This window comes from Ambystoma mexicanum, chromosome 13 (genome assembly GCF_040938575.1).
Source record: "Ambystoma mexicanum isolate Mex_15411 chromosome 13, UKY_AmexF1_1, whole genome shotgun sequence".
In the NCBI taxonomy this organism is placed as follows: domain Eukaryota; kingdom Metazoa; phylum Chordata; class Amphibia; order Caudata; family Ambystomatidae; genus Ambystoma; species Ambystoma mexicanum.
Genome location: NC_090938.1, coordinates 432,001,287 through 432,145,465, shown reverse-complemented (window position 1 = coordinate 432,145,465; position 144,179 = coordinate 432,001,287). Strand labels below are relative to the sequence as shown.

Here is a 144,179-nt window from a genome sequence, read left to right as displayed (position 1 = left end):
AGGAGTTGGCCTGCATAGGAATGACAGAGGCAGGGACAGAGGCAGGGACAGAGGCAGGTATGGAACCATCCTTGCTAAACTCAGATGATTAATGTGGTATCCTAATTTGATTTTACTGCGAGGTCACAGGATGGGGTTGAGGTGAAGCCCACACCTCCTTTGTTGGACATTTAGGGGTTTATCCAACAGTACAAAAGGCACCCCCAGTGAGGGCAGGGTCCTAGAGAGTGGGAGAGAGCCTAAAAGGACACAGATCACAGTACACAGTAACCGCAGTTAGGGGTGTGGCCTAGAGAGTGGGAGAGAGCCTAATAAGACACAAGATCACAGTACAATAGTAATTGCAATGCGGGGTCCTAGAGAAAGACACAAAACACTAAAAGTACAGCTAACCTTTGGAAGGGGGAGACTAGGGCGGCGCAAAACCAGAGTACGTTAAGTCAGACGGTTAGGTGGAAGTACGCGCAAACGCCGGGAATATAGTAGAAAGCAGTAGTGGCTGATGCCACTACTCACACCTTTTCAGACGCTGATGGACACTGGCTTCGTAGCGCGATCGTAATCAGCACTGCTACCCCTTCGCCGCCTAACACCTGCGTCGCACAACACCCTGGCCTTGTCCTGTGAGTGCTTAGCCGCAGAGGGTCCGATCCTTGGTTATTACATTTTTGGATGAATGTACGTAGGCGCAATATATTATGTGTCGCCGGGCAGTGTCTCCTGCACACCTGCATCATACAACACTGCAGCCTTGTCCTGCGAAGGCTCTGCAACAGAGGTTCCGATCCTTGGTTCTTAAAAGTTTGGATGCATGTACATAGGCGTAACGTATTACGTGTCGACGACCAGTGTCTCCTGCGCACCAGCGATTTACAACACTGCAGCCTTGTCCGGTGAGAGCTTTGCTGCAGAGAGTCTGATCCTAGGATCTTAAAGGTTTGGATGCGTGTACACCAGTGCAATGTATTACATGTCGACAGGCAGCACCTCCTGTGCACCTGTGTCGCACAACACTGCTGTCTTGTCCTGCGAGGGGTTTGTGGCAGAGGGTCGGATCCTCCGTTCTTAAAGGTTTGGATGCGTGTACGTAGCCGCAACATATCACATGTCAATGGACAGCGTCTCCTGCACACCTGCATCGAACAACACTGCAGCCTTGTCCTGCAAGAGCTTTGCTGCAGAGGTTCTGATCCTCGGTTCTTAAAGGTTTGGATGCGTGTACGTAGGTGCAATGTATTACGTGCCAATGGGCAGCGTCTCATGCACACCTGCATCGCACAACACTGTGGCCTTGTCTTGCAAGGGCTTTTCATGTCGATGAATGTTTAATAATAACAAGGGGGGCTGTTGTGGTGTTGACAGGGGTAAGGTGTCATGAACTCTGCTTCCAAAAGATCAGGACTTGCCCGACTCCCTTGGAAGCAGACCCATAACCCCGGTTCTGAGTGCCAGCCAGTCCCAATTGGGACCTTTTGGACCCTGTCCTGGCGCCAGTGGCACCAGGCTCATAAAGATGCCCAGTCCCAGCGCTGGAAGCGCTGGGCTCATAATGCTTGGGTGGACTTACCTGCAACAGACCATGCTGCTTACTTACCTGCCAGTTGAACCCCTGATCCTCTTCTGTTTGGGACTACTTTTCCTGTTGGGTGGGGCAGGAGCCACTCCCTAGGTTCAGAACACTGGAACTCTTCTGGAAAGCAGGAACTCTTTTCTTACCTAGGCGTGGCTGTGGAAGGAGACACCTAAGCACTACAGGAGGCTATTTAAACCACACCCGATGGATGAATCTTGCTTTGCGTTATTCTGCCTTCTCTGCAGCAGAACGCTCATCGTGTCTTCTGCTTCTGATCCTGGGCCTAAGGGAACAAAGGCTTACCATCCTGGAATCCAGTCTTCAGCAGCACCTGTAAAGACAAAGAAAGAACAGGTTAGCACTACGGTCTTCAGTGGCAGCGCATCTCTTACCTGGTCCATCGGCTGTCACCAACGCTTCGTGCTGCATTCCGGCATCTGAAAGACAAAGGCTTACCTACTCTTCGCATGCTCTGGAGGTCTTCGCACTGCATTCCGGCATCTGAAAGACAAAAGCTTACCAGCTCTTCCCACGCTCCGGAGGCCTTCTGCGCTGCATCCCGCATCTGAAAGACAAAAGAAGGTGCGTTTAAAGACATTGGGCAACTTTATTACTCACGTGCCATTACTCCTTCCCACGCCAAATCCAGTGGGTATTCCAGCACCCTTCAGCTTCTCTAAAGCTCCGAACTTGTACCTGCAAGATAAAAGGGACAGTTAGTGCGCATCGTGAAGCAGGCTACAAGCGCTTACTTACGTGCTTCCAGGCGCTTCTATTCCTCACGCGGGTTCGATCCTCAACTCTCATCAGCCCGCCATCCGCCATCGCCGGAACCCTGCAAAACAAGAGATATCATTACAAAAGACTTTTAAGACATTTGAAGTGCCCAAAACTTACCGTTCGTGCAGTTAACGACGGACAGCAGTCCTCTGAGGTCAAGAGGCCTGCACCCTTATCCAGTGAAGAAACTGGTTACGGCACCCTGCCCCGAGGCAGATGGAGAGCTCGGCGTTCACTTACCTAAGGTGAGGGCGTTAACCTTTGGGGTTCTACAGGAGAGGAGAAAGGGAAGAGGAGAGAGGCACCCAATAACCCCAGTTCATTAATCCCATATTTTCTATCTGCAGACATCTTACTCTTCGAGTCAGACATACAGTGCACAGAGGTCCAGCCCAAAGAGCCAACCGTGTGTTACACATCACCTTTGAAGATACGGCATTCACCCAGTCAAGACCGGCGCCTCTGCGGGAATCAGGTGAGCGTTACAGAACGCAAAGACTACCGCAAAACTCCCACACAGGCGCTATGGAAACCTCGGATACCGACCAGCTAGCCCAGTTACTTGGGGAACTAAGAGCAGAAGTGCATGCAGCCCGTCAGGAAACGAATGCTCTAAGAAGGGAACTGATTATTTCCAAGGAGTGTACAGACGATCTCGCTAGACAATTGCTACAGTCACAAGCCGGACAAACTCCGTTACCCGCATCAGGGGCAAATCTTCCTTCAACATCCTCTACGAACCCAGTGCAGATCAACCTACCTGGGAATGTACCTCTGGCTCCGCCCGAACGATTTTCTGGTGACCCAAAGAGGTTTGCAGTATTTATTAATCAGTGCCGGTTGCACTTCTTATGCCGGCCAGCAGCCTTTCCAACTGATCAAGCTAAGGTAGCTTTCGTGCTTTCGTACCTTAGTGGCAATGCGGCAGACTGGTTGATCCCTCTAGTTAATCAAGATGATCCGGTTCTCCATGATTTTCAAGCTTTTCAGCTCAGTATGGAAAAACTGTTTGCAAGACATTCACAGGGGCAGGCCTTGGACAATGACCTCCTTTCATTGCGACAGGGTAATCAAGACCTTTTGGCTTATATTGCGTCTTTCAACAGACTGATAGTGGAAACTCGATGGCCTGAGGACAAAAGGATTACGCTGTTTTATAGAGGTCTACGTGGAGAGCTCAAAGATGTGTTAGCCCAAGTAGTGAATCCCCCGCAAGACTGTTCGGACTATATTGACTTAGTCATTCAAATTGACCACAGACTGCAGAACAGGAAGGCCGATCGTTCCAAGTTTGATGCTCGAGTATTTTCCAAACCACCAACTCCTACCAAAGGAGTAGACTCCGGGGAACCCATGCAAATAGGGGGCCTGAAAGGACCACTAACACAAAAGGAGCGGGAAAGGAGAAAACAGCTGCAATTATGCCTCTATTGCGGAAACTCGGGGCACTTTCTTCGAGACTGTCCGGTGAAACCAGCCAAGAAGGCAGTAGGAGCTGCAGTTACCAGGGTCACAAACTCTGAGCAGGGAAACGACCTCGCCCGACAAGAATAGAGGTCCTCTTGCCGAGCGTTAAAACCAGTTCCGTGACCTCGCATTTCGTGATACCTATGGTCCTCATTAGCCCTGAACATCCGGATCGATTACATGCGATTGAAGCTTACGTCGACAGCGGTGCCATCGGCAATTATGTGGATCATGAAATGGTTTTGAGGATGAATCTGACTCTTTGTCCAAAGGCTGTAAAGGACGTCATTACTACGGTGGATGGTATGGAGATAGCCTCCGGACCAGTAACGCATACCACCCAAGAAGTGACGCTAGTAAGTCAAGATGGACACCATGAGAAGATCGTGTTCGATGTGATCAAGGACCCTCAGTTCCAGATTATTCTAGGAATTCCTTGGTTAGAGAAGCACAATCCTCAGATCGATTGGCGAGCAAGAACGGTTCAGTTTCCAGAATGTGTCTCTACTTGTCACCCTCGACCTGGTGTTGCACTGGCAGCAATTTCCTCGGAGGCTCCCCAGTTACCTCCTGAATACCTATAATTCCAAGATGTTTTCCGGAAGGATCAGGCTAACTCTCTACCTCCTCATAGGTCTTATGACTGCCAGATAGACCTGATACCTGGATCTACTCCTCCTTGTAGTAGAATTTATGCCCTCACCGAGCCTGAGAATCTTCACCTCCGACAATACCTGGATCAATACCTAGCGAATGGGTTTATTCGTCCTTCCAAGTCCCCTGCTTCCTCAGCTTTGTTCTTCGTTCCAAAAAAAGAAGGGGACCTTAGAACTTGTATAGATTATCGCGCCCTGAACCAGATCACCGTTAAGAATAGATATCCGTTACCTTTGATCCCTGAACTCCTGGACCAAGTCAGAAAAGCATGCATATATACAAAGCTGGATCTTAGAGGAGCCTACCACTTGGTACGAGTAAAAGAGGGCGATGAATGGAAGACGGCCTTCCGCACCAAGTATGGGCTATTTGAATATCAGGTCATGCCCTTCGGACTTTGCAATGCCCCGGCCGCCTTTCAATATTTTATGAACGATGTCCTCAGAGAGCTCATAGATGTGTGTGATGTTGTTTACATTGACGACATCCTCGTTTATTCTTCATCGGAAACTGAACATCGGAAACACGTGAAAATGGTCCTCGAGAGATTGCGTCAACACAAACTTTTCGCTAAATTGGAAAAATGTGTTTTCAACGTGACTGAAGTTGAATTCTTGGGATTCATATTATCACCTAGCGGAGTGCGTATGGATTCAAAGAAGGTTGATGCAATTCTCAAATGGCCATCGCCATCCTCCGTAAAAGGTGTTCAAAGCATGTTAGGCTTCGCTAACTTTTACCGCAGGTTTATCCCCGAATTCTCTCGAATAGTCCAGCCCATCACCGCCTTGTTAAAGAAAAACAAACGTTTTGAATGGTCTACCGAGGCGGAACAAGCTTTCCAGAATTTGAAGACTAGATTTATCTCTGCACCGATCTTAAAACATCCTCGCCCAGAACTCCCCTACATCGTTGAAACTGATGCTTCGAGCCTTGCCATGGGGGCAGTTCTATCACAAAAGGACCCAGTAACCAATCAGTTGCATCCCGTGGCATTTTGGTCCCGCAAATTCTCCCCTCCTGAAATCAATTACACTATTACAGATAAGGAACTTCTAGCTATCAAGTCCGCCTTTAAGGCTTGGCGGCATTATCTTCTGGGGGCCCGACACACCGTTACTGTGATTACAGATCACCGAAACCTGCAATATTTGAAAACCACAAAAGCTCAATCCTCTAGGCAACTCCGTTGGGCACTATTCTTTGCCGAGTTTGACTTCATAATTACCTATCGACCTGGTACAAAAAACGGTAAAGCTGATGCCCTTTCTCGGATGGGAGTGGAAGAACATTTGATCAATCCTAAACCTGTACCTATCATTCCCGAACAAAGAATTCTAGGTGTAATCGCCACACAATCCATAGAGGAAGTTAAGGATAAAGCCAGGCTACTGGTAACTCCAGCAGACATACAGAATTGGCATCTGCAGGGAAAACACTTTACGGTGAAGGACAACCTATTATATTTCCAAGAACGGTTATACCTGCCCAGCACAGATTTACAGAAAATGGTAATCTCTTGTTATCACGATTCTTTAATGGAAGGACATCCCGGTATGACCAGGACCTCTGGAAAAGATCAAGCGCTACTTCTGGTGGCCGTCTTGGAAAAAAGATATCAGAGACTTTATAATGTCCTGTGGAGTATGCGCCCAAAACAAGAGTCAAAAGGAAAAACCAGCCGGCCTCTTACGCCCTATTGACATCCCGCCTCGCCCTTGGCATACGCTTTCTATGGACTTCATCACCGATCTACCTCCATGCTCCGGATACAATACGATCCTAGTAATCGTGGACCTATTCTCCAAGATGGCGCATTTCATTCCACTCAAAGGCTTACCAACAGCAGCAACTCTGGCCCGAGAATTTCTCGAAAACATTGTCCGACTGCACGGTTTTCCTTCAGTTCTAATTTCGGATCGAGGTAGTCAATTTATTTCTCATTTTTGGCGAAGTTGCTGTCGGTCGGCTCAAATTGATGTGAGACTTTCGACCAGCCACCACCCTCAAACCGACGGACAAACCGAGAGGACCAATCAAACTCTGGAACAGTATTTGCGCTGCATGCTACAACAAACTGAAAAAACTTGGAAAGATATCCTTTGGATAGCCGAATATGCCTACAATAACTCTGTCCACTCGGGAACTGGGAAGACCCCGTTTTTTCTTTTATACGGTAGTCACCCTCGAACCTCGGAGTTGGATCCACTCCAAGATCTTGGAACACCAGCAGTAGACCACCTGCATTCTACAATCACCCAAGCCTTTAAGGAAGCCGTTTCTCACCTTCAAAGGGCTAAAGAACAATACAAGAAAGGAGCAGACCAACATCGGAAGGAAGCCCCCCAATATCAAGTAGGAGATCAAGTCTGGTTATCCACCAAATATCTACCTCTAAAAGGACCACGCACATTCAACCCCTATTCCATCACTACCATAGTAAATCCAGTAGCGGTCAAGTTGGACTTGCCCCCTCACATGAAGATACATCCGGTCTTCCACGTCTCTCTATTAAAACCCGTGCAACCTCAAACCCAACTAACTACATCTCCAAAACCTATTCTAGTTGATGGAGAACTCGAGTTTGAAGTCAAAAGCATCCTGGATTCCAAGATCTCCAAATCTAAACTATTTTACCTGATTGACTGGAAAGGCTACGGTCCCCAAGAAAGATCCTGGGAACCTGCAGAATATGTCCACGCGCCTCGTCTAATCAAAAGATTTCATTGAACATTTCCTAACAAGCCCAAACCCCCGGAGAAACCCGGTTTGGGAGGGGCCTTGAGGGGTGGTGCTGTCATGATCTCTGCTTCCAAAAGATCAGGACTTGCCCGACTCCCTTGGAAGCAGACCCATAACCCCGGTTCCGAGTGCCAGCCAGTCCCAATTGGGACCTTTTGGACCCTGTCCTGGTGCCATTGGCACCAGGCTCATAAAGATGCCCAGTCCCAGCGCTGGAAGCGCTGGGCTCATAATGCTTGGGTGGACTTACCTGCAACAGACCATGCTGCTTACTTACCTGCCAGTTGAACCCCTGATCCTCTTCTGTTTGGGACTACTTTTCCTGTTGGGTGGGGCAGGAGCCACTCCCTAGGTTCAGAACACTGGAACTCTTCTGGAAAGCAGGAACTCTTTTCTTACCTAGGCGTGGCTGTGGAAGGAGACACCTAAGCACTACAGGAGGCTATTTAAACCACACCCGATGGATGAATCTTGCTTTGCGTTGTTCTGCATTCTCTGCAGCAGAACGCTCATCGTGTCTTCTGCTTCTGATCCTGGGCCTAAGGGAACAAAGGCTTACCATCCTGGAATCCAGTCTTCAGCAGCACCTGTAAAGACAAAGAAAGAACAGGTTAGCACTACGGTCTTCAGTGGCAGCGCATCTCTTACCTGGTCCATCGGCTGTCACCAACGCCTCGTGCTGCATTCCGGCATCTGAAAGACAAAGGCTTACCTACTCATGGCATGCTCCGGAGGTCTTCGCACTGCATTCCGGCATCTGAAAGACAAAAGCTTACCAGCTCTTCGCACGCTCCGGAGGCCTTCGGCACTGCATCCCGCATCTGAAAGACAAAAGAAGGTGCGTTTAAAGACATTGGGCAACTTTATTACTCACGTGCCATTACTCCTTCCCCCGCCGAATCCAGTGGGTATTCCAGCACCCTTCAGATTCTCTAAAGCTCCGAACTTGTACCTGCAAGATAAAAGGGACAGTTAGTGCGCATCGTGAAGCAGGCTACAAGCGCTTACTTACGTGCTTCCAGGCGCTTCTATTCCTCACGCGGGTTCGATCCTCAACTCTCATCAGCCCGCCATCCGCCATCGCCGGAACCCTGCAAAACAAGAGATATCATTACAAAAGACTTTTAAGACATTTGAAGTGCCCAGAACTTACCGTTCGTGCAGTTAACGACGGACAGCAGTCCTCTGAGATCAAAAGGCCTGCACCCTTATCCAGTGAAGAAACTGGTTACGGCACCCTGCCCCGAGGCAGATGGAGAGCTCGGCGTTCACTTGCCTAAGGTGAGGGCGTTAACCTTTGGGGTTCTACAGGAGAAGAGAAAGGGAAGAGGAGAGAGGCACCCAATAACCCCAGTTCATTAATCCCATATTTTCTATCTGCAGACATCTTACTCTTCGAGTCAGACATACAGTGCACAGAGGTCCAGCCCAAAGAGCCAACCGTGTGTTACACATCACCTTTGAAGATACGGCATTCACCCAGTCAAGACCGGCACCTCTGCGGGAATCAGGTGAGCGTTACATAAGGTTACTGTAACATGCAGTTAGCTATTTGTAACATGCACACAAACATGCCCTGGAGACAATTCCAAAGTGGGTTAGGGTACACTGGAGTGGTGTCCATTCATAAATATGTTGTCATGGCTTACGCTATGGGAGGTGAAAAGAGTTTATTGTCCTTGTTAGGTTTGTCTACAAATAAGGTGCCCAAAGTTAGCCTTCTCGATAACAGGATACCAGGGAATGATAATCCCAATAGTAACTTTTAGGACACTTATTTGGCCTCAGATAGGAAAAGAAATTGTATTTGAGGTCAATATTCGGTTTTGTAAATGGGTAAGAGCTACGAAGATGGCTCTACTGAGAAAGGGATTAGATCCACGATTGCTCCACAATACAGCCACACAAGGTTATTTGTGCTTCTGCCATAAACTACTCAATGCACGTGTGGGCACCCCTCATTGATCCTCAAATGCTTTGATGTCTAAAGATGAGCTATGCTAATTGTTTTTGGGTGTGCGATTATCTTAGAGCCTGGTGGAGAGCTGCTAATACCCTGACTCCCTCTGTTAAGGAATCAAAATATGCGTATCCAAGAGAGCTGTGAAGGCCGGGATCGCTCTTCATGAGATGAAAAGAGACTGGATGGAGCCAGAAAAAATCAAATACCACCCATGCTTAATATTGGTAGAAGGAATCCCTGTGCCTCTTTCTAAACTGACTCTCCAATAGGGAAGCAAGAAGATTTTATATGACCTGCATTTTCATAAATTATTAACTACACTACAGGTTGGTACTCAGGGGTTTGTAGAACAGGCAACACATGTATGCCTTTTGTATACAAAAGAAGTAAAAATTCCACATTTGTGTTTGGTTTAGGCACATTTATGCAACGAGCGAGACATGCTTTTGAGCAATTAACGTTTTAAATTCTGACAATGGAACTTGCCGCATGAATACTTGTTGTTAAATGCTCCAGGAGTGGGGTTGTATTATATATGAAAAGGTTTTGTGAATTATTTTGATGAATTGTTTGTATAGTTTCAGTTGCAAACTGAAATAAATTATTTAAAAAAAAAAGACTAAAACAGGCCACTCCCCTAACAGCCAAACCGAACACACCCAATTTCTTAGAAATGTCACAGACTTGTAGGCTGGGCTAAACCTGAGATCCCTGTGACATTCCAAAACCACCTGCAATTTTGGTAATGGTTTAATCTTGTAATGGTCTCCACCACTAAAGACAAGGGCCCTCATTACGACCCTGGCGGAAATCGAAAAACGATGGCGGAAATGCAATACCGCCATCGAATACCGCCCGTTGCGATTATGACCCGTCACCGTAAAGTACGATGCCATTAGCGACACCGTAGTGAACGCCAACGCTAACTGCACCAAGTACGCGCACGCGCGCACTGCGAAACCGTAATTACCACCATGGCGCAACGGTACGGGAATTCTGACCCTAGCGGACATGTACCTAACGCCATCAAGCATGGCGGAAAGTACCATTCCGCCATGGTGAGAAGTACGGCATCGCAAACCAACCGTAAAAGGCCTTACTGAGTGCCTGTACACCACTCCCTGGCCACATTGCACAACTCCTCGTAGGTGCAATGAAGTCAAACAATGCAACCAGTGAAATGTACAAGTCACCCATGCATGCCAACGAACAAATGAATGTAGGGGCTCCAAGTGCCTTGTGAGTGGCCATCCATATTAGCCATGGCACCATTGCCGTACTGATGCAGCACAGGCATGTCAAGCTCCAAGTACAGCAACATGAACTGAAAACTGAGACAAACAAAAACAGGCCCCCCATCGCTTGACACCAGTGCAAGGCAACATACAAAGCAGTATCCTGAGTGAGACTGCACCAGCCCTGTACCCCTGCCAGTAAACAAACCAACCAGCAGCATAAGCATGTACCACACAAGTTGGCAGAGTGACTGAGCAGCCAGGCACATCTCAAGAGGGGCCAATGGGAGCAGCAGGGCACAGATGGCACGAATACAGAAGCCATTCCAATGGACATGTCCTCAGTCTCCCTCAAAGAAACGCACGCAAACACAGGCACCTGTGACCAGCCATATTCTGAAAATCACATCATTCCACCAATCCACCTGGCTGACCGGCATCTGTTACACAAAAGCCAATCCCCCTCCCATGAGCATGACATCATTAAAACAGTCATAATGGCAGCCCCTATCCCTGACCTTACTGGCCTTCGTAGGCAAACGCGCCCAGTACAGTACCACGCAACTATGCTCAGAAGGCCGAACCCAAAGCAGATCTCCTCACAATACATCGCTCCACAAATAGGAATATGCTACATAACTTGCAAAGAATAACGCTACAAGGTCATTATCATAATCAAATTTTAATGCACAACAAAATCACCCGGGCCATACAGCTATTAGGTCATGAAATCCAAATCATATCTCATAATTGTGGGCTGCATCCACAATAATTGACCAGCTTCTTCTTGTGTGACGCCCTGTTCCTCCATGGTACACAGGGGCTACATCCACGTTCAAAAAGGCAACATGGAAGCGCCTAGAACCGCAGGGCCGTCCCATTAGGTAGGCACTAGTCCAGCTGAAAGCTCGAAATGTTGCTCCTAGCCACTAGTACTGCGTAAGGGCATGTGGGCCATTGGCGATCGTCCCATAAGATCGTAATGGTGCTCCACTGATTAACACGAAGCAGCAGGTGTCGGGAGTAAAAGCCATCTGCAGGAGTGGCATACAGATGGCAGCGGCAAAAGGGGAGGAGATACCTGTCACCCAAATGAAATGAAAAAGAATAGTATGGGCATCTGAACTCCATTTGAATTACTCACTTCAAAGATCACACTAAATCCACAGCCATATGCATGCTAGCCCACTCAAAAGGATTATTTGCACCCAATAATCACTTGCGAATCATAACAATATAAATCGAGGTGAAAACACTATTACAAACGAGTGTTTGTGTGCATGCGTCTGTTAAAACAGAATCCATTAGATGGGATTAGTAACGTGCATAGACACAAGTGTTTGAAGGCGCGTCGAGACAGGGAGGGTTCAACAAGGGCAGATAGACGATGGTCCCACTATGGCAGCCCTGCATCACATAGCGCAGAGGAAGTTGATAGATTCCAAAAAGCCATGTACATGGCAGACTCTCTATCAAATCATCTGTCCATGCATCCATACATCATTCCCTCATCCTGGTATAAAAACGCCTGATTAGTTACTCACATAACATTAGAAATTTCCATTGAATCTGTGCTAAATGCAGTCTGCAAAATCCACTGTGCTCCAGGCCGGAATTCTAGTGTTGTGAAGTAACATGCATTAGGGAACGTCCTGCCTTATCCTCCACTACGCTATTGCGCATCCCATACTATTCATATCAATCATTGCATTCTCGGCATGGCCCCTGTCCCAAGGACATCAAGCAATAGAACTTTATATCTGCAGTCAGACCTGTGGGCGTCTCCTCGCCGCTAGCTGGAAACCGAAAGCGCTGTCCTTCGAATTCCTCATTTGCAACATCACGTCGAAAAGGCATCTGTGACCGCTTGAAATCACAAATCCATCCATTTAGTGCGGCAGTGTGTGAAAATGGCAACTGGCTACACTCACAAATGGGACGCCCCGCCCGTCGGTGAACCGCGGTACAGCGCTGCATGAGGGTCCACCGTTAATCGAGTACTACATTCCACTGACCCTTCACAAGTATGTTCCCGACTGCAAAGATAGTATGTGAAACAATGGGAGCATAGCAGATTTAACATATGAAGCAAGATCTCACTGCCATCGGGATGAAATACATGATTGTAATAGCAAGATGCCATGCGTCGATTTGCAGCGTTGTGTGCGGGACGTGCTCGCCCAAAGGGGATTGCAGCTTGCACAGGTGGAATGAATCACCACAGGTGGAGGCTATACAGCTTGGAAACACATAAATTGCACACCCAACCCCCTCCCACAACCACACCCACTCCAAAATGCTACCGGCAGGACTTGCGATGTTGGGCCTGGGGGACCTGATAGCACTGCAAGTACTCCAACTTCAAGAAGAAGACGAACACCAACTACTACAACAACCGGCCGCACAGAGGAGACGCAGGAGGAGGAGGGCAAGGCAGGGCCAGCAAAGCCCACCAGCACAGCCACTACCACCACGCAGGCAGCCCGCAATCCCACGCCTCCGAGCACATCCGTTCAACCTCACTGATGAGCAGATCCACACCCTCTACCGTTTGGACCGGGACACCATAACCGCCATTGTGGACATGACACACGCTGACCTTGTCAGCATGATAGATAGCCCAACCGCCATCCCACCCCTACTGAAGGTGGTGTCTGTACTCCACTTCCTGGCCACAGGCACCTACCAGCACACAGTCGGACAGTTGCATGGCATTTCACAGCCACTGTTGTCACGGACACTATTGCAAGTGCTCGATGCCCTCCTGAAGCACGCAGACGACTACATCTCTCTACCACGCTCGGACCAGGAAATTACGAACACAAAAGTGGGATTCCATGCACTTGCCGGCATACCGGGTTGCATTGGTGCCATCGACTGCACCCATGTGGAATTGGTTGTCCCACATGCCATGGAGGCCCAGTACCGCAACCGAATACAATATCATTCTCTTAATGTACAGATGGTGTGTGACTCAAACAGGATCATTACACATTGTTGTGCCCGATTTCCTGGATCAACCCATGATTCCATGGTCTTACGGAACTCTACAATACCACGCTACATGGAGCGACATGCAGGGAACAGATCCTGGCTACTCGGTGAGTCTCATTTCATGCATGATAATGTGGGGTATGTGATGCGGCAATGACCTGCCAGGAAGGGGGGGGGTGCTTACGTAGCAATGTCATTCCTCAAACATCCTTTATTGTCCACATACAGGTGATGCCGGGTATCCACTGAAGAGATGGCTCCTTACACCACTCCGGAACCCACAGGACCAGCATGAGGAGGACTACAACCATGCCCACTCACGTACCCGTGTAGTCATTGAACAGGCATTCGGCCTACTGAAGGGTCGTTTCCGCTGCCTCAGCAGGTCTGGCGGGGCACTCCTGTACCGCCATGAGAAGGTTGCTAAGATGGTCATGGCATGTGTCATGCTACACAACATGTGCATACGTAGGAATGTGCCCATGTCCCCTGACGCAGAACTGCAAGCACCAGAATATGGTCATGATGTGGGTGGGGATGTGGCAGAACCTGAAGGAGTCCGCGAAGCACAGGAGGGCCGTGAAATTCGTCAGATTATCATAGAATCATGCTTCTAGCACTCACGCCTGGTGGTTGATACATGGACACGGGAGTTGTGGCACTGTGTGTGTCTGGAACATGCACAATATGAACTGTACGCCTATGATGGCCTCGTACACAAAGATCAATGTCCACACATCTCATTGGATGATTGTGAAATGTTTATAGCAAATGTGAAATTGTGTTACACACCCCATCGACCCGCCACCCAAGTAAGCCCAACACACCCCCTCCACCCTCCTACCTCCCCCCCGAACACCAGTGTCCAAGGATGCTCATTGTCAGTGGGCAGACGCTATTGCAAGCCCCCTCTCCGGGTATCAGGGGCACCCCTGCCTGTGGAGCGCAGGTTCCTCCCAGATCTACGTTGGGGGCTGCCCTGGACGGAACTTGCAACGGATGATGTCTCTGCCTGCTCACGTCCATGCATGTCCCTAAGGGTTTGTGAGAGCTCAGTGAGCACACGGCGCACAGCGGCAAGTTCAGCACATACGTCTTTGGACGTCGCATGCAGTTCCCCCCTCAGGCTCTCGGTGCTTCTCTCCATTTCTGCCCTTAGTGTCTCTGTACATGTTTCTATGGCTGCCTTGGTACCCCCACATTCATCAGCATGCTCCTTGAGGAGCGTGGCCAGTTGCTGCTGTTGCTCGATCACCTGGTCGAGGGACTGTTGCCTCTGCTGGGCCATGGCCATTTGCGGTGGTGTCACAGAGGGGCTGATCACCTCATGTTGCCTTGACACAGGGCTTGTGGGGGATGGCCAGTCGTCGTCTTGTGAGTGCCCCTGCGTGGTATCCTCATGTTGTACGGGATGAAACAAACAGGGGGATTGAGACAGGTCATGGATGGATCGTACATCGACATCACCGTTTTCTGTGTCGGAGCATGCTGCCATTAATGCAGTGTCACCTATGGTGCTGCTGCCACCAGAAGCAGTGCCTTCTGTGGCATCCACTGGGGGGGCCTGTGGTGGTGGTGGTGTTGTGGCCATGCTGGCTGCTGGGGTGCCTGTTGAAGTCCCCTCCTGTGTGCTGCCACTTGATTTGTGCTGCTGCCGTGTCTTGATGCGTGCAGCTGAGGTGGAGGGTCTTTGGCCGTTGGTCTTGGCCCTCTTTGCAGGTGTGCTGGTAGGGGTGTCCTGGAGCTCGTCGTTTGAATCGGACCCTGTGGTGGAGTAAAGGAGGGCGAGCGTTATTAATGGGTCTGTGGAAATTGGAATGGCAATGTATCACATGCATTGGGGTGGTACCTGAGTGTGATTTGGGTCAGGGCCTTAGAGGTGGTTTCATTTTTGTGTGGAATGAGGGTGCAGTTGTATTGCAGCCTGCAGTTAGGGGGTGCCTGCTGCACGTGTAGAGGGTGTTTTTAGGAATTTTAATTATTTATTTATTTAATTTGACTTTTAATGTCCGCTATCAGGCCAATGTGAGTGGACGTTCTCCTGGACATGTGTTTCTGTTGCACTATGTGGACACATGGTACTTCACATGATTGAACATTGTGGTTTTAGCATAGTTTTATTTGGGCCACCTACCTGATTCTTCGGATGTCTGCACTCCTTTCTCCATCCCTCCGATCCCTTTATGGTCTCCATTCCAATGGTGGAGGCACAGATTTCTTCCCAGGGGGTCCGCTTGATGGGTGATTCCGATCCTCCCCCGGTAGCTGTGGCAATGTTTCGGTTGGCAGAAAGTATGCTACGGACGCGGATCCGCAGGTCGTCCCATCGCTTTCTGCATTGCTGTGGGTTGCGGGGTGCGGTCCCCACCGCACTTACCCGCTGTGCCACCAGGGCCCATATGGCCTTCTTGTTCGCAAGTGCCGTCCTGGTCATTTGCGTCGAGAAGACGACGGCAGCATTCTCCTGGAGGGTCTCTGTGAGCACCGTGAGTTCCTCACGTGAGAAGTGGACCTGCCGCTTGCGGTCGCACGCTTTTTTCGCTACTTTTCCCATTGTTTTGGTTTCACTAGGGTGGATGACGGGTTGGGATGTCTCTCAGGGTAGTGTTTTTAATGGTTGTGTGAATGTTCTGATTTTATAGGTGTACGGCGTGCTGTTTCCCGTTCCGGGACCATGTTTTTGCTTCCGTTTCCGTATATTTACGGTCACCGTATTTTCCGATTGCCGCTCTCTACGGTGACCGCTATGTCCGGTGGCGGAATTGCACCTAGGTCGCCGTACGACGGCGGTGAGGGGCGTTTTAGGGACATTTCCGCCATCGCGGACTTTGCACTTCCGCCAAGGCGTAGTGCTCGTGCCCGATGGGTCAGAATTAGCCGCACTTTACTCTGTCGTGCCATGGCGGAAACGCTATTTACGCTATGGCGGTCAGGTCAGTTGCTTTCCGCCAGGGTCGTAATGAGGGCCAATATCAACTAGAGAAAGTGAATCTGTATCTTAGAAGGGAGGGCCACGCAGGAGGCCACCTGAGATACCGGCAAGGTTATATGAAATGCTGGGGCATTTTGGTTCAGTTACGTAAGACCCAACATCTCTACATATCTTTGATGTGGAGAACTACAACAACGGGGTTTGGCACAATGGAGCATGACCTGTGCATGGGTGGCCCTAATAGATATGCCTTGTGAAGTTCTTGTTTGTGTTGTGCAGAGAAAAGGGACACGGGCCCTTTAAGTAAAGGAGAGGGACAGAGGGAAGGGGGCGGGGCAAGGGGGAGGGAAAGCAGGAAAGTTAAGGGGCCGGCAGTTACTGTTTAATAAAGGAGTTGTGAAGATGTACACCCGTGTCGCTGCGTAATTTGTAGGCCGGAGGCCTCACAACAACTGGCGACGAAGACAGACGGACCACGCGCACGAAGAAGACTGCCAGGCAGAGAGAACGCGAGGCAAGGAGGAGCCAACGCGCCCGAAGAAGGCATCCGGAGTAGCGGAAGGACCCGACGCCGAGGACTGAACGCGAGGCGTGGAGGAGCCTAAGCGCACGAAGAGAGCAGCCGGAGTTGCACAGGAGCCGAGGAGGAGCCCTGCAGCCCGTGGAGGAAAGGAAAGGAGACGCGCACCGCCGAAAGCGAGGAGGAGCCCAGCCGGTCGCTGAGCAGTGCCCTGGAGTTCGAGAGGTGCCAGGCGCACACGCAGGTACCGAACAGACCCCACAGGCCTAGGGGAGGGAGTGAAAGGCACGACAACGTATAATGAGCCACTTGAAAGCGAGGAACTTAATGCATATGCTAATGCTTGATGAGCCACTTGAAAGCGAGGAACTTTATGCACATACGAATGCTTTAATGAGCCACCTGAAAGCGAGGAACTGTATGCACGTGCGAGTGCTTCAACAAGCCACTTGAAAGAGAGGAACGAACTTTATGCACATACGAATGCTTTAATGAGCCACTTGAAAGCGAGGAACTGTATGCACGTGCGAGTGCTTTAATGAGCCACTTGAAAGCGAGGAACGTCACGCACCACTTGAAAGCGAGGAACTGTATGCACGTGCGAGTGCTTTAACGAGCCACTTGAAAGTGAGGAACGTCACGCACGTGCGAGTGCTAGCAAGAGAAAGGTGCGACAGCGCGGAACAGCCCACCTGAGAGTGAGGGAAGTGAAACACACGCGAGCACCAGCAATAAGCCACTTGAAACCGAGGAGTCACTGGCACACGCCGGCGCCAGCCACACACCAAGGGACACCCAATTTCAGTGATTATGTTACAACCAGGGAGTGGTGGAAGCGCAGCAATCGACACCACGGCACCTGCCACGCCTGGTGTGACTCCCACCAATCCAGTCTCCTTCCTACGCCGCCCAAACCCATTTTCGCTAGAACCGCAAGAAAACCAAGGGCATAGGTGGCAAGAATGGATGGACGAGTTTGAGGAATTCATGAGGGCAGTAGGAAACCAAGACGCCCCGAACAAACTAGACATGTTCACAAACTTAGTTGGGAAAGACATAAAAAGTGTCATCGAGACCATCCCTGCAGCAGAAAGGAATACATACCAAAGACTCATTGAAGCCATCAACGGTCGATTGATAATAGTCCCGAACAGAGACTACGAGCGCTACATCTTTAATCAGTGCACCCAGCTACCCCAAGAAACAATCGGCCAATTCATATTGCGCCTGCAAAGGAAAATAGCGTACTGTGATTTTGCCAACTTCAACGACGATGAGGCCATCCGTCTGAGAGTGATAGAGGGATGCCTGTCATCAATATTCCGCAAACATCTTCTGAAAAAACCACTCCCTCTGAAAGAAATAGCTGAACTCGCCAGAGTATATGAAAGAGTGGATGCTCAGGCTGCACACATGGAGAACCCGAGAAAGATAGACTCCGTCGCAGCCGTCACCACCAATCAAATGGGCCGCCAACACAAAAACACATACAGACAAGACCAATGGAACAACGCAAGACGCCCACCACCCGAAAGACAATGTTACCGGTGCGGGTTTGAATTCCCCCACAGAGGCCAGTGCCCCGCAATTGGCCAAATGTGCATGAGGTGCAGACAAGAGAACCATTTTCAGAGCATGTGCCGGGAGAAGACACCCCCGCTATCAGCGTATAGACCAGAGAACCAGCAACCGACCACAAGGAAGTTCGAGCCGCGGCCCGAGCCACTGAGACCTCTTAACCCCTATTCTCGGAACGAGAATACGCCAAGCCCGCTGGCAACCCCAGAACACCAAACAATCCTCGATTCATCAGGGCGGTCGAAAACCTACAGGTGGACCAAACCGATGCACCGTACGCCAACCAAGAACAAATATATCACATGCAAACGTACCCTGAAGAGGAACCCCGAAGGGAAGATAAAACCAGGGACCCATACGAAAACCCACCAGTCGAAGAACACCCAACAGAATACCTACCCTATGCGGAATATGACCGATACAGCAGGGAATATGTCCGACTTATCTCAGAGGCCTCCGACGACAGCACGGCACCCAGAGTGACGGTACACCTGGGAGGAATAGACAAACCATTCCTGGTGGACACGAGCGCAACCGTAAATGTCATGAGTCACCTGGCATACGAGCATCTAGCAAACAAGTTTCCCCTACAACCATCTTACGCCCACATATTCCAATGGGGCGCAACACAGCCACTGACCTCAAAGGGACAGTTCACATGTGACCTCATACACAGGGGCAAGAGAGCACCGACCGCGATACATGTCATTCACAGCCCGGCAATCGGCAGATGCCTGCTGAGCCACAAGACTGCCACACCCCTATGCCTCATCAACATCCACTACGACGCATCAGAGGTGATCCAAGGCATCCCGCCCAACTCCCACTTCATACAGGCCATCCACCACAGTGCCGCAAACATAGAAAACCTGAAATCGGCCTACCCAGCCCTATTTGAAGGTGTGGGCAAACTGAAGGACAACGTCATCAAGCTACACATCGATCCGAAGATACAGCCAGTACCACAGCACCCCAGTAGAGTAGGGTTCCACCTGTAGGTGAAAGTATCTCATGAGTTGCAGACGCTACTGGACAATGACATCATAGAAAGGGCAACAGGACCCACGCCGTGGGTTTCCCCACTTGTAGTTGTCCCCAAAGCAGATGGACGTCTCCGGCTCTGTGTGGACATGAGGATCCCCAATACCACCATCCAACGGGAAAGGCACCCTGGCCCTAACATGGAGGACATGCTGATCAGGCTCAACCAAGCCACGAAATTCTCAAAATTGGATCTCAACCAGCGGTACCACCAGCTAGTGATTGACCCCGCATCAAGGCCCATCACAACATTTACCACCCACGAGGGCCTGTTCCGTTACAAACGATTTAACTTTGGAATCTCGTCCGCTGCCGAGATATTTCAGGAAACGATCCACAGACTGATTTGCTCCGTCCCTAACAGATTAAATTACAGTGATGACATCCTCATCTTTGGTGTCACACAGGATCAGCATGACACAGCCCTACACCAAGTGTGCCACATTCTACAGGACGCCGGACTGACACTTAACAGCCAGAAATGCGAAATCAACACACGCACCCTATGCTTCTTCGGCCACATCTTCTCGGACCAAGGAATCAAAGCAGACCCGGACAAGATCCGCGCCATTTCCAACTTGCCCAGCCCACAGGACGCCTCCGAACTCCGCTCATTCCTGGGCATGGCGGGATACTGCGCCCGCTACCTTCCACGATACGCCTCACTAACATGCCCCCTGCGGCAGCTACTAAAAAAAGACCAACCCTTCCAGTGGACGGACCAATGCCAACAGGCCTTCGCCACAATAAAACAAGAGCTAGCTGCCAATCACCAACTGGCATACTTCAATCCGAGATGGCAAACAGAAATCATTGCGGATGCTAGCCCAGTGGGGCTTGGTGCCATCCTAGCTCAAACAGATCCACAAGAGAACTCCAAAACCCATATTGTGGCATACGCCAGCCGCGCACTCAACTCCACCGAACAAGCATACTCACAAGCAGAGCAGGAGAGCCTGGCGTCAGTATGGGCGTGCGAAAAATTTCATCATTTTGTCATCGGACAAACGTTCACCCACGTTACGGACCACCAAGCCTTGCTGGCCCTATTTGGCAACCCGACAATAAAGATGCCTCCACGCATCGAACGATGGGGCATCCGCCTCCAGGAATATGACTATACCATCATTCACAAGCCCGGGGGCGACGCAAACCCAGCAGACTATCTATCACGACACCCGGAAGAAGCACCAGACACCGCAATGCAAGGAGAAGCCGATGGATACATTGCATACCTATCACACAATGCCCTTCCCCTGGCCATCACTGCCGAACTATTTGCGGAAAAGAGCAGAGCTGACCCCACCATCAAGGCGGCCGTCCATCTCACCAACACCAACAAGTGGCGGCAGGCGGCCAACCAACACTTCGAGTCAGGAGAGGGGGGGAAGTAGACAGAAGAGACCTGGCCAGAATGGAAAAAATACACAACAAACTGGCCACAACAAGCCAAGGCACACTGCTCAGAGGGAACCGCCTGGTAGCACCCAAAAGTCTTAGAAAACCACTAGTCATGATCGCTCACGAAGGTCATCGAGGTGCGGCGAACACAAAAAAGATACTGAGAAACCAGGTGTGGTTCCCCCACATGGACACCATTGTGGATGACATACTAAGACACTGCAACCCTTGCCAAGTAAATGCGGCCGGCTCACCACCCTGCCCCCTGCGCATAGTTCCGCTCCCTGATGGACCTTGGCAGCGAGTAGCACTTGACTTCTACGGCCCACTCGAAGAGGGGGGTCACCTGCTGGTGGCCATAGATGAGTACTCCGCATTTCCACTGGTAAAGCACGTACAATCCATGGCCTTCCACCACGTGGTAGGCCCAATAGACGAAGTATTTAGCGAATGGGGCATCCCCAACGTAGTGAAAACGGACAATGGATCCCCATTCCAAGGACAAGAGTTTAGGAAATTTGCGGCGCACCTCGGATTCCACCACCAGAAGATCACACCACTATGGCCCCAGGCCAACGGGATGATGGAGCGATTTATGGCGAACATTAAGCGCACACGCCAAAAAGCAGCAACAGACCAAGCCTCGATGTCACAAGCCATCTCACAAATGCTACGAAGCTACCGGCATACCCCCCACGAGGCAACTGGGTACACCCCAGCCGAACTTATGATCAAATACAAACCAAGGTCCAGGCTTCCCCAACTCGAGGACTACACGCCGGAGGAGGACGACGAGATACGACAACGAGAAGCGGAGAAAAGACAAAAAGCTAAAGAATGGACTGACCGGAAGCGGAAGGTCAAGGAACCCCTGATCCCCGTAGGAGAAACAGTGCTGGTCAGGCAGGCCCAATGCCGGAAAACGGATTCGAGACATCGGCCCGAGCCCATGATAGTGACGGAAGTGAAAGGACCCATGATCACCGCCCTGGGAGACCAGGGTGAAATAACCCGAAACGTGTCATACTTCAGACGAATGTTCCAAGAAGATGGACATGAAGACATGCCTCTTGAGGAAGAAGATCCTATGGACCCAGAGACCCCTCCCGATCCGCCCGAGGCGCCGCTACCGGCAGGCCAGGAGGATGAAAGGGAAGAGCGAGCCGAGCGACCCCACCGGCTAGCCAGACGGCTCACTCGGCTCATTGAAGAAATGTAAAGACGGACTTCGACGATAAGTAAGGGGGGGATGTTGTGCAGAGAAAAGGGACACGGGCCCTTTAAGTAAAGGAGAGGGACAGAGGGAAAGGGGCGGGGCAAGGGGGAGCGAAAGCGGGAAAGTTAAGGGGCCGGCAGTTACTGTTTAATAAAGGAGTTGTGAAGATATACACCCGTGTCGCTGCGTAATTTGTAGGCCGGAGGCCTCACAACAGTTTGCAGCACACACAAAATTGACAAAGATGCTTGTTGAGCAGGTAGCGCAAATGAAACCATAGCAAGCACCGTTAGACACGTCATGTATCTGATATGTCACTAGATCTCAGATGTTTCATTCACAATCGTTATTTTACAAAACTTCTGGCGAGAACACGGGTGTATATGAAGAGTTTCATATACAACAAAGTAAGCAGCTTCAACGTTGCAGGATACAACGTTGAAGCTGCTTACTTTGGTGTATATGAAAGTGTTCATATACACCATGCACATCAACAAAGCCTCTTGTGTCACTCCTCCAGAATAACATCACCAAAATGGTACCGTATATGTGTGCCACTTTAGCGCACATATAAAACTGCAGGCGTGCCACAGGAATACCAGTCTAAAGAGTCAGGTAACAAATGTGGCAGTTGCTTGGTTGATTTCCAACCCATCCTAGCAACCGCCACATGTATTCAGAAAGTGGAGCATTCCTACCGACTTCGGAAGAATGCGCCACTTTCAGAATAGGTCTTAAGTATCGAAAAGGTTATTACCGCTTTTAACAACCTTTTCGGTACTTAGCACTAACTGAGAATCGGGCCCACAATGTCTGAGTAGCTCCCCAGTGAAAATTCTACGTTAGCAGACCTTCATTGGAGAAATGTGAGTGACTCTGGTCTCAATATTTGGCAAATGGAATGCTGCATTACCACTGCACCATCGACGAAACATTTTATGGATGGTTTTGTTACAACTTCATCAGGTTCTTTTTTCATCTATGTTGATGGACTGCACTCAGTGCTTAACCAATGTAAATTATTTTCCTGTCATCTCACCAATATATTCACTAATACTCTGCTTACTTATATACCCCAGTGTTAGGGAGCATTCTCACCAAGTGCTAAATTCCCTCTACCTTAGAGCCGTCCAGCTCTTTTGCTATATTTTGAGGCTTTGAACATTTCATTTTCAATGTGTTTTACTTTTGTGTTCTTTGGTTATGGAGTTTTTAAACAAACTCCAGTGGCATCATCTTTTTCTATGTGTCACACAGCACCTTCAGTGCAGTGGCACAAGGGTGTCTTTCAGACACCCCAAGGTTTAAATACCTTCCCTGGGACTGACTCCTGTCTCTCAGGGCAAGGAAAGGGAAATTGACTTGACTGGTCTCTTTAAATTTACTGACCCAGCACACCCTATCTTACTATAGAGTGCTGGAGGGGTTGCTTAGCGTCCCCTGAGTCTAAACACTCATGTAACAGGAAAATGTTACCTTTTCCTATTTTAAATGGCTGGTGGCAGTGGTTTCGATCATCTACTGTGGTTTTTCGCGACCGCTAACAGCGGTAGCTCAAAATCAGGGGTAGCCATGTTTTTCAATATGGCGCCCCAGACCTATCTGTAAAATCAGACTCCGGTCATCTTTTTTCGCCATTTCTTTTAGGAAAAGTCAATCTTGTGTGTAACTCTGCGCGCCAAACCAGGTGCGGTTCCTTCGTTCCTGCCCTTTGGCGGGCTTCGGTGCTGAAGCCCTCCTCTGGTGCCAGAGTGTCTGAGGTGGACAGGATGTGAGGGAGGTGCCCGAAACTCCCTGTGCTTAGTCTCCTGGGAGACCTGAATGCATTCTGGTGTGATTGGCTGGCTGAATGTCCGGCAAGGACAGCCACCCTGCAGGGTGAGTGATAGCCAGGCTGAATGAATTGGGGTAAACTGTTTAAAAGTGGGTCTCTGGGACTTGGAAAGCAGAGTCGACCACTGGAACGAAAGAACCAAAGACCAGCTGAAGAAGAGGAAGAGGACTGCTGCAACTCCTGGATGACTGGTGAAGCCCTGCTGCAGGACCAAATTGCCTGAAACTCCAACCGACAGAGAAGCCCTTCGAGGTTAACTTCTTCCCTTGAGTTTGGTGGTAACAACCAACTCGCAAACCACCTGGACACCGTCCTATTCTTGTTGAATTTTCAGCAGAGTGCTGTTGCAAACCGGATAGTCAGAGGGAAGGAAACCAGGGGGACCTTAAGGCACTCCAACCTTAAAATCGACGTCTTGCTACAGCTTTTGGCCTTTTCTCTGGGCAGTGCAGGAACCTCCCGACGTCCTCCTTCTAGTCCCCACGACTGAAGCCCAGGAACAGCAAGATCTGCTCGAACTGCCAGGAACAACTGCCTCAGCTACAGCTTTCTTCATTTAAAAAGGTACTGTGCAAACGCGATCTGGAAATATTTTTCGGCCATCGAGAAAGTGCATTAAACTTTCCTCAACTACGAAGGCTTGTCCTTCCCTAAACATTTGTCAAACTTTTCGCCTAGCCAAATTCTTTAAAAATCCATGGCAAAGACTTAACCGTTATATACCAGAACTGTGCTATCCTATACAAAAGATTCTGAACCATTGACTTTGGCCCAGGCCTGTTGAGAAGAAGTGCTGGTTGTATTTAACTGAAACCCTTTGCCCTGCCTATGAATGTATTTGTGCTGTCTATTCTTATAACCTTGTCTTTTCCTCCCTTTTGTAAGTATCTGAAGTGCCATTTTGCTCCTACTTCATTTTTGAGCTAAACTTGTTCAGTTACTTACGGTTGGATTTGTGTGGTGTATTAGTGTGTGAAATTGAGCTGCTTATGCTAGTGTAATGTTTTACAAATGATTGAGTAAATAAATGTATATTCTTTTACTAAGAAACCTTGAGTAAGTGTTTACTAGAATCACTGTATTGGTTGGTCCTTTGTGTAACTTGTTCTACTGCTCACTTAAACGCTTGAGGTAAGTCTGGCTGCTCAGCCATCGCTACCACGTGTAGTACAGGATTGTACCAAAGGTGAAACTGTGCTTACACTTGTAGTCCTAATTGCCTGTAGTGTTCCCAAAGGGTACTGCAGGTGATTCTGCCTAACACCCATTTGATTCTTCAATGTTTTGCCAGCCACTTTTCATCTGGGGTAAGGATCACATTATGTACCTTTGTTGGATTAGCCATTTATAGGGTCTTGCTATCTATGGAAGGGACTAGCCCAATGCAAATCACTGTTTTCCATTGCAAATGATCCTACATAGTAAGACACTGTAATCACTAGGAGGGGACAATCTTATGCAGAGAATTAATTGGTGTCCATGTTGGGTGATAAAGAGTTATCCATAAGTGAAAGGAAGATGCCTGTGCAGGTCCCTGCTCACCATACGGGCAAGAGCACACCCATTTAGTCTTAAATACCCAAGGTTACACCACATGAATGGCAGTGAACAACAGCCATGTGTAACCATTGAATTAAAGAGATTCTGAGAACTGACTGAACACAAAGGAATCAAATGTATCCCACAGGTCCATGGCAAAGCACACCTTACTTTCTTCAAGACAAAGGTCAAGTAGATCTGGGAGCACATTCAAGATAACTCAGATTAATTCGCCTTTCCTGTGAGTTCGACTTTGGAGAGTGAAGTGTCATCGGTGAGATTTGTTGCCGGACACATCAATAAGCCCTGTCTCCAATCTGAATATTGGAATGTGACAGTGATCAAGGTCCACATTGGCATTCCAATTTATGACTTGATGGAACTGATCGGAACTGATCAATGCATCTTTACTCCAAACTACTATCCACAAAGGCCAGAAACATTAAATAATGGCACTTCTTAAAAAGCCACCCAGGCCCAAAGTAATGGCAAACTACTGTTCAGAATCTACATACCATTTTCTAAGCAAAACTCAAAGATTCAGGTTATGTAACAATTCCAAGAAAAAGTGGAAACAGCCAATGCACTCCATTCCAACCAAGGATTTAAACGAGTGATGTGAAATCATAAAATCACAGATTCAAATTATGGTTAGAGTCATAAAAATAATGATTTGAATCAGTCCAAACACTTGACACCTAATGAGCTGACTGAGGAGGGGAGTCAAACTGAGCATGTGTCTTGTTTGTAGTTTGAATCAATCTTAACCAGTTTGACCCATAGACAATTACGGGTTCAAATCAGATTTCAACCATATTCACATTGATTTAAACAAAGGGCTACTATCAGAATAATATTAAATGTAATAACTGTTTCAAATCTGGACAATTGGTCCTTTCTCCTCACAGGGAAGTACCCCCATTGAGGTTAGGGGGGTGAGCCTGCTACACAAGACCCTCCCCAGGGGTCTGGGCAAGTGGGACAGCATTGGGAGTAGCTCCCTTCTTGGGGATAAGGATTACCATTCCAGCATGGAACTCCTAGTCCAAACCACCCTTTCTGCATATATGGATGTTGGAAAAACTCCTGCATTCCTGGTTACAACTATAACACCTAAAGATCTTTCTGTGAATGTATTGGCTTCAGGTAATGGTGAACTTCGCCTGAGTGCCATAATTATGGAAGGCAGACATTATTTAATTAATTTTGATGGCGTGTATAACATGCAAAAATTTTGTGAATGAAGACGGTACTCCCACGGTGCGAGGACGGCAAGTGCTACAAAGAGGTGAGTCACTTGAGCAGCTACGTCCTGGAGGTATTAGCCAAAATGTTTGTTTATAATTGATCGAATGGTACATTTAACCGAATTCGGCCAGTACCATTTGGTCGATTATAAAACATACCGAACATGTGGAGCTGGGGTTGCAGGGGTGTCCCCCGCTTCCCATGTTCGGTATTTTTGGCCTTGGAGTGTTTCGTGGGTGTCCCCTGCTTCCTCAACATGTGAGGCATGAGACCGGAAAAAATAAAAACAAAAAGGGACCCTGCGGCATCAGATCCGACCCACATTAAAGGGATGGATATGACGCTGCAGGGGTGCCCAGGACGTGGAGGCGAGCAAACAGGCAAGTAGGGGTGGGTGGGGGGGTCCGCATTTTGGTTTCATAATTATTGGGGTTGTTTCCTCGTCTGATAATTGTTCTAATGTGAGCAGATTTATTTGCGGACAGTTCACTGTGAAAAATTATCAGACAAACAAACAACCTCAATCCATCCTGGAGAGGCAGAGCTATGTCAAACCGCAGAGCCGCGTTGACAAGCCAGATGAAAACCTGCTAGTTGAAGACAGGACGGCAGGTGACTTAACCAAGCAAGAGGCTCCGGTCAAGGTGAGACAGAGGGTGGAAAGACAACTGTCTTCCCAGGTGGCGTGACCACTGATGAGCAGTGGTGGGTCTGGCGGGCAGCTAAGAATACTGAGACCTAAGAGGAAAGAGGAGCTCGAGATCTCAAGCTCTCGTTGGCGTCTTTCCCGCCAAGAGAGGTGTCGATGAGGAACGAGACACTATAAATCTGTGCAGGTGAGCAAACTACAGAACTGCGGGTTTCTAGGAACACAGAAACCAACGCAGGTACTAAACTCTGAATAAATTTAACAGGCACGCACCTCCATTAAATCAGAGAGTAAACAATTAAACATTGTACTGAAAGGCTGCAAAAGCTGCCAATACTGCAAACAGTCACGAGAACGTAACTGGCACCTGGCCCCTCTAATACATAGATAAAAGGGATTTAAGCAATTTAAAAGGTGGCTGGAAGAGCTGATAAAGTGCACCAATCTAAAAGAGTGAGGCGGGCACATGGCCCTCACTAAATAAGGGTCAGAATAGATACAGGAGTTGTATATTAAAGTTAGAGTCACTGTCAAGAGTGTCAAAGAACCCCAGACAGAGGGCACTGTTGAAACAGAGTAAAAGGAAGCAAAATACTCTACAACATTCACAGCATAGTGCATATATCACTGGGATCGGTGTTATTCCACTAAGCAAGAACCCTAAACTGACAGACCTTTGGGAAGTCCCAATGCTAGGAACGTGGGAAAGAAATAACTGTATTTTCAAGTCGTCCTGGGGGGTTTGCAACATTACAAGATGAAGACACAATTTCCTTATCCGAGGGAGAGGGAAACCCTTACAAAAGAAAGTTGCTGGTTTTCCAAAATGATTTGGTACCCTCTACTTTATAGACGTAGAACAAGTCAACTACAATTGGGCCAGGCAGAAGTTCAAGTCAAGGCTATTGGACAAGCCTCCTTTTTCTTTTGAGTCAGGTATTTATCTAAAGTGGTGCCAGTTAGCTACTAAGGATTTATGCAGTAGACTTTTTATTTGGACTTGATGAGCACCCTTAGTTTTTACTCTTGATACATAGGGAACGTTCCCTCATAGAAATAGAGCAAGTACAGTGTTTTTTCTTTTTATGTGATTAAAACTCTTGAACCATGACCATATATAGGCTGAGTGTTCCTTCTGGTTCACCACATAACATAAAACAGAAATACATACAAAATGAATTCAAGTAGCTACCGGGTACTCATATCTATTCATGCTACTTGATTTGATGCTCACATTTTTCAAATTACGGCATTCTGGTTTAGCATTTATTGTATGATTTCATTGCTCATGTAAATATATATTGCTTGCAGCACTTACTCTTCTTATTGCTCCTGAGGTACCCCTTTGTGCGATCACTATCATCAGTATCAGAATTCTGTGAGGTCATATTGATGCGATATGCCCTGAGGTGGCGGGCTCACCCTGTAGGAAATGGCCCACCACCGAAGTTAAGCGCCTGAGCGCAGCGAGTGTCCCTTAATGAGAGTGGCAGGCCATTATCTACAGGGTGGGTCTCCCACCTTAGAGCATATCACCATTTAGCACCTGTGTAGTTGTCTACATGGGTGCTAATGGTGTATATTTAAAATAAAAAATAAACTTACCTTAGAAGCGTGGCCCGACGCCATGCACTCCTGTTAGACAGGAAGTCCGTTTTATATGTTGATGACATATGACATCATCGACATTGAAAACGGAATACTGTCCAACAAGACTGCACAGCGTTGTGCCACGCTTGTAAGGTACATTTCTGCTTTAATAAACAAAAAAAAACACTCTTAGTACCCGTGAAGGAAACTACGCCAGTGCTAAGAGATGAAGGGGGAGGGGGAGCAGGGAAGGGAAGGGGGCGCCGGCTGCCCAGGCTGCTCGGAACACGGACTTGCACCATACAGTACAGCCTTCATTCTGAGTCTCCTGATTGTATGGTTTACCCATGCAGGGTGCTAATGAACCTTGGAACAAGAGTGTTCCACATTTGCCAGCTACAATGGCAGTTGCTAAAGCCCACTTATATTCACTACTGTTTTGTGTGTCGGTTCTATGTCACTTATAACTTGATTAGTGTTTTAATAAACACCTTTTATGGCCTTTGGCATTTGAGTGTGCTTCACAGTGATGGCCAGGTGGGTGGGATACAAATCCACATATGCAAAGCACTATGAATTAACACACACAAAAGTATAGTGCTTCCATGATAATATCCTTTTGGCAGGGCCAACTTTAAATAAAAATGATGGACATGTCAGAGAAGTATTACACATTTTAAAGGAAATAGGGTTTACAATGAGGAAGGAAAGATGTACATTCAGTTAAACTGAACTTGATTATCTGGGACATGACATTTCAGAGAGGAAATACATCCAAAAGAAGGCTTGGTGAATTCTATCATGACAGTAAAGAGATCTGAGATTAGGAATTACCTTAGTTAATTTTTGGCCAATGGAATTCTACCAACGTTTCATTCCACTGCTTGCAGATAAGGTAGGAAAGGAGAATATTTAAAGTAGGAAACATTTTGTGAAAGTGAATTTCAGGAGATTAAGAAAGAGATTGACTTGACCCGGCCTCTAGGACAGTTTGACCCAAACGTCAAAACTATTCCAACCCCTGTTATAAAATACATAGGAATAGGTGTGGTTTCTGTTTTATTTGCAGAATGGGAAGAACTTGTTCATTGCCTATGGATCGAGATTACTATGTAGGCCAGAAATCAAATTCTGAGCGATTGAGAATGAGGCTTTAGGCTGCCACTGGGCAGTGGAAAAGTTCAAGACATTTTTGGGGCCACCCAGGTCATTACAAAGACTGACCACTGACTGTTTAGACTGATATTCAAGGTGAAGATGCAGGATGGAGTCTCACAGTGCATAGCAAACTGGGTCTCCAGAAAGCAATAGAAAATAGAGAATAATCTAGCTGTGCCATAAGGTATAGTCTACAAAGGCAAAATCTGCAAAAACATAAAGTGAGGAAAAATTAAGCGAAATAATTAAAAAATGAAAAAAGGAAAAAAGTTAAATCCAAATGTACATTGAAGTTACCTGCTTAAAGACAGGATCAAAAAAGAAATTGTTCAGGAGATATTAAAATGGTGAACGACACATTAATCCAAAATATAGGGAATTTAAGTGCCTTGCTCAACTCAGCGGACTGGAACCTAGAAGATATGATCAAGGAGATGATATCCTTATATCTTTGGCAGAGATCAGATATCTTGTATCTAAAGACCCTGCATCATTTATTGATTTCCCTACTGAATAATTTTGCTATACCAAGGATAAACTAAAGCATCCAAGTGAGGATCTATGATGCAATGGATTCATTTGAACTTTGCACATGTATTTGAATCCTCTCCTAAGAACACTATTTTGTTAGTGATTTAACTACGAAGCACTGCCTTTTGTGTTGTTTTATTTTGTTATATGCATTTTCTTTAATCATTTGTTTGCAACTCTGTTGATCACCTGTAATGTATATAATGATATGCACTATGTGAATTCCTTTCCCTTTATCCTTTATTGTTATATTAAGTATTGAAGACACATAATTGAAACCTTTTTTTACAAATCCTCCCTTTGTTCTTGTCTCTTCCTTTATGTGTTCAGAAATAATCTCTAGAAACACCCTGAATAAGGAAATAGTGGGTGGTTACATGCATTTAGCGGCTGATTCATCTTGAGGATTTCTAGAATAAAGAAACCCATCCTCTTTTTTAACAACACCTTAAGAGGCCAGGTCGAGTTATTAATTCTACCTGTCTGCCTTAAATTTCTGTGGTTTATAACAGAATTAGTAAGGGTACACTCATTGTTTAGATGATATCCTCATATGCCAAACCTGACAAAGTAAAGAGTAAAAACTTCCAGACTGTCCATACAAGCCCTTTGACACAGTGATCTTGGAAAGAAAGAAACAATACCGAAGAGATGAGGCGTCACTTAAAAGAAATAAGGAGCTATCCCCTGATACCAAAAGGAAGAGAGCTACAAATATGGCCCCAAAATACAGGAACTGGGTTAAAACTCACAAAGCATCTATCAGGTCTGTGAATTGGAGAAATGTGTTCCTATGGCTGAGATTGGACAACATGGTGAAATTCTGGCGGCATTCCAACAGCTTTAAAAACGCATCCCCCCAGATTGACCTCAATCCAATCTCACAGGAAACATGGATTAAACATATCCAAGATCTGTACTCTCCTAAGGAACAAATTGACCGGGTGACTGAACAGTGGGGGTTAATGGAGTGGAACCAGGTCGACCGGCTAGCAAGAGCAAAATTGGAGGATGAGATCACACAGGGGAACATTGAATGGCTTATAATAAAATCTAAAGCCTCCCGTACACTGGGCCGGATGGCATCCCTAACCTGGTTTTTAATGCCGACCCGAGCCTTTGGGCGAGAATTCTGGTACTATATTTCAGGGAAATACTCAAGTCCAGACAAATTCCTGAGAGTTGGCACCAGTCCCTTCTGATCCCTATTTTTAAGAAGGGGGATAGACTCAATCCAAAGAACTACCAGCGGCTGGCGAAGATGGACGCCATCCAGAAAATATCTGCCAATGTGGTTTAAGGAGCAACTAAACACCTGGATGGAAACAGAGAATATATTCAGCACATTCCAAACAGGTTTTAGGGAAACCATACACTACAACCACCAACATAGCAACATTACAATACTTAAGGGCACTACATCCAAAACGGGAGGATGAGCTCTATTGCTGCTACGTCGGCTTTTCGAACGCTTTCCACTTGATCTCCAGAAGCAGGCTATGGGGGAAATTAAAAGGCTGGGGTGTCGATCGCGCTTTACTCTACTATATACAAACACTTTACTACAATACGACGGTAGCGGTTCGCCTTAATCAGGAGGGATCACTGACAAAATATACCTCCACTCTTCTGGGGCTCAAACAGGGCTGTGCATTGGGTCCCATACTATACAACCTCTACACAGCCGATATGGAACAAGCATTAAGGTCACCCAGAAACTTCCCCCAACCATAAATGTAGTAAACATTATTGTAATGGCATATGCAGATGACATTATATATATTTTCTTTTTTTTTTTGATATAACACTTTTGAACATGTATACATTCGATTATACAATGTATAGGCCAAGGCCAAACAAATAAACAAACAAACAAACAAACAAGGCACAGATCGATTACTTTGTAGATGTAGTTACTGTCACACATGGCACATTCAAACTCATACGTCCATATATTGGTATCACTTTTTTTAGTCATTGTGCATCTGCCCATTTCTGCCAGATTTGTCTTGCCTTCCCGGGGCATCCTCTGGCGATATAGATACGTTGTTCCATTAGCATGCACATGTCCACATCTGTAACCCAGTCTGCAAAGTGTGGGGTGGCATTGGAACCCCATACCTTGGCTATATTACGCTTGATGAGGCCTGTGGTTGTGGAAAGAAACAGTTTTTCACATCTTGTTGCATCTCCCTCCTCCTCGATACCCAGTAGCAACAATTTAGGGTCTCTAGAGATGGTGCAGCCAAGGACCGCAGAGAGTTTGTCGCAACAGTATTGCCAGTATCTCTGGATTCGTGGCCATTCCCAGAGTATGTGGTAGAAGGTGCCCTCCCTATGCGAACACTGAAAACAGTTAGGGTCAGTAGCTCGGTTCCAACGGTAGAGTGCTATTCGTGGGTAGTATACCCTGTGTAGGATTTTTAGTTGGATCAGTCGAAGTCTAGCTGAGATCGTGGATTCACGTGGGTACATTAGTACTGAAACCCAGTCCTCAGGTAGTAGCGGGCCAACATCAGCTTCCCATCTGAGTCTCAGATTGCATAGTTCGGTTGTGGCGAAGGAGGACATGGCATAGTACATGATGGAGGTGAGCCTAACAGCTACGTGGTCGACCACTATATTCCCCTCTATTGGTGTGCAATCTGGCATGTTAGATAATAGGTGGAGGTGTGTGCGTAGTGCATGTAACAATTGGAGGTAGTGCTAGTGTTTCGTGTTGGGAAGATTGAAGCGATTGGCAAGATCTTCAAAAGTCAGTACTTTACCATCTGTAATAACATCGCTAATCTTGGTTACACCCCTGGAAGTCCACCAAGGCCATGTTGGCAGCTTGACTAGCTCAGGTAAGTTTTGTTGTCCCATAGAGTTTGTATTGGCGTGATTTTCCCGGTCCAGCCTATGTGTTTATGGGAGTTGTGCCATACCGATGTGATGTGTGTTGTCATCGTGTGCGGAGATAAAGGTTTTTGTTTTTGATAGCGACATTCTAGAAGGGACATATCTTGCATCGCCGCGATCTGTGCTCAGATGTGGGCTAGTTCTTTTGGTTTAGGCACATTTATGCAACGAGCGAGACATGCTTTTGAGCAATTAACGTTTTAAATTCTGACAATGGAACTTGCCGCATGAATACTTGTTGTTAAATGCTCCAGGAGTGGGGTTGTATTATATATGAAAAGGTTTTGTGAATTATTTTGATGAATTGTTTGTATAGTTTCAGTTGCAAACTGAAATAAATTAAAAAAAAAAAAAGACTAAAACAGGCCACTCCCCTAACAGCCAAACCGAACACACCCAATTTCTTAGAAATGTCACAGACTTGTAGGCTGGGCTAAACCTGAGATCCCTGTGACATTCCAAAACCACCTGCAATTTTGGTAATGGTTTAATCTTGTAATGGTCTCCACCACTAAAGACAAGGGTGGATTCAAATGACAATATCAACTAGAGAAAGTGAATCTGTATCTTAGAAGGGAGGGCCACGCAGGAGGCAACCTGTGATACCGGCAAGGTTATATGAAATGCTGGGGCACTTTGGTTCAGTTACGTAAGACCCAACATCTCTACATATCTTTGATGTGGAGAACTACAACAACGGGGTTTGGCACAATGGAGCATGACCTGTGCATGGGTGGCCCTAATAGATATGCCTTGTGAAGTTCTTGTTTGTGTTGTGCAGAGAAAAGGGACACGGGCCCTTTAAGTAAAGGAGAGGGACAGAGGGAAGGGGGCGGGGCAAGGGGGAGGGAAAGCGGGAAAGTTAAGGGGCCGGCAGTTACTGTTTAATAAAGGAGTTGTGAAGATGTACACCCGTGTCGCTGCGTAATTTGTAGGCCGGAGGCCTCACAACAACTGGCGACGAAGACAGACGGACCACGCACACGAAGAAGACTGCCAGGCAGAGAGAACGCGAGGCAAGGAGGAGCCAACGCGCCCGAAGAAGGCATCCGGAGTAGCGGAAGGACCCGACGCCGAGGACTGAACGCGAGGCGTGGAGGAGCCTACGCGCACGAAGAGAGCAGCCGGAGTTGCACAGGAGCCGAGGAGGAGCCCTGCAGCCCGTGGAGGAAAGGAAAGGGGACGCGCACCGCCGAAAGCGAGGAGGAGCCCAGCGGGTCGCTGAGCAGCGCCCTGGAGTTCGAGAGGTGCCAGGCGCACACGCAGGTACCGAACAGACCCCACAGGCCCAGGGGAGGGAGTGAAAGGCACGACAACGTATAACGAGCCACTTGAAAGCGAGGAACTTAATGCATATGCGAATGCTTGATGAGCCACTTGAAAGCGAGGAACTTTATGCACATACGAATGCTTTAATGAGCCACCTGAAAGCGAGGAACTGTATGCACGTGCGAGTGCTTCAACATGCCACTTGAAAGCGAGGAACGAACTTTATGCACATACGAATGCTTTAATGAGCCACTTGAAAGCGAGGAACTGTATGCACGTGCGAGTGCTTTAATGAGCCACTTGAAAGCGAGGAACGTCACGCACCACTTGAAAGCGAGGAACTGTATGCACGTGCGAGTGCTTTAACGAGCCACTTGAAAGTGAGGAACGTCACGCACGTGCGAGTGCTAGCAAGAGAAAGGTGCGACAGTGCGGAACAGCCCACCTGAGAGTGAGGGAAGTGAAACACACGCGAGCACCAGCAATAAGCCACTTGAAACCGAGGAGTCACTGGCACACGCCGGCGCCAGCCACACACCAAGGGACACCCGATTTCAGTGATCATGTTACAACCAGGGAGTGGTGGAAGCGCAGCAAAAGACACCACGGCACCTGCCACGCCTGGTGTGACTCCCACCAATCCAGTCTCCTTCCTACGCCGCCCAAACCCATTTTCGCTAGAACCGCAAGAAAACCAAGGGCATAGGTGGCAGAATGGATGGACGAGTTTGAGGAATTCATGAGGGCAGTAGGAAACCAAGACGCCCCGAACAAACTAGACATGTTCACAAACTTAGTTGGGAAAGACATAAAAAGTGTCATCGAGACCATCCCTGCAGCAGAAAGGAATACATACCAAAGACTCATTGAAGCCATCAACGGTCGATTGATAATAGTCCCGAACAGAGACTACGAGCGCTACATCTTTAATCAGTGCACCCAGCTATCCCAAAAAACAATCGGCCAATTCATATTGCGCCTGCAAAGGAAAATAGCGTACTGTGATTTTGCCAACTTCAACGACGATGAGGCCATCCGTCTGAGAGTGATAGAGGGATGCCTGTCATCAATATTCCGCAAACATCTTCTGAAAAAAACCACTCCCTCTGAAAGAAATAGCTGAACTCGCCAGAGTATATGAAAGAGTGGATGCTCAGGCTGCACACATGGAGAACCCGAGAAAGATAGACTCTGTCGCAGCCGTCACCACCAATCAAATGGGCCGCCAACACAACAACACATACAGACAAGACCAATGGAACAACGCAAGACGCCCACCACCCGAAAGACAATGTTACCGGTGCGGGTTTGAATTCCCCCACAGAGGCCAGTGCCCCGCAATTGGCCAAATGTGCATGAGGTGCGGACAAGAGAACCACTTTCAGAGCATGTCCCGGGAGAAGACACCCCCGCTATCAGCGCATAGACCACAGAACCAGCAACCGACCACAAGGAAGTTCGAGCTGCGGCCCGAGCCACTGAGACCTCTTAACCCCTATTCTCGGAACGAGAATACGCCAAGCCCGCTGGCAACCCCAGAACACCAAACAATCCTCGATTCATCAGGGCGGTCGAAAACCTACAGGTGGACCAAACCGATGCACCGTACGCCAACCAAGAACAACTATATCACATGCAAACGTACCCTGAAGAGGAACCCCGAAGGGAAGATAAAACCAGGGACCCATACGAAAACCCACCAGTCGAAGAACACCCAACAGAATACCTACCCTATGCGGAATACGACCGATACAGCAGGGAATATGTCCGACTTATCTCAGAGGCCTCCGACGACTGCACGGCACCCAGAGTGACGGTACACCTGGGAGGAATAGACAAACCATTCCTGGTGGACACGGGCGCAACCGTAAATGTCATGAGTCACCTGGCATACGAGCATCTAGCAAACAAGTTTCCCCTACAACCATCTTACTCCCACATATTCCAATGGGGCGCAACACAGCCACTGACCTCAAAGGGACAGTTCACATGTGACCTCATACACAGGGGCAAGAGAGCACCGACCGCGATGCATGTCATTCACAGCCCGGCAATCGGCAGATGCCTGCTGAGCCACAAGACTGCCACAGCCCTATGCCTCATCGACATCCACTACGACGCATCAGAGGTGACCCAAGGCATCCCGCCCAACTCCCACTTCATACAGGCCATCCACCACAGTGCCCCAAACATAGAAAACCTGAAATCGGCCTACCCGGCCCTATTTGAAGGTGTGGGCAAACTGAAGGACAACGTCATCAAGCTACACATCGATCCGAAGATACAGCCAGTACCACAGCACCCCAGGAGAGTAGGGTTCCACCTGTAGGTGAAAGTATCTCATGAGTTGCAGACGCTACTGGACAATGACATCATAGAAAGGGCAACAGGACCCACGCCGTGGGTTTCCCCACTTGTAGTTGTCCCCAAAGCAGATGGACGTCTCCGCCTCTGTGTGGACATGAGGATCCCCAATACCACCATCCAACGGGAAAGGCACCCTGGCCCGAACATGGAGGACATGCTGATCAGGCTCAACCAAGCCACGAAATTCTCAAAATTGGATTTCAACCAGGGGTACCACCAGCTAGTGATTGACCCCGCATCAAGGCCCATCACAACATTTACCACCCACGAGGGCCTGTTCCGTTACAAACGACTTAACTTTGGAATCTCGTCCGCTGCCAAGATATTTCAGGAAACGATCCACAGACTGATTTGCTCCGTCCCTAACGCATTCAATTACAGTGATGACATCCTCTTCTTTGGTGTCACACAGGATCAGCATGACACAGCCCTACACCAAGTCTGCCGCATTCTACAGGACGCCGGACTGACACTTAACAGCCAGAAATGCGAAATCAACACACGCACCCTATGCTTCTTCGGCCACATCTTCTCGGACCAAGGAATCAAAGCAGACCCGGACAAGATCCGCGCCATTTCCAACTTGCCCAGCCCACAGGATGCCTCCGAACGCCGCTCATTCCTGGGCTTGGCGGGATACTGCGCCCGCTACCTTCCACGATACGCCTCACTAACATGCCCCCTGCGGCAGCTACTAAAAAAAGACCAACCCTTCCAGTGGACGGACCAATGCCAACAGGCCTTCGCCACAATAAAACAAGAGCTAGCTGCCAATCACCAACTGGCATACTTCAATCCGAGATGGCAAACAGAAATCATTGCGGATGCTAGCCCAGTGGGGCTTGGTGCCATCCTAGCTCAAACAGATCCATAAGAGAACTCCAAATCCCATATCGTGGCATACGCCAGCCGCGCACTCAACTCCACCGAACAAGCATACTCACAAGCAGAGCGGGAGAGCCTGGCGTCAGTATGGGCGTGCGAAAAATTTCATCATTTTGTCATCGGACAAACGTTCACCCTCGTTACGGACCACCAAGCCTTGCTGGCCCTATTTGGCAACCCGACAATAAAGATGCCTCCACGCATCGAACGATGGGGCATCCGCCTCCAGGAATATGACTATACCATCATTCACAAGCCCGGGGGCGACGCAAACCCAGCAGACTATCTATCACGACACCCGGAAGAAGCACCAGACACCGCAATGCAAGGAGAAGCCGATGGATACATCGCATACCTATCACACAATGCCCTCCCCCCGGCCATCACTGCCGAACGATTTGCGGAAAAGAGCAGAGCTGACCCCACCATCAAGGCGGCCGTCCATCTCACCAACACCAACAAGTGGCGGCAGGCGGCCAACCAACACTTCGAGTCAGGAGAGGGGGGGAAGTAGACAGAAGAGACCTGGCCAGAATGGAAAAAATACACAACGAACTGGCCACAACAAGCCAAGGCACACTGCTCAGAGGGAACCGCCTGGTAGCACCCAAAAGTCTTAGAAAACCACTAGTCATGATCGCTCACGAAGGTCATCGAGGTGCGGCGAACACAAAAAAGATACTGAGAAACCAGGTGTGGTTCCCCCACATGGACACCATTGTGGATGACATACTAAGACACTGCAACCCTTGCCAAGTAAATGCGGCCGGCTCACCGCCCTGCCCCCTGCGCATAGTTCCGCTCCCTGATGGACCTTGGCAGCGAGTAGCACTTGACTTCTACGGCCCACTCGAAGAGGGGGGTCACCTGCTGGTGGCCATAGATGAGTACTCCGCATTTCCACTGGTAAAGCACGTACAATCCACGGCCTTCCACCACGTGGTAGGCCCAATAGACGAAGTATTTAGCGAATGGGGCATCCCCAACGTAGTGAAAACGGACAATGGATCCCCATTCCAAGGAGAAGAGTTTAGGAAATTTGCGGCGCACCTCGGATTCCACCACCAGAAGATCACACCACTATGGCCCCAGGCCAACGGGATGGTGGAGCGATTTATGGCGAACATTAAGCGCACACGCCAAAAAGCAGCAACAGACCAAGCCTCGATGTCACAAGCCATCTCACAAATGCTACGAAGCTACCGGCATACCCCCCACGAGGCAACTGGGTACACCCCAGCCGAACTTATGATCAAATACAAACCAAGGTCCAGGCTTCCCCAACTCGTGGACTACACGCCGGAGGAGGACGACGAGATACGACAACGAGAAGCAGAGAAAAGACAAAAAGCTAAAGAATGGACTGACCGGAAGCGGAAGGTCAAGGAACCCCTGATCCCCGTAGGAGAAACAGTGCTGGTCAGGAAGGCCCAATGCCGGAAAACGGATTCGAGACATCGGCCCGAGCCCATGATAGTGACGGAAGTGAAAGGACCCATGATCACCGCCCTGGGAGACCAGGGTGAAATAACCCGAAACGTGTCATACTTCAGACGAATGTTCCAAGAAGATGGACATGAAGACATGCCTCTTGAGGAAGAAGACCCTATGGACCCAGAGACCCCTCCCGATCCGCCCGAGGCGCCGCTACCGGCAGGCCAGGAGGATGAAAGGGAAGAGCGAGCCGAGCGACCCCACCGGCTAGCCAGACGGCTCACTCGGCTCATTGAAGAAATGTAAAGACGGACTTCGACGATAAGTAAGGGGGGGGTGTTGTGCAGAGAAAAGGGACACGGGCCCTTTAAGTAAAGGAGAGGGACAGAGGGAAGGGGGCGGGGCAAGGGGGAGGGAAAGCGGGAAAGTTAAGGGGCCGGCAGTTACTGTTTAATAAAGGAGTTGTGAAGATATACACCCGTGTTGCTGCGTAATTTGTAGGCCGGAGGCCTCAAAACAGTTTGCAGCACACACAAAATTGACAAAGATGCTTGTTGAGCAGGTAGCGCAAATGAAACCATAGCAAGCACCGTTAGACACGTCATGTATCTGATATGTCACTAGATCTCAGATGTTTCATTCACATTCGTTATTTTACAAAACTTCTGGCGAGAACACGGGTGTATATGAAGAGTTTCATATACACCAAAGTAAGCAGCTTCAACGTTGCAGGATACAACGTTGAAGCTGCTTACTTTGGTGTATATGAAAGTGTTCATATACACCATGCACATCAACAAAGCCTCTTGAGTCACTCCTCCAGAATAACATCACCAAAATGGTACCATATATGTGCGCCACTTTAGCGCACATATAAAACTGCAGGAGTGCCACAGGAATACCAGTCTAAAGAGTCAGGTAACAAATGTGGCAGTTGCTTGGTTGATTTCCAACCCATCCTAGCAACCGCCACATGTATTCAGAAAGTGGAGCATTCCTACCGACTTCGGAAGAATGCGCCACTTTCAGAATAGGTCTTAAGTATCGAAAAGGTTATTACCGCTTTTAACAACCTTTTCGGTACTTAGCACTAACTGAGAATCGGGCCCACAATGTCTGAATAGCTCCCCAGTGAAAATTCTACGTTAGCAGACCTTCATTGGAGAAATGTGAGTGACTCTGGTCTCAATATTTGGCAAATGGAATGCTGCATTACCACTGCACCATCGACGAAACATTTTATGGATGGTTTTGTTACAACTTCATCAGGTTCTTTTTTCATCTATGTTGATGGACTGCACTCAGTGCTTAACCAATGTAAATTATTTTCCTGTCATCTCACCAATATATTCACTAATACTCTGCTTACTTATATACCCCAGTGTTAGGGAGCATTTTCACCAAGTGCTAAATTCCCTCTACCTTAGAGCCCTCCAGCTCTTTTGCTATATTTTGAGGCTTTGAACATTTCATTTTCAATGTGTTTTACTTTTGTGTTCTTTGGTTATGGAGTTTTTAAACAAACTCCAGTGGCATCATCTTTTTCTATGTGTCACACAGCACCTTCAGTGCAGTGGCACAAGGGTGTCTTTCAGACACCCCAAGGTTTAAATACCTTCCCTGGGACTGACTCCTGTCTCTCAGGGCAAGTAAAGGGAAATTGACTTGACTGGTCTCTTTAAATTTACTGACCCAGCACACCCTATCTTACTATAGAGTGCTGGAGGGGTTGTTTAACTTCCCCTGAGTCTAAACACTCATGTAACAGGAAAATGTTACCTTTTCCTATTTTAAATGGCTGGTGGCAGTGGTTTCGATCATCTACTGTGGTTTTTCGCGACCGCTAACAGCGGTAGCTCAAAATCAGGGGTAGCCATGTTTTTCAATATGGCGCCCCAGACCTATCTGTAAAATCAGACTCCGGTCATCTTTTTTCGCCATTTCTTTTAGGAAAAGTCAATCTTGTGTGTAACTCTGCGCGCCAAACCAGGTGCGGTTCCTTCCTTCCTGCCCTTTGGCGGGCTTCGGTGCTGAAGCCCTCCTCTGGTGCCAGAGTGTCTGAGGTGGACAGGATGTGAGGGAGGTGCCCGAAACTCCCTGTGCTTAGTCTCCTGGGAGACCTGAATGCATTCTGGTGTGATTGGCTGGCTGAATGTCCGGCAAGGACAGCCACCCTGCAGGGTGAGTGATAGCCAGGCTGAATGAATTGGGGTAAACTGTTTAAAAGTGGGTCTCTGGGACTTGGAAAGCAGAGTCGACCACTGGAACGAAAGAACCAAAGACGAGCTGAAGAAGAGGAAGAGGACTGCTGCAACTCCTGGATGACTGGTGAAGCCCTGCTGCAGGACCAAATTGCCTGAAACTCCAATCGACAGAGAAGCCCTTCGAGGTTAACTTCTTCCCTTGAGTTTGGTGGGAACAACCAACTCGCAAGCCACCTGGACACCGTCCTATTCTTGTCGAATTTTCAGCAGAGTGCTGTTGAAAACCGGATAGTCAGAGGGAAGGAAACCAGGGGGACCTTAAGGCACTCCAACCTTAAAATCGACGTCTTGCTACAGCTTTTGGCCTTTTCTCTGGGCAGTGCAGGAACCTCCCGACGTCCTCCTTCTAGTCCCCATGACTGAAGCCCAGGAACAGCAAGATCTGCTCGAACTGCCAGGAACAACTGCCTCAGCTACAGCTTTCTTCATTTAAAAAGGTACTGTGCAAACGCGATCCTGAAATATTTTTCGGCCATCGAGAAAGTGCATTAAATTTCCTCAACTACGAAGGCTTGTCCTTCCCTAAACATTCGTCAAACTTTTCGCCTAGCCAAATTCTTTAAAAATCCATGGCAAAGACTTAACCGTTATATACCAGAACTGTGCTATCCTATACAAAAGATTCTGAACCATTGACTTTGGCCCAGGCCTGTTGAGAAGAAGTGCTGGTTGTATTTAACTGAAACCCTTTGCCCTGCCTATGAATGTATTTGTGCTGTCTATTCTTATAACCTTGTCTTTTCCTCCCTTTTGTAAGTATCTGAAGTGCCATTTTGCTCCTACTTCATTTTTGAGCTAAACTTGTTCAGTTACTTACGGTTGGATTTGTGTGGTGTATTAGTGTGTGAAATTGAGCTGCTTATGCTAGTGTAATGTTTTACAAATGATTGAGTAAATAAATGTATATTCTTTTACTAAGAAACCTTGAGTAAGTGTTTACTAGAATCACTGTATTGGTTGGTCCTTTGTGTAACTTGTTCTACTGCTCACTTAAACGCTTGAGGTAAGTCTGGCTGCTCAGCCATCGCTACCACATGTAGTACAGGATTGTACCAAAGGTGAAACTGTGCTTACACTTGTAGTCCTAATTGCCTGTAGTGTTCCCAAAGGGTACTGCAGGTGATTCTGCCTAACACCCATTTGATTCTTCAATGTTTTGCCAGCCACTTTTCATCTGGAGTAAGGATCACATTATGTACCTTTGTTGGATTAGCCATTTATAGGGCCTTGCTATCTATGGAAGGGACTAGCCCAATGCAAATCACTGTTTTCCATTGCAAATGATCCTACATAGTAAGACACTGTAATCACTAGGAGGGGACAATCTTATGCAGAGAATTAATTGTTGTCCATGGTGGGTGATAAAGAGTTATCCATAAGTGAAAGGAAGATGCCTGTGCAGGTCCCTGCTCACCATATGGGCAAGAGCACACCCATTTAGTCTTAAATACCCAAGGTTACACCACATGAATGGCAGTGAACAACAGCCATGTGTAACCATTGAGTTAAAGAGATTCTGAGAACTGACTGAACACAAAGGAATCAAATGTATCCCACAGGTCCATGGCAAAGCACACCTTACTTTCTTCAAGAAAAAGGTCAAGTAGATCTGGGAGCACATTCAAGATAACTCAGATTAATTCGCCTTTCCTGTGAGTTCGACTTTGGAGAGTGAAGTGTCATCGACATTGTTCTCAATAATGACCATACTCAAGGTGAGATTTGTTGCCGGACACATCAATAAGCCCTGTCTCCAATCTGAATATTGGAATGTGACAGTGATCAAGGTCCACATTGGCATTCCAACTTATGACTTGATGGAACTGATCAATGCATCTTTACTCCAAACTACTATCCACAAAGGCCAGAAACATTAAATAATGGCACTTCTTAAAAAGCCACCCAGGCCCAAAGTAATGGCAAACTACTGTTCAGAATCTACATACCATTTTCTAAGCAAAACTCAAAGATTCAGGTTATGTAACAATTCCAAGAAAAAGTGGAAACAGCCAATGCACTCCATTCCAACCAAGGATTTAAACGAGTGATGTGAAATCATTAAATCACAGATTCAAATTATGGTTAGAGTCATAAAAATAATGATTTGAATCAGTCCAAACACTTGACACCTAATGAGCTGAATGAGGAGGGGAGTCAAACTGAGCATGTGTCTTGTTTGTAGTTTGAATCAATCTTAACCAGTTTGACCCATAGACAATTACGGGTTCAAATCTGATTTCAACCAGATTCACATTGATTTAAACAAAGGGCTACTATCAGAATAATATTAAATGTAATAACTGTTTCAAATCTGGACAATTGGTCCTTTCTCCTCACAGGGAAGTACCCCCATTGAGGCTAGGGGGGTGAGCCTGCTACACAAGACCCTCCCCAGGGGTCTGGGCAAGTGGGACAGCATTGGGAGTAGCTCCCTTCTTGGGGATAAGGATTACCATTCCAGCATGGAACTCCTAGTCCAAACCACCCTTTCTGCATATATGGATGTTGGAAAAACTCCTGCATTTCTGGTTACAACTATAACACCTAAAGATCTTTCTGTGAATGTATTGGCTTCAGGTAATGGTGAACTTCGCCAGAGTGCCATAATTATGGAAGGCAGACATCATTTAATTAATTTTGATGGCGTGTATAACATGCAAACATTTTGTGAATGAAGACGGTACTCCCACGGTGCGAGGGCGGCAAGTGCTACAAAGAGGTGAGTCACTTGAGCAGCTACGTCCTGGAGGTATTAGCCAAAATGTTTGTTTATAATTGATCGAATGGTACATTTAACCGAATTCGGCCAGTACCATTTGGTCGATTATAAAACATACCGAACATGTGGAGCTGGGGTTGCAGGGGTGTCCCCCCTTCCCATGTTCGGTATTTTTGGCCTTGGAGTGTTTCGGGGGTGTCCCCTGCTTCCTCAACATGTGAGGCGTGAGACCGGAAAAAATAAAAACAAAAAGGGACCCTGCGGCATCAGATCCGACCCACATTAAAGGGATGGATATGACGCTGCAGGGGTGCACAGGACGTGGAGGCGAGCAAACAGGCAAGTAGGGGTGGGTGGGGGGGTCCGCATTTTGGTTTCATAATTATTGGGGTTGTTTCCTCGTCTGATAATTGTTCTAATGTGAGCAGATTTATTTGCGGACAGTTCACTGTGAAAAATTATCAGACAAACAAACAACCTCAATCCATCCTGGAGAGGCAGAGCTATGTCAAACCGCAGAGCCGCGTTGACAAGCCAGATGAAAACCTGCTAGTTGAAGACAGGACGGCAGGTGACTTAACCAAGCAAGAGGCTCCGGTCAAGGTGAGACAGAGGGTGGAAAGACAACTGTCTTCCCAGGTGGCGTGACCACTGATGAGCAGTGGTGGGTCTGGCGGGCAGCTAAGAATACTGAGACCTAAGAGGAAAGAGGAGCTCGAGATCTCAAGCTCTCGTTGGCGTCTTTCCCACCAAGAGAGGTGTCGATGAGGAACGAGACACTATAAACCTGTGCAGGTGAGCAAACTACAGAACTGCGGGTTTCTAGGAACACAGAAACCGACGCAGGTACTAAACTCTGAATAAATTTAACAGGCACGCACCTCCATTAAATCAGAGAGTAAACAATTAAACATTGTACTGAAAGGCTGCAATAGCTGCCAATACTGCAAACAGTCACGAGAACGTAACTGGCACCTGGCCCCTCTAATACATAGATAAAAGGGATTTAAGCAATTTAAAAGGTGGCTGGAAGAGCTGATAAAGTGCACCAATCTAAAAGAGTGAGGCGGGCACATGGCCCTCACTAAATAAGGGTCAGAATATATACAGGAGTTGTATATTAAAGTTAGAGTCACTGTCAAGAGTGTCAAAGAACCCCAGACAGAGGGCACTGTTGAAACAGAGTAAAAGGAAGTAAAATACTCTACAACATTCACAGCATAGTGCATATATCACTGGGATCGATGTTATTCCACTAAGCAAGAACCCTAAACTGACAGACCTTTGGGAAGTCCCAATGCTAGGAACGTGGGAAAGAAATAACTGTATTTTCAAGTCGTCCTGGGGGGTTTGCAACATTACAAGATGAAGACACAATTTCCTTATCCGAGGGAGAGGGAAACCCTTACAAAAGAAAGTTGCTGGTTTTCCAAAATGATTTGGTACCCTCTACTTTATAGACGTAGAACAAGTCAACTACAATTGGGCCAGGCAGAAGTTCAAGTCAAGGCTATTGGACAAGCCTCCTTTTTCTTTTGAGTCAGGTATTTATCTAAAGTGGTGCCAGTTAGCTACTAAGGATTTATGCAGTAGACTTTTTATTTGGACTTGATGAGCACCCTTAGTTTTTACTCTTGATACATAGGGAACGTTCCCTCATAGAAATAGAGCAAGTACAGTGTTTTTTCTTTTTATGTGATTAAAACTCTTGAACCATGACCATATCTAGGCTGAGTGTTCCTTCTGGTTCACCACATAACATAAAACAGAAATACATACAAAATGAATTCAAGTAGCTACCGGGTACTCATATCTATTCATGCTACTTGATTTGATGCTCACATTTTTCAAATTACGGCATTCTGGTTTAGCATTTATTGTATGATTTCATTGCTCATGTAAATATATATTGCTTGCAGCACTTACTCTTCTTATTGCTCCTGAGGTACCCCTTTGTGCGATCACTATCATCAGTATCAGAATTCTGTGAGGTCATATTGATGCGATATGCCCTGAGGTGGCGGGCTCACCCTGTAGGAAATGGCCCACCACCGAAGTTAAGCGCCTGAGCGCAGCGAGTGTCCCTTAATGAGAGTGGCAGGCCATTATCTACAGGGTGGGTCTCCCACCTTAGAGCATATCACCATTTAGCACCTGTGTAGTTGTCTACATGGGTGCTAATGGTGTATATTTAAAATAAAAAATAAACTTACCTTAGAAGCGTGGCCCGACGCCATGCACTCCTGTTAGACAGGAAGTCCGTTTTATATGTTGATGACATATGACATCATCGACATTGAAAACGGAATACTGTCCAACAAGACTGCACAGCGTTGTGCCACGCTTGTAAGGTACATTTCTGCTTTAATAAACAAAAAAAACACTCTTAGTACCCGTGAAGGAAACTACGCCAGTGCTAAGAGATGAAGGGGGAGGGGGAGCAGGGAAGGGAAGGGGGCGCCGGCTGCCCAGGCTGCTCGGAACACGGACTTGCACCATACAGTACAGCCTTCATTCTGAGTCTCCTGATTGTATGGTTTACCCATGCAGGGTGCTAATGAACCTTGGAACAAGAGTATTCCACATTTGCCAGCTACAATGGCAGTTGCTAAAGCCCACTTATATTCACTACTGTTTTGTGTGTCGGTTCTATGTCACTTATAACTTGATTAGTGTTTTAATAAACACCTTTTATGGCCTTTGGCATTTGAGTGTGCTTCACAGTGATGGCCAGGTGGGTGGGATACAAATCCACATATGCAAAGCACTATGAATTAACACACACAAAAGTATAGTGCTTCCATGATGATATCCTTTTGGCAGGGCCAACTTTAAATGAAAATGATGGACATGTCAGAGAAGTATTACACATTTTAAAGGAAATAGGGTTTACAATGAGGAAGGAAAGATGTACATTCAGTTAAACTGAACTTGATTATCTGGGACATGACATTTCAGAGAGGAAATACATCCAAAAGAAGGCTTGGTGAATTCTATCATGACAGTAAAGAGATCTGAGATTAGGAATTACCTTAGTTAATTTTTGGCCAATGGAATTCTACCAACGTTTCATTCCACTGCTTGCAGATAAGGTAGGAAAGGAGAATATTTAAAGTAGGAAACATTTTGTGAAAGTGAATTTCAGGAGATTAAGAAAGAGATTGACTTGACCCGGCCTCTAGGACAGTTTGACCGAAACGTCAAAACTATTTCAACCCCTGTTGTAAAATACATAGGAATAGGTGTGGTTTCTGTTTTATTTGCAGAATGGGAAGAACTTGTTCATTGCCTATGGATCGAGATTACTATGTAGGCCAGAAATCAAATTCTGAGCGATTGAGAATGAGGCTTTAGGCTGCCACTGGGCAGTGGAAAAGTTCAAGACATTTTTGGGGCCACCCAGGTCATTACAAAGACTGACCACTGACTGTTTAGACTGATATTCAAGGTGAAGATGCAGGATGGAGTCTCACAGTGCATAGCAAACTGGGTCTCCAGAAAGCAATAGAAAATAGAGAATAATCTAGCTGTGCCATAAGGTATAGTCTACAAAGGCAAAATCTGCAAAAACATAAAGTGAGGAAAAATTAAGCGAAATAATTAAAAAATGAAAAAAGGAAAAAAGTTAAATCCAAATGTACATTGAAGTTACCTGCTTAAAGACAGGATCAAAAAAGAAATTGTTCAGGAGATATTAAAATGGTGAACGACACATTAATCCAAAATATAGGGAATTTAAGTGCCTTGCTCAACTCAGCGGACTGGAACCTAGAAGATATGATCAAGGAGATGATATCCTTATATCTTTGGCAGAGATCAGATATCTTGTATCTAAAGACCCTGCATCATTTATTGATTTCCCTACTGAATAACTTTGCTATACCAAGGATAAACTAAAGCATCCAAGTGAGGATCTATGATGCAATGGATTCATTTGAACTTTGCACATGTACTCGAATCCTCTCCTAAGAACACTATTTTGTTAGTGATTTAACTACGAAGCACTGTCTTTTGTGTTGTTTTATTTTGTTATATGCATTTTCTTTAATCATTTGTTTGCAACTCTGTTGATCACCTGTAATGTATATAATGATATGCACTATGTGAATTCCTTTCCCTTTATCCTTCATTGTTATATTAAGTATTGAAGACACATAATTGAAACCTTTTTTTACAAATCCTCCCTTTGTTCTTGTCTCTTCCTTTATGTTCAGAAATAATCTCTAGAAACACCCTGAATAACGAAATAGTGGGTGGTTACATGCATTTAGCGGCTGACTCATCTTGAGGATTTCTAGAATAAAGAAACCCATCCTCTTTTTTAACAACACCTTAAGAGGCCAGGTCGAGTAATTAATTCTACCTGTCCACCTTAAATTTCTGTGGTTTATAACAGAATTTGTAAGGGTACACTCATTGTTTAGATGATATCCTCATATGCCAAACCTGACAAAGTAAAGAGTAAAAACTTCCAGACTGTCCATACAAGCCCTTTGACACAGTCATCTTGGAAAGAAAGAAACAGTACCGAAGAGTTGAGGCGTCACTTAAAAGAAATAAGGAGCTATCCCCTGATACCAAAAGGAAGAGAGCTACAAATGTGGCCCCAAAATACAGAAACTGGGTTAAAACTCACAAAGCATCTATCAGGTCTGTGAATTGGAGAAATGTGTTCCTATGGCTGAGATTGGACAACATGGTGAAATTCTGGCGGCATTCCAACAGCTTTAAAAATGCATCCCCCCAGATTGACCTCAATCCAATCTCACAGGAAACATGGATTAAACATATCCAAGATCTGTACTCTCCTAAGGAACAAATTGACCGGGTGACTGAACAGTGGGGGTTAATGGAGTGGAACCAGGTCGACCGGCTAGCAAGAGCAAAATTGGAGGATGAGATCACACAGGGGAACATTGAATGGCTTATAATAAAATCTAAAGCCTCCCGTACACTGGGCCGGATGGCATCCCTAACCTGGTTTTTAATGCCGACCCGAGCCTTTGGGCGAGAATTCTGGTACTATATTTCAGGGAAATACTCAAGTCCAGACAAATTCCTGAGAGTTGGCACCAGTCCCTTCTGATCCCTATTTTTAAGAAGGGGGATAGACTCAATCCAAAGAACTACCAGCGGCTGGCGAAGATGGACGCCATCCAGAAAATATCTGCCAATGTGGTTTAAGGAGCAACTAAATACCTGTATGGAAACAGAGAATATATTCAGCACATTCCAAACAGGTTTTAGGGAAACCATACACTACAACCACCAACATAGCAACATTACAATACTTAAGGGCACTACATCCAAAACGGGAGGATGAGCTCTATTGCTGCTATGTCGGCTTTTCGAACACTTTCCACTTGGTCTCCAGAAGCAGGCTATGGGGGAAATTAAAAGGCTGGGGTATCGATCGCGCTTTACTGTACTATATACAAGCACTTTACTACAATACAACGGTAGCGGTTCGCCTTAATCAGGAGGGATCACTGACAAAATATACCTCCACTCTTCTGGGGCTCAAACAGGGCTGTGCATTGGGTCCCATACTATACAACCTCTACACAGCCGATATGGAACACGCATTAAGGTCACCCAGAAACTTCCCCCAACCATAAATGTAGTAAACATTATTGTAATGGCATATGTAGATGACATTATATATATATATATATATATATTTTTTTTTTAATATAACACTTTATTGGTTTTTGAACATGTATACATTCGATTATACAATGTATAGGCCAAGGCCAAACAAATAAACAAACAAACAAACAAACAAGGCACATATTGATTACTTTGTAGATGTAGTTACTGTCACACATGGCACATTCAAACTCATACGTCCATATGTTGGTATCACTTTTTTTAGTCATTGTGCATCTGCCCATTTCTGCCAGATTTGTCTTGCCTTCCCGGGGCATCCTCTGGCGGTATAGATACGTTGTTCCATTAGCATGCACATGTCCACATCTGTAACCCAGTCTGCAAAGTGTGGGGTGGCATTGGAACCCCATACCTTGGCTATATTACGCTTGATGAGGCCTGTGGTTGTGGAAAGAAACAGTTTTTCACATCTTGTTGCATCTCCCTCCTCCTCGATACCCAGTAGCAACAATTTAGGGTCTCTAGAGATGGTGCGGCCAAGGACCGCAGAGAGTTTGTCGCAACAGTATTGCCAGTATCTCTGGATTCTTGGCCATTCCCAGAGTATGTGGTAGAAGGTGCCCTCCCTATGCGAACACTGAAAACAGTTAGGGTCAGTAGCTCGGTTCCAACGGTAGAGTGCTATTCGTGGGTAGTATACCCTGTGTAGGATTTTTAGTTGGATCAGTCGAAGTCTAGCTGAGATCGTGGATTCACGTGGGTACATTAGTACTGAAACCCAGTCCTCAGGTAGTAGCAGGCCAACATCAGCTTCCCATCTGAGTCTCAGATTGCATAGTTCGGTTGTGGCGAAGGAGGACATGGCATAGTACATGATGGAGGTGAGCCTAACAGCTACGTGGTCGACCACTATATTCCCCTCTATTGGTGTGCAATCTGGCATGTTAGATAAAGGTGGAGGTGTGTGCGTAGTGCATGTAACAATTGGAGGTAGTGGTAGTGTTTCGTGTTGGGAAGATTGAAGCGATTGGCAAGATCTTCAAAAGTCAGTACTTTACCATCTGTAATAACATCGCTAATCTTGGTTATACCCCTGGAAGTCCACCAAGGCCATGTTGGCAGCTTGTCTAGCTCAGGTAAGTTTTGTTGTCCCATAGAGTTTGTATTGGTGTGATTTTCCCGGTCCAGCCTATGTGTTTATGGGAGTTGTGCCATACCGATGTGATGTGTGTTGTCATCGTGTGCGGAGATAAAGGTTTTTGTTTTTGATAGCGACATTCTAGAAGGGACATATCTTGCATCGCCGCGATCTGTGCTCAGATGTGGGCTAGTTCTTTGTTCCCAGGTAGCACATCGTTGATTACTGCCATTTGCCCAGCCCAATAATAAGTTTGTAGATGCGGTAGTCCGATACCACCCTCCCATGTGGAGCGTTGGAGCGTTTGTAGCGCTATCCGTGCTCGCTCCCCTCCCCATAGCAGTGTTCTGATGGTTTTATCAATTTTGCGGAATTCCAGGGTCGGTACGTGGAGTGGGGTATTTTGAAGAACATATAGGAAGCGTGGGAGAGCCAACATTTTAAAGAGTGCGGCTCATCCTAGTACTGTCAGTAGTGCCCAATGTTGGACGTCCTTGGTGAATCTTTCTGTGATCGGGTGTAGGTTCTTTGTTATGTATTGTGAGAGATCTGCTGTGATTTGGATTCCTAAGTATCAGAATTGTTCCAGTTCGACCTGATACAGGCAGTTCACTGGGGTACATTGTCCTGCTCACTTCAGTGGAAAAAAGATGGATTTAGACAAGTTCACTCTCAGTCCACTGAAGTACCAATATTTTTCAAGTAATCTTGTGACCTTGGGGCATGAGTGGAGCGGGTCCCCCAAGTACAGTAGGAGGTCATCAGCGTATAGGGAGACTTAATCCTCCGTGCCTCCCTGGCAGCAAAAGCCTTTCCACGATGTTGTGTGCCGCAGAAGTATTGCTAGGGGTTCGATGAATAGTGCGAACAATAGTGAGGACAGGGGGCATCCTTGTCTCGTTCCCTTGTGTAATTGGAAGATGCGTGATGGCCAACCGTTCACTCTAACCTCTGCTTCAATGAGTCATACAGGAGTCGGAGCCACCCTATGAAGGTTTCCCCGAATCCCATTTGCTGCATGAATTCCCATAGGGCTTCCCAGAAGACCGAGTCAAAGGCCTTGTCGAAATCAATGGCCAGGGGTGCTGAGGAGTCTTGGAGGGTGGGGGCTCCCTCTAATGCCAGGAGAAGCCTGCGAAGGTTCATAAGCGTGGATCTTTGCAGCATGAAGCCACATTGGTCAGGATGAATCAGTGAGATTATGACTCCTTGTAGGTGATTTGCAAGGACTTTAGCTAGGATTTTAGTTTTGCCATTGATTAGAAATATTGGCCTATACGAACTGCAATCGTTCGGGGGTTTGCCTGGTTTGGGGATAACAATTATGGTCGCTTTTTAGAGGTCCGGTGACAGGGTCCCTTTTCTCTTGTGATGTAAGAACATTTGGAGTAGGTGTGAAGCCAATGTATTTCCCCTCAGCTTTTTCCATACGTCAATCGGGAAGCCGTTGGGTCTCAGTGTTTTCCCTGGATGCAGTTGTGAGATGGCTGTTGTGATCTCATCTTCCGTAATGTCTCAGTCGAGGAGTGTTTTCTGTGTCGTGTCTAGTTGCGGCAGTGTGATCTCATCAAGCACTGTTGTGTCGCAGGGCTCTTCTGAGAGCAATAGAGCCCAGCATAAAAATCTGCAAAGCCCTTTGCAATATCTCGATCAGTTTGCAATATTTCAGCATCGGCCGTCTTAAGGTCCCTGACCTGTCGGTGGCCCTCGTCCCTGCGCTCCAGCCAGGTGAGCAATTTGCCGGCTTTGTTGCCAGATTTGTACAACCTGGTGCGCATTTCTGAATGCGCCTGTCTAGCATTATCTAGGGTTATATTGCGTAAGCGTTCCTTGGCCAACAGGAGGGCACGGTGTATGTCCGGTGACCCAGTGGCAACATAGGTCGCTTCTTTTTGTAGCATTTCTTGCTCTGCAGCTATTACTGATTGATAGTGGGCTTTCCTATGTGCCGACGTCCAGGAGAGAATCTCCCCACGAAGGACTGTCTTGTAAGCCTCCCATCGTTTCGCGGGGTTGTCCACCGTTCTGGTGTTTATTTCAAAGTATTCAGTGGTGCTCTTTTGTATATGTTAAATGAAGTCTGGAAAACCAAGGTAGTACCTGTTGAGCCGCCATGAGGGGCTGGGGGGGGGTGGAGTCGTCTGTTTGTTGTGAGTTCGATTAGAAAGGGAGAGTGGTCTGAGATGCATCGAGGAAGAAGCATTGCGTTGACAGCCCTGTGTATGTCTGTGGCTGGGAGGACGAAGTAGTCCAGTCTCGAAAGTGAGGCATGGACTCCAGAATGATAAGAGTATTCTTGTTCGGATGTGTGTAGGTCTCGCCATACATCCTTCATCCCAATCGCTGAGGTGAAGGTGGCCAGTTTGGTGTTAGTGTTTGGATTTCTGCCTCATAGGTGTGTGCGATCCATGGTTATGTCCATGACTTCGTTGAAGTCCCCCCCATCACCCATATGTCGGCCGTGTTGGTGGTAATTATGGGTGTGATGTCGTGGACCAAGTCAGCAATGAGTGTGGGTGGGGAGTAGACTGATAGGATTGCAAGGTTCAGATTCCATAGTGTACCCTGTGTGAGAACATATCTGCCACTCGTGTTCTGTGTTACATTGGAGAGGTTGAAGGGAAGTCTCTTATGTATTAGTATCAGAACTCCCCTCAAACCCATGGAGAAGCTGGCATGCATTGCTATGCGGTAGTTTGTGCATCGGAATAGGGCACACAACGTACCCGCCAGGTGTGTTTCTGTGAGGAGAGCAATGTCAGGTGTGTGTCTATTCAGGAACTGTGTTACCAGGTGCCATTGATCCCGCTGCCCAGGCCGTTGACAATCCAAGTCAGGAGTTTCAGCTTCCTATGGTTGTTTGCAGGTGTTACCATATTGGGCATTTAGTGGTGTGGTTGTGTGGCCGGCCATGTTGGTAGGCTGTCTGTGCCATGAGATTGATTGTATGGGTAGCATGAGCCGAGTGTGTATGTGTTTGAGCAATGGATCCGTGAGCAAATAAAAAAGCATTAACAATTAACTTCTCCCTTTTCCCCTCCCTATACTCCACCCCAACCTGAAGTGGTGGGTCGGGATCTTGCGTTACTGGTGGCAGGGCTGGTAGGCCTCGATCGGGTGGCGGTCGGGGTCTCCTGTTGTTATTAGCTCTTGCCATACTCCAGTCACCTTCAATGTGTTGCTCCGCCCACCTCCATGTGTCTTTGGGGTCTGTGAAGTGTACTGTTGTGCCTTGATGATATATTTTAAGCTGTGCTGGGAAGAGAAGGCCGTATTTCACATTCAGGGTCTGGAGATGCTTTTTGAGTTGGTCAAAAGATTGTCTGACTTTCTGGACCTCTCTAGTATAGTCCGAGAAAAAGGTGATTCGGGATCCATTCTGTGTGATCGTTCCCATAGTGCGGGCCATTTGAAGTAGTGCATCACGATCCCTGTAGTTCAGTAATTTTGCAATTACCGTGCGTGTTGGCGCACCTCGTGTAGGGGGTCCGGAAGGCATACGATGGGCTTGTTCAATGTAAAATAATTTGGAGAATGATTTGGGCTCAAATAAGTCTGTCAGCCATTGTTTTAGAAATAGGTCCATACTCGGCCCTTCTGTCTTTTCTAGCAGGCCCAGGATGCGTTTCGATCTTCCTTCTCCCTCGTCGACTCTTTCCTCCAGTGTTTTAAGGCATGTCATAACACGGGTCATGCGCTGTTCCATGTTCCGCAGCCCATCCTCTGTTCCCGAGAAGCGCTGTTCGGCCTCTCCCGTACGGGAGGTTAGTTTTTGCAAGTCGTGTCGAAGAAGCAAGACGTCCATGCTGATGCCATCCATTTTTTGCTCCATGTATGCCCGTGAGTCGGCGATTGCAGCCATGACATCTTTAAGGGATAGAGCATTACCTGTGTCTGCCATATCGTGTGATTGGTCTTGATCTGACGGAGAGGTCGACAGCGTTGTGGTGTATTGATCGATTCTGCACTGGGTGGTTCCCTTTTTAACTTTGACTTTGCCCATTATGGGTTTGATCGGTAATTACCAGTTCAGGGGGGCAGTTCCTTTGCATAGAGTGGGTGGTTTCCTCGATGGATTTCGAAGTATGGCAAGGTTTGGTCAGCACGTGGACTGCGGTTCATTGATGTCTACCTTATGCCAGTGGTGATGAGGTCACAGAGCTTGTGTGCTGGGGCTCTTCAGAGCCAGTCAGGTCGAAGTCTCGCAGTTCATTTTGCTTCCGTTGCGTTTGTTGTCAGTCGCTTCGACCTTTGGTCGTGTCCATGTAGGAGAGTAGTCGGGTGGTGGGTGATTTTAGTGTGGTTCACCATGGGTCGGTTTGTCCAGTTGCCGTTTGTTGATTCTTTGCCGTTTTGCTCCTCGGTCAAGGAGAGGGTGCCCAGCGCAGTGGTCGGGGCTTTCAGGCACTTTATTGTGGTAGAGGTCGCTTCATTGCCTGGTGTGTAGAGTGGAGGGGTCAGGTTTGTCTTGCCATCGTCCCTTAGTAAAATCAGGTTTATGGCCCGCACTCTTCAGGGCAAAGGACCATGGTTGTTCAGCTGGTGCACAGTTCACCATGAAGGAGTACCCAAGTTCTGAGGTTGGATTTGGTGGCAGAGTACCAGGCACGGCTGTGTCAAAGGAGGGAAGGAGCTGTCCCGTCCAGGCCGTTGTGGCGGTTCAAGGGTGGTGAAAGTTGCCAGTGCATAGGAGAGAGGAGAGGTGGTGTCGCAGCAAGTGTTGTCAGGGGATCACCCGGAAAGCGCAAGGCCTATTTGAATTTACCCTTTTGCTAACCCTGCGGCTCCACTTCACACACTCCGTTTGTGTCCTCTCCTATGCCCACACGGGCTAGGGTTTGTATGTCGGCGTGGGCGTAGGGTCACAGTAGTTGTGGCAAGAGTCTGATGTTGATGCTTCCCTCTTTGCACGTAGTGGTATTTGATTCAGGGTGCATGTGCCTCGGGATGATAGCTGGGGCAGAGGCACTGCTGATGTAGGAGGTCACTAGGTGATCATACACCGATGATCAGATATGCCATTGTTGATTCTCCAAGAGGGGGTTGTGTTCATGCCGTGCTATTAGATGCGTTGGCGGAGGTGGTATTAGAGCACACCTCCATCTACTTGTGAATATGCCTCAGGATCACTCAGGTGTTCAGCTTGTGCCACTGTTGGCAGCAGTCATATCGCAACATGGGGAGAGAGGTAGGGTTCTGGATCACTGTTTACGCTTCGGGTGCCGCAAAGGTAGTGGTCGGAGCCACCTTCAGGGGAGCAGGTGTCGTGCTGGGGCCTCAGTGCTGGACCTCAGTTGTGGGGTAGTGTGGCAGGATTTTCTAAGCACTCACCGACCGTGTTGCTGGGTGTTCCGATGTTGTGGGAGTTTCAGTATGTGTGTGGCAGCGTTGATGGTTCCACAGCGATCCGCGCCTCTGTTTATGGAGCGCCGCAGGGGCAGAAGTATGGCAGCACCACCTTATTGTTGGTCGACATAGGAGCTGTCCAGGCTGCGATTCTGAAGCGCAGGGTGGCCTTGTGATTGGGGGAGGTAGGGTGTCGGGGTTACCATCTCCAGGCACGGCCCCGTGATCGGGTGATTCTCAGCAGGAATGCCGTCCCCCCCCTGCACCGCCGCAGGCAGGCAGCCCTCGGTCCGTGGGTCACCCACGCAGTCTTCCCGGTGGGGGAGGTGTGGAGCAGGTCTTTCGGCTCAGGTTCTGCGTTCCAGGTGAGCCTCCTCTGCAGGGCGCGCTGCGGGGTATCAGGTCAGGTCGGCACAATTCGGTCTGCTCAGGAGCCTCGGAGGTTCGTTGCTCTGACTTCAGTGGGTTTATTTTGGGACTGGGTGTCCGCCGTGTCGAAGCGGCGCTAGTGCTATCTTCACCACTCAACCGTGTGGATTACGGATCGAGGGAGAGCGTATAGCCGCGACAGGCAAGGGATCCACTGCTTCGGTTTGGGAGCAGTCTCAGCTGTACGTTAATGCTGTTGACCCTGCAGTCTTGGGCTGCAATGCTTTCTTGTAGCCAATGCCTCATAGTCGCTTCCCTGGTTCCAGGCTATCTCCCACAGTGCGCAGCCATTTTGAGGACATCTGTTTGCATCTGTGCAAGGCCCGATCCGGGGCCTCCCGATCCGCGGGGAATTGTCCGTGAAGGCTGATATTTCACCCAGCGATGCTCTGCAGCTTCATCTGGCGATTGGTGTGATTTGACTATGGGAATTTCCATAAATAGCAGGATATTTCAGGATTTCTTTGGGCGGCCGCAGGAGTCTTGGGAGCTCACATCCACATCGCTCTGTGATTGGCCACACACCCCCGACATTATAATTTTTGATCAAACACAGATTGGTCCCCAGCGTACTTTAAATACCCTAAATCAGTATGCGAAAGAAAACTTCATGGTTATAAAGAAGATCAAAATAAAAACTATGTGCTGAAGAACTCCCACATTAAACTAAAGAACTCAGTGGCACTTGGACAGCTCAACCGTGGTCACAGTTAACAAAGTTCTTTATTTGGGTTTCCCAATATGGTCTACCCCATCGGCCTCTCAATATGGAGACCACATCTGTACCAAAATTTGGAGGAGATGGGCAGCCATAAATTCACATGTGGAACACATGGGTGGCAGCAATGTAGAAGGGTTTTTTTTTATAAATATTTTTATTTTATTTTTTAAGGTCAAACAAACACACTACAACTGTTTCAAAACATAGAAAGCATCATATTTCAACACATTTTCAAACTCCCCAACTCCCCCCTCCCCCTTTAAATTAGAGCCAGTTCTCACATATCATCTACGGGAACATCACTTGGTGGTTCACTACCTAGACTGCCATCAACCGTGTCCTCTGTTTCGTTGTCACCCTGGTGAGGGTTTGCCAACGAGGCCACCAATTGCCGCCAGGCCAGCAAGGGCCCTACTTCTTCTTCGCCCCCCCTGGTGACCACTTCAAACCAGACTACGGATTCAGCTTCCGCCCATCTCAAGAGGTCTGTCCACCACAACTCCACCCTAGGTCTATGGGCCGCCTTCCAGCCCATGGCGATCCTACGTTTGGCCAAAACATAGGCCAGATCCTTCATCTTGCTTATGTGTTTCAAATGCCAGGGTCTACGGAATAGTCCAAGCAAGCACGACCAGGCCGATTCCACGTCCAGCACCACCCCCCCGCCAGCCAGTTTCGTCTTGACCTCGTTCCAAAATCTATGCACCTCCGGGCAAGCCCAAAACATGTGTAGCAGTCCCGCGTTCACCTCCCCACACCTGGGGCATGGTTGTATAGCTGATCCCCCAAACTTTGCAATCTTCCTGGCGGTTAAATAAGCCCTGTGGGTAACATACAATTGAAGCTGTTGGAATCTAGCGTTACGGGACACCTTTTTATGGTACCTCTGGGCCCGTTCCCACTGCCCATCCGTCATGGGTCCTCCCACCTCCTAGTCCCAATCTTGTCTCAATTGGAGCAACTCCTTCCCTGCCCTTGTCCGCAGGAGCTCATATATCCTCGATATTTGGTGCCCGCCCTCCGATACATCATACATGGTTTCCAGGGAGGCATCTGGATCCTCCGCGAGCACTGTCTCCGGCCATCTTTCTCTAGTCTTTTTCACCAGCCTAGTTTAGGTTATATATTGGCCACCTTGTACTCCCGTCTCTTCCTGCAGTCGCTGAAAGTCCACCGCCTCCCCTTCCTGCCATATGTCCCCGAGGGTGGCTAGGCCCACCTGTTCCCAGTATCTGCGGACCGATTCAAGTAGTTGGGAGTCGCTCCCACACAGAGCCGCCAAAGGGGCCTGCTGGGAGTATGGTTCCGAGTCCCCCCCAATCTTCCATGTCCTGTGCCAGATCTCCCAGCCCAACCTCAGTAACCTCCCCTTGCCCACCAGTTTATCTCTGCTCAACCACACCACTTCCATCAAAAAGTATGGGGCTGTATCTTCGCGCAGGAGCCTAGCTTCCGCCGAATCTTCAGTCGAGAGCCACCTGGCCACGTACTGCAACTGCCCCGCCAGGTAATAGAGTTCGAAGTTAGGCAGGCCAATCCCCCCCCTGTCGCACGGGTTCTGGAGCTTCCACAGAGCCACCCTATTTCTAGAGCTGCCCCACACAAAACCCCTACACACGCTGTGAAGTTTTGCGAAAAGGCTTCTGGGTATCAGAAACAGGACGTTTGTAAAAAAGTGCAAGAGTCTAGGCAGGACCACCATCTTGAGCAAGGCCGCCCTCCCCATCATGGTCAGGGGCAGTCTGGACCAAAATACCATACTGTTCTTAATCCCCTCTATCGCCTTTTCTGTGTTGTGCTTGTGTTCTGTCTCGATCTCGTGGTAAATGTTTATTCCCAGATACCTAAATGTTATGGGCTGCCATGGTATTGGCAGAACAGGCAGCCTCTGCACCGGGACATTCCTATATCTACCCAAAGGGAACAGGCTGGACTTTCCAGGGTTCACCGATATACCGGAGAGGATGGCGTACCGTTCTATCACCTCTAGGACGTACTGTAGGTTTTCTTCTGGGTAGCGTAAATAAAGGAGCATGTCATCCGCATATAATGATATCAAATGCTCTCCACTGGCCGTGTTTATGCCCACCTCCCCATATTGTTGACGCAGGCATATTGCCAGCGGCTCCAATGCCAGTATATATAGCATAGGTGACCAGGGACATCCCTGTCTGGTCCCCCTGCCCAGTTGCCAAGAGTCTGAGACCGTGGACCCTGTCTTGACCCTCGCTATCGGGGTGCTGTTAAACAACTGTACCCATCTGAGGTATCCGGGTCCCACTACATACCCCTTCAGGACCGCTTTCAGCCAGGGCCATCGTACCGAGTCGAAGGCCTTGACCGCGTCTAACGGCACTATAGCCAGCTCGCCCGTGTCCTCCTCAGTTTGGTCTATGACATGGTGTAGCCTCCGGTGGTTATCGGTGATGTTCCTGCCCGGGACATATCCCGTCTGATCTGGGTGTATCAGTTTCTTGATCACCCTCTTCAGTCTATTGGCCAGCACCTCCGTGAGTATTTTGCTGTCCTGGTTGAGCATGGACAACGGTCTGTAAGACCCACGCTCCACGGCCGGCTTGCCTGGTTTCAAGAGTGGGATGATTACAGCCTCACGGAGGGACAACGGGAGTTCTCCCTTCTCATAGGCCTCGTTGAAAGTGGCAAGCAGTGGCTGGAGCAGCTCTTGCTGGTATGTTTTATAGAACTCGCTGGGCAGCCCATCCGAGCCTTGCAAGTGGGCAAGTTCCGAATCACTACCTCCAGCTCATCCGAGGTGACGGGTGCGTCCAACTCAGAGCGCTCTAGATCATCTAAGGTGGGCAGCTCAATGTCCCCCAATGTGTCTAGTATGTCTTGGCCCATATCCTCCCCCGTGTCCTCATACAAGTGTCTGTAAAACTTAAGGAATTCCTCATTTACCTCTTTCTGGGTGTTGCATATGCTACCTCCTTCGCCCTGAATCTCACTAATCACCGAGCGGGGGGTCTCACTCTTGTACAGCCAAGCCAGCAATCTGCCCGGCTTATCGCCCCCTGCGTGTATCCGCCCTTTGACTTGGGAAATAGCTACCACACGCACCACCACCTTGAACGCTTCCCACAGTGTGCCCACAGAGCTTACGCTTCCCGTGTTTGTATCAAAATATTCTTCAATGGCGTCCCTCAGGCCCTCCCAAAACCCCTCATCCTGCAGAGCCTCGGTCCTAAGTCTCCATGTAGGGATCTGCGGGCGTGGGGGTTGGTGTCTCCAGTCTACCACCAAAGGTGAATGGTCCGACAGCACTCGGGCCTTATATTCTGCTCCTTCTATTTCTCTCATTATCCCGGCTGTTACAAACATGTAGTCTAACCTTGTGTACAAATCATGTGGCGCTGTGTAGTGTGAGTACTGTCTATCCGTGGGATGGAGCCTCCTCCACGCATCCTCTGGGCCTAGGTCTTTCAGTAGGGTATTCAGTGCTTTAGCCGCCAGTGTGGTTTTTCCAGCTCTGTCCTTGGACCTATCCATACTGGGGTCTATGGTACAGTTAAAGTCCCCCCCCCCACACTACCGCACCCCCCGCCAGGGGGCCAAGTTTACCGTAGATGGTTCTAAAGTAAGCCGCTGTATCGTTATTGGGGGCGTACAAATTTATGATGTGTATTTCTCTGTTTTCCAAGAGACCAGTCACCACCACCATTCTACCCTCCGGGTCCACCGTAGAATCCAGCACTCGAAATGGCACATGGGGCGCCACCCAAGTGACGACCCCTCTGGCATACGCCGAGTATGCCGCCCCCACAACGGTGCCCTTCCATTTCCTCCCGACCACCTCCAGCCTTTCCCTAGTGAGGTGGGTCTCTTGCAGCAGGGCTATGTCCACACGCATCCTCTTTAAATACATCATCACTTTGTTGCGTTTAAGGTAGCTGTTGAGGCCCCGTACATTCCAGGTCACAATTCTGAGATTACCCGATGCCATCTAGTCGGTCTATCTCCGTCCCATCCCTCCCCATAATGTTCCCCATGTAGGGCCGTTTCCTGGCTCCTTTCCTTCTGTTAACAAACCGTGCCCCCCTCCCCAACCTCGCACCACTGCACACAACTCCCCCCCCATCCCCACCAACCCCAACAATAGCCCAGCTCCATCCCTGGATCTCAGGCCTACCCACGTCTGGACCCGTCTCGTGACCAAGAACAAGGACCCAGCGAGGTGTCACCAATCTAACGGTGACCTAACTAAGTGTACTACTATCGGGTGTAGAGGTTGCTCCCCAGGAGCTCCCAGTCATCTGTTTAGGAGAAGTGAATTCAACGGGACCCGCCGGCAGATGCCGTGACTTCCCCCACACAAGCACATTATCAAGCTATATTCTAGTCCCAATGTCATAACTATGGCCTCACGGGTGCCTCTGCAGCGCGCTACTTATCTCCATCCGCTTCTGTGTGGGCATCCGATTCCTGTGGTCGACCTTGCATATCCAGCCATTCCATCGTGTCGCTCGGCGTCTCGAAGAAGAGGGATCTGTTTTTGTGGATCACCTTTAACCTGGCGGGGTAAAGCAACATGTAGCGGTGGCCTGCTTCTCTGAGCCTCCTCTTCACCGTTCCAAAGTTCATTCGACTCTGTTATACGAGTAGCGTGTAATCCGGATACGCTGTTATATTCGCTGACCCCCTTTCTATTGTTCCCCCTTTCCGGAAAAATTCGAGAATCTTCTCGCGGTCACGATAGTTCAAGATCTTTGCAATCAACGGCCGCGGGGGGGCTCCTGGGGCCGGTCTCCTGGTCAGGGCCCTGTGCGCCCTTTCGACCGCGAACCCCTGGGTCAGCTCTCTGCCCGTAATCTCCTGCAAAAGCATGGTTTCAACGAAGTCCGTGGGGTTCGATCCTTCCAATCCCTCCGGTACCCCCACTATGCGAATGTTATTGCGCCTGGCGCGCCCCTCTGCCTGCTCTGCTCTGTCCTCCAAATTGCCCACTCGCTGCACGAGGGCATGAAGTTCCTTGGCGTGTGTATTACACGCCTCCACTGTCGGGGCCAACTCCTGCTCCAGTTCCCCAGTGCGCTCTGCGATCGCTCGCACATCCTGGTGCAACAGGTTCACTTCTTCTCGGACCGCTCCTATCTTGAGGTTTAGGCCCTCTTGCAACTCTTTCATGGCCAGGCCCAGCTTCGTCTCCCAGGCCACCTTCAAGTCAGCAATTGCTGCCAGCACCTCCTGGATGGTACAATGGGTCCGTCGCCGCCGCAGGGGTTTCTTTGCTCTTGCCCCCTTCCGCGCCAGAGGGTGACCTAGCATAGGTCTCCATCGTAGGCTGCTTGATCCGGGGTCGCACCACTTTGGAAGACATCCTGTTGCGTCGATTGGGCCCACGCGCCCTGCTGTATCCTCGCCGGGTTCGCTCGCCGGCCCCTTCTCAGCGAGGTTTCGCTGAACCTGGGTTCACTCTGCTAGCCCGCCGCAACCCATGGCCTCTACAGTGGGGGCCCTTATGTTCTTGCTTTCAGCCCGAGGCGTATGCGACCCGTCTATCTGGTTGGGCTCGCCCACGTTCCGACCAACCTTGTCTTCCTCAGCTCGTCGGACCTTTTATGGCCCTTTGTCCACAGGCGGCCATCTTGGGTGCTCCCCTTCCTTTGCGTGACCGCCAACTTCTTCGGGGTCTAGTTCCGTGAATATGCAGTTCCGCCGTTGGGGAGGGCACGCACCGTATGCCCCCACTTTCATACGCCTTTAGATGCACCGTGGGCTCGAAAGTCCGCCAAAAACCATCATTTTTTCCCCTGGATCGGATCATCGGGAGCTCCTCCAAGGAACGTCCTCTCACGTAGCCATCAAGCCACGCCCCCAATGTAGAAGGGTTCATACAAATCTATAAAACAAGCATATGCCTTGCCATCCTTTACGCTCTTGAGATCTTGTTAATTCGGGAAATTGAGTGGCTCCAAAAATTGGAAGCTAAACTCCTTCGTTCCATTATGAATATGCCATGTGGGGTGCAAGTTGAGGCCTTGCGTCTGGAGTAGGGCCTTCAGCCATTATCATCAAGCTGGGCACTTAAACTGATACTGCTTTTCCTGAAAATGGATAAGATGGCCTTGGGTACAAACCATCTACTGCAATTGTTGGGCAAAGACTTTACTAAAAGATGTCCCAATAACTTTGTTAATGACCTGCAAACCTTCTCAGAACATCTGCTGTTGAAACTAGGCATCACCAAGGACACAATATTTGAGCGTCCGGATTGCATATCACTAATGAAAAGGAACATGATAGAGATGGACATGGCTAAGGCAATAGATTGACTGAATAGCCTTAGAAGGTACAGAGAATATTCTCATCAGGCCTTTATAAATGGCAAAACTCGAAGTTACTTGCTGAAATGGTCCAATCCTGCCCTCAGAAGAGTTACGATGCAACTCAGGTTTAATATACGTGAGACAAAGGAATTTACAAATAAGTGGGACAAAACCAAACAAGGTGATACGTGCAGGCGCAGTGCTAGGGAAGTAGAGACTAGCAGACATATATTGACAGCACGCACAGCTCTGAACCCATTGTATAGCAAAGGTTATGGGGGTTTTGTGCACTCAATAGACAGTTTAAGCAGAGATCAATTCTGGGCAACCTTAGTAGGTGCTGACTCTATAGTAGTTAACGCAGCAGCCTTCAACATTTAGAAATTGTTAACTCATTAGACACTCACAGAATGTGTTTTAACCATATTGTAGGATTGTGTATCTTGAATATAGGAATTATTTTTTCTTTATTTCTTTATTATTTTCTTAAAACAACAAATATAACATACAAACACACATAACATAACTGGCATTTTGGCACTTCTCGTGGATTTTCGTTACGCATCTACTGTCCCGGAACTATCCGGCGACCTTACTATTTCTGTATGGCGCTGTCGTTGTGGGCAGTCTCTGAGTCTTGTGCTTATATTGTTTTCTACTTGGGGGGGCTTTGTGAACAGCCTTCCTACATTCACTTATTGTTCCTCTCTTCTCATGGGGTCTTCAGTGTCTCCCTCCCCTCTGTGCCCGAATAGGTCCTGCATCAGCGAGTTCCATGCGGTTAGTTTCTGTGCCGTTTCTCCTTCCCCTCTCTGCACCGCTCTTATCCACACTGCGGTTTCTACCAGTGCCCACTTCTGGAGATCTGACCACCACGATTCTATGTTCGGGCCTTCCCTTGAATTCCATGCCATTGCTATCCTCCTTTTGGCCAATATGCATATTAAGTCCTTCATTTTCGCTATGTGCAATTTATGTCTGCTTCCTCTCGGGAAGAGGCCCAGCAAGTACCTCTCAGGGTACTCAGCCTGTATCTGGAGTCCACTCTGTGTTACTTTGGTTCTGATTTTGTCCCAAAAGATCTGTACCACTGGGTAGGTCCAAAACATGTGCACCATGTCGGCTTCGTCAGCTGAACAGTGGGGGCACTTATTAGGGCCTCCTATCTGCATCCTGTTCATCCTCTTGGGTGTAAGGTATGCTCTGTGTGTTTTGTATAGCTGTGCTTGTCTTAACCTTGCGTTCCTGGACACTTTTTTGGGATATCTTAGCACCCTGGTCCATTCTTGGTCGCTGAAGGGCCTCTGGAGTTCCTCTTCCCAGCGCTGTCTTATGTGTAGCACCTGCAAATTGTCTTATTTTAACAATTGTTTGTATAGCCTGGAGGTTGTGTGTGTCCCCTCTGATATGTCATACCATGCATCTAGTGTTCCCGCTCGTTGTCTTGGTCTGTCCATTCTGGCTATCTTTTCTTAATTTTCAGTATTATGCTGTTGTATAGGATGAATTGGCCTTCATGTATATCATGATCTTCCACCATCTCTTGGAAGTCCGCCCACCTTTCCTCTCTCCTCAAGTCCCCGATTTGTGCTACGCCTTTGGCTTCCCAGTGAGCTCGATATATTGTTAGTGTGTTTGTGTCCATGCCCATAAAACCCGCGAGTGGGATTTGTGCCGAACAAGGATCTTTTATCCCTTGTAGTCTCCACGCCCTGTTCCATAGCCCCATTGCAAGATTAAGCATGTTCGGCAGGGTCTTGAGCAGGGGTTTGTCAAGCCATGGTATTTTGCTTAGGTAGTTATAGCGTCAGTGCTGGCTGGAAAATAATTGTGTCTATTGTTTTGTCCTCTCTCAGCCATTTGACTTCAAATTGTAGCTGCCCTGCTAAATAGTACTTTTCGAAATCCGGTAGTCTGATACCTCCTTCTTCATAGTCTCTCTGTAGGGTCCTCATTGCGATCCTGTTCCCCCCCCCCTAAGACGTTCCGTGTTATCGTGTTTACCTTGGTGAAAAAGACCTTGGGAATGGTGTGTGGTATGTTCGTGAAGTAAAATAGCAGGCGTGGTAGTACCACCATCTTCAGGAGGGCCGCTCTTCCCATCATCCCCAGTGGAAGTGTTCCCCAGAAAGCCATGGACTTTTTTATTTTTTCTACGGCCACCTGTGTGTTGGATTTGTGGGAGTCTACGGTGTTGTGATGTATCTCTATACCCAAGTATCGGAAGGAGCGTGGTGCCCATGTCAGGGCCAAATCCAGGAGGCTTTCTGGGGAGACCCGCTTTAAGTCTGCCAGGGGGAAGATCAGGGACTTCTCTTTATTGATTGCTATGCCCGAGAGTCTGGTGTACGCCCTGATCGCTTCTAAGAGGCACGGTAGGCCAGTACGTGGTTCTCTACAGATAGTAGCATGCTTATAACGAAATTTGATGCAGCACTCTGCCTATGTCTATCCCCGTGTCACCATATTCTGCTCTGAGTTAAACCACCAGCGGTTCCAGAGCCAAGATATATAGCATTGGCGACAGTGGACATCCCGGTTTGGTTCCCCTATATGCTCTCCAATCTTTCGAGATGAATTGCCCCGTTTTCACCACTGCTCTGGGGTCTTTATACAACAGCCTAATCCATCTGAGGAACCCCTCCCCAATGCCGAAGTGGGCGAGTACACTCATCAGCCACTCCCAGTTCACAAAGTCGAAGGCTTTGATAGTGTCCAGGGACACTATTGCACATTCACCCTGTCTTTGATTTGTGCTGTCTATCACGTTGTGTAATCTACGGAGATTCCATGACATATTCCGTCCCGGGACATAGCCCGCCTGTTCTGGGTGGATCAGCGTGGGTACTACTTGCTTTAAGCGGTTGGCTAGAACCGACGTTAGTATTTTGCCGTCCTGATTAATGAGGGAAATTGGCCTGTAGGAGGTACATTTTGTGGGCTATTTCCCTGGTTTAAGGATCGGAATAATTATTGATTCCGACATACTAGTCAGCAATTGTGTACTCTTGTATGCATTTTGGTATGTCTCTAGTAATTTCGGGACAATGGTGCTCTTAAAGGTCTTATAGAACTCCCCCGGGAGTCCGTCCAGGAGTATGGGTGAACCCCTTTGTTCAGTGCTATGACCTTGGCGCCTCTCCCCTACTGAGTGGGGGTTACAGCCTGGGCCCATCACCAAAACCCAGTATGGCTGTCCCTTTGCAGAATGACACTCTCATTTTAAATTAATCTACTTCCTCTTCTGACAGTAACCGACTATTATACAACGATTTAATAACAAATAACCAAATCAGTCCGGTTTCACAGGTAAACAGTACTAACACATCAGCTCCTCTAAAGCCTATTTTGGAACAGCCGACATCATCAACTGCTCTGAAACAAACCTTCAAGATCTTCACTAAATCTAAAAGAAGCACTAATACAACGCCCATAGTTAAAAAAACTAAGAATATTAAACAGGGCCCATTAATCAACCGATCAAGCTCTCGCCATTTCATAAATGTATTGACCTTACCAAAGAACTCCTCGCAAACCGCTTCAGTTGCTGTCTCAAAGAAATATACTAACATAGATAAAAAAAAACAATGCAGCAGAATCCTACAAAGATTGCTGAAATGCAAAAAAATCCCAGGGATCTATGCTATAAACCTTTGGATGACTTGATGAAAAAGGTAAAGTGCATGCAACAAACACACGCTGCAGAAATAGCATCTGATGCTAAACCAGATTTTGAGACAACAGAGCCCAAGCTCAAACATATCTGCCAACAGACACAAGATTGTAATTTTCTCAGACAAAGAAATCGCCAAATCAGTTGCTTTATTTACCGCACACCCATATTCAAATCCAACCTGCTGTCTTCCAAAACTGACAACAACCATAAAATCTGTAAATCAAAGCACAAAACCTACATCCCTAAGAACTACACCCTTGAGCTTGAATCTACTAGCTCATACACAACCGATCCCCATTGTAGATCAAGTTCCTGTTCAAAAAGCTAAACGTGGCTTGCCTGCCCCACAAGCACATCACCACCTAACCTTGAAATGCAGAGGTGGCAGTTTCCCTATTTTTGATTTAAATAGGATGAACGTCCTGAACATACTGGGAGACATCCCTCTATTAGAGGATCTTACATCCTCGAACATGGCTCAGATTGAGTTCTTAAATCATAAGGACTCCTTCATTGTTATACTGTAGATGCAGTCGGTCATTGCAATGAATATGGTATGGCAAGCCAGTGAAGCCCTTTTTGACCTTGGTTTCCCGTTAACCCAAGTCCCAGGGAAAGTTCAAGCAGCTGGAGAATACGAGTTTTGCTTTCGAGGAAATGGGACAGTTACCGTTGGGAATAACATCAAATGCAATATAACCATGTTTATTCCAGACCTTGCTAAAGGAACAGCAGTTCATATGGATCTCTATTGGGTGTGTGGTCAGCAAGCATACATGCACCTCCCACCATCGTGGCAATGCATCTGTGCACTGACTACATTGCACTCAGCCATTATTTTGGTGCCCGAAGCACACCTACCGATTGCACCCAAGCAAGTCAGAGGGCAACAGAACCAGGCCCTGACTGAACCCACACAGGCAAGAAAGAAGAAACGTTCACTGAAGATATGAAAGAAGAGATCGAATTATTTGTCTGAAGATTCACCCAAACTGCGTAAATCCATTCCAGACAAATACTGCCAGTATACCAAAACGGAAGTGTTCTTTGACCCTTGCTGTTGCCAGGGGTCCAAGCTGCAGCAAATGCCAAGTGGCTGCATGTTGTGAAATGGGAGATGATCCAGTTTGCAAATGATACTTAACAAGGCCTGAATGCTATAACAAGTAAATTGTGGGTGATCCGGCGGATGATACTCCAGAATTGATATGTTGGAAGGGGGCATGTGTAAAGAAATTGGACTGTCTTGCTGTACATACGTTCCCCTTAAATGATGCAGAAAATGGGTCTGTGACACACATCATAGGGGCCCTGCATAAGTTGAAGTCAAGCATGGAAAGTGAAGCAGGTGTGCAGGCTGAAGATTGGTTCGACACACTGTTCTCATGGGCACCGTCATGGCTTTGAGCCATGGTGAAGATATTGGTCGCTATCGTGGTGCTCCTGTTGGTGATGTTCTGCATGGCCAAATGATCCTTTGATGTTGTGCCAAGACTATTCCAAAAAGTGCAATGATGATGGTTACAATTGGGGCAGGAATGGTTCTTTCGGGTACAAAGAATAGGCAGGTTCAGACAGAGGAACCAAATAAGCCACGCATGGTCAGAATCGAAAGGCCTATAGACCCAGCAGGAGCACTAACCTCACCCGCACTAGACTCAGAGAATTATACGGAGCATTAGGTTGATTTAGTGGGTGATGGGGGTATATTTAACTCTCTTGTACCGCTGAGAAGTATGCTCGAGATGGAGAAAGTTTACGCCATGTGTGTAGGGTATGACTTGCTAAGGATGAAGAGGATAGGAGGAGAGAGAAGGAGGGATTAGTTAATGGAGGATTACGTAAAGGGGGGAATGTTGGGATGCACGTTCAGATCCTAGCTCCTCCCAAACGATTTAGACTGCAGAAAATATACTATTACGTGGGTAATGCAGATACGTGGGTACAGGGGGGATTCCTGTAGGTATAGATGAATAGTGTGGGGGTGTTTATTGTAGAAAATTACATAGATTTGAGGTAAACTAAGAACAGTTGCATAGAAGAGGTAAGTAGATACAGTGCATGCACATACCACATTTTGAATAAATTCCTGATCACTAAAGAGAAACATAGAAGTGACACCATATACAAAGGTAGGCCTGAATCTTCGCAGGCCGTGTTGAAAACATAGAACGATGAGGCCTTTTGCTCGAATACTTCATCCCCCAAGCAAGGAGGGAACAAATACACACACAAATGTATCTTGTTAGATCTATGCGAAATTAAAAAGGAATGTGAGCGGCCTAACACAAGTATGAATGTGGCTGTTTTGAAGGACAAACCCATGGGAGCCAGGGCAGAGGTCTTAAGCTGCCAGAACACCAATTGAGATTTAGAGCACCAGTGCCCCCCAGGATAAGGGCCATTCCATTTGAACTACCAGATGTCAGTGAGCAAACCACCTAAATCCTTCACAAAGTAGACTAGGTGATTAGTGGTACACACAGGAAAACCAGATCTAACTACCCCCTCCACCCCCAGGAGGAGCAGCTGATAAGGGGGGAACGGAGGACAATTTGGTGTATGATTTGTACCAGGGAGAGCAAAGGGTAATGCCAACTCTTATAAAATTGCGACAGGGGCGCTTGTGTGTCTGGGAGGAAAAAAGAGTTGCTCTATTTGCAAGGACCAAACTGACCTTGAAGTTATCCACTGGGCTCATTTTGATGGCCAGGTGCACATCATGTGATTAGGTCACAGGGCAGGGCAGTGCTTTCATTAACTGAACCAATCACCTAATACTATCCCAAGGTGAAGAGATTGCAACCCACGTGTGGAGAATTCAGAGGCGAAGAGGATGTGGCCATTGAACTGTGGGTTCATATGTATTGTAGCATGTATATAGGAGGCAACCAGTGAGGGTAGGGGAAGAACGTTGTATACCATGGACGCCACAGATGGTGATTTCTGTACTTATAACGTGATGTTTGCTTTGAAGAATAGAGAGAGAGCTCTGTGGCAGTGGACTGTCACAATTCCCTTTTTGTATACAAATAAAGCTTGTGTTCTTTTCACAAAAGGGTGCAGCACGCCTTTTTCCCTAAAGGTTAATTATTTCTTGGTCAGATTGTTGGAGGTCTACCCTACAGTACATACTTTTAATGAGATTTACATTGGTTGCATTTTTTTATTAAACATACATTGAATGGGTATTTATTTAGGTGCATTCATTTAGTTGGTCTTCACCGTTTAGAGCTTTTGTATAGTCATTTAAAAATTAACTATTCATGTTAGAGTCGTCCATCTCACTAGGAGTTAGCCAACAAGGACCCGGTATAGATGAAGGGCAGCTCACAGTCTCTGGCAGAGGGGTGCTGGTGATCCACGCATTTGAAGTATGTCTTCTTTGTAAAAATAGCAAGGTTCACATCTTTTCAAGGGAAATGTGGAGTTTCTATGGCAAGGCCAGTTCTCCTGCAACAAGGGTGGTGATGAGATGGGGCAGAGTGATCGTGTATACTGCCTCTGATGCATGCATCATAGAGTATGCGTGGGCCTCTGCATGAAGTCAAAATAAACGTAATGGGGGTAACCATATCAAAGGCAGTGCTGAGGTGCAACAATACTTGCACAGCAAGCTTCCCTTGGTCCAGAGTTTGACGCTTATCACCCAACTAGGATTTAAAGCCCTTTCCATCCCATGACATGTAGAGAGCCCTAACTGGCTGGCATCTGCAATGAAAGAATTCCCTAAATGTGCCTATCTCTCTAGGCTGCTTGTTAATTCCTTTGCTTTTAACCATGACATAGGGATGTATGTGGTATACATTGTGGTTGGAGGAAGAGGGGGCACTTGGGGTAGATTGGATATCATGATAGTTTTATGTCTGACCATGGGACATGGGGACACTTTCATTAACAATGTTTGCTTTGTTTCTGTGTTCCACTAGTAGCGGGATGACATGATTTAACGTGACCATAATAACCCTGTCAGTACAGGTCCGCATTTACAGCTGGCGCCACCATGCCATGACATTCCCACGTCCTCCACAGTTAAACGGTTACAAGGCTGTGTTTTCTACTCTCTTTGTTACAGCACACATTCATTGAAAGGTTCTGTGGCCCATATGTCACAGTTGTCGCTATGCTGTAGCATTTGGTGTTGTGAGGAATTCGATCATCCACATGGGGGGCATGCGCTCACCTGGGCTTTTTGAAATGTTTTATTAAATGGAATGATGATTGACCAACCTCAGGAAAATGTGTGGGGCTAATCCACATACAGTATCCTATGCTCACACCATGACAAATGCATAAACCTGTGTACTCTGGGTGGACACAGCCCACAGGCACAGTCCGCCCTGTCATATTTAGTTGGAAGGTGACAGCCAGTAGTACATTAGGTCATCTCCACGAATGGGGAGGACCAAGCTTCCCCCTGCCATGGTCAGCCTGGTTAACTAACAAAGGCTCCATGGATCCACCCGGCTCTTTTGTTAGGCCCTGCAGCTGGTGGCAGAAATTAAAATACAGATAGAGGCTACTTCAAACAGGCCCACACAGGACCTGGCTACAGAGGTTCACAAAGAAGAGAAGAAACCCAACAACGTTCCATATGTAACTGTGTCAACCTGAAGCCAGCTCCACCCTCAGAATCAATGACAGTGAGCTGTCATTTCTGGGACTGCTGTTTACAGTAAGCCAACCCGCTAGGGGGACCCCATTCATAAGGTACGAGAATGTGGTTTTGCATGAGCCAGAGAGTCTGGTTTCACTGCAGCTTCAAGGGAGACCTGCTGCTTTAACAGGGACCATAGAGAGAGGACCATTCACAAGAGAGAATCTTTGATCAGCAACAGACAGGAAGATGGGTGGGACTTAGTATCACAAGGGGGTGTGGCCAGCAAACCTTCTGCTGAGAGAAGGTTTCTGCCATCTTACTTCTGGGGCACACCTTGTTCCTGTTTTCACCCCTTTACCTTTCCTGTAGCAAAGCACTCTGGTTATGACCTCACGCATACAGGAGATTGTTGGTAGGGACACCAGAATTGGTTCATTAAGGTAGGTTTAGCCTACACCAATCACTGCAGACCACTTGCCTTTAAAAGAGGGCTGGAGCGCTTCTTTAAGCAGAATATATGAAGGCTTCACCAGAAGAAGAAAGAAGAACTAATCCTTGGAATCTGGCTGAAGGTACAGTCTGCCTTACATCTTCCTCCAGTGAATGAAGGCCAGGATAGCCAAAGAGGGAAGAAAGTACTCTCCCCTAAACATCTGCCAGGGAACAGCAGGAGAAACAGAACTCAGAGGACCCTACAGCTGCTCCAGAAGGACGACACAAGCCCACTGAATGAGCTGGGAGAATTGCCTCGATGAGCATCTACCGACGTCCACCATAAAGGACATTTTTGAGCCAGTCGAGTTTCTCGATCCGCAACGGATTGCAACACTGACCGCCGTCAGGCCACACTTGCTGAAGGAAACCTGAGATGTCTCAACCAGTGCTCCAGGGCTGCCAATCAGCACTGACACAATGATTCCTGACCCTGAGTAGCCAAACCGTCCTGCAGCTGACTCCTGTCTCAAGCTCTGTCACAGAAGCCTCCAAGGCAGCCCGAAGTCGACTATAGCCTGTCGTGTACCAAGAACATCTACAGCAAAAGGTTCTGTCCCCCTGGTCCTTCCCAGAAGGCCCCTGGAGACATATTAGGACCCTTTCTACCTTTTACTGAAGCCAAGAACCTTAACAAACTGTGGTGGTTATTAACCATACCGACGACCCTCTTGCCAGTATCCAGAGAGCTTCCAGTTTCCGTCTTAAAACTGTCTGTCCTCTGCATTCTTTTACTGGCTGTGTTGCATTTCATTGTGTTGTTAGATTGTCTGTTGTGTAATAATAAAGTAGATATGTTTATACAACCTTGACTGAACAGTGCCTTTTATCATTGTCCAATAATTATATTGTTGCTGTGTTGCAACTAACCAACAATTCACAACCTTTTGGAGATAAACCTGCTGTTCCATCCACATTACCAAAATAGGACAAGGAGGTTTATAATTTGCTTGTTATTCCAATCGGTTCGGATCCCCTCTGGTGTATTAGAGGTGTGGGGCTGATTGATGCTTTAGAAACTGATATTTACCCCTGGACCACTGGTACCCCGGAAGTTAATTTGTCACATTAGTGGCATATGGTCGGATCTAGTTAGAGCCTTGCACAGACAGCTCAGTCACCCAACGATAAAAGTAATGTTGCAAGCAACATTTGGAACACTGTAGGTATTTATTAATAATCATGGATCTTGACATAGAGACTGTGAAAGGCATGAGAATGGATGTCCTGGGAGTCCTATGTCAAGAAAGGGGCCTTACCCACATTACCAGGGTTAACAAACCTGAATTGCTGACCAGTCTCCAAGCTTAGGTAGACGCAAGGGCAGCTTTGGAGGAAACCCCAGGGGATGGGCTAGGCCCTGTGTACCCGAATAGAGAAGACCTTTACAAGGAGTGGTGGAAGATGGCGAAGAAGACAACCTGAGAGTGATTCTCTCCAACTACCCCTCAGGGTGGCAAGTTTGGATTTTCAACACTCCAGAGTGTCAGTGAGGTCAAGGGCTAGTGCAGCATCCCACGGGTCCCAGGCCTCGGCACAGCATCTAAGTGGCCAGTAATTATTCCGGCTTTTAACAATGTAGCGGCTAGAAAGCGTGTGCTGGAGGAAAGGAAAGGAGACTAGCGCTGGTGGAACAAAAACAGCGGCACAAGATCACTGAAGTAATGGGGTTATCAGGCTCACACACCATGCTGGAGTCAGAAGATGGAAGTTACATGTAAGTTTATTCCTGAGTCTGAGCACAGGTAAGTCAGATGATAGAAATACTGGGACATCCACCCCAGACAGCACAGCAACTCCAACTGTCACTGCAGAACCCCATAGAACCCTGCCCCACCAACACTCCAGGTTCCATGTGACCTCACCATCCTGCATCTACACACAGATGCCCAATGTGACATCACCATCATGCATCCATACCCAGATGCCATTACAACAATCACCCTAGAGCAGCGCAAGCTGGCACTCGAAGAGAAGAAGGAGGCCAACAGATCCACGTCTAGCGAAAGCAACGGTAGTGGCTCAAACCAGGGTGCCCGGGGTTAAGCCTGGATCCACATCCCCAAAGACATAGTGCAGGCTTATGAAGTGGGGAAATATATTTGTGACTGGTTTGAAAAACTCAAGCTTGCTTTTCAGCTACAGGAGGTGGATGAGGTACTGTGGAGTGCAGCCCCGATAAGTCGCTTACCGACCCAGGGGACTGATGCAATTCTTCAGTTAACTCCTGAGGAATGGCCCATTTATGAGAGAATGAAGGCGGCCCTTCTCAGGGAGTTCTGTAAAACCCTGGCACAGTATCTCAAGAGCTTCAGAGAGCTCGGAAAGAAAAGTGGGCAGACATTTGAAGCATTCACACACTTGTCATTGAAATATCTGAGCAGGTGGGTGTTGACACATTTAAAGGGATGTACAATTTGATTGCGTGTGAGCATGTATTGAAGAATTGTGAGGCTGACCTACACCAGCATCTTGTGTACAGGACTATTACAGACCCTAGGGAGCTTGCAAAGTCTGCCAACAAGTTTGTAAGTACTCGAGTTTAGAAAAAGGCTCAGTCGAGCACACCCAAACCAGACAAGAAATCCTCAGACAAGAAAAGTAACAAGGATGGGAAGGACAAAGGTCCAACCCACTCCTCTTGTAAGTCAGGTCCCCAAAGGAATGAAGGGAAATCCCAAAACTTCAGTTCAGCCGTACACACCGAAAAGAAGAGTGCAGGCACCCCTAACAACGGGACACCTGTGTTCTCCCAACCCAAAGGTTGTTTCTTGTGTAAGGCGCTGATCCATAGGAAAGGGGATCCTGCTTGCAAGGTCTTACCCATGGAAGCCCTAGTGAATGTTGGACTCATGGAGGAGGGCATCATTCGTGTGGGCCTTCTAGAGGACGACTTCCCACTAGGCCAAGGAGTGGCTAAATGTGGATTAGTTACACTGAGTGGGAACAGTATTGGGTCTCCAGAAGAGATCCCAGTTACCAATAATACTCAACTGTTCTTAAAACATGTGTATATCAATGGACACAAAACCCTGGCGGTCAGAGATATCAAAGCTAACATCATTGCTGTCACCCGGCAGTGGGTACAGCCAGGAGAGTATAGTGTTGGGTCTGATTGTAGTTTCAGTAGGTTTGACGGAAAGAGTAAGTGCCCCTTGGCGATAATAGAGTTCAGCTGGCGAGGTAAAATGACCCAGCGCTGTGTAGCGGTGAAAGACTCAAACCCTGTCCCATGTCTGTTGGGTAATGATCTTCCTGACCCCAAGATAGTCATGGCAGTCTCCTTATCGAAGGCCAAAGAGGCCGCCAAATTGAAGGCTCCCAGCGCCTTAGGGCCTGGAGGGCTTCCAAAGGTGGAGGGACCGCCGTAGACCCTGGTCCAGTTCCACAGACTGCTGAGTCACCTACTCCTGTGGGAGAGGGGCGAGTAGCCACTGAGGACTTTACTTTTGTAGCACGGGAAACAGTGACTTCAGTCTTGCTTGCTAGAGCACAAGAACCCAAGGTGGAGGAACAGGTGAGTTCAGATCTGAAGGGTCTGCCCAAGCTGGATGAATTTGCATCAGCTGGGGGCCCAGACCAGACTAACTTCTTCAAAGCCCAGAAAGAGTGTTCCACTCTGGTGGGCCTGCAAAAGCATGGGGAGGAGCAGGCTAAGGGCAAGACCCGTAAACTGTTCAAATTGTACTGGGAGGATGGACTCCTGTACAGCACACCAAAAGACTCTGAGGGTGAGGGCACCAGAAGGTTGGTGATTCTCCAATGCCACAGGAAATTCCTTTTGGAATTGGCTCACCAGATTCCTTTAGCGGGTCACTTGGGAGTGACTAAGCCATTTAACTGGTTTTCTGCACACTTTATCTGGCCCCAATTTGGCGTAGTAGTCAAGGAATTTGTCTGGTCCTGCCCGACGTGTCAGGCTTCGGTAAATCAGGCGACGCCACAAAGGCCCCCTTAATTCCACTACGTGTGGTTGGTCTGCCTTTCGAGAGAATATGTATGGACACTGTGGGTCCCTTGGATCCCCAAACCAGCTCAGGGAACAGATAAATCTTGGTGGTGGTAGACCACACCAATAGGCACCCTGCGGCTGTTCCTCTAGATAGCACCAAAGCCCTTGTGGTAGTAAAGGCTCTGTTTGGGATATTCTTTCATGTTGGTTTCCCCAAGGAAGTTGTTTCTGACAGGGGAACAAACTTCATATCAGCGTATATAATGGCTAGGTGTGAAGAGTGGCGAGTCACCTACTGGTTCTCTACATCCTTCCACCAAGAAACAAACGGTTTGTTTAGTGGTTTAACAAGACCCTGAAAGGCATGATAGATGGCTTGGAAGAGCACCTGAGGAGAAGATGGGATAAACTCCAGCCATACCTACTGTTCACCTACAGTGAAGTACCACAAAACAGAGTAGAGTTTAGCCCCTTTGAGCTTATGTTTTGGACCCTTTATGAGCTCCCCTGAGTCTAGTGAAAGAGGGATGGGAGGGCAACTCCTCATCACCCACACAAGATGTAGTGGACTATGTGCCTGATTGACAAAGTACATGGAACAGTCAACCAAGACTTTAAAGGTCCGTCAGGAGCTGATGAAGTACTGGCACGACCAGAAGGTCACAGTAGCAGTTTGTTCTACAGGCCAGTGAGTGTGGATTATGGAACCTGTCAAATTCAGTGCCCTTTAGGACAAGTGGACTGGGCCTTACTTTGTGCTGGAAAAAGTCAGTGAGGTATATATTCTCATTGACGTGAAAGGACTTAAACAGATATGTAGGGTCTTTCACGTCAACCGGCTAAAACCCCATTATAGCTGGGATGACTTAGTCATGGCGTTATTAACAGATGGAGAGACTGAGGAGGAGACTGATACCCTCCCAGACCTTCTGCTCACTGAAGTAACAGATGGGTCAGTCGAAGGTGTCAAACTTGCAACAGACCTGTCAGTACAGCAACTGACAGACTCACTGTTTACAGGGACAGTTTTCCGGTGTGTTTTCGCTGACTCGATGTCACGCAGATTGGTGCACCCATGATGTGGACACTGGAGACAGTAAGCCGCAGAAGAGCAGAATTCACCGGATGTCCAATAAGGTCATGAACACCATCAAGGCGGACCTTTCCAAGATGTTATCCCTAGGAGTGCTAGAGACATCCAACAGTGCCCTTGGCTAGCCCAGTGGTACTGGTCCCTAAACAGACCAGTTGTGTGAAGACTGAAGTTCACTTTTGTAGGCACTACAGAGGACTCAATTCTGTCATGAAGACAGATGCTCACCCCATTCCTCAGGCAGATGAGCTCATTGACGAGCTTGGCGCTACCAGGTTCATAAGTACCTTTGACCTCACGTCAAGATACTGGCAGCTCAGCTTGACAGATAGAGCAAGAAAGAGGTCAGCATTCTCTACCCGAGAAGGACATTATCTATTCGCTGTGATGCCCTTCGGATTGAAGAATGCCCCAGCCACTTTTCAGAGGATGGTTCACCAGGTTTTGTTTGGACTGGAAAACTTTAGAGTTGACTATTTAGACGACATTGTCGTGTTCAGCCTACACTGGGAGGATCATTTGTCCCACCTGAAGCAAGTGCTACAGGTGCTGCAGAATGCAGGTCTATCAAGGCCACAAATTGCCAGATAGTGCAGGGCACAGTGACTTACATAGGCCACCTGGTTGGTGGAGTTAAGAAACAACCTCTGGAAGCTAAAGTACAGGCTTGGAAGGATTGTGACATCCCCACCACACAGACACATGTGAGAGCCTTTCTAGGTCTCACTGGGAGCTACCGGTCATTCATCAAGGGGATTGGGGCCATTGCCATGCCCCTGGATCATGTAACTTTGAGAGAAATGCCTAAGAAGGTAACTTGGACCCCCACCTGTCAAACCTCCTTGCAGGATTTGAAGGATGGATTGTGCATGGCCCCAGTTCTGAAAGTGCCACACTATGGTCAAGAGTTTATTATCCAGACAGAAGCTTGTTATTTTGGGATTGGAGCAGTGTAAGTGCAGCTGAACTCTCAAGGGGTATAGCAACCTGTCACCTACATTAGCAGGCGATTGACAAAAATGAGATGTTTACTCGGTCCTATAGACAGTGAAGAAGCTGAAGCCCTACATGTTTGGGTCGCAATTCACTATCGAAACAGACTACCACCCTCTTAGATGGTTAATGACCATGCAAGTGGAGAACCCTAAGCTTTTCCATTGGGCCATATCCCTAGATAGGGATTAGATATGGACATCCAGCACAAGCCAGTTTCTCAACATGAAACTGTAGGTGGCCTAAGCTGGCACTTTTGCCTTGATGGCAAACCAGACCCTCAGTAGGGTGGTAGCTCGCAGGTTGAGGCTGGGGAATTCGACCATCCGCGTGAGGGGCGTGCGCTCGCCTGTGCTTTTTGAAATTATTTATTAAATGGAATGGTGGTAGACCAATCTCAGGAAAATATGTGGGGCTAATCCCCACACATTTTCCTATGCTAACACTATGACAAACGCATAGACCTGTGTACTCTGGGTGGACACAGCCTACAGGCACAGTCCGCCCTGTCGCATGTAGCCGGAATGTGACATCCAGGAGTACACTATGTCAACTCTAGGAAGGGGGAGGACCAAGCTTCCCCCTGCCATGGTCAGCCTGATTAACTAACAACGGATCTGCTCTGCTCTTCTGGTATGCCCTGCAGCTGGTGGCAGCGACTAACAACCCAATAGAGGGTACTTCAAACAGGCCCAAACGGGTCCTGGCTGCAGAGGTTAACAAAGGAGACAAGAAACCCAACAACCTTTCATGTGCAACTGTGTCAGCCTGATGCAAGCTCCCGCCCTCAGTATCAATGACAGCAAGGCATACATTTGTTTTCCAAAATTGATTAGCACCGTTTGCTAATTAAAATGTTCTTCATTAGCAAACAAACCCATTTGATTAGCAATGTTGTACTAATATGTGTACTACCCCAGAAGTTACTTGTTCCATAGAAAATACAAATGAACAATAATGCAGCAGTTTTGTGTACCACTGAAGTAAGACACTTGTAAGGTATGTAGACCTTGCACGTTCTTTAGAATTCCTCTAGACCTGCAGGTCGAGTAACTTAGTTTACCCACTTGCCCGAAGAGAAATGCATTAGACCCATGGCAATATATGACAACAAATTTAAATGTGCTTTCTGTAGAATGGTGCATGTCACCACAATCCAACTTTAGTTTAGCACACTGCTGCCACTCAGAGGCCAGCACTTCACAGTGAAACCTTTATTTGACATTTACTGCAAACAAAGTAAAGTTTAAATAAAAGTTTCAAACATCCCCTGAAATGGCATTAACCCTTCTTAAAATCTACTTGGGGATGTGAGTGGGTGAAAATATTTTGCGAGCCCTCAGTGAGAGTCTGTAAAAGGTTAGCTGCATGAATGGGCACAAATAAATATGATAAAAAGGCTCTTACATTAGTTTGGCCAGCTCTCTCTACAGCAGGTGATAATATTTCATGTAATCATAGCTCTGGAGGCCAACTACAGTGATGGTAGTGTAGTAGATGTACAGGCTGGATGGAACTATTGATCACTGCAATGCATAAACATCTAGTTAACTTTGACTATTCATTATGTAAGAGGAAAGAAAGTATGAGACTAAGCAGATTGGATGGTGTAGCGGCAGAGAACTGGGAAAACTAGGTGGAATAGTGTAACTAGCTGCCATCTTACATTCAGGTTAGTTGGTATAAAGCAACAGGGTGATAAGTCAGAATTTCAAGGAGTACGGGATCAGCTCAAGAGTTGAGCACCAGTTGCAAGCTGCATGCAACCAACAGGTTACAGAACTAGGTTTGCCTTCAAAAACCTTTGGCCGTTTGATCATGTACATTTTCAAAAGTGTCCACTCGTCAATATGATGCATCTTCCGCAACAAAATGAAATATAGCTGAAACTATGATATTTAGATACACTAACCTACACTTGACTGTAAAGCATGGAGACAATGCCGTGTTTTACAGTAGCCATGCTGTAATTAAGCATTATGTTAAAAAAATTGCATTTTTAGAAATGGAATTGAATGATTTGCATGAAAAAAATAAAGTTAACACAAACTTGTCTTTGGTAGACAGGATACAGTTAGCTTAATAAAGGTATTATTATCCTGATGACTTCTGGTTTGCAATTATTTGAAAAATAAAAATACATTCTTGCTTGCATACTCACACAGGCCTTTGGCACATAAGGGTGGAGGAGGCTGCTGCACGGTCTCTCTATGAGCCCTTTTGAACTTGCAGTGAACAGACAAAAGAGGGTGTATGGCACCGTGAAGGCAAGAGAGGAACGCATGGCGATCTGTGCTTTCATTGAACATGGTAACTTAAATAGCTAAGTTTCCTACACAAGTGCCAATTTAATTTGCAAAACCACAGAATTGCATAGCAAATTTCTACATGACAATGTTTATTTTATGCCTTGGACAGTGAGCTGTCATGTCTGGGACTACTGTTTACTGTAAGCCATCCTGCTAGAGGGACCCCATTCATAAGGGAGAGTCTGGTCCTGCTGAAGCTTCAAAGGAGACCTTGCGCTTTAACAGGGACCACATAGTGAGGACCACTAACCAGAGAGACTCTTTGAACAACACACATACAGGAGTTTGTTGGTAGGGACCCCAGGATAGGGTAATTATGGTAGGCTTGGCCTACACCAACCACTGTGACTACTTGGCTGTAAAAGAGGGCTTTAGCCCGTCTTTAAGCAGATCATCTGAAGGCTTCAGCAGAAGTAGAAAGAACTTATCCTTGGACCCTGGTTGAAGGTACAGTCTGCCTTACATCTTCATCCAGTGAAGGAAAGCCAGGATATCCAAAGAGGGAAGCAGGATCCCTCGCCTAAACTTCTCCCAGGGAATAGAGGGTGAAACAGACCTCAGAGGACCATCCAGCCACTCCAGAACCGGTACCCAGCCAGCATGCAGCATGCCCTGCTAGGTTCTGCAGTTAGCTTCCTCGATAGGGAGTGCTAAAAGGTCTCTAAACCTACAATCAAGGACGGCAGTTGCATGCAACACACTCCACAGCTGTGGGCCATCCGCCTTACTGGATGACACAAGCCCATTGAAAAAGTTAGAAGTGCCTCGATGAGTATCTACGAACGCCCACATTAAAGCACATTTTCGAGCCAGTCGAGTTCCTCGATCCGCTACTGACTGCAACGCTGATCACCGCCAGGCCGCAGTCACTGAAAAAGACCCGAGATGTCTCAACCAGTGCTCCAGAGCCGCCGATCATCACTGAGACAACGATTCCTGACACTGGCTCGCTGTGTATGCCAGCCTGCAGCTGTTCGTCAAGCTTCTCGCTCCGAACCGTCTTGCCGCCTGATACACGTAGCTGACTCCTGTCTCAAACTCTGTCACAGAAGCCTCCAAGGCATCCTGAAGCCAACTAGACCCTGTCGATCACCAAGAACATCTACAGCAAAAGGTACATTGTGGATCTGATGCCCTGGTCCTTCCCAGAAGGCTACTAGAGACATATTTAGACCATTTTGCACTTTTACTGAAGTCAAGAACCTTAACAAACTGTGGTGGTTATTAACCATACCGACCATCCTCCTGTTAGTATCCAAAGTGCATCCATTTTCCTTCTAAGAACTGTCTGTCCTCTGCACTCTTTTACAGGCTGGGCTGTATTTCGTAGTGTTGTTAGATTGTCTGTTGTGTAATAATAAAGTAGATATTTTTATACAACCTTGACTGGACAGTCCCTTTTATCAATGGGTAATAATTGTATTTTTCGCTGTGTTGCAGCTAACCAATGAAACACAACCTTACGGACATAAGCCTGCCGTTCTGTCCATGTTACCAAAATTTGAGAAGGAGGTTCATATTTAGCTTCTTATTCCAATTTGTTTGGATCCCTTCTGGCGTATTAGAGGTGTGGTGCTGATTGATGGTTTAGAAACCAATATACACCCCTGGACCACTGGTTCCCAGGAAGTTGATTTGTCACAGCCGTGTAGTGGAATTGATGAAGCACAAGTCACATTGATGTCCATTGTTTGCTCCCACTTCAGAAAGAAGTCATGAATAGGATGTGAAATGCAAATGACTCTTACTATTGACTAGTAAGTGCCATTTGCAGGCCAAAGATCCTCCAAATGACGTAGGCCAAGAAATATAACGTTTGCCTAGAAGTAGCCCCCCCAAAGTACAGTGTGACCTTGCGCCTCACCAGAAGAACTAGTTCTCAAAAGAGTAGCCATCAGCTGACTGTACAAGACCTGAATTTCCATTATGCCCATGGAAAGGTTGTCGATATTGATTTGCAGTAGTCACAGTTTGTGGACACTTGTGCTACCCCATAATACAGCAGGGGCCTGCCACCTTTGTATCTTCAGATGTTTCGGACTACAATTTCCATGACATCTGGCATTTGACTCTGCTGGTTAGGGATGATGGGAGCTGTAGTCCCAAACATGTGGCGAGCCAAAGGTATCTGACCCCAGCTTATGCTGGGGCATGAGTGGAGCCCTGCATGCTCAGAACTACCACACAAAGGGCCTCATTACGACCCAGGCGGTAAGTTACCGCCTGGGCCGTGACTTTACCACCATGGCGTAAACTACGTTTACGCCATGGTGGTTGGCGGACTTACCGCCCCATTCCGACCTTGGCGGGGCGGTAAGTCCCCAATCCCCATTTACCCTTCCCCATTCCCATTTTTGCCCCATAGGGCATAATGGGAGTGGGGAAGGCGTTAATTACGCCACCGTAAATTACGGTGGCGTAATTAACTCCATGGTCCCTTAGCGCCATGGATTTTAACACCTGCTAAAAGCAGGTGTTAAATCCGCCATGGCGCTAAGGGACCTCGTACTCAGGCGGTAAGGGTCGGCGCTGTTTACGCCGTCGTAAAACCTTTACCGCCTGAGTCGTAATGAGGCCCAAAGTTTGATAGGGCAGAAAACTACAAGCAGTCCGTGATGGAATAACACTTGGGTGAACCCTTCTGCGGGGTCATTCCACACTTACATCAGACGCACATCATCTCCAAAGAACTAAGTTGCCGCTTCTTAATTGCTGCGTCTGGGAGTCCCTCGCACTGGCAGATGGGGCCCTTTCTTCTCTCCAGAGCCAGCGAGAGGCTTCATAACCTCAGGAGTTGAGCAACGCTACCTATGCCTCTGGCTCTGCTCAGGACAGGCGCCCGCCACCCCGGAGGTAAGTGGCAGCAGCAATCAAGGGAATGCAACCTTGCACACATGTAAAGGTGTTTCCTGTCCTCCAGTGAAGTGCATGAATACATGTGAAAGAAAATCAGCAACACAGACAGTGACAAAGGCTTCCCGATCTTCATGATCACAGGATGTGGGAGGAAAGGTTAGAGGTCAGAGGGTTTCCGAGGGCTTCACTTCCGGACTGGATGGCTCTAATGCTGTGGCAGGGAAATAGAGAGCAGGTCGGCTCAGGCGTGCGCACATGGCAAGGCAGACTCTCACTCCGAGCAGATGAAGGCACAATATGTGGGCACATCTCTACAGCAAGCCTTCCAGCGCAGATCGGCTGAATAATTTGGCACGTGGCTAGTTGTCCTTCATGAACGGAATCCTGGTTTTATAAGTGTCTCAAATCTAAAAGAATGCTTCACTCGTACACCACTTGGCTAGACCCTCCGAACTAGAGCAGAATGTCTCAATCATTTGGCAGATGGCTAGAGTTTCAGAAGGCCTCACTAATTTCCGACATAGCTGGAGTTCGAGAATGCCTCATTCGTTTGACATATAACTAGAGTTTCAGAATGCCTCATTTATTTGGCACATGACTAGAATGTTTGTACTAGAACGGAATGCCTACGTTATTTGGCACATAGCTAGACTTTCAGATTGCCTCATTGAGATGGCACATGCTGGAGTTGTCATACCAGAACACAGTGCTTCAATCATTTGGCACATCATGGCCAGTCTTGCGGAATGCCTCATTTATTTGGCATATGGTAAGTACTTCAGAATGCCTCAATCACCTGACACGTGTCTAAACTTTCAGAATTACTAATTTGTTTGGCACGTGGCTATTGTTCCAGAATGAATAATGAATTTGACACCTGTAGAGTTTCAGAAAGCCCCATCTATTTGGCGCATGACTAGAGTTTCAGAAAGCCCCATCTATTTGGCGCATGACTAGAGTTTCAGAAAGCCCCATCTATTTGGCGCATGACTAGAGTTTCAGAAATCACCATCTATTTGGCGCATGACTAGAGTTTCAGAAATCACCACCTATTTGGCGCATGACTAGAGTTTCAGAAAGCCCCATCTATTTGGCGCATGACTAGAGTTTCAGAAAGCCCCATCTATTTGGCGCATGACTAGAGTTTCAGAAATCACCATCTATTTGGCACATGAATAGAGTTTCAGAAATCACCATCTATTAGGCGCATGACTAGAGTTTCAGAAATCACCATCTATTTGGCGCATGACTAGAGTTTCAGAAAGCCCCATCTATTTGGCGCATGACTAGAGTTTCAGAAATCACCATCTATTTGGCGCATGACTAGAGTTTCAGAAATCACCATCTATTTGGCGCATGACTAGAGTTTCAGAAAGCCCCATCTATTTTGCGCATGACTAGAGTTTCAGAAAGCCCCATCTATTTGGCGCATGACTAGAGTTTCAGAAAGCCCCATCTAGTTGGCGCATGACTAGAGTTTCAGAAATCACCATCTATTTGGCGCATGGCTAGAGTTTCAGAAAGCCCCATCTATTTGGCGCATGACTAGAGTTTCAGAAATCACCATCTATTTGGCGCATGACTAGAGTTTCAGAAAGCCCCATCTATTTGGCGCATGGCTAGAGTTTCAGAAAGCCCCATCTATTTGGCGCATGGCTGGAGTTTCAGAACGACTCGTGCATTTTTGACATGTCTTTAATTTCAATTGTAAAGTAGACCATCACTCACCTGACCTAAAAAAGTGCATGGAATGCCATGTTAGCTAGTCCGAGAGTACAACGCGTTGCATGTGAAGAACACAGATTATAAACATGTTCGGCACATGCTAATATTGTTGGCTGCTGGCTTTCAAGTAGGGTGACCCGAGACGTCCCAGTTTTGCAGGAACTGCCCCCCGTAATTGGGTGCTGTGTCACCCTTTCACAAGATTATGTTTCCATTGGAAACTGCAGTGGTCCCGTTTTTTTTGTAGTAGGTCTTCATAGCTGGCAGGCAGAAATTCACAATCTCGCACAGAAGAAATGCTGCATTTTACAACTTAATTCATTGTCTGTTTATTTGAACAGTAACACTTGAACCCCCTTCTCCTCCACAGCCACTTTCAAGAGTTAGTCCTACATTTATGTTAGTTGCCCTGTCCCGGTTTTTTACTTTTTAAATCTGGTCATCCTACTTTCAAGGCCACATCTGTCCGTCCCTTCCTGACACCAAATCTTCTTTTATTGCGACGGGTAAAAGGAGGACATGTCGGGTCCACATTATGCTTGCACCACCTATTCATGCGTGTGAGGGCATTGCTGCTTAAGACCTTTGGTTTGTTGCATTTTTCTTCGATGGTTGTATGTCATTTGCATTTTACAGTATCTCTGTGAAAGGGGGCCTGCAGGTTTGAATAACTGCGGCTGGATCATGTGGTCCTATGGGGCACTTGAAGGGGAGCCCCAATGACTGGACAGGCCTTTTCAACACTTTAAAGTGCAATCAGAATGGATCTATTGGTTACACCGGCAGCGTCGATCAGCTGTGCTGCAATGGGTGTAATACATATCGGCCACAAGAAATAGACTCCCCTCCCCCTGCTTCGCCGGGTCAGAGTAAGACGCGATCCCAGTGTAGGGAAGTGCAGTGCAGCCACCCGTACCTTACGGGCAGGGTGTCCCTTGCACACGCTGCACCAAGTACTGGAGTCCTTTTGCGTAAAAGTGAAGCTTGCACTGCTGCTGTCAATACCGTGTCTGTTGTGAGTATGAAAGAAGCCTGCACTGGTGCCACCGTTTCAGTGTGGTAGTTTTAGCTATTGGGCGGTGATGTAAGTGAAGATATGAGAAAGATGGGATGTGAGGAGGGGCAGACATCCTCTCGGTGTTTGGCTTTTTAACTACCAGTTGATTGCCCGTGGCCATACCAGTCTCTCTGGCCATTCTCACCCACTAGCTACCATCCCTGCCCAAAACCACACCTGTGATCTCATTGAGCTAGATGAGTGCTTTTAAGGGGATATTAATGTTATTTCTAAGCAGTCTTCGATAATGCAATGTCTTTAATTGCAGCTGTTAACCAGCTCCTAGTGTAATAAAAATGTGCTAAACAACTGTGCCTTCAGCCACTTATGGCCTGATTCATGGAATCATTTGCGGGGAAAATCTGGGACTTGTGCGCCAAAACGCATGCAAGTCCTCGTACGTTGATTAATGGAATCGAATGCACAGGACTTCCCCTGGACTTGTGTGGAGTTAGCGCTGGCTTGGCTGGGAAGGAGGAAACAGCAAAAATGGGGAAGAACCTGCAAAAAAGTGGGCGTTCCGAGGGACGGCCTGCAGGTAGTCCCACGCACGCCCACAATTGCGCAGCACAAGACGTATTCATGGATTCAATTGTGCAACCTCTCGGCTGGGAAATGGCCCCGCAAGACCTTCATACTATCCACCACCCGAAGGCAGGCGTAAGTACACTTGCGTATAGGATTCGCACAGAGGTGGGTTTGCACGTCAGATTTTAGGGTGCGTCTACCCAACCAGTGTTCCGATCCAATTTAGGGGTGTGTGTACGCAGTGCAGCGGGGTATAGGAACAGTTTACAGGGGTTCACACACAGATTTTTCACGATTTCAACCGAGATTTGATTTTTCATATGCATGTTGTCGGGGTGATGGAAACAGTTACTGGTGAACCTTCGCAGGGTCCCTTAGATGCAGGCCTGTTTGAGGGGGACCCCACACACTGTTTGAAGGGTGCATGTATTCGTACCCGGGGGAGTGCGCAAAGGTAGCTGCTTTGCGTGTGGGTGTGTCTGGCCATTCCGGATGCGACTTGCGATGACGGTTACGCAGGGTGCACATTTTTTAGTCTGCGTGCAGGCTCAGGCAGTGCCCTTCTCTGAGCGCGGCCCTTGCAGGATTTTTGCACACATTTGCATGATCCGGGCCCTTAATCTATAGGCAGTATGTGTGTCTTCGCATCTGTTCCGCGCACCAAATTCATTTTAAAAACCAGCATTAGCAAAGCCAACATTTTTGGTTCCTGCACAGGCATTATATATGCATTTGCCAGGTTCTGCCATACTATGCCTAGGTACTAATACCATTTTCCAGCGGTTCCTATTTTATGGCTATTTATTTATTTTATTTATTGGGTATTTATAATGCGCCTGTACAGCAAAAAGTATTCAAGGCGCATCAAGACATTCGAAGGGGAGAAAACAAAACAACAATAATGTTCCTACTAGGTCTTGACTCATTCGGACAGTGCAAGTGCAGTAACAAGAATGCAGGGGAGGGGATGGGGGCACAGGGAAGAAGACAAATAATACTGTAGTGCCATTATGGAAGTGCCTGGAAAATGCCTACATAAAAGCCAAAACTGTTGGCTTTGCCATTGCTTATCTTTTGTGACGGCCGTCAAAATAGCTGTGGCCGATCAGGTGTATTTTCTCTGTGCGTGTGTGTGTGCGTGCGTGTGTGCGTGCGCGCGCGCACACCCTGCACAGTTGCTGTTCAGGCTGTACTTCCTCTGTGTGTGAGTGGAGCATTCAATGGAGCTGCCCATGCTGTACCACACCAGCTTGAACGGCTGCTTCCTCAAAATAAACCGGTCTGCGAATCAGGGTTTGTGCTGCATCTCTACCAACCGTTGCAGTTCTGTGTGTATAGGTTGAGACTGCACAAATGCAGCCTTTGCTGTACTTCTTTTCTATGCGTGGAAGGTATGCAGCCATGCAGCCTGTGAAATACCTTCTATAAAAACGAACACATCTGTTGCTGTCTCTGTTCTGTGTCTGAGGAAAGAAAGCATGTGTTCCTGCTCCACTTGTTCTGCACACGAGAGAAGCTTGCACTCAGTACTGCTCGACCCCGCTGCATTAGAAATTGTACCACTGCAGCTTCATGTGCGATACCTGTTTTTAAAACATATTTTATAGAAGGGTAGAGTGCACGTTGCAGCCTGTCCTGTACCTGTTCAAAGTTTGTGGGAAGCCTGCAATGCATTGGCCATGTTGTACTGTCCAGCGTGCAAAGAAAGACTGCACTGCTGCACCTGTGTTATATATGTATGAATCATGAACTCATGTTGCATCTGCCATATGTGATCTGCATGCGAGTTACATGTGCACTGCAGCAGACTGCCACGAACATGTTGTGTGTGAGGGATGCCTATATTGCTGCAAATAGTTCCGTATTGAAATCTCACTCAAGGAAGCGCACACTGCTCCTTGTCCAGCGTGCAGGTAACTTGCACTGTTGCTCCCTGCGCCTAATCCCAGTTTGTGATTGTGTGTGTGCATGTATGTATGTATGAGTGAGCGTGTCTCTATGCGAAGATTTGCCAAATGTAATATCAGTAGTGAACACATATTTGCTAAGTGCCTTATGGACAGTGATCCCCTCCTTGAATTTGTTGGAAACACTCACTTGACTCTGTATACATTCAATGTATGTGTGTGAAGGAAGCTTGCACTGCTGCACCTTCTACACTACATCACTGTGTGTCTGAATGAAGCTTGCCCTGATGCTGCAAGTTATTTATTTATGGAGTGTGTCTGAATCAAGCATGCACTGCTGCTTCATGTCCTTTTACTATTGTGTGCATGGGTGTGTTTGTGAAGGAGGCATGCACCTTCTACACTAAATCGTTGTGTGTCTGAAGGAAGCTTGCCCTGATGCTGCAAGTTATTTATTTATGGAGTGTGTCTGAATCAAGCATGCACTGCTGCTTCATGTCCTTTTACTATTGTGTGCATGGGTGTGTTTGTGAAGGCAGCTTGCACCTTCTACACTAAATCGTTGTGTGTCTGAAGGAAGCGTGCCTGATGCTGCAAGTTCTTTGTTTATGTAGTTTGTTTGAAGCAAGCATGCACTGCTGCTGCATGTTCTTTAATTATTGACTCTGTGTCTGAAGGATGCTTGCACTGCTGCTGCAAGTATTTTTACATATTGGGTGTATTATCTGAAGCAAGCATGCGCTGTTACTGCATGCTGGTTTCTCAAAAGACCGCGTCTAAGAGCTCACACACCGGTGTTTCGCCTTATTTAATTATTTTGTTTGTGTGTGTGACGCAGCCTGCACTGCTGCACCTTCTACCCTAAATCATTGTGTGTCTGAAGCAAGCATGCACTGTTGCTACATGTTGTTTATTTAATAACCATGTCTGAAAAAAGCATGTAGTGCGGCTTCATGTTCTTTCATTATTGTGTGCATGGGTGTGTTTGTGAAGGAGGCATGCACCTTCTACACTAAATCATTGTGTGTCTGAAGGAAGCGTGCCCTGATGCTGCAAGTTCTTTGTTTATTTAGTGTGCCTGAAGCAAGCATGCACTGCTGCTGCCTGTTGCGTCTTTGATGAGGGTGTCTCGCGGAAGCAGATATTTGTACTTATTGGGTGTATATCTGAAGGAAGTGTGTCTTGCTCCTGAATGTTGTTTTCTTAATGTCACACTCTGCTGTTTCATGTTATTTAATTAGTGTGTGTGTGCATGGGCGTAATTTTAGGGGGTGACGGGGGTGTTTGTCCCCCCCAACTTTCATGGCACACTATTTTGTCCCCATTCATTTGAATGGGGCACCTTTTCTTCAGAGGTCATGTCCCCCCCAACATTTTCAGCAAAGTTTCTCCACTGTGTGTGTGAAGGAAGCCTAGACTGCTGCACCTTCTACACTGAATCATTGTGTGTGTGAGATGGACGCTTGCACTGCCAGTATTTTTATTGATTGGGTGTATATCTGAGGGAACCGCGCCCTGCCGCTGCATGTTCTTTACGCATTGAGGGAGTGCCTGAAGAAAGCACACCCTGCTGTTGCCTTCTTCTACACCCATTCATTGTTATACATCTGAAGCAAGCATGCGCTGTTACTGCATGCTGGTTTCTCAATGACCGCGCCTAAGAGCGCACACACCGTTGCTTCAAAGACTGCACTGCTGCACCTTCTACACTAAATCATTGTGTGTCTGAAGGACGCTTGCCCTGCCGCGGCACGTTCTTTAATTATGGACTGCGTCTGAAGGAGGCTTGCACAACTGCTGCATATGTCTATGCTATTTAATTGTGTGTTTGAAGGAAGTGTGCACGGTTGCTTCCAGATTTCGTACTTCTTGGGTGTATAACTGAAGGAATTCTGCTGCTTCCTGTTCTTCTTCACCCATAGAGTGTGTGTCCAAAGAAGGCATGCACTGCTGTTGCCTCCTTCCCCACTAACACCGGGCACCTGGCTACACTCTGATTTCTGGCCTAGGCCCACGCCCACCCAGCCACTCACCCGCACTGCCTCCTGGCAACCCTGGCACTTGGGTCTGTATCTGCAACCTACAGTCCCTTTCTGCACTTATTGACACCCGTTGTCTGCGCCTTATTCTTGCACTGGCCGCCCTACCTGTTGTGTTTTTATCACATTTTCGGCACTTTCCATTCCTCTCCTCCCCTTTGCACTTCCCCCCTCCGACTCCCCTGCACGTGCACTTTCTCAGTGTCACTGGGCTCAGTAAGATCATTGTTTTGTTCCTCCCTTGTACCCCTCCCTTGCCTCTTTGCGCCTTGAAACACTTGTGTATGGGTGCGATATAAATAAAATATCATATCAAGAAAACGTGAACCGGTGCTGCATGTTGTTACTTAGAGAGTGCGTACCTGGAAGCAGCGTGCACGGCTGCTGCATTTTCTTTCATTATTCAGGGCCCGATTCATGGAAGTTTTTGCACGGTTCAAAGTGACTTTGCACTGCCTACACAAACCCTGATTCATGCAACTGTGCAAAGTGTATTTTTGCAGTGCAAAGTCAGTACAAAGTCATATTTGCAGTACAAAATGATTTTGCACCGACTTTACACCTCAAAAATACACTTTGCACGGTTTCATGAATCAGGGTTTGTGTTGGCAGTGCAAAGTCACTTTGACCCGTGCAAAGAATTCCATGAATCGGGCCCTCAGTGTATATCTGAAGGAGGCGTGCACAGCTACTGTGCATTGTCTTTACGTACTGAGTGTGTATGTGATTTAGTAATGCACTGTTGCGGCATGTTCTTTACTTATCGAGTGTGTGTCTGAAGCAGGCGTGCCCTTTTTTTAATCTAGTGCAAAACCTTGGAAAAACCAGTGACATGCTAAATTAGCAGTAAAACCAGAATGCTCTATTTTGTTTCATTCAGTTTATTTATGTCACACACGCCCCATGATAAAAGCCCTCTGAATGCACCTGTGTCCGGCTACAAACATCTTTATGTGGGAGGATCTGGAGCACAACTTGTTTGCCTCATGCCATAAGCCACTGGCAGCGTATGTTTGGCAGCAAGGCAAACTTTACGTGATATGAGTCACGAGTGATATGAGTCAAAAGGTGTAGACTCAAGAGCAATTTGAGCAATAAGATAAATATGCTGAAATGTGGAGTGTGAGTTGTATGGTTCGCTTTAGTCATATATATGTGTATATAATACATTGTAGCTTGTACTTATATGTTTTTGTGCAATTAATTAATGTAATTGTTCTTCTATTGTTCGCCTTTATTGAAAAATCAATATATTTTTCTTTTGAAAAAAAAAGAGTCATTTGTGCTGGGTAAAGGGATTTCGTCGCCGTGGCGTACATCCAACAGGTACATGTTTCTACAGCCTGACATGTGGTTTTAGTCTACTTAAACTAACAGGACATACATGGAGGGAAGGACGGAGAAGGAAGGCGTGCCACTGCTCGAGCTATATGTCCATAGAGGTTTGCTGGGATCGCAACGGTTAAGAAGAGAAGGTAGGATGCTGGACATAGAGCTTGGCAGGGTTATTCCACTGGCCCTTGGCTTCACATGCAGGCCACCAACTTTCTCTCTGGTGCTCACCATTCCAAACTCTCTTCTATACTCATTCTTCTGGACCACTCAGCCACTTTGACACTGTCGTTCACTCCCCTATCTTCTTTACTATCCAGGACCTTGGGTTTTGCTAATCTGCTCTTGCTTGGATTGCCTCCTACCTGGGAGGTCAAGCCTTTAAAATCTCCAGGTACTTGCAAACCTCTAACCACAACCCTCTCCCTATCGGGCATCCCCCTAAGGATCAACCAATTGACCTCTGCTCTTCACCCTCTATACCTCTGCCCCAGGAAGACTTATCTCATCCTTTGGCTTTGGCTATCACCATTTTGCTAATGGACTCTGATACTTTTCTCCTTTCCTTCTGTCACCCAAGCCATCTCGGAATGAATTGCCAACTTGTCTCACTGCAATTAGTCACAGGATGACTCTCCGGTGCATCATGTTGAACTCTTCAAAAACGTAAGCCATCTTTCCCCTGCCTACCAATGCCATCTTTTCCCTGCCCTCTGCTATCTCCTTCCTGCCTGACATTCTTGCTCTCTTGCCCAAGGCTAGCAACCTTGGGGACTTCTCTGATAGTAAACTCCAACTGCAAAAATTAATCACTACCACTGCCTTTGCTGCTCGCATTTACCTCCTTAATTTCGTATTCACCACTCAATGAAAACTCTAATATCCCCCCTCATGCTCAGCAAACGTGACTAATGATCAAGCCTACTCATTGGACTTCCTCTCTGCTCTTTCCTACCTATATGCAAAGTCCCTCAACTTTGCTACCTGCACTCTTAACAACTTACCCAGATGCTCTCCCACGTCCACCTACCGACATCATGCTCATTAACTCTCCATGAACAACTGCCCCCTTTTCAAGTTATTTCTAATCTACAAAGCTATCAATGGTCTTGCTCAATAGTACCTGATTGGCTGTAGCTCAGTTTACACAACTCATCGTTCCCTCTGCTCCGCCTCTGCACTCAGCCCCAATGTCCCATGCCCCGCTCTGTACCTCCTTGCACTTTTCTCTTTCTGCCTACTCGCCCGCTCCACTGGAAACTAAGGCCTAAAACAATCAAAGCCAGCCCAAGTGCAGATATCGTCAAAGCTCGGTTTCAACTTCACTTACTTCACTAACGTAACCTTCACTCACTCACTCTCCCGCCAATAATAATGTAATTGTGTGCATTTAAACAGTATATATATATATATATATATATATATATATATATATATATATATATATATAATATTTATTTTTGATTTGTTTGGTCCCTGGTGTATGCCCCACTTTTTTTTAGATCTTTATTTTCAATCTTTTCATATTACACAATCAACAACGAGTGGAAAGGTGTAACTATCAATCAGCAATGTCGAAAAAGGTGAACAGGATAGCAAAATCGGCCTGCATGGCATGATACGACAAATAGTGATATGTACAGTAGTCTTGGCCTGGGTTTATCATTAACATACACCTTCAAAAACAGGCCCACCACTTGTTCTCAATCTTAATGCTATTGTACAGACACCCTTCGAGGGAACGCCATCAGTAAGTGCATTATTGCAAGCCATTTCTGTTCAAAATTGACATCCCTGTTTTTCAAATAAATCATATAGTAATGTATTTTCTTTGTTACGCAGCAAACATAGTAAACAAAACAGTCTGCTTAATTTTAAATGTAGTAAATACAATTCTAGATGAAATGGATTGGTGCTAAACAGGTTGCTCCATTACGTATGATCTAAGCAGCAAGATTGGAGCTAACATAATTTGCTAAATTTTTTACACAAAGGCAAATATCTAATAATCTGATTGCAGGTCATCTTCCCCGCCAGTATGAGGGCAGGTAGAAATGAGCAAAGGACCACAACATGTAGAGGACCATACATGAAGGACGAGGACTCATGTAGGGATTTAAGGCAAGTCCCTTTTTACACACACTGCAGAATAAAGACAACCCTCTAGGGAAATAGGCCAGGAGCTAGCATTGCAAGGTTTAATTGTACAAAATACAAAATACAAAATAATCAGCAAAGAACTCTGTTGCTCGAGAGTGCTCTGGTTAATCTAAGAACAAGAAGAAGCTTAAAAAAACATATGGCATCATCATATACAGTAAAAATGGGTGCTACTGATTGTTAGGACTATATAGATGGGGGATGCCACGCTACAATTGGTTAGTTCTGGTGCTGTCGATCAGGAACCATGCAGGTGAGCTGGGCTCATCTCAGACTTGGGTGAAGGTCAGGTTGCTCGTATAATACAATGTTACAGCTAAACTAACACACTAAGCTCCCTATTCCATCATTGTGGAATGCACATGGGTGGCACGGAAAATGTGCCAGGGGGAAGGGAGGATAAATACAGTCATGCTGACCCTCACATTCAGGGCTTCATTGATACAGCACTTCCCACACTCAAGGTCTCCACCCCTCCCTGTACCTTGTGTTACAAAGGCTGAGTTTTATGCTGGAAAAAATACAGTCGCGCATGCTTAGATCTTTTATGAACACTTGATTTGTGTTAGGACAGGAGGGTAATTTGCTTATCACAGAATGCAGAGGTGTGGGGGTCGAAGCAGTGGTGTGACCCTAGCATTTGCAATCGCAGGGTGGGAGCTAGAGGCCTATTGGCAGTTTAGAGGAGATGAATGGATGCTGCGCGGAGCCTGGTGTCATCTCACGCTGTTGCAGGGCGCATTCCTATGAATGATACGACATGCTTGCAACAGTGGAGGGCCAAGGGGGAAGTGAATGTCTGTGAGAACTGTCTGCGTGGAATCATTCTTCCTTAACGAGGTTGGGCCTAGTGAACTGGGGTCATGGAGTTTGGCGGTGCAGCGTGATCATGCAAGCCTGTGCTTCATGGCCTATTGCAAAATGGAGTTTGGTTCTATGTGTTTTTCTAGTGCTGCACATCTACTATTGGCGCTACATTACTTCTACATTGTGATTACTGGGGCGCTTTTCTCCCCCGTTATACACTACACCACTTCATATGGGGTTGGCCTCACCTGAAAGCACCTAAGGGGATTGGATATACTCATTTCCATCCCAACAGGATGCCTGACAATATGTACATTTGTCTACCGAATTTTGCCCACATTTGGAAACAAAAATGTTAAATATTCTAGGCAAGGAATTGTTAAGGAGCTGAACGATGGTTTTTGAAGGATATAACTCAACTTTATGCTGAAATCAATTGTGAACTCAAAATACATATCTGCCTATCAATATACACAGTGCATACCCCTACAGTTCAATACACTTTTCACTGACAGGCAGTATAAGCAGCAAGCAACATGCTCTACTACTAACACATGAAGAAACCATTAAAGCTGGGGTCTGCAGCCTGAGGCTCTTCAGATGTTTTTGACTTTGACTCCTATGATTTCTCACCTTTGTCAAGGTTGATGGCAACTGTAGTTCAACATCTCTGAAGAACCAATAGATTAGATGGAACTGGTAGGTTATAGCGCCATTTTAGAACATGTCTACTTCTAATAAATACAAATGGGGCGGAATGGGAATGGGGAAGGTCTGGGTCCGGGTTCCTAGAAGGAGGAATTACCGGGCCCTCCGAACTCAGAATGGCCCGTTAATTCCTCATTCTGGGAACCCGGACGCGATTTCGGCGGCAGCCATGCCGCCAATAGCGGCATGGCTACCGCCGAAGTCGTAATGAGGCCCTGTGTCTGCATTCGCCATTACAACAGACAGTCACGTTTCCAGATATTGGCTGCAGTTTGGTCAGTGGTAAAAAAACATACCTTCATTAACAACTAAACTCTTATTTTTAATTCCTCACTTTGGTCTTTCACCACTCCTTTATATTTTTTTGTTTGAATGTAACATTTTTAATAAGATGTTGAGCAGCATAAAAGAAATCAGCATAATACATAAACATTGCAAATCATATCATACAGGCATGCCGGCTGCAAGGAAGGCATGTTATCAAACAGTAAAACAGATACAAGTGATCACAGTTCAAGGGTGTTTATTGAATTTCAATTGGGTTTGAAAAACGCCTATCTAATCCTAAATCTAAAGATGGGAGTAAGCTACGACCAACACATTATAATAATGCAGTCCTAGTCCAGTCTGTCAAAATAAAAGGGCCTATACTAATAAACCTATTGCCAATCCTTACTGCTAAATACAAATAGTGTGGGAAACAATGTTATGCATAAGAAAAGTGTTGAAGAAATAATCTGTCAGGATATTCAAGCCATTGGCTTCCCTTACCTGCGTTTTCAGCACGGAACAAGGTGGCACACTCAAGCTTAGCACACTTTATGGCTTCTTTAGAATAAGGATGCAGTTCAAAACCTTAACATCAGGGCCTTCTGTGCCAAAGTCTCCTTGCCATTCAAAGTCTGTTATTTAAGAGGGACTGATGTGACAAACAGTAAAGTTCTTTTCTTCTTAAGATTTCACAGGTGCACAATGTCTCGTGTGATTCACGATTCACCTCGGGTCCCCCTCCGCCGGGCTCAGACCCACTTTAACACTTTAACACAATGTTCTCAGGATTTTTCACATATCCAATTTTTCGAGTGGTTCACTGTTCACTCTGGGCCCCCCTCTGCTGGGCTCAGACCCACCTTAACACAAAACCTTCAATTGGTCTCCCTCTGCCGGGCTCGGACCAAATTCATGTACTTTTCCAAATGTTCTCTACTTCATCAAAATCGAAGCCTTTCGACTGTGCACTGGAGTTTTCTTGACCCATTGCAGGACCACTGTGATTCACATTTATGAGTTTTCTTTCAATCAGTCTCCCTCTGTCGGGCTCGGACCAAATGTATCTACTTTTGTCACTTCTCAGCTGGATAACTTACATAGACCTTTGGTTGAGCACACACGTGGTGCCGGACCACTCTGTCAAAGGTATTGTAGCTTGCTTTAAAATTCAATCACTCATCAGCAGTTCAACTTCACTTGAATCTCTTATCACATGCGTTTTAACAATGTCCATCCCAGCGCTCGCCATACAATGATGCTGCTTGCAACCTTGGCTTCAACACAGACCGTTCTTGTATCAGTCTCTCCAACTCACTGGGTGTGTTGACTTCATTGACGCTGCTTTGTTCTTGGAGCCAAGGACGGTACCACAGGGACTGGTGATTCTCCCCCCTTGATTATGATATGATATGGCATTTGTAACGCGCCTATACACAAGTGTTTCAAGGCACGACGAGGCAAGGGAGGGGGAACAAAGGGAGGGCTGCCAAACAATCCTACTAGGCCAGGTGTCATTCAGATCGCGCACGTGCGTGGGAAGGGGGCAGGGACAGTGCAGTACAATGGTATAAGATAATAAGTAAGTAACGGCCAGCAAGTGGCAAGTGCATGGGTAAGTGCGGACAACAGGTGTCGTGGGCAGGTAGGGGGATGGTAGGGATACAGAAACAGTCCCCAAGTGCAGGTGTTGCCTGGTGGGCAGTGCAGGTGTGAGCCGCTGGCGGGGGAGGACATGTGCCCGGATTCGGGGGGTGTCCAGGAAGCCAGTACAGTTCCGGTTACAGCCAGGAGGTCAGCAGAGGAGAGGAGGAGAAAAAGCAGAAGCAAAGAGAAAGGTTTTGAGGTGCTTCCGGAACTGGATATGGTTCTACTCAAGTTTAAGGGAGGCATGGAGGCTGTTCCAGAGGGAGGCGCCAGCCAAAGAAAGAGATCTACCACCAACTCGTTGCTTGGAGAAGCGATTGACCCTGAGGGAGTTGGAGGCGGAGGAGCGAAGAGCTCGAGAAGGAAGATATTTAGGAAGAGAGAGTTGAAGGTATTGAGACCCTAAGCCCCAGAAGGCCTTGTGGACTATGCAGAGGGTTTTGAACTTAATCCTTGCAGCCACTGGGAGCCAGTGCAGAGATTTCAGTCCTGGAGAGATACGATCCCTGGGCTTGAGGCCAAGGACAAGTCTCGCAGCCCTGTTCTGAATAAGTTGCAGAGGGCGGACAGTAGAAGCAGGCAGATTTAGAAAGGGGCTGTTGCAATAGTCCAGCCTAGAGAGAACCAGAGCTCTGGAGACAGTGAGCTTCTGGGGGAAGGAGAGGAAAGGAAGAATACCTCTGAGGAGGTGCAGCTGGTACTGTGACTTCTTAGAGACATCAGAGATGTGAGGAGAGAAGGAGAGTGTGGGGTCGAAGATGACCCCTAGGTTTTCAGCCTTACAGGTGGAAGCAGGAAGAGGGCCAAGAGAGGCCGGCCAGAGAGCTACAGGAAAGGAGGGAGCAGGTGTGCGGGACGTCCCCAGGTATCTCTGACACATAATGCAGGATTCTTCTGCCTGGTTTCCTGGTCTTAGGCTTTCTATTCTCGTGGTATAGGGAAAGTAACGGTTCCTTATCAAAAAGGTCAAGGGAATTTCCCTCCTTGCGATCCACTAATGTTGTGCGGTCTTTCCTCTCTCGTTCAGCTGCGGTCTCGAAACTGCTGTTTCCTTGTGTGCTGTGCCTCGCTCCAAGTGTGCTCTTGTGCTCCGCCTTTTATCCGTGTGGAGAAGTGTAATGGAAGTCAGGTGTGTGTGTGATGGTCAGTAATTCAAGCATTCAAACATGCCACTATCATACCGATTCTGAAGAAACCTTCTGCTGATCCCCTTCTTACCACTAACTTCCATCCAATCTCTCTTCTCCCATTCCTCTCTAAACTACTTGAATGGCTTGCCTATTCCCAGCTCTCAACCTTTGTCACCAATCTTTCTCTCCTACCCCCTCTCAATCTGGCTTCTGACCTAAACACTCTCCTGAAACGGCCCTCACCTACAACCTTAACTCCCTTCTCTCCACTCGACACTCTAAGCAATCCTCTGTCCTTATTCTTCTTGACCTCTATGCTGCTTTCGACACTGTTGATCACCCCCTTCTTCTCTACACTCTTTCTTCCTTTGGTTTCAAAGACTCTGTTCTTAACTGGCTCTCCTCTTACCTCTCCTCCCGCTCATTCACTGTCTCCTGGGGCGGCCGTTCCTCACCAACCCTGTCTTTGGAATACGCCGTACCTCAATGTTCGGTTCTTGGCCCTTTCCTATTCTCACTGTACACCTCTCTCCTTGCCCCTGTTATCTCTTCATTCGGTATTTCTCACCATTTCTATGCTGATGACACCCAGCTCTTCCTTTCCTTCTCTTCCTTCTCTTCCGATCTCCACCTTAAACTCTCTTCCTGTCTTACTGCCATTAAAAACTGGATGTCATCCCGCTTTCTTTCCCTCAATACGGATAAGACTGAAGTCTTATTTTTCCCTTCCAATTCTCTTCCCCCTCCCTCTCCTCCACCTTCCTTTCATTCACTTTCCCCCCTCTAATCTTCCTATCTCTGTCCACGCTCGCAATTTAGGCATTCACTTTGACATCTCCCTCTCCTTTTCCCATTATATTTCTCTTACCTCTTGCGCCTGTCGCTACCACCTCTTTAATATTTGCAAAGTCTGCTCCTCTCCCACTTTCCATGCTATTAAACTTTTAATCTCCTCCCTTATCTTCTCTCGCCTCTTCTACTGCTCGTACTTACTCTTTGGACTACCTACTTCTCACCTCACCCCCCTCAAGTCTATCTACCATTCTGCCGTCCGTACCCTCTGTCTCCTTGCCTCCCGAGACTCCATTTCTACTTCACTTTCTTCCCTTGGCTGGCTTCCCTTTCACTCCCAACATACATTTCATTTCCTCTGTTTAGTCTTTAAATCTCTCCATGACCTTGCTCCCCCTTATCTCTTCTCTCTCCTCTCTTTCTACACTCCTTCCTGCTCCCTTCATTCAGCTGACCACTTCCTTCTCTCTCACTGTTCCTCTTTCCCCATCTGCCCCCTCCCTTTCCGCTCCTTCCAGCTCCTAGCCCCCTTGCACTGGAACTCCTTACCTCTCTCAATCCGCTCTATACCTACATTCTCCTCCTTTCGCACTTCCCTGAAATCTCTCCTTCTCCATTCCCCGCCATGAAACCCTCCCCGCCTCTCATTCCCTCTCTTCCCTTGACTCTTCCCTATGATCCTCTACCTCCCCTTCCTCCACCCTCCCACATTCTCACCATTATATGCCTTCTGTTTCCCTCCTCTGTCCCCTCTTCACCCTTCCCTCTTCCCTCACAGTTTAATTGCTCTACTTACTGTTTTGTTGGCTTGATTCATAATTGTAAATTGCTTCTACTCTTATAATGTTATATGTATCCAGTTGTTAAAATGTAAAGCGTTTTGGATTAAAGCGCTATATAAACACAATAAATACAAATACAATACAATTACCTGACCTTGCCTGGCGATTGTATTAGGACACGTCAGGTATACTGCTCGGTTGTTAGTCTGTTTTCTCTCATAGCAGGCTGTCCGTGAGAAGTGTTCATGCTGTAAAGGATGGGTGGTAGAATTCCTAACTATCCTACCTGGTAGGGTGGGGTAAATATGTTACAAGGAAGGGGATACCGCGTCTCACCATCCTGTGTCCCACTCCCCGAAGACCCCTCACCCAGGTGGTCCTCCGGCATTGGTCCACCCCAGGAACTGGATCCAAAAGCACAAGCTATGTCCTGGCCATCTGGATGACAGATCCCCGGGGACTAGTGGGTGAGATGCCTTCTGGTTTCTCACACAGCCCCCATTCTACCATTTCTATCCTGTGGGCCCAACAGTAGCCGTACTATGATCATTATCATCATCAACAACTTCCCCCTCCCTTAACATTCCCCGTCCACTTGTGTACCCATGATGCACCGCATGAGCAAGGTGATGCATACATACATAGGCCAGCACTTTAGACAAATGTCATTAACATTATCATTAATCATCCTTCTTTTTCAATATATATGTGGCTGCAGAACCCTGCTACTAGTGTGATGGGTGCGGTGGGGCACTGAAGTCTGTCTCCATCACATTGCTCATTGGCATATGTACATGGGTGCTGAAGGGCTCGACTATCTACAGCACGGTATCCATTAAGTCACCAAACCTATCAGCATGGGGCCGCGACAGTACTTTTTTAATATTAGCTTGTTCTAGATCAGTTTAAGCCCAACCATGTTTGCTTATCTGGTACTGCACACGACTTCCATCCTATCAAAATGGCCTTCCTAGCAGAGAATAAGACGAAATGTACAAACTGGCGCGTTACAGAGTCTTCATGCAATTCCTCACTATCGAGGCCTAAAATCAACACCATCGGTATAAAGGGAACATCACAGTTTCTAATTGTGGCCCGAGCGATGCAGTAAAAGACCCCAAAGTGGTTGGTTAATACGGCACATCCAAAGGATATGGCCAACAGAGCTCATCACCCCACACTTTCTTCATCAAAGAGGAGGTCAGGAAAGACCCATGCAATGCAATTTAGAGGGTGTGTAGTATTCTCTATGTATAATCTTGTACTGCATCTCCCTATGCCGTAGATTTTAGGACATGTTCCTAATCGTGTCAAAGGCATCATACATGTCCTCTGCGCAGAGTGCTGTGTCTAGGTCATGAGCCCACATCTCTGCCAGCTTAACATTTCTACCGGGGTTTTGCGCTATACATAAGTAAAGAAAAGTCTAGAGCCTAGGGAACTCAGATGTACTGCACCCAAATTCTGCCTCACATACCGTTGGTTCCCTGTCCCTAGATTCTGCGGTAGTAAGCTTAGACATGATTGAGTGTATGGAGAGGTACACCAGCCAATCTGGGGCCGCAAGAGCCAATAATCCCTTGGTGATTGGCAACGGCAGAATAGCCTGCTCATCACGAAGATCCATTACCCTTACGTCACCCCAGTGAGTGTTTTATGGACTATGCAGCTGTGTCGCAGACCCAAAAGTTGGTAGGGCTCTCAGGCTAATCCAAGGCAGGATTTCCTGGATCTTTGATCCAGTAAGGGCATGCATACGGTGCAACTGAACCACGGCTGGGCCTATAATGGGATGAGGCTAGTATTTCCCGTAGTGTACACGGCTCATCGCATGCAACTCCATCTCTCGCCAGCCGGTAGTGTCAGATGCATTTAACCAATGTGTGGCACAAGAAACTTGTACAGCCAAATAGTCAGTATTTCACGATGGCAGGGTTAAGCCCCCGTTAGCTTTAGAGGCCTGGAGAATAGACTTATTTAGGCGCCTCTTCTTGCCCCTCTAGATACATTTTGCTAATAGAGCAGCAATTTTAAAGCTATTTTACGAGATAGTTCCACTTTGTGTCATAACATCAAATTACATCTTTCCTGTGGACCAAATCGAGTTAACCAACCATTACACATCTAATGTGTGCTTTAAAAATGACGCCACTTTCACCTATGTTCTCGGATTTGAAGAAAACCTGCTTACACTTGGTTATATCGCCCAAGCTGTTGTGATTCGGACTACCAAACGTCTGATAAACACTTTGGCGACTGTGGCAGCACAAACAACTAAGAATTATGACTTTGCTCTTGCTACTACTACAAACTAATCAAATCAAGACGCGCTAGTGAGACCAATAAGTTGTTATCTGGAAATCCGTCTCCCAGAGACTCCCCGTCCATTGAGGCAATCCCTGAAGGATATTGGCAATGGCTGCCTCAATCCTTTAGGGACCATTTCTCTGGGACACGGAAGTGACCAATATCTCTTGAACTTCTCTGCTCTTGGACCACCGGGGGTCATACACATATGTTCGATGTTGATGGTCTTTTAAGCAACATTGACATATATAATATAGTTGCTCTCCAAGAGACTTGGATAACAGCTGAGATCCAAATTGATAATCGTTTCACAGTCCACGAAGTGGCCACTAAAGGTCCGATTGGTCGTCCGAAAGGCGGGCTCCTTATATCGGTCTTGAGCCCGTGGACAATAGAAAAACGACCTCAGTCATCCCCAAGTATCTTAACAGCTAGGATCACGAATGCGGATACTAGTATGATACTAATCAATGTCTATGACCCGCCTAAAATGTCACTCATTTCTAAAAACATCAAAGTAATTGATGCTGCATTAAATAAATATTCCCATTCTTTTCCAGTTTGGCTTCTTGGTGATTTTAATGCCAAAATAGGTGAGATTATCCCTGTCCAGCTAATTGTGGATCACTCACAGAATTCTAATCCCATTAATCAGGATTCCAACATACAAGGTAAAAAGTGGCACAAACTCTTCCAATCTCATAAAATAACACGCTTGAATGGTACCACTATGAGTGATCATCTTATGGCCCCTATCCGCATAGCAGGCTTCTCAGCAACCACAATTGATTATATATTTTCTAATGCGTTAGGCTTGCCCTATATCAAAGATATGGGAGTTGTATGTTGTGAGGAAAGCAATCACCTGCCCCTATGTCTTCTTTTTGACGTCAACCAAAAAGCTCACACATTATCAACATACGACAAAAATGGTCAGATACTGTTGAATGATGGCTTGAATCATATACTAAGGAAACGCCACAATATCGACCAAGCTAAATGTATGGCTTGGGAACTGTTACCTTCCTTCATTCAAACTTATTCTTCCTGGCCGCACTTGGATGATTCATTAATTGAGCATTTCTCGGATACCATGGTCAATGTTCAAAGTTCTACTGTCGAGTGGCGTCAATACAAATCTGTTTTGGAAAGAGTTAATATGTTGCGTCCTATACGCAAAGACAACGACAAAGCCATTCAAATTGAAAAAAGAAAACTACGCTATAACATCAAGGTGTTGATTCACTCCAAGAGAGGAGTGTCTGATGAGTCGCCGATAGTGGAACAAATTCGTGATCTAAAAAAATGGCATAATCGGTGGCTAAAATCTCATAAAAAAGAGCTTGAATTAAAACTTTGGCACAAGATAGCCAGACTTTCTTTATTGGGTGATGTTAATGCGATATGGCATCTACTAGTGAAAAACAAAAAAAGAGAATTGACAATAAACAGCATAAATGAAGAATCATGGGCTAACCATATAGCTTCCACCATAGGCAGCAATTATTCTGTCGCTATGGCAATGCCCATCTGATACACCACGGGAATGTAAAGCTTCTATATTAGACATCATTGCAATTATTGAACATTTAAAATCATCTCGTACTGTGGGCCCCGATGGTATATCCAATCTTGTTTTAAAAAGTGATCCTCCACTATGGGGTGCTGCTCTACACATATTATTTGGTCATATCGGTATGCACGTTATTCTACCATATTCTTGGAAACTCAGCAACATTTTGACCGTGCACAAAAAGGGAGCCTGGGATGTTCCATCTAATTTTAGAATGCTGGCCATGTTAGATTCAACTTCTAAAGTTTTTACAAAAGTTCTACTTTATGAATTAAATGCTTGGATTGACTCACTAAAGATTCTTCCTCTTAATCAAATTGGTTTTAGACCCAAATCTAGCACCTTACACAACCTGCTTATTCTAAGCTCAGCGATCGAACATTCTTGGGCGCGGCGGAACTTAGCTGTACACTGTGCCTTTATTGATTTTTCCACTGCGTTCGACACTGTTTGTAGGAACCTCCTATGACGCAAATTGGTGGATTGGGGAATTCCAAGCAGTCTGCTTCGCATGTTGATGCTTCTACATGCAGACATATCAGTTAGTGTACGTCTTAACGCTCTGGGGAAACTATCCAATTCTATGCCAACCAAAAGCGGTGTTAAACAAGGCTGCATGATAGCCGCGACTCTCTTCAACCTATACTTGGCTGATATGATCGCTTCATTTAACATCCGTGCTGCTAATCCGATCAAAATCAAGAATGTAGCTTTGGGATGGCTTGCCTATGCTGACAACCTTTTACTTCTTGATTACACTGCAGCAGGTTTACAGCTCATGTGGAATGCATTAGCCAACTATTCATCTAACAATGGCCTGATAATCAACAACTCTAAAAGTAAAATCATGGTCTTCACACAGAGCTGAGGCCTAAGCACCTACATTGGTTCATAAGTGACCTTTTATTGGAGCAAGTCTCCACTTATAAATATCTAGGCGTAATTATAGATGATAAGCTTAATTGGGCCCCTCATTGGGCAGAAACTAAGATTAAATGCAAAGCTTCGGTTAGCCTATTAAGTGCATTTATTGGACGTAATAATGGCTACAGCGCTTCTTCTGTCCTAACTATTTACAACTCGAAAATAGTTGCCATGCTGTCATACGCAATAGCCATCTGGGGACACAAATTCCATAAAGTTCTTGTTAAATTTGAAGCCAAACTTTTGAGGCGACTATTGCGTCTTCCCAAATGTATAAGCATTGAATATCTGTACCTAGAGTTTAATATAAAAGGCATATGGAATGTATATTTATCTCCATGTGTAATGTTCTACCAACGTTTGATTACGGTGCCAACCGATACAATAATTGTCCCATACATGCAGGCTTTTCTACGTCTGCATGTTATTTCACCATTGGGTTTTATTGGTAGTTTGAAGCGGATCCACTGTCAGTGGCTATATGAAGGAAGCAATTTACATGTTACAGGCAACCTCAAATATTGGCTTAAGAGAAAACTCTCTGTATCTGCCTTTTTGCAAAATATCCTTCATTTAGAGACCTTGCCATCTGCCACTGAATATTGTCGATATAGAAAGGCTCGAAAAAATCCATTCCGAAATATTTCTTAGCATACCCGAACCCAAACATATTCAGGGTTTACCTTCTATTAAAATTTAATGTATCAGTTGCAGTATCACCAACAAGTTGGAGGAATAAAATGGTTTACAATCATACATTTTGCAGACTTTGTGGAAATCTCTTAGAAGAAACATTGGTCAGCCTAATCATTGAATGTGAAAGTCTGCACCATCTTCGTATGAAATACCTTAAATCTTACAATAATGCAATGACCAAAATAGATATTCCTTGCTTATGGTTGAAATTTTTACAGGGCAATGATATTAATCTTATTTACTTCATTGTCATATTTTACATGTATCTAGTTGAGATTTTTAAATGTTTAACATAACTGCACGAATGTAATATGGTTTAAATATTGTAAATGAGATGAAATTGAGATGTTTTACCTATGTAGTTTTATCATCTATATTTTAAATCTGTATTCAAATGGTATACAAAGCTTTTGCTAAATGTATATTCAATAAATTTACCAATTTTGCTAACGTCTTATCCAGGTCAGTTAATATGCTGGGCTTTCAGCCAAATTGGTGTGACACTGCCGGGGTCCCACCGTATGTGTGAGCGTAGTGGCTTGATTTCGGACTTGGCCCATTTAACAAAAAAGCCTGCAATTGGACTATATTCCAACAGGAAAGCCCAGATTCTGGGCAGGGCGTGTGAGTAATTACTAATATATAACAAGTTATCATCTGCATAGAGGGAGACCCTATGCTCCACTGTTCCTTTCAGAATTCCCGACCAACCCGCATCCATTCGTAGCTTCATAGCTAATGGTTCGACAGCAAGCGCATAAATCTGTGTGCCAGCGTGCAGCAGGAAAGGCTTGGAGGTGTGACCGTTGGTGACCACTGCAGTGTGGGGCGCATCATAGAGCAAGTGTATCATGCGCAAGATCCGCCCCGAGAAGCCAAACTGCTGGAAAACAGTAAACATATAATCCCAACGCACCCTGTCTAATACCTTTTTGTCATCCAGTGATAGTAAGATTATAGAAACTCTTGGTTTAATGAAGATATCTTGCTTCTCAGGTGCTTGAAAAGGTCTGCATAAAGGGCGTGGCCGAGAAGCACCCTTCCCCTCTTACCCTCTTGCATTATAAACAAGCCATTAAACAATTTAAAACGGCAACCGTTGAGGCAAAATCAACCAGCTTCAACAACAGGATTGCCTTGGCCAGATTCTGAAAGAATTTGAGGGCAAATCTGTGAGTAAACCAGCACCAACCAAAGACTCTGCATGGTGCCAAATGATCCATGATGAATTCTCCTCTAAAATTACTAGCCATCAACATGCTATTTCGGCCCAACAAAGTTTGCTTCTTATTGCCAGGACCATCTCCCCGATCTTTCGATTTGAATTTAAACATTGTTCTTCGGCTAAAATGTGTAAATTGTGGCTGGCATAAAACCCATCTCATGCCTTTGTGACAGCTGTGCCTCCAACATTTCTAAGGACTATATGAATGTTCTGACCCCATGGGTAACTAAGTTGATCAACCTTTCCTTTATGGAGGGTAATGTCCCTTATCTTCTCAAGGAAGCATGGATCACCCGTCTATTTAAGAAAAACAATCTGCACCCTCTATACACAAACATGGACCACGTAGCTTATATCCAACTACAAGAGTTCATGCAAAGCAACAACATCCTCAATCCCTGGCAGTCTGGCTTTTGAGCGAACATTGGAACTGAGACTGCCATGCTGAACCTCAAATCCAATCTCACCAGTATTGTCAACAAAGCTCAGCTTACCCTCCTTATGCTTTTAGATCTCTCAGCGGCCTTTGACCTGGTTGATCACTCAGTACTGGTGACCAGGTTAGAAGAGCAAGCTCATTGTAGTGGCAGGGCCACACAGTGGATTTCATTCTTCCTGTGACCTCGGAATGCCAGAGTGGCAGTGGAGAGCGTTAGCTCCCTACCTACGGCCATCACTTGCGTGGTCCAGCAGGCGTCCTGTATGTCCCTGCATTGTTCAATATCTATGTTATGCCCCTTCTCTCTCTCTCTCTCTTGGATGACATGGGTGTTCAGTATACCAACTACTTTGACGACACTCAGGGCACATATGCTCAGGATGCCCTTGTTATCAACTCAATCTATGAGTCAATCCAGATATGGATGACTACCAATTCACTTGCCCTCAACACTTATAAAATGGAGCTACTGATCCTTGCCTCAGCATGACTCAAAAAGCTTCACACTGCCTACAAGAACTTCATCATTTCTGACAGAAAAATTGTAGTGGCCAGTAGTGTCAAAACATTGGGCGTTATTCTTGATGCTGAGCTAACTATGAGACCACAGGTCACTCACAATCAGGCAACCTGTGGCTGCATCACCCGACTACTAAATTACATGTTTCCATATATTACCCATAGTAACAGATACCTGCTCGCCACTGCTCTTGTGAACTCACCTCCAGACTACTGAAATAGTCTGCTGCTGGGTACATCACAAGCTAAAATCAAAGGCGCTCCAAATCACTCAATACTGTGCCGTTCGGGCGGTCCATGGATTATCTCAGAGAGACCACATCACTGAGGCAAGGAGGGAGTTTCACTGGCTCCCTACTAAACACTGTGTCACACATAAACATCTCTTCCTGACTTATAAGTGTCAAAATAATGAGGCACCTCAATACCTCATAGATCACCTCAAAGTTGCCCATCCTTGCCGCAACCTCCAGTATCAAGACCCAGTAAAGCTGGTGCAACCCAGGTTCAAACTCACCAGATTCGGTGGAACCATCTCTGATTTCCAGGCACCTTTAGCCTGCAATAAATTTGCAATGGCCCTAAAATCAGTAAACTCCCTTAAAGATTTCAAGAAATTGACCAAGTCCACTTGTTTAATCTCAATCCAGGTAAAAAAATCTGTCAATTTGGTTCTCTTGTTCTCCTGTTAATTTCTCCTCTTCTTCTCGCTGTGTGTCCTGTCTATGTGTGCCATGAGGCCTTCAGGCGAGTGGCGCATTACAAGAGTTAAAATAAAATATCATTTGGGTCCGACGGGCCCTCAATAATGTGCAGCAGGTGCCGCAAGTTATCAGCGCACTGATGGTGAAGGATGAAGCCAGTCTGATCCTGGTTGATCAGAGTGGACATAAGCCTCTCGAGGCGCTTTACAAGGCACTTAGCAAGAATGTTCTTATCAGCGTTTATTAGAGATATCGGTCTATATGCGCTGCATTGCATTGGGTCTCGCCCTTTTTTGTGGAAGACGACTATACTGGCTGTAAACAGGGAGGGTGGGAGGTGGCCTATCTCAACTGCCTCTTTAAACCTCTACCTGTAAGTGTAGGGGCGATTTTCATCACACAAGTGTTTATATATCTATTGGCAGGCCATCTGGGCTCATAGCTTTGCCCGCGGCGAATCCTCTAATAACGTTCAAGACTTCTTCAAGTGCAATTGCCAAATTAAATATATCTAGGTCTTCTGAAGATACGGTCAGGAGGGGCAGAGGTTGCAGAATATCGTGCACCAATTTGTGCACCAATTCCAGATCCCGGGCTGCAAATCGGATATTAATAGTTTTCTCATTGACCGATACATTCCCTGCATTGTCCTTTATGGTGTCAATAACTTGCGCACATTGTTTTCCCTGCAGTGCCAGTGATTGGAGCCAGAGCGGCCTGTCCCCCTCTGTACACAGTGTGTGGGTCCACTTACTGAATGCTTTTTGTGCTCTCAGCTCTGATTCTCGTGCTAATTTCGACCCAGTGTGGGCAATGCGGTCATAGATAAGTGGGTCACGCCTTGCATTGTGTTTCCATTTGTCTAACAACAGGGTGTCGGTAAGTGACCTTTCCTCTGATTTCCATGTACATAGTTTGTGTGACCACCGTGAAATGCACTATCGCCATAGGTATGCCTTAAACGCATCCCAGCATCTTAGCACGGGAAACTCAGCAGAGACATTGTCCTTCCAGAACCCCACTGCATCTTCCGACAAGTGTTGGACAAAGTCTGCGTGGGTTAGCGTCATCAGGTTAAGGTGCCGGGATGGAGTGCGCTGTAATTCGTTAGACAGCATAATCTGTAGTAGGACAGAAGTGTCGTCGGAGAGGGTAATTGGGAGGATGGTGCATGTCTCTACAATGTATATGATGTTGCAAGCCAGGAGCCAGTAGTCCAGTCAGGAGTAACTGCAGTAGTGGTGCGAGAAATATGTATAGTCCTTTTTTCCTGCATGTCTCTCTCGCCAAATGTCAATCAGCCGGAGCTCAGTCATCAGTGAAAGAAGTGTTTGTGCTTTTTTTGCCAGTTGCGGCTTAGGGTTTGGTGTACTCTGTCTATCCAGTGTATGCTCAAGAGTGACGTTAAGGTAACCTCTGATTAGTGTTAGGCGGCCTATGAAGGGGGCACAGACAGCTAGTGTGTGGGTAAAAACAGCATATCTGTGGTTGGAGCATAGATGTTCATGAGAGTAATGCGTTGGTGATGCAGAGTGCCATGAACCAGAACAAATCTACCCTCCTTGTCTGTCTTGGTATCCACAATGGTGATGGGACCCTTTTGTGGACAAGGATGGATACAACTTGTTTCCCATAGAACGGGGAGTGAGCTGCCACCCCACCCAGCCCTTACACAGTTTGGCAAATTCAGTAGCGTTCAAGTGCATTTCCTGGAGGGACAAGACATCCCAGTTGAGATCTCGGACATAGTTAAGGAGCCTTCTACATTTGATAGGATGACCTAGTTCCTGAATATTAATAGTAATGCACTTAAGTGAAGCCAATATTCAACAATATGTAGCGTGGTGCAGTAACAGGGCTGTGGACCTTAGTGTATCAATATATGGAAGCAAAAGCACTCTAAATTCAGGGAAAACAGGCATAGCAAGGCTACAGCGTGAACCACCACCCATGGCCAGCTGCAAGTCAAATGAGTCTTTAGTTCGCTGGGTCAATTCCCTCCATCACCATAGAGTGATATACTGAAAATGGTAGTTGTGAGTCAGTAGCTGTGGGAAAGAATTTGACCTGCGCGTGGTGTCAAGTGAATCGGAAAAAACCCATAAAACCATAACAAAGAAAATACAAAAATAAAAACACAAGAGAAGAGCCCCACAGGGGCAACACTGGGTCCTATAAACAAGGACCCAATATTACAAGGTAAGAGCCATTGCCGTGAGTGTCGGGCGAAGCCAGCAGGATCCGGGACAGGCCCACGGCAGCTATTCCACTCATGATGGTATTGATATACAGGGGGGACGGGGGTAGAAGGGCATGGCCCGGGCGACGCCCTGCTCTATAGCATTTATGATCGCACATTCAGTGTATTCCGTAGAGTTCCATACTTGGTGGATGCACTTCCTCCAGGAGACTGTGGCATCAATGGCATCCTCCTCTCTGCAGCCATCATGGGCCCATAGGATCCTGAGGGGCAGGCCGAACTGTACACGGTAGCATGACCCATAGGCACCTTGTATATCATCTCTGAGCTGTAAAAGTTGCATTTCTGTCGCCAAGAGTTGACAGAAGTTGAAAAGGCTTTGTCGCCAATGTCTCTGTCCATTCAGTGCTACCGGATAGATCTGCGACCCCGTCAAGTTGTCGGCCTCTCTGAATTTCCCTGGTTTTGCCCTACTGCTCTCGGGTGCCTGCCGCCCCCTTCTAGTGAGTGCGCATGGTGTTGGCCCCTCGGACCAATGATTCAGAGGCATGGGCCATACCACTCTCTGGCTCATCAGGGAGTGTGTCAGCATCGACAAGTCACATTCTTTGAGGAATTTCCGCACTTCCTTGGGATCATCGAAGGAGTGCCATTGTTTGTCAATTTGGATGGTCCATATCGCCGGGAACTTGAGCTAGTGGTGGTGGTCAGAGTCCCGTAGTGCAGTGAATATCGGATTGAAACCTCTCCGAAATCCCAATACTTCCATTGAGAAGTCATTAAAGATCCTTACCGTAGCCTTATCAATTTGTATGCCGCCTCTCCCCCATATGCTCTCAAAATGGCCACTTGGTGTTTGAAGTTGAGCATACAAAATGTAATTACCAGGGTCTTTCCCCAGTTTGTGGCTTAGGAGTCAGAGCACAGTGGGCTTGATCGATGGTGAAGGTACATGGGTCAGCTAGATTCAGTTTATCACTGAAGAAGCAATACAGGAAGTTTTCGATGTTCGTACCTTCCTGAATTTCAGGAACCCTGACCAAGCATAAGGTATTCCAGCGCGACCTATTTTCCTGGTCCTCAACTTTTGTGCTGAGGCCCTGGACCTCCTTAATATGCGCATCAATATCTGTTGATGTCGTTTCGTGGTTGTCTTCGAGTGCACTTATACTCCTCTCGTTATCTGCTGTCTGTTTGGCTTGGAGGTCAAGCGGCCATTGATGTCCTTAAGTTCACTCATCATCTCTTGCACCGTGCCATGAGTTTCTTGTGTGTGCTGTCCAATATTCTTCATTTCGGCCAGGATGGGTTGAAGCTGTGCCAGGACTTTCATATTCTCTTTGCATCCAGAACAGCCAGAGATTAGGGAAAAAGCCTGCAATGAGCAAAATACATTTTGATGATACAGTTGCAGGGTGAAGTCCTTAGGTAATCCAGAGTAATGAGGCAAAGGAAGAAATCCAAAGAATCCAGCAAGTAGAAAATCCAAAGAAAACTGGGAAGACGAGGCAGAGACTGAAGGAGCGGTTAAAGGAAAGCAAGACCGCTCTAAGGACTGAAAGAATGAAGAGAAAAGGAAAGAATGGACAGAGGGAAGAGAGAAGGATCCAAGCACCCGCCATGAAGGCCAGCAGGAGGTAGGTGGCCGGAAAAGAAAGAAGGTAAGGTAGGAGGGACAGAGGAAGACTAGCGGTGTGCTAGCGAAAGGGAGAGGCAACTGGCAGCGTATGACCCAAAGAAAAGAAGCAGGGTTGCAATGCGGCGAGTGCTGGTTGTGACAGGCAGAAATATAGCTGGAGGCATCCATGACGAAAAAGACTAGACCGCTGCCAACAAAGCGGGAAGAAATATGGTGGCACTTCAATGGGGCCAGAGCACCCACTGGCTCCATACGCTCCAACGAGGGCGAGCAGTGACACATAGCCCACCAGGGCTGTCACCAGTATTTCCGGCTGCCGCTGAGGGATCCAGTGATTGTTGGGCCGACCCCTCTGGGGTCAGCCCATTCAGTCAGTGATATATTTATTTATTTATTTATTGGGTATTTATAATGCACCTATACAGCAAATGGTGTTTCTAGGCACAAAGATCATGTATGGTAGCTACCAGGCAGGCAAACGGCAGAGGCCTCCACTGCGTCATCAATCCCTGTCTCTGGTTGTGCTGGCCCCTAGGTTTGAGCCCAGGCTTTCGTGTTCATAACAAGGTGAGCGGGATAGCTAAGGGGCAACGCGTTTGTCTTGGAAGCAAGACAACGCGGCGCAACACAGGTTTAAATCAATCCCGATCTGCGCTTAGAATCCAATGTCTGGTATTAAGCGCATTATAAAAGAACAATTATAATTATAATCATGTGGAGCACTTTAAAATGCATATATAGATATGGATGGCGTTGGTTTGTGGGCATTTACTACATAGCTGACTGGCCTACTCTCATTGTCTACCCAGACCGGTGTGGTGCATGGCGAGCTTCAATCCCCTGCATAGCACTCGCCACTCAATGTGTTGTTCTCTAGGCCATGATGGTGCTTGTGATGTACAGCATACTCTGGCAGGAATACACGAGCGGGCAGCGCAGCGCACACGGCCAAGTATGTGCATCAGATAGATTGTATGGTTCTCATGCAGTCCGATCTGTACACTGCCTCTGACCGCTCACACCGCGTTATGGAGCGTTGCTCTGTGAGGCCCTGGTTACATTGCACGCCATCACTGCAGGTGGTTATGGTGTTCCACAGTGAATCACCTTATTTGTACCCATGTGGACTCAGAGCAGGCTACTGCCGGCTGGTCAGGTATTCCGTGCCGGGGAAATGCACAGCAGAGACTTAGCATTTGCCTAAGTTGGACTAGCAGCTCTCCATGTAGACTTTGGGCTAATTGCTGCAGCGGAGGGAGGGAGGCACTGGGTCTGCACACCGAAGTTAATGTTTTTCCAGCGGTCGCATCAGTGGCAACACTCACCCGCCCAAGCTGCTCAGGGATCCACCATGGCCTCACACAGACCTCGGGCGCCTCCTCACCGGCTGTTCATCGAAGCGGAGCACCAGAGTCACAGCAGCTCTGCCGGCCTCGTATGGCCTGCCTCACTTTCTGACCGCTACAACAGGCGAGACAGGCAAGCCCAGCTCTCGCCAAGCAAGCAGGGCTTAGGTTATTTGATGCTGATTCACAGCGGCCATGTGTAGAACAGGCCTGTCTGTTCTCCTCAGAGCAGCGTTAGCCCGCAGCCATCTTCCTTGGGCTCTCGAGCGCCCCCCCCCCACATATTTATTTTTTTACCCAGTGACTTACTCCTCATCCTCTTCAACTCTTCTAAACATGTCCGGCCCTATTATTATTTTTCTGTGGTTTTTGACTACTACTTTCAACTGCTCTACTGAATTCCTTGCCTACCTGAATACAAAGTATGACATCATTAGTTTATTGACAAGTGCTGGTTGGCTCGAAATGTGTTGTATACAAATCCGACTACACTCAGCTTGTTTTTTTTCTGTTCTCTTTCACACAAAGCTGCAATCTCTTTGACGTTTCACAGTAACTATACCTCTTATTTGTGGTTGTCTCTTCATTCAGGATGTATCTCTCACAGTAGGTCTATAGGTCTCCTTAATTAAGATATACTAAGTACCAATGCTGTAGGATTATGTTAATAAAATAGTTCTACACTTTTCAAGTTTGTAAATAGAAATGATCACAACCTCCAAACAAAGTTTAAACAACAGGAACAAATTATCCAGGTTTCCCCAAAGAATGTTTGACAATTAGGAGAGTTTACTCAGACTTAGCTGCAGGTAATCCAACGGCCTTCAGGCAAAAGTCTCATTATGGTGGTCCTCCTCCTTCCTTTGATGTGGGTGTTGCATGTGATAATATTCAATGCTAAATTCTAAGTGTCTTGACCTTTTTCTCCTCCGCTTACAGATGACATCGCACAGCAATGGCACCTGGGGAAACCAAACCAACGTCAAGGAGTTCATCCTCTTTGGCTTCTCTGACCTCTCCTTTCGCATACAGGTCTGCCTTTTTGTTCTCTTCCTCTTCGTCTATCTCTTCACCCTAGCTGGGAATATCATGATCATCCTAATTGTCACAGTGGATTCCCTGCTTCATACACCCATGTACTTCTTCCTCAAGAACCTCTCCTTCCTGGAACTCTGTTACATTTCTGTCACTGTCCCAAAGATGTTGGTCAACTTCCTAGCCGAGGACAAGAGTATTTCGTTCGCAGGATGCACTGCGCAGATGTACTGCTTTTTTACCCTGGGTGTGACCGAATGCTTCCTCCTAGCCATGATGGCCTATGACAGGTATGTGGCCATCTGCAACCCTCTCCACTATGCTATCATCATGAACAAGAGCAAATGTCTGCAGTTGGCAGCCACATCTTGGGTTGGGGGCAACCTGATTTCTCTGGGTCAGACAGCCTCCATCTTCAGTTTGCCCTATTGTGGCCCCAATGTCATCGACCACTTCTTCTGTGACATCCCACCTGTTCTGAAGCTGGCTTGCACTGACACCACCGCCAACAAAATCTCAGTGTCTGTCACTGGTTTCCTGGTGCTGCCTATGCCTTTCCTCCTGGTGTTATACTCTTATGCACGCATCATGTCTGCCATTCTGAAGATCCGATCAGCTGAGGGTAGGAAGAAGGTCTTTTCCACATGTGCTTCCCATTTTGTCTCTGTGACTCTCTTTTTTGGGACTGGTGGATTCACTTATGTCCGGGTAAAGACTACTGGATCCTCTGAGGATCATGACATGCTCCTATCCCTGTTGTATAGTGTGGTGACCCCTTTATTAAACCCAATGATCTACAGCCTGAGAAACAAAGAGGTCAAGGGTGCACTGCGGAAGCTCATAGGCAGGAAGATACTGACTCAAAGGACTTGATCATACTACAGTTTCTTACTTGTTTGGTTTTCTTACAAATAAATATATGTTATTGTTTTTATTAGCTTTGCTACTAACATCACACATATCTTCCATTTGACTCATATATGTAGGAAAGTAAGGATTCAAACCAAGGGTGTAATCGGTGTACACCAAAAAAACAGGTTGGGCCCACTTATCAAGGTGTTATGGCATGCCACAAGGTCAATGCTGTAGTCTTTTTTGGGATGGGAGCTGTGCATCATCAGGACAGATTTCTGCGAATACTTTAGTGAACACTTCTTTGTGTTTATGGCTAGATCAATTTTGGAAACAGGCTAAAAGGCAAGGAGGGGTGGACTGAGGTATGCTTAGGCATCCCATTGGGCCCCATGCAAATTGTGATGAAGCCACATTGGATTAACCATGGATCAGACACTGTATAGGATACTCATTTCCCCTCTAATCTAATACCAAGTAAATACCTGCCTCATTGCTTTCAATGTAACCCCACTGGTGAGTGAGGTCCACCGGGACCAGACATCCCAAGTCATAACATAAGATGGCCACATAAGGTGTCGGGAGAATACCCCTCATTGTAATCACCTAATGCAGCAGGACATCACACAATCTCTCTGGCTACATTTCCCAGTCTACAAAGTGGAGGCCCACCAGTCAACAGAGGGGAAAAAAAGGACACCCTAGCCTCAAATTTGTGCACAAAAAATCTCTCCACCTCAATGCACTCAGCCGGAGCAGCACAATGGAATCCACCCCCCTTACCCCTTCTCATTCAGTGGCTGGACTTGCAAGGACAAAACATTCTCTCTCTTTAAAACCATACTGGAAATACCAACTCCAGTTTCCCAAGGAAATGGGAAGCAAACATTTTAAAAATGACCCAGATTGAAAACCCTTTAGCTGGAAAAAAGGCAGAAAATGGGAGTGATATTTAGACCTTGTTCTTACCATGACGAAAGGCATGGATTAAAGAAGGCCGCCATCCATTTTTAAAGATTCTGAACTACAAAGCCTCACCTTCAATCAAATCACTTAGCTGCAACACGACCCAGACAGTAAAATAGAGGCTTTATTTCCTCAGAGGGAGGGAACACTGGAGTGTAGCTGGGCCCTGCAGAGCTGTGTCAGTGAAATGTCCAAGAGAACTGACCAGGAGGGCCAATAGGGGCTTAAGAGGTGAGTGACCTGGAGAGACTGCAGAGAATAAGGCACCATAACACTCAAAGGGGGAGAATTCCCCCTGTCCCCTGGAAAATAAGGAAAACCATGGAACATTTGGAGTTTGAGGAGGGAAAGAACAAGGGGAAGTCAGGAAGGAAGACTTGGGAGGGAAGGTTGGAATTGGAGGAGCATGAGAGAAAGGAGTGTAGCAGAGACAGAGGAAAGAAAAGGAGAAACTCAGACGTGTAAAGGAGAAGTTGGTATTGGAGAAGGGACAGAGGTCGAGGAAGGAGAAGGAAAGTTAAAACAAGAGGAGGTTGATGGAGATAAGTCAGTGGAGGGAGGAGGAAGACATAGGAGGCAGGGAGTGGTTGGAGATGGAGGAGGATTATAGAGTAGGAAGAAGAGGGTCTGCAGCAGAACCCCAGCACTGGCTAAGTCAAGAAAGTCAAATACTGGATGGTGTGCCGAAAGGCAGAGAGATTGAGAAAAAGGGAGCTAGCAGCTAGCTAGGAGCCATAATCTGGACTTTGGTAGGCCTAGCAAGCCCAACAAAGAAACTTAACAACAATTGTTGTTGTTCAAGTTTATCTCCAAAATGACTTCCTGTGATGAATCTAATAATGGCATCACTTCTTGTCCGGGGGTGGCCTTTCCCCGTGTGGCCAGGGGATGGCACCCACTACCTTATCCTGACCCTGGGGGTGACCATATGAGGGACGTCCACATAGGGGGAGGTGACCCTCGGGGGGATAACATTGCATTGTCAGATGAAAACACATACCCTCCTTAACCCTTAGGGATATGCCCTCCATGTCTCATGCCTTTACGGCTTATTTCACTAGCTACCATCAGTCACCCATATACCTTGCTGATAATACCTGTTAAAGTTATATACCCAGAACTGTTTTTCCATCCCATGTATATGTGGGTCCTCGGAAGAGAAAGAGGACTGGAGCAATGAGGAAGCCCAAGAAGCCAACACAATGATCTAGTCTCTGGAAGGCAGAAAGTTTAAATTCACCCCAGCTGACAGTGGCAAACGAAAAGGAGAAGAAGAGCACAAATGGGAAGGAAAGATGCCAGAGCCGGTTGACGGCACAAGCCGGAGAGGCGCCGGTCAGCACGCTGCAGCCCAGCACACAGGGGAGAGCGGGGCTGGAGAAACACCTGCGGTCGTAAGGGGAAAGCGAATGACAAGTGGGCCGCTGCCAGAAAGCGAGAGGCAGCGGGAGCCGTGTACCTCAAAAAAAGGCATCATGAAGGAATAGCACTTGACAGACCAAAGGCTGGGCCAGCAACCCGAAAGGCAACCCAAAAGGAGAGAAAAAAGAGAACCGTGAGAGACCACTAAAGCATCCGGTAAGCCTGGGGAAAGAGAACGGGTTACGGGGTTGCTTGAGGTTGAATGCTGCTTCACACCAATAACAAAAGGGAAGCCCGTAAAGAGTTTAAAGGGTCCTTGAAACAGACCGCAAACAGGCGGCTGGTCCTCTATGCAAGAAAATGAAATTGAAAGTACAGAAATTAAAGCAAACTGTGTTAAACAAGAGTTGTCAAGCCAATATTGGACAAATATTATTTTGTGGACGAGAAGAAAGAAAGCTGAATGTAAGTCCTGGCAGGAAAGTATACCAGGCAAAGTTAAGTATTTGAAAGAGACTATGGGCCTCATTCCGAGTAGGATGGTAAGGGATACTGGGCACCGGTAAGGAGACCGGTGCCAGTAATCCCTTACCGCCCTACTACGAGGTCCCTTAGCGGGTCCCTCCTTTCACACCTGGTCTGACCAGGCGTTATGGACGGGACCCGTTAAGGGACTTCAGACCTAATAACGGTACCGCAATTTGCGGTACCGTTATTAGCGCCTTCCCCATTCCCATTGAGCCCTATGGGGGCTCAAATGGGAATGGGGAATGGCTTTTTCAATGGGGAGTTACCGGTCCCGCAAAGGTCGGACTACACCGTTAAGTCCCCATTGAACCGTACCGGTGCCGGTACCATTATTGGAGGCAGTCATGGCGCAAATAGCGCCATGACTACCTCCAATCTCGGAATGAGGCCCGTTATGGGGAAATATATACCAAGCCTGGCAAGGAACTATACCAGGCAAAGGCAAGTTCCCAAGTGTGAGAGTGAAGCATACAAGGAAAAGCCCTGGCAGGAGATTATATGAACAAAGTAAAGCATTTGAAAGAGACTGTAAGTCAAAAGCTTGGGGAAATATATACCAGACCTGGCAGGGAAGTATACCAGGCAAGGGCAAGTTCCCAAGTATGAGAGTGTAGTATACAAGGAAAAGCCATAACAGGAGAGTATACCAGGAAAAGTTAACTTTATTAAAGTGAAAGTGAACAACATAAAGAAAGCATCAAATATAAATGTAAATATTAAGGGTGAAAGAACACTGGCAGGGCAGTATCCAAGGCATCCTGCGGATCTGGGACTAGCCTTTTGAGTTACATCATTTCTTTTTGAAAATAGGATCATAAGGAAGACACGTGCCCTTAAGACTCCAATTTGTTTGAACTGTTTGTGTTGTTGAAAGACACCCGGGTAAAGGAGTCATTCCCAGGAAGTGAACTGTTTATGTTGTAGATAGAGACCTGGGGAACAAAGTCATTCCCAGGAAATGAACTGTTTGTGCTGTGGAAAGAAACCAGGGTAAGGGAGTTATACTGTTAGGAAATCCACCCATGCATGGTCTCTACAGCAGCAATGGAGGAAAGCACATCAACATGGTGTTTATGCCCCTTCAAGATGGTGACAAGTTTGACAATAAAGGAAGTTTCCATAGCGGCTCAGCTTGCAGATAGCCTACTGGAAATCAGCTTCCCGAGTCCTCGAGGAGCAATACTAATGGAACCTCTGTGGTTGGACCAATGCGTCGCTTTGTATCTATGAACACTGATGCTGTTTTTCCTGTTCCAGCACTCTATTTCCTCTGATTTTGTTTTTCTTGTCCTGGCTGGTTGATGCTCCACCTGGTTGCCGTTTCGCTTTACCTTACTGCGCTTCCTGCCTCGCTCTATCCTCCTTGGCTTCCTGCAAATTCTTCTAGCTCTCTTACCTCTGATCCTGTGATCCTGTTCACGTTTTGCTCTCCAGTGCATGTCCTCCTCTCTGCCTCCAACAGATCTTCTACCTAAGAGGAGTATGCCCTTTATTTGGATCATCAAGCCACACCCTGAACCACTTAAGCTGTTCCCAATAGGGTGTTTTCCCCATGGAGGATTTTTCCTTGGGGCTCTGCCCGAGGAGCACATGCACAACCAGTCTATCTGGGACATCGGATGCTTTTTGGGCAGAGTTCCGAGACATGCAACCCCTGCTCCAAACTTGAATCCAGTCGCTGCCTCATTCAGGTCTGTCGCACAACGTTACTTGTAAGGCATTTGTACTGCGCCAAACATTGCAGTTATCCCTTTAGATATTAGACATTAAAAACACACAGTCTTGTTTTTGAGGCAACTTCAATAATAAAACACTTTAAATCCAAATATTGGGATTCTTCCAACCTAGTTTGTACTTTGTGAGCAGTCTTAACCCAAACACTAATTCCCCCGCTCGGTTGCCCAACCCCACTCCTGTGTCTCACCGCTGGAATGGAAAACAGAATAACTGGTTTAGGGCCCATGTCTCTGGGAGACAGAGTAGATCATAAACTCTAAGACTACCTACCCAACCCAAATCTTCCAAGTGTCTCTGAAGGCCTGTAACATTCCAGGAAGCACTCTTAAATTGGCCTACAGTTATACAAAAAGAACCCAAGCCAGGACAGCTCATGGAGAATTTGTGCCAGGAAAGCTCCCAGTTAATTCCTTCCAAGAAGGTTTACTAGGAATCCGAGCCAGGAGTGCTCATAGGAAGTATCAACATGCGGATGGTTCCTGATCAACCTGAAACAGTCACTAGCTCAGAAATCTCAACATAGTCCTTGGCTAGGGGTGTGACAGCAACGTCTGGAGCCTGAAAGTTCCCCTAGGACAGATGAGTACAGAAATTAACTGTCATCCAGACAGCCAGACAGTCAGCTTTTGCCATTGCCTACAGAAGAAGACCTTGATCCTTGGAACAACCCAGCAACTGTAAGTGACTTTGTGATTATGAACTATTGTTGATTAAATAATTTTGACTCAGAACCAGGGTCACACTTTAGACTAAGATTTGAATATTCCTCTCATTGAATTGCCAGAGTTCTTGAGCCTCAACTAGTGGCCTGACATCCCAGCGGCTGAATCTCAACCTGTACGTCTCCCCGAACAAGGAGGTATGATATGTACAGTTCAAGGGACAACATGATCTCCAGACACATGAGAGCTGTATATCACAGATGACTTCAAAAATCTGCAGACAAATATAGGCTCCCACCACCTCAGCATAGTCGTCCATGCTCCCCACAACTATCCACAGAGGTGGTCCTACTTTCTAAGCCAATCTGTACTTACGGGAGGTCCTACAGTCCATAGCCTTCGCTAGCTATCGCTCTGTCCCCTGTCTGGCTTCCTAAGGAGACCTTGCTCTACTGGATGTATTCTCAACTTCTCTGTCTCCACTAGTCCCACTCCTCTCCTCCCTCTCTCGCTCTCTCTCTCTCTCTCTCTCTCTCTCTCTCGCTTGTTCTTTATCTCATTCTCTCTCTCTCTCTCTCTCTCTCTCTCTCTCTCTCTCTCTCTCTCTCTCTCTCTCTGTCTCCCTCTCTCTCTCTCTGTCCTGAGTGTCTCATACTCTCCCATGTCCCGCCCTCTGGTCTCTGGTGGGTTCTCTGTTTGGTGCCAAACAGTCAATTTTCCCTATGCAGTTTCCCACATTAGGTAAATTGCTCTCTGTAATTTGTTTGGTTGTTTTCTTTTCAGTAGCAACACGTTGGGGCCCCAAACCGATATGCCATGGTTTGTTGATGTCACATGCTTCACCCTGATCCATCTGTTCTTCTTGCTCCAGTTCAGGCTTTTGTTGCAACTGCCTGGAGGCTTCTGGGAAGGGCAGTTCTTGTAAGGAAACAAAAGAGACTTGGCAATTAAAGAGGTTGTCAGGCATTGAGGATGGGACAGTGGTATCATTAGTTGTACAAATTAAGCACTGTGGAGAGTCAGGAACTGGGGTACTCCTCAAATCTTGCACCCCACCTTTGGGTTCGGATCAGCTATGGCAATGCCCGAGTAGGATGCCCACTCCAGGTTGAGAGAGGTCCCTGCTCACCTCTGACAGAGTAATGACCCAGACCTGCTATACACAAAATGAAGACAGATCTGCAGGTTGGGATCCTGCCAGCTAACTATGAGATCTGTAGGGAAAATGAGGCTCAGACAGCAAGAGATGTGAAATTTTGTGTGAGACTCTGGTATGAATCTGGTGTGAGTAAGTACTGTGAATTTATATTAAACAAAGAAAAGGGGGGTTTCAACTATATCAGACCATGATATAGTATGGAGTGAGCTGCAATGAAACATGAAACTAACAATTACTTACCAGTAACACCCTAACATACTAATCTTTAATCCCTTACTAATATTGAAGGCAGCTCAGTCGATAGCTCAGTCATGCAAACCATTGGTACAAATTGGCCCACTTCATGATGTTGCAAGCACAGGCTGTGCAGTGTTGCTTGAAAAATGTGAGAAATTAACCTGCTTTTGCAATGAAGATGTGAGCTGAGGAATGTGAAAAGTCACGTTGCTCAAAGTAAGTCCATTGTCCGTGTTCTGATGCTGGAAGCCAGCAAAGAGAAATGTAACTCAATGGCATCTGATTGTTCCCTGAAAACTCTGGTAAAAGGTGAAAAGAAAGGTGCATGTGTTCTCTGGAAGATTCTAAAGGCTTGGCCATTTTGGGAGGTGGTGTCTGAGTGACAGTTGGCATCACAAAGAAGGGCAGGGAGTTCTTACACTTCATATAGGAGAAGATACATGAAGGGACAGGTTGAATAAAGATGCCTTAAAAAGGGAAACAAAGAGAAGAAGGAGAAAGAAAGGTTTGGCTATCAAAGACCACAGTGTGTTTGGTGGGATTTTCTTGCCAAAAGTGAGAGAAGCAGATGGGAAGGGTTTTTCTGTGTGTAAGCAGTCACCAGGTGGCCTGCGGTGAGAGGGATTCTCAGCAGCAGAGGAAGGAGGGGAAATCTGAGCTCAGCAGACCAAGGGCACACAGAACCTATTCTTCCCTGAAGCTCCTGGTGAGAATATTTCAAGCATTTTTTAGGTGAGAATAAAGTACCAAGTGAGGTTGTGTGTTTCTGCAATTGCATTTTGTGGGCAGCTGCAGGTTGGCAAACACTTTATACTTATAAGTGTAGTTAGCTATTTTCATGTGTGTCTGCACCATACAAAAAGCCAATTTCATGTATATAAATTGGAAGCTTTAAGCTCTGCCAATAAGAATGATTCAATTCAAAGGGATACATAGCAGTGTTTTGGCCAGCCAACGCTCAAAGTGTAATTGACGTTTATTGTGGGAGAAAGAGCTTTATCGCAGGGAAGCAGTCACTATGAAGTGTAATAAAAACAGGTACATCCTGAATGGTCTGAGGGATAGGGGACTGCTACTCTGATTTGCAAACCACATAAAAATAGTATATAAATACTAAAGTAATTTGGTTTGGTATCTAATCAAGTGAGTGTCCTTGCTGCAAGGATTGCCAATCCAGACTCAGGGTCCCCTCATGAGCCTAATATACAGTATCATATCACGAAAATGTCTTGGTTTATCCACTGCGCATGGACAAGTATTAGATTCTTTCCAAGTATACAGTCACTTTTGATTAACGGTTGTAATCTTTTCTGATTCTTGCGAATGAGAGATCTCAGTAAACTGTTCAATTTTCAGATCCTTATTTAATTTCTATCGTGATTGGTATAATCCTGCCAACATGTGTTTTGACCTTTGAAAACAGAGGTCTTCTCCAGGACCAAAATATCCCCTTTTCTACATTACATTGGTTCAAAGCATTCAACATATGGTGTTGTACAATTCCAGCGTGAATTTGCAAATGCGATCAGGAAACATGTTTTGAATAATATAAATACTGCATAATAAGTGAATCAAGGATCATTCCACATCAGGTGGATAAGGTTACATTTTCAGGCATTGACATAGAAGGAAAAGAAGCAATTGTATGTCTACATCAAATACTTGATTACTTGATATCCCTTCACTCAATATTCCATGCATTTACTACTTAACTCTGTGAGATCACAATAAAACACTGTGTCACGCGTTATTCATTCTTTATAAATTCATACCAGATTTGTTGGGATTTAAATATTTCCCACATAGTCTCATTGGAGCAACCACGTATAGTAAGACCCTGTCTCCAACATCCATGTGTCTTCCATACAATCCTCATTAACTCCCTGCGTATTCTCCTTGTGTGTCAATCATGAATTTTTGTATCGCAATATGTTGAGCTATATATTTTTTATTATAGATCATCTGATTGATTTAGGACAACAATCACAAGTACTTTGTACAAGCAATATATAGGAGAAAGGTAAGGTAATACCTCTCCAATGCTAGAATAGTAAGATTAATGGCGTGTTTGTTCACTTGTGATGTGTAGTGCCCACGCAGTTAGAATACAAAGGGAGTTAATGACTTCATGCTCAGTGCAGAGAAATTAAGTGAAAATCTCAAATTCTCCATCCCAGGAAAAGCGGCAGTGCACCACGTTTACTGAAGCTGAATTTAACAGCAGCTCTAGTCAGGGAAACTTGCCAGCGTCTGTCCACTCGACAAGGCCTGGCCATGGTCCAGTGTTCGGGGTTGAACCTGCTCACCCACAAGAGAATGGGCGGGCAAAATGACACATTGCATGATGCACTGTGCAATGCATTAAAGATAATGAAGTCTATCAAAACTTTGCACAAACCATTTAAAAAGGGATCAGATGTATCGATGGTCATCTTGAAGTCGTGACCGAGATTTTACAAAGTCTTCAAATTCCTAGAGCCAAATATGATCACTATTTTCACTTTACATTAGACTCTACCTCTGCCAGTGTTAGTCAAGGCCTAAATGAGCAGCAGAACTTGTCATGGGAGGATTTTGAAAAAGAGATTAGACACCCATTTTTACTGTATCATTCTATACAACAGGCCAAGAAGGCTGCTTATAGCATGTCAGCCCTTCCAATTGAGTCACCTCACCAATTTGTTCAACACTTAAAAAGGGCATTCTCATGTTTTGACGTAATCTTTAACCCCCATTCAGTAGAATTCAAAACTGCTTACTTATATGGACTTCAGGTAGACATTGGGCCTCATTACACGTTGTGCGGTAATGGAATACCGGTACCGGTAAAGATTTACCGGTACCGTTAATTCCCTAAGCCAATCACGATCCGGACCCACCGCTATCTGCGCACCCGTTAATTACGGTGCCACTAATAGCGGCAAGGCCGCGGGTGCGCGACCCCCGGGCCGGAATTAGCGCCATGGCGCTAATACCAGGCCCTCACAAGCCATGCGGACATGGCATTAGCGTCATGTAAGACACCCAAAAAACCCTTACCGGCATGGCGCTAATAACGGCATCGAAAAGCACCCGTTAAGAGACCTGAGCAGTGTACCCATCCACTACAGGTGGACACAATCAGCTGAGGTGCATGCAATAGAGACAGGCAGCACAAAAGAGCACACCACACCCCTACCCACACCCCTTCCCACACCAAGATGGTCCCAATAGCAGCAGCATGACATGACAGCCTTGACTACATGATAGCAGTGCAGCACCAACAACAACAGCCCACACCAGAGGTGACCCGTAACAGGTACCCATTCCTCACACCATACAGGCGATGCCAGCGATCCACTGAGGAGGTGGCTCCCAACCCCTGTACGCAACCCACAGAACCAGCAAGAAGAGGACAACAATATTGCACATCCCCGTACCTGCGTCGTGATAGAGCTGGCAGTCAGCCTTCCAATGACAGTGCTCCGCTGCCTAAGCAGCCTTTGTAAGGCACTCCTGTACAGCCGTGTCAAAGAGGCAAAGATAACCAAGCCATGTGTAGAGGACCAAAAAATGTGCATATGATGGAATGTGCCAATGCCACCTGAAATTGACATGCAACCACCAGAAGAGCATGATGGGGATGTGGATGAGTACGGGTGGAATGCCCCGGCAGGACATGCAAGAGGCAATGCCAAGAGGGCACACGATGTGCGTCAGCATCTGATTCTGAAATCCCATCAGGCACAAAGTTGAAAAAGCATGGACGGAGATGGATATTGTTGCCCTGGTGCATGTTTGGAGTACCACAAAGGACCCTGTCCAAGATAAATGACACATACGCAATGATGGAGACCACACTTTGGTCTCAACTTCAGAACAACTGTGTATTGAACAGAATGTGATAATAAATGCAACACCCCAAAACACCAAAATGCACCCTTACCCCCCTCCTCCCAAAACACCCAAATGCACCCTTACCCCCCTCCCCCCCAAAACACCCAAATGCACCCTTACCACCCCCCCCAAAACACCCAAATGCACCCTTACCCCCCTCTCCCCAAAACACCCAAATGCACCCTTACCCCCCTCCCCCCAAAACACCCAAATGCACCCTTACCCCCCTCCCCCTCAAAACACCCAAATGCACCCTTACCCCCCTCCCCCTCAAAACACCCAGGTGAGTCTTATGGTGTCTATAATGTTTCCTGCACCACATTTGCCACCTGGTCCTTGGTGGAGCTAAGCATCAGGGCCTCCACCGACATTGTGTTGCTGTGATGCGGGGCGCCACAGGTTGCGCAGGGAGCGGCGCAGGGGGCTGGTCTGCTGGGAACTCGCTGAGGAGGAGGTTCCCGGTCGATCCTGTGTTGGGGGTTGGTGATGCTGCTCCATGATGTCCCCAATATGTAAAATGGCCTGGAGGAGTTGGCCCATCTCCTGGCATATCCTGTCAGTGCAGGCCTCCATGGCCTCCTTTGTTTGCCCTGCATATTTTTGGAGGTCATCCCTTAGACGGCCTGTCTCAGCCACATGCTGGGCGACCAGCGCAGCCATGTCTTCCTGCCTCCGGCTGATGTTTGCAAGGTCTGCCAGGGTGGTAGGTGCTGCTGGGCTGGATGGTGCGCCCTGGTCCATGCACCCGGCATCCGGTGAGGACAGCTGAGGGCTCCATACACCTTCTACAGTGAGGGTGTCATGTGCTCCCTGGGTAGCAGATCCGGATGTTGCCCTCGGACTCCCCTCAATGGACCATGTTGGGCTGGGGTCATGGATGAGTTGTAGGACGTCGATTGCGTCCTCCTCGTCAGTGGCCGGTGCGGTGGCTGCTGCCTCCCCAGTGGAGCTGGTGGCTGCGGAGTGCGTGCCCTCCGTGCTCATCTCGGCAGTGATGGGGCACACTTGCGTGGGTTCGGCTACAACAGGAGCCGTGCCCTCAGGCTGTGATGCAATGGTGCTCCTGCTGCCCTTGGCCCTCTGCATATGGACTGTCCTCCCACTTCCCCTGGAGGCGGTGCTGCGGTGCTTGTGTCTCCAGTGTCTGTCGGTGATCCTGTGGAGGACATAAATAGGGTACATCATTGTTAATGGGTCTAGGTGCCTCATGCAGAATGTTCACGTCATGCTGCTCTATGCATTGGGGCCTATTCATCAGTGATTCTTGTCATGGGGATGTCGGGTTGGTCATGCATTGATGGGTCAGTATTGCACGTGTATATGGTGATGCATGCATGTATGTGTGTGGCAGGACCAATGGCCTGGTCATCGACACATGTTTGGGGTACCCCCTCACCCTTCACTGTGCATTGTTTGACGTATTCACTCACCTCCATCAGATGAGATGGCCACACCATGCTCCATGTCACCGACCCCCTCTATGGCTTCATCTCCGATGGTGGAGGCACATGTCTCCTCCCACTCCTTCATCTTCAGGGGTGATTCTGCGCCTCCTCCTGTGGCCATTGCAAGGTTGCGGTTGACTGATAGGATATTCCACACACATAGCCGGAGGTCGTCCCACCTCTTGCGGCAGTCCTTCACGCTGCGGGTGGTAGTGCCCACCACACTAACTTTGCGGGCAACTTCGTCCCAGATGGCCTTTTTCTTGATGATCGCCTCCCGGCGCATATCATTGGCGAATACGACCTCCGCATTGGCTGCAAGTGTGCTAGTCAGCATTATGAGCTCCTCTGGTGTGAAATTCTCTTTCAGCTGTCGATCAGAGGATTTTTTCAGGGCCTTTGACATCTTCAGGCAGTCCTGGATGGTTTTTGGTCATAGTTCTCCGGAAAGATGTCCTGGATGCAGAGGATGGCAATGGATTGTGTTTTTAAAGATGGCCGCCATTCTCTTTCCCGTTCCTGTGCGATGATGCTATTTCCGGTTCTGCTTTTTAACGGTGTCCGCTAATAGCGGTGACCGCTATTAGCATGTTGCGTGAGGGAGGAGGTGCTATCAGCACTGTGGTCGAGGCCGGTAATGGGCATTTTGTGGACTTTTGCGGCCTGGTGGTAATGACATTTACGGCATGGCGCTATGCTCGTGTCCGCGAACTCGTAATGGGACGCTATTAGCGGTCTTTTGCGAGGGCGGACACGCTAATAGCGCCATGCCGTAAAATTCCGATTTTTACCGCACAACGTGTAATGAGGCCCATTGTGTCTCAGCTAATCCGTGAATATGACAGGGAAGAACCACTGGAATGGATCATTGAACAGGCAACTAAAATCTATAAGGTAATATCTAATGAGAAAGAAGAGACAGCTAAAAGTAGAGAACCTAAACCAAAAGCCAGAGAATCTACCCCGGCAGTTCTAGAGGTAAAGTTTGTAAAGATGCCACTAGAAACAGCCCAAATTCAAGCACAAAATGACACTCCACACAATCAGAGGGGCGGAACGTCCAAAGGGCACCACCCCAAGCCCCTGTGATCCAATCAATAGATCCCAGTGACAGAAATACATACATTAGTCATTGGAAACTTGGGAACTCTCTCAAGGAGAGATTTTGCTGTGATATGCCAGGGCTAAATACCACCCAGAATCAGATGTACAACTGGCCATTTCAGGCATTAGGAGCCCAGAGAAGGTTTGACCCTGCCACTGTGGCATATGGAAATCAAACAAGAAGAAGATATGTAGATAGGTTAATTGAAATGGAAGTCAACAGAGGGAACAATCGCATCCAAATGAAAGACAAAATGTGAACTATGCACCGCCCTAATATCACCAGTCCCCACCACAGGTTGACCATGGTCAAAGAATGGTACCCCTCGATTCCCACTTCCTGTGTCACAGGAATTCTTGGCAAACACAAACAGAAATCAATTTCTTAAAAGGTACCAGAGCATGCCTGATCAGGGTGAATTCAATCACTACCGACCTAGAGCATTTAGGGATGAGTTTATGGGCATGGACAGGTTCCAATGCTCAGAGGCCCAGGTTAAAATTATGTCTGCGCAAAATTATGTCTGCCTACATTGAGAAATTGTGTGCAGTATGAAAACAACAGCCAAATGAAAGTGCATAATATCACAGGAGTGATCTTGCACAGGGTGACAACAAGTGACTAGTTAGTCATTTTTGCCATGACGACAATACAGATGACCCTGAACTATCTTGGAATGAAAACACTGATTTGCTTAGTAATTTAAAACCAGGAAAACAAACAAATGAAAGAGAGGTAGGGAATGGTAACACACACAAAAGAGTGTGGTTTAACTCAGATTTGAACCAGACCATTCAGGTGTGTGAAAATGAGGAACAGGAAACAAGAAATGAACATGAAAAAACCAAAAAACCAGTGACTTAGAAGGCAATTAAAAAGGAATGTGCAATATGAAAATTATGAAACACACGCCGTCAAAAAATTATGGTTTATGACAAAGTGGATCATTGCAGGGTTAATGGTACACTGAATGTCTCAGCAATGGGAAATGAAAAGAAAGAAGCATGTGACCTATCCTTATCTGATAATCAAAATACTGTTCATAATTACACAGGAATGAAAATGCCCCAGGAGACAGGTGCAAGTCAGTTACTTGAAGAATATTCTGAGCTACAGATTTTTCAGGAGGCGGAAATGACAGGTACCGTACAAAAAGTAGGTGTTAGGACAGTTTTACTGAAGTCCAACTAAGGGCTTAGTAAAACCATACAACTGAGACAGTACACAACTCTACTCTTAGTATAAGGCTGCACCATCTGAGCATAGGGTAGCATAGACAGAGCAGGCAGGCTTATCTTATAAGGGAGAGAGGGTTTTAGGAAGGTACAAATACCTTGTAGTGTACCAAGGGTTCAACAGAATGACTTACAACCAGAGGTATTATAAAAAATAAAGGTTTATTATAAATATGGCTAGGCCAAATCTTGGGGTAAGTATTTGTCAGAGAGTCATAAACACGTTATAAAAACACGTTATAAAAACACAACACAATGCATGAAGGTATACAGACCAAAGCATAAACCTTCACACACATTTAGCAAAGGCCACACCTATTCATGTGGAGTAAAACCCTAAGTTACTTTCAGATTACCTTATAGTAAATCCAGGGTAGTAGACCCTGTCAGTCATGCAGTGACAATCAGTTAAGGAGTCACTTAGTAAACCAACCCTGTTATCAGGATACATTTCTTAATAGTGGAACACAGATTCAAGGAACAGTATAAACCTGTGACTACATTTAGGTTAAGACTCAGTTATACCAGGTGAGTAATACCTTTTGGTGTAATATGCAATTACAGTTGCTTTTCAGATCAGTGGAATACAGACAAAGGGATGCAATAACTTTCTACACTAATTTAGGATTTCACCAGGCAGACCAAAGTCAACTACACCTACAGGACACTTTTTAAGAATGGCACACAGCTATTCAAGGCAGGTAAAACCTAAGGGTGTAATATACTATTACAGTTGGTTTTCAGATCAGTGGAATATGGACTAAGGTAAGCAGTAACTCTTTAATTTAGGCAGACCAATGTAAGTAAAACCTACAATACACCTCATTATGAATTGCACACAGCGAATCAAGGCAAGTAAAACTCAAGGCAGACTTATTCTATACAGGCTATACAGCAGGTCAGGGGAAGCAATACCCAGGTGGTTAACATATACACTAATATTCTGAAAGAAATAGTTAAGTGAAGCCAACAGCGTTACTTTTGGGAAAGAGGCATAACCAATTCAAAGGTGAGTAAAATAACCTTACATAAACTTTTGGGAATGGCGAAACGCATCCAATGTAAGTAAGCACTTTTGTAACAGCTCACTCTCAGAGGGACAGTTACCAACCAACTCTTTCACACGTGACCTTTAAGCACTTGTTATACTTTTCAAGTTGGAATCCTTTCCTTCTTATCCATTTCTTCGCTAGTCTATTGCATGAGTTCTCTCAGAGGCAGAAGAGGGACCCTCGTGGTCTAGGAGCCTGCTGTAGGCAGGGTGAGATAGGGTCAGTTGCAGGGAAAGACAAAGTTCCTGTGGAAGTCTTTTAAAAAAAAAGGAAGTATTTCACTTTAGAGTTAGTTAGGGTTCAGGGACGTATGGGAAGAAACCCTAGGAGGATTCCAACAGTGGGCCTGGGTGAACTGGATGAGAGGACCCCCAATCACATGAAACACCCCAAAGCTACACAAGAATCACAAAAGGCTTAAGGTAATACCTCAGCCAACACAGTACCTCAGCATGGAAGAAGAGTTCGTAGAAGGGGAGACTTCAAGAACTGCAGCCACAAACTTGGTTGATGAATTCCTTGTAATGAATACTGTAGACCAGACAGTGGAAGGGATTTTGCAGAGGGATCAATGAGGAAGGCTCCAGTCAAGAGTTTCTTCATGGCTGGATGTGGCGCTGTGGTTTCGGAGCCCTTTTCAGAGGCCAGGAGAAGACCGAATATTGCTGGATGGTTTCTCATCTCTAATCTTGTCCAGCACTCTGATGAGGGGACTTCAATGACTTAATTGATGTCTCAATTTGGAATTCGGAAGACTATGCAACACTTGATTGCTTGAAGTCCCAGTGTATTGGGGTATTGCAACCTAGCAAGGTTGCAGCCCAATGTTGAATGGCTCAAAAGGCAGGTCTTAAATTGAGTGGATCTTACCAAGCTCTGGGTGGGGGTTGTCATTTTCCAGACGACCAGGTCAATTGGAAGGAAAAGTAACAGCAGGCTCTGGTTACACAGCAGGCTTTCCAGTCACTGAACATCGCTAAAGTCATATCTGCTTCAACTGCCTCTTCGGTTTCAGCTTCCAGGTTTGGAGTATTCAACAGGAACTACATACAACTTTTGCAATCTGTCCCTGCATTTTACAGAAAGGGGTGGTCTGGCTGTCCAATGAGGACAGCCAGCCCCCCATTGAGACTGGGCTCCTTTGAGGCAAAGTGAAAGACAAAGTGCTACAGAGCTTTAGACTCCTCCCTAGCTTCCTGCCTTCTCAGACACTCTGGAACCTGGGCAAGGAATCTAAAGACAAAACTTCCACTGAGGTCATTCCTGCCTAAAATGACAGGAGAAGACCTCAGAAATGTGCAAGCACAAAAGAAATGGGACACAAAGAAGGAGCCCACCATTTTATAAAAATGATGCCCTTCTGTACATTACCAAGGATAAATGAACAGCCTGTGAGTAATAATGACTGAAAGTCATAAAGGTAAAATCAATGCCACCAGCTGTTCATGTAAACTTGTAATTGTAACACAATGTTACAAGGTAAGTAAGAAATGGTATACATTGCATCCCCCCAGAACGCCACATAAGGTTGGGTGTGCTCGCTCACTTATCTACAATGTAAAGGGGATGAAACTCCCTCTTCACTACTTGGGAACAGTATTTCACGGCAGTACATGAAAGAGAAATTATAGGGGAGTCCAAAGGGGCAACCCAGTCTAAGTCCAAAAGTTGTAGGAAACTATAACTTCAACCATACACTATGGAGAGACTTACAAACGTCACTCATAAAAATAGTACAAGACTAGATCAGAGGCAAACAAGATTCCCCTCCACCTAGGGACAAAGTAAAATAGTCAATAAAAAAAGGGGGTTGACACAGGTGCGGGACATGTACCATAGATACGAGAATCTTACCTAACAGTAGGTAAGTGTTACATACCAGAAACTGACATGCTGCCACATGACACTTGTGAAAATATAGATTCCCTAGGTTCCAGAATGGAGTTAAGTGGAAAGGACCCACTCAATGAGGTAAAGGCAGTAGAAGAAGGGGGGATAGCACTGGTGGTGTTGAGACGGGGGCAGGGAGGGGGGTTCAGTGGCTGAGCTGCAAATGGGTTCTGAGTCTAACATGATAAACAAAGAGATACAAAGAGAGATGCGAAAAAAGGGATTAAAGTGTCATTTCATATGCCACTTTGCCTAGCAAAAAGTCTGTAAGGCCTAAGGAAAGGAAGCCCTGAAATCAGTAACAATTCACATTTCCTATGTATACTAGAAGAATGCAAGGGCAGATATTATGCCAGGGTGAATTGCCTGAGTCATTGGATTCTAAACCAAAGGGGATTTTCAGGATACAGTCTGTTTACCCCTACGAATCAAAAGGTGTGATATGCTGTTATCATGATAATTGTATCCTATTTGAAGTAGGTGAATATGAAAGAGAAAAGCAGTAAGGCAAAACACAGCAATTGAAATGGAAGTCAATGCTCCAAAATATCTGAGGGTGGTAGCCCACCAAAGAGACAGTGCCACACAACTGGAGGAAAGCACTGAGGTTCCTCCTTTGGAGGATTTCCCAGAATTTTCTAAAATGATAGAGGAATAAATCCAAGTTGCAGATGCTTGCACAAATGAAGAAGAGAGAGGTCAGTTGAGGAAGATTTGGAGTTCAAAGAGGTTTTTGCCAAAGATGCCTGTGACTGTGGGTTGACCAATGTACATGTTGCCAAATTACCAGAAGGACATGGTAGGGAGCCAGTATTTGTGCCACAATATAGGTTAAACATGGCCTGCTTGGAGTCCCTTGTAGAAATAATTACAAATCTGGAATGCAGAGGCATAATTAGGCCTATTCACAGGGCCTCATTAGAAGTTTGGCGGTAGCCTTGCCGGTAACACCGGCAGGCTGCCGCCAAACTTCTGAAAATTTCTGGCACTCGTGAATGGGCAATTACCGGGTCATTACAGCCCTACCAGACCAGGTAATTGCCAATTCGCGGGCGCCGGAACTGAATGTTCCCCATTCCCATTGAGCCCTGGGGAGGTCGGATGCACCGGCACTGTTATAAACGGTGCCGGAGCATCCGACATGCTGTGCTCGCGGGTGCCGCTCTGCCTGCTAGGTCAGACCTGGTGGGCAGAAAGGCACCCGCGAGCACAACTCGTAGTTTGCCAGACCAGCAAACCTATAATGAGGCCCACAGTATTTCAAATACTCCCATATTAGGTGTGCTAAAGCCCAATTGCCAATGGGCTTGTGTGCAGACTTAAGAGAACTAAATAAGAGGGTACCTGTTTCAAGGTGGCCTTTCCTATTTATTGATGAGGGTCTGGCACAAGTTCAGGGGTCAACGATATTTACTACTCTGGATCTTACAGCTGGGTACTGGTGTGTGTAATTAGCTAAAGATATTCAAAATCTATTTGCTTTCTCCTTTAATCAATTACAGTATGCATTGTCCCAGACCCCTGTTGTATATTTTATATTGCTTAATCCATTTTATTTCAGGTAAATTTCAAAAGGTAGGAAATGAATGAGTTTGGTGTACTTGATTCTAAATCTGTCTATTTATCTTTTGACCTAGACACTAACGTATTGCACTCCAGCCCTTCTGGAGCCAGCCACAGGATCCTAGGACTCTGAGGATGCCACAAATGAACAGGAACCCTGAAAGAACCCCTACACCCAAGAAGGGTGGGGGGAAAGATGAGAGGCTGAAGGAAACCCCACATGCAGTGGACTTAGTTCTGCTTCAAGGAAATCTGTGGCAGGGATACTGGCACTCTTTAGGCCTTATGATGGATGTGCCACCACCAAACTAAGGGAGTTGGTTTTCACAGACAACCTACTTATCTTCATCTAACCCAATTGACAACTTTCTCCAGGGCAGTTTTCCCTCTTTGTTGCATTGTTACTCTTCAAGACATTGAACATTGGTTTTGGGAGGAAGTTATTTTTAACTGAGACTTTCATTTCACTGGGCCTCATTACACGGAAGGCGGTGATCCAGGGTGCTATTAGCACCCTGGACCATGCCGGTAAATTACCGGCACCGCCTTGGCGGTAAGGGGATTTACCGCCCCATTCCAAGGTCGGTGGGGCGGTAAATCCCCCTTCCGCCATTGCCCTTCCCCATTCCCATTTCTGCCCCATAGGGCTCTATGGGAATGGGGAAGGCGCTAATTACGGCACCGCAATTTTGCGGTGCCGTAATTAGCTCCGAGGTCCCTTAGCGGGTTGGTTTTAGGCGTTAAAGCACCAACCCGCTAAGGGACCTCGTAGTACGGCGGTAAGGGTTAACGGTCACCGTTGCCATTAACGGTGACCGTTAACCCTTACCGCCGTCCGTGTAATGAGGCCCAATGTGTTTAATTCTTCTGCAGCCATCCAGTTATAACATGGAGAAATCAGAAGTTTTTAATATTCTTTTGATTTTTCTTTGCAGTGAAAGGACTTGATATATTGGTGTTTTAATAATCTATTTTGTGAAACCTAAAAAAAGAGAAAGAATTGTGGTTTAAAAAAGAATAGAAAAAGATCAAATGGCTTATCAAAAGATATCGCAAAAAAGAAAAATACCAGAAAAAAATCATAAGCATATAATTGCACACAACATACTATCTGATGACATAAATGCTTGGTAAGCACATTTTTTGCGAACATTGACTGGTGATTTTTTTTGTTAAAAAAAGATGGGAATCCTTACTTTTTTCACAAATAGGCCCAAGATCAAACAATTAGATAAAATTAGGCAGCTGAGATTTTTGTTTTATTTTGCTTGTTTCGACAGAGACTCTTTGGTCAGGTCACAAAAGAAACAAAGGGGGAGCATGCAGGGAAAATGAGGCTACGAATTTCAGCTGGGGCAGAATGTTATCAAAAACTAGACACAGACAGCAAGTGGTGTGAGACTCTGGTCTGAGACTCTGATGTGAATCTGGTGTGAGCCAGTACTGTGAATGTATATAAAACATAAATGAGTGTGTCACATCATGGTATAGTATAGACTGAGTTGCAATGAAGCATAAGACTAACAAATACTTATCTTTAATCCCTTAGTAATATTGAATGCAGCTTAGTTCATAGCTTAGTCGTGAAAATCACTTGTGCAGATCATGGATACAAATTGGCCCACTTCATGAGGTTGCAAGCACAGGCTGTGCGATTTTGCTTGAAAAATGCGAGAAATAAAGCTGCTTTTGCGATGAAGATGTGAGCTGAAGAATGTGAAAAGTCACATTGCCCAAAGTAGCTCCATTGTCCATGTTCTGCTACAGGAAGCCAGCATAGAGAAATGCAACTCATTGGCATCCATCTGCTGCCCTGAAACTCTGGTAAAAGGTGCAAGGAAAGAAACACGTGTTCTCTGGAAGATTGTAGAGGCTTGGCCATTCTGGGAGGTAGTGTCAGATTGGCATGTGACATCACAAAGAGGGGCTGGGAGTTCTTAGACTTTCTGTGGGAGAAGATACATGAAGGAGCAGGTTGAAGAAGGAGGCCTTAAAAAGTGAAACGCAGAGAGAAAGTAGAAAGAATTGATTGGCTCTTTGAGACTATAGTGTGTTTGGTGTGCTTTTCCTGCCAAAAGGGAGAGAAGCAGATGGGAAGGGTTTTTCCGTGTGCGAGCACTGACCAGGCGGCCTGTGGTCAGATGGATTATCAGCAGCAGATGTTGGAGGGGTGATTCCAGCCCAGCAGACCAAGGCCTGAAGCTCCTGGCGAGAACATTTCAAGCATTCTTTAGGTGAGAATAAAGTACCATGTGAGGTTGTGTGTTTGTGTGTTTGCATATTGTGGGCAGCTGCAGGCTGGCAAACCTTTTATAATTACAAGTATAGATAGTTATTTTCATGTGTTTCTGCACCGTCCAAAAAGCAAATTTCACATACTGGAAGCTTAAAGCTCTGCCAATATGAATGATACATTTCAAGAACATGGAAAGCAGTGTTTTGGCAAGAAAATGCTAGAAGTGTATTTGAACTTTATTGTGGGAGAAAGGGCTGTATCATGGGGAATCAGTTACTATGAATTGTGCTCACAGCTCTATTTTGGCCTGAAGAATAGAATCTGCTATCGCTGCAAGGGGAAATGTGAGTTTGCGATGTGTGCTTTAATTCTTGTATTACCGAAAATGTCATGCTGAACTCTTTGCATTGCATATTTCATGTTGTGTTGGTCATGAAACTCAATTGCTTATAAAGTACATGAACGATCTAGATTAGGTTTTGGTCTATTATTGTGTGCACTAATTACTCATGATAACTCATAGAGCCGTACAAAGCTAAGGAGGTATTTTGTTACTGCATGCAGTAAAAGGTAAGGTGCACTAAAACACTGTGAACTGGGTCAAATCATAAGGAGCTGATTCCCCATATTGCAGCTATCAGGTGACTTGGTAAGTCTATTCTGACAGCCTCATCATGAGTTTGGCGGTAACCATTAAATGCAGCGGTAACGCTACTACTGCTGCATTTCTGTCAAATCAAGGGTTTGGCTGCATTTACCGCCAGCTCTGAGCTGGTGGTAAATGCACCAGGAATTTGCTGATTTTTGGCTCAATTACTGCGCGGTAATACCGCCGATTGTAGTTGCGCTGAAATTCCCCATTGGCCAAACCTGTGATCCAGCGCCGGACTTAACGGCGCATTAACGCTATTATCCCCAGCGGTATCTCAGCGGTAATACCACAGGGATACCATCCAACTCGCGATGAGGCCCTGAGTCTCTACACCAAACCACCAATGAGATACCACCAATGAAATACCACTAAGGTAGAGAAATTGTGCCTCAGTGCGCACCAGGTCCAGTTTTGGCTAGCCGCTCATGATCCCAATATAACAATAACATCAGGCAGTCCTGTCTCTTTGGGGCTCACAAATACCCCAACATATCTTGAGGGCACTATCAGGTTAGTCCTCTGGTGATAGGTTCAAGGTCCTTTACAGCACTCACTAATCAACATGAAGCGCTTGTGATCATTGCTGTAAATGTTATTTGCTTCCCCCTCTTGGCCACATAATTAAATACGGTATCTTGAAACATTGTGGAAGATTGGTGAAACATCCATACCCTGACCCCACCACCATCATTGAAACAATATCAAGATCTTTATCCAAGACCCAACTGACTGCCCTAAATGGATTAAGTGATCTCAACTCTACCATAGAGGAGTCGTTCTGATTATGATCTAAGGTGGGCAGTCCCTATGAGGTGAGGAATGTGCCTTTGCTGAAACAAGCCATTCTAAGCAGTGTTACACAGATAGTGATCAATTTATAGGAGGCCATGAAAGCCTCAATAATTCAGGGTTGCATTTTGTCTTGCACTTTAAACATCTGTAAAACTGTGTGTTGCCACAATGATACTGACTCTCTTCCCTCGGCCACAGCAGATCACATGACTGGGTCACGTGATGGAAAGACTCTGCCCTCCAGGGTAACCTACCATTTGGGCCCTCATCACTGCTGTGGGTTCACCTTTTCTCACGCTTTGAATATATGTAGAGATGTTTGTTACTGTAACAATTCTGGCCCAATCCACCTGCCAGGAAACCCACCTGCTCTCCTATCTGGGCTGCAGCAAGTCCCATGACTGTGTCATGTAACTATAACATTACTCCAGAGGAAATGCTGTGCCCTCAGGTTCCCCTACATTCAGGTCGTCACCACTGCTGAGGGGGTACATTTTCTCACGCTTTGAACATCAGGCCGGTCCAATAGCACAGCGAGTAGAGTGCTCGCTTTGACATATGTGCAGAGACTGCTGTTGCAGGTTAGAATCCCGGCAGGGCCAAACTCAGCATTTCATTCTTCCGAGGTCAATAAATGAGCACCACACACCGTGGGTAATATTAAGCAGCGCTCAGATACCCGAGGGTTCGTAGCACTATATAAATGCTAAATTATTTTATTTTTTATTTTATCTGTAGAACTATGTGATGCCATAACAATTTCAGCCCCACCCACCTGCCAGGAAACACACCTGCTCTCCTCCCCGGGCTGTGGGAGGTTATGTCACATGACCAAAACATTGCTTTAGTGGAAGGACTCTGGTGCCCAAGACCCCCTATCATTAGAGTCCTATTTGGTCCAGGGGGTACATGTTGACTTGCACTTTGAACATCTGTGGAATTGTTTGTGCACGTAATGAGCCTCGCTCTGGCAGAAAACCCACTGGCTCTCCTCTCTGAAAAGCAGAATATCATGTGACTGCATCATGTGTTGGTACCTTTATATTGATCTTCTTAGGGTGTCCTAGACCAGGGCGTCCATTGTAAGGGTGGCTTTTAAATGGCAACATATCATTCCCTGTTAGACCTGCAATACGTGTGCAATCCTAATAATGTCTTTTTCATCCTGCCTCTTTGTTGTTGTCTTGTGTATATTGTTCATGGATATCTCTAACCATATAACCAGTCACAAGACTAAGCTTTAGCAATCAAATGAGGGTCCAAACCTGTCCAACATAAAATATCCTGAGTGTTCCACTCAGTTAATACTTTGTGTTAATTCAGGTGTTTGGAACCCTATCTTTATTTTTTTCTATTTTTTTATTTAAGTTGTTTTAATCAAGTAAACATGATTTTTCAACAAATACGATTACAAATATTATTAAAAATTCATTACAATAATGTGCAACATTCTTAAAAAGAAGAAAGGAGAACAATATATGATACAGATAAAGTATGCTTAACAATTCAACTTATATCAAGATAATATAATTCTCTTTTTACATAATGAAAGATATAACATCCTACCCCATTCCAAAAAATTTAATGCAAAAGTGAAATACATATGATCATAATCTGCTCTGGATCAATGTCTTATCTCTTAATTTCAAGCTATGTAAAAAGTTCAGAATAGCATATCTTACTGACTGTCTATTAGTATGAAACAACAGGTCCCACAATCTATCGAAGGTGGTTATGACATGATCCATTAATAGAGGTTTAAGATACTTAATTCTTTGCATGAGTAGTGCCGGACAGTCTGAACACAGATGTTTCAGTGTTTCTGGGGTGACCTTACAGAAGCGACAAGCACGCTCATGCTCAGATATTAATTTACGTTTGTACAGGAGTTCATTAGTTGGCCAAAGATTCAATCGATAGCGCAGGAAATCATCACGCATGCGTGAACTAGGGAACATCATTAAATAACTTTCAATTGTACCATAACGTTTCAGATTAAAGGGAGTATTTATGAAGGTCTGATATTGGGTGCACGCCAGACACGTTTGTATCCAATCATACTCCCATAATCGTATTTTTGCTCTATTTGGATTGTCCAATAGTAATGTTAATGAGATCTCTGTTTCATTAATGATTTCCAGCGCTTGAAGCCTCCAATTCAGAGGAAACACATCCATTGAATGTAGGAGATATGTCGCAATAATATTGATTAAACCCAGTTTGTCTTCTGCCATAACACATTTCCTAAAGAGTGAACACATTTTCCATTTGCAAATGGCATACAGTGACACTAGACCCAATTAATGTCTCACAATACACATGGGGTAAGAGGATGGTAGGGTCAAGACTCGTTTCCATTAATGTCCCTCAATGGCGGTCCAGTAAATATATGACCTTTTCGAGGAGGTCTCAGTTCCATAGGTTATTACTGGAACACACTTTTGCTTGCAGTAAATAATTATTGGAACCAAAGAGAACTTGCAATACTTAGCCCTAATTAAACAGGCCTGTGATACAGCTGTTGTAACCTTTTGTTTTACACATTGATCATCAGCATTGATATTCAAATTATTTGTCACCAAGGTGCCTAGGTAAATATATGATGGTACAGTTTCCAAAGTTGTACATTGTAAGGGCCATTGATGATCAACGCATCGTTGTTTCCTAGTGCCGAATTGAATTACCTTGGTTTTCGCTATATTCACTGTTATACAATTTACAATAGAGTAGCGGTTCAGAGCATTCAATAGGGCACGGAGGCCATTTGCAGTTTTCGAGAGCATTACCATATCGTCTACATATAGCAAGTGCTTGATTTGGATATCATTAATTTTTGGAGAGTCTGTAATTATTGAGTTAAATCTCAGCCTTATGTCTGAGATAAAAAAATTAAATAACGCTGACGCCAAAAGGCAGCCCTGTTTTTGGCCACGAGCAGTCTCTATTGGTTACGATAATAGACCTTCGTTATTGAATCTAAACATGCTTAGAAGTACCCATTTACAGTTGAATAATCCACTTCAGGATGAACCAGGGACAGCCTTTGTCCATGAGTTTTCTATATATTAGCTCACGGGGAATTGCGTCAAACGCCATGCGAAAGTCAACGAATGCCATGTATAATACTTGGCATCATTGGCGAGCATGGTGAATGACGGAATTTAATGTGATGACATTAATGGCAGTACCTAAGCCAGGTAGAAATCCTGTTTGAAATGGATCCCGTAAACCACTCGAATCAAGCCAAAGATTGAATGGTTTTAACACAAGGCGAGCAAAAATTATGCCCGGACAGTCGAGAAGGGCGATAGGACGATAGGCTGCAGGATCAGCCCTATCGCCCTTTTTAAAAATGGGGACAATTATTGAACGCCTCCATGAGTTTGGAATTTCACCAACTTTAAAGATGTGCTTCAAGATTTCGAGGAGAACAGATGACCATTCGTGGGGATGATCTTTGAGCATACTATTATGTAGACCATCAGGGCTAATCACCCTTGACCGGCTGACATTTTTAATACAATCTAGTATATCTGCATGGTCTATTCTAAAGTCATGAGAAGAATTTATGTTCTGAAATCCCCATAAAAGATCTGGAAGAGGGGAACGATATAAAGATGTAAAGTGCTCACACCATTTTTCATTCGAGACTGCAGAAGTGAGTACAGCAGACTGCAGTCTGTTGGTGGCGACATTGAGACAAGTCCAAATGCCACTGGTAGATTTAGTGAGCATCTGTCTCAACATATCCTGATATTATAGGCACTTCTGACCTTTCAACCACTGTCTATATCTGGCTTTCAGGAGCCTTTTCAGAGTTGGTCTGTTAAGGGCTGGCTCATCTCTTAAGTTACTTATCGCTTGCCTTAGCAAAGTCTTTCTTTGCTGAAGTTCTGCATCATAACTATGTAAGTGCTTATGTCTGATGCTAACATCAGGCATTTTTGTTTGCTTGAAGATTTACATCTTAGTGACATAGCACTGAGACTCATTCAGAAACGGTGCTCTATAGGAATCAATCAAGTCGTGTTTAAAGTGATTAAGTGTCGTAGAATTCCAGCATAGGCGAGTACCGCTATTATTCACCTTAAGAGAATGTAGGTGGATGTTTTGATTTAGTAGGTGTTGCCCTGCTGGGAAATCAAGGCGCATAACGAGTTTGTTATGGTATTACATTCATAGACTGCACTTGGGATAAATATTTCTTATTTATATAGATATAATCTATGATTGCCTTCCACGTGCCAGAGGACCAAGGTGCACGAGCAGGAACATCACCAACCACAGTATTATTCACCATAACATACCCCCTTTCTTGCATAATGTCGCACCACATTTGTTCATCAGGCCTATACCTACGATTAACAGTTGGTAAAATGTGTAGGTTTAGGTCACCGAGAATAATGGAGCACATGATGTTAGCGTCACCAATTATTTTATCCAAATAGAGAGTCAAATGCATGAAAAACATCTCATCTGTTAAATTCTGCCTGCTCCAATATATGTTGATAATAGCTAAACTCACCATGCCCCGAGTTAATTTTACTGCTTGGAAATATGGGAATAAGGAGGGATATTGCACAACACTAAAGCCACTATCATGCTTGACGGCTAGAAGCAAGCCTCCAGAGGGGCGCCCCAAAGATTTTTTAACAGCAAAAGAAGAAATGATTGTATGCGAGGCACAAATTGGGGCAGTCATGAGCCATGTTTCTTGCAAGGCTACGATATCAAATCGATGTAAATTACTTGTAGCTGAATTTATAAAGTGATTGTAGCCTCTGGTGCTCCAACACAGGAGAGTAACAGCCTCTTTTCTATAGGTTAGTTATGATTGACCCCCATACTCTTGAGATCCCACGGCTATGAAGGTCTGATAAGAAGTTAATCTTCGAGAAGTGTCGTGCTGTTTTGACTGATACGTCAAAATTTGAACCTTTTGTGTTTTATCATTGGTTGGATTAATGTCTTGGGACAGGATGAATCCCAGGTCAAACAATGACATTCGCGCCTGCCATAGCATGTTAAACACTAGACCTGAGCGAACATGTATCTTTACTTCTGATAAGTCATCTTGATTAATAAACTCTATGAATTCAATGTCAGTCTTGGATAGATCTTTTAAAGTCACAACATCAGTACAAATGTTCAATATGCTTGTTCTGTTGAGAACATATGTCGGAAAGGGTGCAGCACGACACTTCATGTTCAATGGGAAAAATTGCGGTTTGCTAGTGGAACACAGATTTTGAGGATTCATAAGTAACTTTTGCATACGTGTATCACAAGGCATAGATTTATTCGCTACAAAGTTCAGCTGTTCATTTAATCTTTTTGGGGTTTGATGAGACATATT

At 46.4% G+C, this 144,179-nt stretch overlaps 1 protein-coding gene across 1 annotated transcript; it reads left to right on the top strand.

The window, feature by feature from the left end:
* The first annotated feature begins 43,468 nt into the window (after positions 1–43,468).
* On the top strand, positions 43,469–125,422 carry LOC138520421 (olfactory receptor 10A7-like). The gene is made up of 5 exons (XM_069632820.1): positions 43,469–43,483; positions 44,932–45,090; positions 65,517–65,624; positions 115,379–116,290; positions 125,345–125,422. The coding sequence occupies exons 1-5, from the start codon at positions 43,469–43,471 to the stop codon at positions 125,420–125,422; spliced, it is 1,272 nt and encodes a 423-aa protein (XP_069488921.1).
* The last annotated feature ends 18,757 nt before the right edge of the window (positions 125,423–144,179 follow it).

What these genes read in the sequence shown, in the direction of transcription:
- LOC138520421 (XM_069632820.1), top strand. An exon ending in AGCAAGAGGCTCCGGTCAAG is followed by an intron (nt 45,091 to 65,516) that starts GTGAGACAGAGG and finishes GCTGTTGTATAG; the next exon opens with GATGAATTGGCCTTCATGTA. An exon ending in ACAGCCTGAGAAACAAAGAG is followed by an intron (nt 116,291 to 125,344) that starts GTCAAGGGTGCA and finishes AATGCATTAAAG; the next exon opens with ATAATGAAGTCTATCAAAAC.